At 34.7% G+C, this 113,705-nt stretch overlaps 9 protein-coding genes and 2 non-coding genes across 11 annotated transcripts; 8 read left to right on the top strand and 3 right to left on the bottom strand.

Moving 5' to 3' along the window:
* The first annotated feature begins 19,571 nt into the window (after positions 1–19,571).
* Positions 19,572–23,156, top strand: LOC120087001 (WD repeat protein). The gene is made up of 8 exons (XM_039043843.2): positions 19,572–19,868; positions 20,078–20,324; positions 20,457–20,519; positions 20,719–20,852; positions 21,124–21,161; positions 21,251–21,296; positions 21,735–21,899; positions 22,645–23,156. Exons 1-8 carry the CDS (start codon positions 19,733–19,735, stop codon positions 22,821–22,823), a joined length of 1,008 nt encoding a protein of 335 aa, XP_038899771.1. The 5' UTR covers positions 19,572–19,732; the 3' UTR covers positions 22,824–23,156.
* Positions 23,157–25,240: 2,084 nt separating this feature from the next.
* On the top strand, positions 25,241–27,629 carry LOC120087000 (exocyst complex component EXO70A1-like). Its single transcript, XM_039043842.2, has one exon. It carries the CDS (start codon positions 25,413–25,415, stop codon positions 27,417–27,419), a length of 2,007 nt encoding a protein of 668 aa, XP_038899770.1. The 5' UTR covers positions 25,241–25,412; the 3' UTR covers positions 27,420–27,629.
* A 3,958-nt stretch (positions 27,630–31,587) lies between these two features.
* On the top strand, positions 31,588–31,659 carry TRNAQ-UUG (transfer RNA glutamine (anticodon UUG)). The gene has a single exon. It is a non-coding gene; the product is annotated as a tRNA-Gln (tRNA).
* A 15,588-nt stretch (positions 31,660–47,247) lies between these two features.
* On the top strand, positions 47,248–47,319 carry TRNAQ-UUG (transfer RNA glutamine (anticodon UUG)). Its single transcript has one exon. It is a non-coding gene; the product is annotated as a tRNA-Gln (tRNA).
* A 220-nt stretch (positions 47,320–47,539) lies between these two features.
* On the top strand, positions 47,540–49,999 carry LOC150033594 (ATP synthase subunit epsilon, mitochondrial). The gene is made up of 2 exons (XM_090317700.1): positions 47,540–47,810; positions 49,782–49,999. Exons 1-2 carry the CDS (start codon positions 47,627–47,629, stop codon positions 49,808–49,810), a joined length of 213 nt encoding a protein of 70 aa, XP_090173826.1. The 5' UTR covers positions 47,540–47,626; the 3' UTR covers positions 49,811–49,999.
* Positions 50,000–52,546: 2,547 nt separating this feature from the next.
* On the bottom strand, positions 52,547–54,868 carry LOC120085055 (ATP synthase epsilon chain). Its single transcript, XM_039040897.2, has 2 exons — positions 54,594–54,868; positions 52,547–52,798 (listed from the first exon to the last, which is right to left on the bottom strand). The coding sequence occupies exons 1-2, from the start codon at positions 54,775–54,777 to the stop codon at positions 52,770–52,772; spliced, it is 213 nt and encodes a 70-aa protein (XP_038896825.1). The 5' UTR covers positions 54,778–54,868; the 3' UTR covers positions 52,547–52,769.
* A 1,287-nt stretch (positions 54,869–56,155) lies between these two features.
* Positions 56,156–59,080, top strand: LOC120085078 (ATP synthase subunit epsilon, mitochondrial-like). The gene is made up of 2 exons (XM_039040928.1): positions 56,156–56,339; positions 59,052–59,080. Exons 1-2 carry the CDS (start codon positions 56,156–56,158, stop codon positions 59,078–59,080), a joined length of 213 nt encoding a protein of 70 aa, XP_038896856.1.
* Positions 59,081–64,377: 5,297 nt separating this feature from the next.
* LOC120086257 (exocyst complex component EXO84B) lies at positions 64,378–71,338 on the top strand. The gene is made up of 7 exons (XM_039042805.2): positions 64,378–64,826; positions 66,204–66,301; positions 66,665–67,718; positions 68,217–68,729; positions 69,038–69,226; positions 69,931–70,067; positions 70,891–71,338. The coding sequence occupies exons 1-7, from the start codon at positions 64,683–64,685 to the stop codon at positions 71,051–71,053; spliced, it is 2,298 nt and encodes a 765-aa protein (XP_038898733.1). The 5' UTR covers positions 64,378–64,682; the 3' UTR covers positions 71,054–71,338.
* Positions 71,339–71,685: 347 nt separating this feature from the next.
* Positions 71,686–76,372, bottom strand: LOC120086258 (RNA-binding (RRM/RBD/RNP motifs) family protein). Its single transcript, XM_039042806.2, has 9 exons — positions 75,941–76,372; positions 75,586–75,765; positions 75,425–75,500; positions 74,839–74,968; positions 74,499–74,613; positions 74,036–74,127; positions 73,859–73,928; positions 73,638–73,720; positions 71,686–73,084 (listed from the first exon to the last, which is right to left on the bottom strand). The coding sequence occupies exons 1-9, from the start codon at positions 76,100–76,102 to the stop codon at positions 72,988–72,990; spliced, it is 1,005 nt and encodes a 334-aa protein (XP_038898734.1). The 5' UTR covers positions 76,103–76,372; the 3' UTR covers positions 71,686–72,987.
* Positions 76,373–89,259: 12,887 nt separating this feature from the next.
* LOC150033593 (uncharacterized) lies at positions 89,260–89,858 on the top strand. Its single transcript, XM_090316982.1, has 2 exons — positions 89,260–89,559; positions 89,700–89,858. The coding sequence occupies exons 1-2, from the start codon at positions 89,260–89,262 to the stop codon at positions 89,856–89,858; spliced, it is 459 nt and encodes a 152-aa protein (XP_090173108.1).
* Positions 89,859–95,478: 5,620 nt separating this feature from the next.
* On the bottom strand, positions 95,479–97,599 carry LOC120086734 (Glucose-methanol-choline (GMC) oxidoreductase family protein). The gene is made up of 2 exons (XM_039043520.2): positions 97,252–97,599; positions 95,479–97,153 (listed from the first exon to the last, which is right to left on the bottom strand). Exons 1-2 carry the CDS (start codon positions 97,394–97,396, stop codon positions 95,580–95,582), a joined length of 1,719 nt encoding a protein of 572 aa, XP_038899448.1. The 5' UTR covers positions 97,397–97,599; the 3' UTR covers positions 95,479–95,579.
* Between the last annotated feature and the right edge of the window lie 16,106 nt (positions 97,600–113,705).

Below are 113,705 nucleotides of genomic sequence, written 5' to 3'. Positions count from 1 at the left end.
TTATTTTTAAGATAAATTAACAGTTGTCCAGAAACATTACTTTCTAATTATTAGAAATATAATTACATTTCTTTTAGCACAAAGATGGCAAAAGAAAAGAATGGTATATAAATTACTGTTGAGTTAAATTTATTCTTTTAAAAATATATTTTATTCGGATTCTCCCTCCTCAAATATATTTTAATCGCTAACACATATTATATATCAGTAAAATTATGTTTGTCATGATCGTTGAATTTGCTTTTGACAATTACTTTTACGTTGTTTTCTTATAAAAAAGAAAAATGAAAAAAGAAACTCACATGTAACATAACTTTTTGGGAAAGTAACCAAATATTTTCATGGACTGAGGTCTATTGGCTGCCAGGTGGAACACAATGATTGGTTGGGTTAGATAAAAAAAGTTATGGTAGGTTAAGATTGGCTAGACTAATTTTGAGTAATTTGAAAAAAAGAAATAAACAAATAAATAAATATTGATGGGGGCTGAGACCAAGGGTTAGAGTTCAAACCCTTTCCTAAAGTTAAGATTTCTGACACTTATTTTGTCTTATCCTTACGTCCATCTCCCCAACTCGATCGCCTACCTACTCTTATTATTTTTATTATTTTAATTCCAATAATATCCTGCTTTTTTATATACCCCATTGCCATTCCTTCAATAAAAAATTCCTTTTTTTTTTTTTTTTTTAGTATTTGATATTGATACTTTTAGTTTTAAACGCTTGCTGATGAAATTCAAGCTTAAAATAATAGAATATATAGTATAAGAATAAAATAATTGTATATATAGAACAAAGAATGGTAAAAGATTAAAAAGTCCACACTTAATATTTTGTTTGCTTCTTTCCGATTTTCTCATATTGAAAGCTATTACTAATAGCAATTATCGATGATAGCCACTGATAGCTGCTATCAATTTCTATCACTGCTAGTTGTTATCAGTGGTAGCTTTCAGTTTAAGAAATATTAATACAATTTTGAAATATTAGCATTTAATATGTTATTAGTTATCCGTGGCTATCATCGATATACTTTCATCAATTGGAATCAACCTTGAAATATTAACAGTTAACGTTGTGGCTATCAATGATAGACTTTTATAAGTAGTTATCAATATTGAAAGAAAACCAAGATTGAGCTATACTAGTAAAAGAAAACTATTAGTGACTATCAACTTTGAAAGATTAACACAGTAGCTATCACTAATAATATTTTATCGTGGTTATCACTGATAGCAGCTATCAATCTCTATCACTGATAGACTTTCATCAATTAAAATCAACCTTGAAATATTAACATTTAAGACTAGCAGTGATAGACTTCTAGATAGGGTTGGCAAAAAAAACCCGCGGGGACCCGCCCCGTTCAGGTTGGGGATTCCCCTGGTCCAATCGGATAATTTATTCGGGGCCCCGTTGGGGGACGGGGTAGGGACGGAGACAGTATCCTCACCTCGACCCCGACCCCGATTAATCCCCGACCTCGAATATATATATATATTTAGAAATTCTATAAACTTATTAATTTGTATATATATAATATGTTTATAAAAAGACCCAAAATGAATGGAAAAAAAAAAAAAAAAAAAAAAAAAAAAAAAAACCCAAAATCTTCTCCTCTCCTCTTTCCTTTCTGCCAAAAATACTAAATCCCTAAAACTATCGTAGCCTACTGCCGAATCCAGCTCCCTCCACTGCTCCAGGTGAAGTCGTGAAGAGTCTTTAGCCATTGAAGATAGTCGGAGTCTTCAGCCTCCACGTCCGCTCAGTCCGCGTCGACAGTCGAAGTCTTCAGCCTCCGCGTCCGCCTCCGTCTACATCCAACCTCCGCGTCCGTCTGCCACTTTCAGGTGAAGACACTTCCGGCTTGAACTTTGTTAAGATCACGAGTCTTTGTTTTTTATATATTTTGACTGTTCTGTGTTGTTTTTCTTTTGAAAAAAAAAAACAGACTTTGTGCTATTCTGAGAGGCGAGATCTATCCGTTCAACTTTCAAGACTTCAAAGTTCAATGGTGCCGGTAAAAATTTCCTTTCGTTCTCCTGTTTGGCTGTTTGATATTTTTGAAAAGTATGCTTGAAATTAGTAAATAATATGTTTGAAAATTATGTTTGTGTATGATTGATATTTGAATGTTTTAAATTTTAGGCTTGAATATGTTTGAAAAATATGTTCACGTATGTTTGATATTTGTGAATTTTAGGCTTGAATATGTTTGAAAAATATGTTCGTGTATGTTTGATATTTGAATGTTTTGAATTTTAGGCTTGAATATGTTTGAAAAATATGTTTGTATATGTTTGATATTTGAATGTTTTGAATTTTAGGCTTGAATATGTTTGAAAAATATGTTCGTGTATATTTGATATTTGAATGTTTTGAATTTCAGGCTTGAATATGTTTGGAAAATATGTTTGTGTATGGTTGAAATTTGAATGCTTTCAATTTTGGGGTTGAATGTTTTGAATATGTTTGAATGCTTTGAAAATGAAGTCCAAGTCTAAAGAGGGGTTTTTAAATTAAATTTTTGGTAGGTTAAAAACAATGTCTTCATCACCTTCTACAAATAAATATTCTCCAAATCCAATTCCAAGTCCAATCCCAGATCCAACCCCAAATTTAACTCCATGCTCATCAAATGATGATAATTTGAATGTTGATAATTGTGTTATTCTTGATGAGGATATTGAGAAGGGATCTTCAAAGAGAAGATTGACATCGGTTGTTTGGAACCATTTTAAGAAACAAAAAATAGATGGAGTAGACAAGGAAGTAAAAATGGAACCAAAGATTTGCATGATCATATTAAGATATGCCCATATAAAGGACATACGACAATCCCTATTGAATCCTAATAGAGAGAAGAACAATACACTGAGTTTATATAACTTCGATCAGGAAGCTGCAAAAAAAAGCATTAGCTAGGATGATAATAAGACATGAATATCCTTCTCAATAGTTGAGCATGAAGGTTTTAGGGAATTTTGTAATGTCATCCAACCATTATTTAAGATGGTGTCAAGAAACACAATAAAGAAGGAGATTTTGAAAATTTATGAGACTGAAAAGTTGAAAACCATGGCATTGTTGAATGAGATCAAAGGAAAGATTGCCCTTACAACGGACATGTGGACTTCCAACCACCAAACAAAAGGTTATATGATAATTGGGTTTTGCAAAACAAAATAATCAGGTTTATATATGTCCCTTCTCCACACACTTCTGAGATGCTTCATGAAGAAATAATGGAATGTTTGTTAGATTGGAATATCGATCGAAAATTGTCATCAGTAACTGTAGATAATTGTAGTACCAATGACTCTATGGTTAATATGCTTGTTGATAATTTGTGTGGAAACTTAATATTGGATGAGAGTTTATTTTATATGCGGTGTTGTGCTCATATTCTGAACTTGATTGTGAAAGATGGGTTGACAGTGATAGGAGATGGGATCGAAAGAGTATGTAGAAGTGTGTCTTTTTGGGTGCATACACACAAAAAAAAAAAAAAAAAAAAAAAGAAGAAGAAGAAGAAGAAATTTGAGGAAATTGTTCGACAATTGAATGTTTATGATGGCCAGATGTTGAGTCTTGATTGTTGTACTAGGTGGAATTCTACCTATTTTATGTTAACCACTGCATTAAAGTACAAAGCTATTTTTTATCGATTAAAACAACGAGAACCAAAGTACAAGTGTTTGCATTTGGATCAAGATTGGGTATTAGCAAAAGAGAGAAATTGAAAATATTTCATCACGTGACTGAAATATTTTATGGATTCAAATATCCTACTGCTAATCTTTTTTTCCCAAAAATTTGTAAATTGAAATTGGCTATTTTCGAGTGGACTAATTCTGGCATTCAAGAGATCAGAGACATGACTTCAAATATGATGTCAAAATTTGATAATTATTAGAAGACAATTCATGGGGTAATGGTCATAGTGCAATTTTAGATCCACGTTACAAATTAAAGTTGATTGAGTTTTACTTCCCTAGAATTTATGGAGATAGTTTTTTTCTTGAAGTCGAAAGGATTAAAAAAATTTGTTCAGATTTGGAAATAGAATATCAGCTGAAGCATGAAGGTGAAGGTAATGATTATCACGCTAGAAATTTAGATGGAACCTCACAAAATATCGAATTTGATGATTTTAATGATTCTGACTTGTTTGTATCAAATTCCAATAATATGAATCAGAAGCAACAGTTTGATGCATATTTGGATGAACCCGCCTTACCTTGAATATGAATCAGAAGCAACAGTTTGATGCATATTTGGATGAACCTGCCTTACCTCGAACATCTGACTTTGACATTTTGAGTTGGTGGAAATTGAATGGTGTCAAGTATTCAATTTTACAAGAAATTGCAAGAGACATATTAGCCATCCCGTTATCTAGTGTTGCATCAGAGTCTGCTTTTAGTACATGTGGTAGGATTGTAAGCCCACATCGTAACAAACTTCATCCAAAGACGATAGAGGTTTTGATATGCGCTCAAAATTGGATTGCAACTGAAGTTTTGACAGGTTAGTTTGTTTATTTTGTTTTACATATTTTTATCATTTAATATATTAATAAATATTTTCTTTTATTACAAATATTTTCCAATGTAAGGTACTAGCACGGAAAAGAAATGGTTACACATTTAGCAACTGTTTTAGAAGATGCAGACGATTCTGATGAAGATGACGTGGTGACTAAGGTATGCTCAATGATTAACATTATTTCGTGGTCTATTTTTTTTTTTTTGTGACATTATTTGTTTATTATATTTTAAATGTAAGAATGAATACAACTAAGGATGGGATGATGCCAAGAAAGGTGAAAGATTTGATTGTGAAATCGTTGAAGAGAGAAGGACAAACTTTATTGAATTTTAAGTTGTAAACTTATTTAAATGTATAAGACATTTGCATTTAATTGACTTCCTTATTCAAACTTTATTGAATTTTAAGTTGTAAATTTATTTAATGGATTTGTTAGTTTTTAAATTGTCGATTGGGTTTATTTCATAGAATAATCTTTTGTTTTTTGTTCACTTGTTGTGCATTAGTCAAATTTCAAATAAAATCATTTGAATTAAAAAAAGAGGAATTCGATAAACTTATTTAATGGATTTTTTGTGGACTAATCAAATTTTAATTAAAAAAGAATAGGGAATCCCTATGGGGAATTCCCGCGGGGAAACGGGGAATAGGGCCTGCGGGGACCCCATTTCCCCGATGGGGAAGGCGGGGATGGGGGATAATTTTCCCCACGGGGGCGGGGACAGGGGACGCCCCCCCTCCCCCCTGCCCCACCCTGGCCCCATTGCCAACCCTACTTCTAGAACTAATTATGAACCTTCAAAGAAACTTGATGTGTAGATTTCATCTAACTTCTATCATCGATATCACTAATATTACTCATATCGTGGTTATCAATAATAACTTCTTTCATTGGTAACATCACTGATAAGATGCTATTTTGATCTTACAGATATCATGTTATCTATCACCGATATCATGCTATCAATGATCTAATTGATATCATGCTATCAGTGATAGCTCTCTATCACCAATAACATGCTACCGATGGTAACTTTTATCACCGGTAATGTGCTATCAGCGGTAGTTGCTATCATTGATAACATGTTATCAGTGTTAGCTTCTTTCACCGATAACATGCTATCAATGGTAGCTACCAAACATTCATACAGTCCCTTTTCTTTTTGATACCTCTCAAGGGCACTTCCGTAAAAATAGCGAACAGCCAAACCAAGCCATTCTTCTTCATTTAATTTTGTAAACAAATGTTACGGTACACAAATACACAAATATTTCAATTTATATCCTTCATTTTGGGCCATCTATGTCTTTTTTCAAGTTTATTTCTGATAGACATCATGCTCTTAAAGTCCTATAAAAGAAAAAAAAAAAAAATTATTGCCATGTCTAATATTGTTGCACTTCTCATTTTTTGAGAAATAAATTTGTTTAATAACTATTCTCGATTCTTATATCAAATTTTCAAGAAATGTTTCTAAAAATGGTGCAAATTTGTGTACTAAACAAATAGTTTCTATCATATATGTTTTCATTTGCTATTTATATTTGATGTTTCATTATAATAATCAAACTTGATGATTGACTTGTTAGTGTTAAATCACTTATGAATTGGATACTTTTAAGTCTTGGGTACGAAACTCAACCTCATAATTCTTATGAAAAAAAAAGAGAAGAAGCAAAATCGGAAAAAGGAAAGAAAGTTTTTTTTTAAAAAAAAAAAGAAAGAAAGAAAGAAAGAAAGAAAGAAAGAGAAGAAGCAAAAACTAGATAAAGGAAAGAACACTAAAAAAAGAAAGAAATGTAGCAAAAATCGGAGAAAGGAAAGAAAAAGATGAAAGGGAATAAAGCAAAAACTTGATAAAGTACAGAAAAAAAGGAAGAAGCAAAAACTGGAGAAAGAAAATAAAATAAAATAAAAAAGAAAGTGAAGAAGCAAATACTAATACTGGAGAAATGAAAAAAAAAGAAAAAAGAAAAAAAAGGAACGAAGCAAAAATTGAAAAAAAATAAAGAAAATAAAAAATAAAAAAGAAAGAGAAGAAGGTGTGCAACAAGATGAGATAATGGAGGACAAAATTAGAAATTAAAAAAAAATAAAAGTTAATTAATCGACACTTCCATATTTACAAATATTTTAAAGAAGTTATATATTTTTTAGATTTTTCCTCTTATTTTACTATCTATTACAAATATCATAGTTTTAAATCCAAGTACATGAGGCCTCTAAATTTTCAAATATTGTGAGTTAGTCATAAATTTTACTTTGAAAATGAGATGATTAATAAAAAAATAGTAAATTAGTAAGAAATTAAGGACATGATTGAAAGTGATAATGAAATAGTTAAAATCATTTTTAAATTACTATGAAACATGTCTTTAATGATTCAAAATCAATGTTAATGCTATAAAATCACATTTTTTTAAAAAAAATACAACATAAAACAAAAGCAACTAAAAATCAATCATGTCAGAACGAAAGGTCGAATTCGTCTATGGAGGAATGTCTTCAAGCCAAATCTTCAAATGATAGAGTCTTCGAGCGTGGGTAGCTAACTCATACGCAATAGAGTTACAGTGGCAGTTAGCCAAAAGAAACTCGTGAATGGATCCTCGTTAGTATAGATCACGAATGGAATCAAAGAACACCTGAATCATTTTGCATAACTATTTTTCCAAGTCAAAAGATTTCATAAGATTTGTGAATTAGTTTTAGTCCAAAGGGGGGAGATGTCAGCTTCAACAACTCTAGAAAGACCTTCAAACATGGCTGTCACCTCGACTAGTTTAATTGACCTCGTCAAAGAAAAGTATCTCTACATAGTAAGCATAATATCACCCTTAGAGTCATGAAAAATGGCTCAAATCTACATCTCATTATTGAGGACAACTACATCAAAATTCATCTTAAAGGAGCCATGGGGAGGTATAGACTAACTGTTGGCTTCCACAATAGTCAGAGGAGGACTAAGGATCAGAGGAAGGGGAACTTGACGATCAAGAGATTCAACTAAATTCATTGTCCATCGAACAAGGTCAAAATTGGAAGGGATGTGTTAGTCGAAGACAAAAAGGTTGCATCGATGCCAATTTTAATAAGCGATGAATGAGAAGATGCTGATATCCAAAGGATTTAAAACTTCACGAACCTTGCAAAAGAGAGAAGGGACATCATAGTAGCGCCATATCAAAAAGATAAAAATTAGAAGACTAAGAGGAAGAGTATGAAGACCATAGAATCACATCTAAAAGTATATAATTAAATAATATATGGATTTTAGATAACAAAAGACATGTTTTAACTATTCGTGAATATGACTAACTAATTCTAACAATTTCAAAACCACTTGCAAACATCGTAAACCCACTTACATCACCAAAAGTATCCATTTGATATATTTTTTAAGTTCAAATAATATTTTTAAACAACCATGAATAAAAATTTAAAAGTTAAATGATTATTTTTTTAATATACGAAAAAATTAAGAAAATTTGTAATGAGTGGCAAATTCAAAATGTATAATTAGGGGCATGCCTTCAACATATGAAAAATTGTAGATATGGCAAAATTCTCAAATTTAAATTTTCGTTTATTCTATATACTAATTTTACTCTTTTAACAAACCCACATTTTTTATATATCAGTCAACTAATATACCACATTTAAAGTATATCAATTGTGTATTTTTTTCATTCATTTGTATACTTTTTGTGTTTTTTGCTTGCAATAATATGAGTCATTACTCAGTTTAATTTTTGTATTTGCTACATTTTTTGTCCCTTCTGTAGTTTTTATCCTTTTTAAATGATGTTGTTTCTTTCATTTTTAAGTACAAATGTACAATAGGCCAGGAAGATTCAACCTAAAGATCACTAACACTCAGTTTAATATATTCATTTTGACAATTTGGTTGTATTTGGAATAACTAGAGAAAAAGTGTTTTTCAAAAAAATGATTTTTATGGTTTTTTTCTTAAAGCAATTAAATAACTAGTCATTTTCAATCAGGTATAATAGAATATCAAGTGCATCAATTGTCTATCAATAGTGTATTAAAAGTATATCAAATGTGTATCAATAGTGTATCAGGCGCATACTAGTAATATATTAAGTGTATCAAAAGTGTCAAGTATATATCAATAAAATATCAAATATTTATCTAGTGTATTAAGTGTATCACGTGAGTTGAACTTGTTTTTTTTTTGTATTTTTGTAAATTTAATAAATCTAGACAATGGACCTAATTTACTAAATTTATTTTGTCGGAAGTCAAAAAGTTAAATGGTTGTTAAGAAAAGCTAGAGAAAATAGGAAAAATGTAATTGGTAGAAAAAAAAAGAAGTCATAATTTATAGTGGGGGAGGGGGTTGGGAATGAGTCAAATCTGTTAAGCGGTTTCTAGGGTTAAGATTGTGTGCACTTCCGAATTAGCGCACTAATTTGCCTTCCATTTTCTTTCTTGGTGTTAAAAATATTTGCTTTTTCTAAAGGAAACAAAGAAAGCGGTGTCTGAGGTGTTAATTCCAGTCGCCTTGAATTTGAAATTGGTCGGGTTGCCCCGTCGTTTTCCTCTGCTCGGCTGATTTAGTTGACCGTTGATTCTATCTCCCGTCCTCGATATATGCCCTAATTATCGCTTTCCGATTCCGATAGTCGTCAGGGGGCAGTTCTGATGCTGTCGGCAGGTGAGAGCTTCAGGTGTTGGTCGGAATTTAGAAGCATGTTTTGATCCATTTCAGAAAATTCATTCTTATTTTGACTATAAAAACTATATACACCTTGAAAATGTTTCAAAAGTTATTTTAAATAGTTGTCAAATATTTTAATTTTTTTTAAAAATAACTTATTTTTAAAATAAACTTAAACCAAACACACCTTTAAATTCTTTTATGTTTTAAGATTGACTAAATTTAAGAAATATGCGTAGACAATCTCGAATTATATGATCTAAACATATGTGTATCTAGATTTTGAATTTTAAATTTTAAAATAGAGAATTCTATTCGAAATACAATATTTCATGTTATGAACTTAATTCATTTCTTGAAAAGAAATTAAAATATATATTATGTAATGTATTATAAAATATATAATATTAAAAAATAATAATTATAAAAAAAAATTAATATAAAACATGTTCATAAATCAATAAAGAATAGTTTATAGTTAAGCTAATATTCAATGAATGATTACAACTAGTTTTATGGTTGTTTGTACTAAAATTCAATTTTTAAATCTCGTACCAAAATTATATTTGGAAATATGAAATAAGAATATGTTTTAAATCATTTTTTTTTCAAATTTTTGTTTTAAGATCTCCTACCATACAGGTCTTCGGTTGTTCGGTGTTCCCCATAACGCATAAACTACACCCAACATGATTTGTTGTTTTTTACTCGACTAATATCAAACAACCTTACTTTTCATTTCCTTACTTTCTGTTTGGCTGGGTGCAATTTGATGAATGCAAAGATATTGTGGAAAATTGCTTGCTGAGTTTTAGGAGTGAGCGGGTGGCCTCTTTTCCGTTCAAGATTAAAAAACGTCTTGGAAAGTTTTTTAAATGGAACAAAAATAGGATTATCGATTCATAAATAGTGTCCTAAATCTCCCTGTAATTTTGTAGTTTGTAAACTCTATTGTTAAAATAAGTGTTATTTAAGATCCGAGATTATTTCATGTAATTTAAACAAGTATGTAGAGACAAACAAGTAGATCTTGTTTAAATAATAATCTAAATGGTAAGTCTGAGTACCTTATCCTGGTGACACTACGGATGCGGCCAACTTTGTAGGTGTTACAAGTGTTGTAAAGTGCTATAAATGATTTGATCCTGATCAATCTGATTCTGATCATTCATGTGGAGACATGTAACTAATGGACAAAATACCATGGTATTTTGACCCAACTATACTTACGAGCAATTTGTGAAGGGTCATTGCGTTGTTGATTGGTTATATCCAGTGGACACAGAAATTTATCTGTAGTGCGAAGAGTGCAACTGTCGTTCTTTAGTAGAGTGACTGACAGTCAACGAGTGTTGGGTAATTTAATTAAAGAGTTTAATTAATTATCCGAGTACCATTGGAGCTTCAATCTACCGGTTCATAAGGTCCCCACCGTAGCTCAACAGGGATTTAATTCTTGAATTAATTTGAAGTACTCAAATTAATCGAGGGAATTAATTATAATGTATTTGATACATTATATATAAGAGTAATTTGAATATGATTCAAATACCAATTATATGAATGAGATTCATGTAATTAAATATAAATATGATTTATATTGAGCGGAATAAAATATTTGGATATGATCCAAATATCATTTATATGGATGAGATTCATATAAATAGATTTAATATATTAAATGTGATTTATATTAAATGCCATGTATGATTGAGAGAGAATAAAATTTATAGTTTATGTTGTTTTTGATGCAATATTAAATTATAGGCTATATGTTATATTTGATATAACATATAGTGTGTATACATATAATAAAATAGTTATTTTATATATATATATATATATATATTATTTTATTTTATTAATTTATTTGAAATTAATAAAAGGAAGGAGTTATAACTCCCTCCTATTTTTCTCTCAATAGCTAACGTGGTTTTCAAGTTGGTTGCATAGGATCATCTTCTTCCAAGTTTTCACACAGAAAGAAGAGTTTTCTGAAAGAAAAAGGTTCTCTGAACAATCTTCCCTCTCTTCCTCTCATTATCTTTCCCTCTTACAAGGATTCAAACAAAGCCCACAACTCCTGCTTGAATCATTTTAATCCCAAAAGAGAATACAGAAGGTTCTCGACTAGTAGTGTCCGTGCGTGAAGAAGGAGAATCGCGAGGAAGGAGTTCTGTTGTGGCTCGTACAAAGGATTACTTGAAGAAAGATTCTTCAAAGGTGAGGTTTCTTGAAACCTATTTTTCATCTAAAAGCATGTTGTAATTTATTCTTGAATACATTTCTATTTGTATGTTTACTATAAATTTTATATTCAATAATCAATGAAATTTGGTCTTTCGCTCAAGGTTTTCCTCATGTCGAATTTCCTTCAGTTATCATAAAGAAAACGAAATTCATGCCCTTGTATGTCCGTCTAATGATGCACTAAATCTCGTAGGGTCCTGTAGTTTGTAAACACTTGTATGAACAAACATTGTGATATATAATATATGATCTTTTATTCACTTCAGTCTATGAAATATTTGATATTTTAGTTGCATTAACCACAAACCAATAAACTAAGATCCATGATTATCGTTGTAACTTAAACATGTATGTGGAGACATACAAGTGGATCATGTTTTAAGTGATAACCTAAATAGTCTGTAGTATATGAATAAGGAGGGATACCTTATCTTATCGACACTATGTGTGTGGCCCGCTTTGTAGGTGTTACAAATGTTGTAAAGTGCTACAAATGATCTAATCCTGATAATTCGTGTATTAGACATGCGAGCGGAGATATTCTATACAAAGGAGTTTGTATAAGACCAGACCACAAAATGTTTAGTCTCGTTATATAACGTCGTTCATAATTGAGACTTTTATTTCACTAGGATGACCCTAGGTAACATGACCTTAATCCTGAGTGAGTTGTGAACTCCTGCCTATGAGGGCGGTTCTTTAATTTTCATGAGGTGAGAGTGGCTAGATCACCAACTCAACAAGCCTACCATTTTGGGGATTCATCTGATTGGGGAGTTGGGAACTCAACTACACAAGATGGAATTCACTCATTCCCTGATGCAGGGGTAAGTAGATAAATTGCTCACTTAAAGGCTGATTCCAGGGCTTGAACAATGTGGCGCCACACCCTCTCTTTAACGGTACGTGAATAGTTGAATAAACTCTTTAGCCACGAGATCCACCATCCGTTAACTACCAGACATTCCACTAAATACCAACAACTGAACTCTTCTTACTACAGATATATTTCTGTGTCCATCAAATATAACCAATCATGAGTACGATGACCCTTCACAGATGCTCGTAAGTACAGTTGGGTCAATTTACCATTTTTTCCCTGTAGTTATATCTCACTTCTTAAGTACCACTGATTCCTCTAATGAACAATACAACATAGTCCAACTATGTGTGAACACCTCTCGAGCCAAGAGAAGGTGTATGGCACCACATCGTTCAAGCCCTTGAATCAGCCCTTAAGGGAGCTATCTATCTACTTGCCTCTGCTTCAAGGAAGGAGTGAATTCCATCTTGTGTAGTTGAGTTCCCAGCTCCAAAATCAGAGAAATCTCCAAAGTGGTAGGTTTGAGTCGGCGACCTGACCACTCGCACCTATGCAAATCAAAGGACCGCCCTCAATGGTAGGAGTTCCCAACTCACTCAGAATTGAGGTCATGTTACCTATGGTTATCATAGTGAAGTGAAGTCTCTGTCATGAATGGTGTTATATAACGAAACGTTAATACTTTGTGGTCAGGTCTTATACAAACTCTTTCTATAGAACGCCCCCGCTCACATGTCCATTACACGAATGATTAGGATCAGATCATCTATGACAAGTCACAACACTTGTGACTATTCCACAAAGCGGGCCACATCCGTAGTGTTACCAGGATAAGATTTCCCACCTATATCCATATATTACAGACCATTTTGGTTATCACTTAAGATATGATCGACTTGTATGTCACCACATTCATGCTTAAGTTACATCCAAATAACCAGGGATTTTAGGTTTATTGGTTTGTGGAAAAGCAAATAAAACATTCAACTGCGCAAAATCAAGAAGTGAAGTAAAATATCATATATTATACATCATAAGCATTCGTACAAACTGTTTACAAACTACAGGACATGAGACTTTAGGGCATCAACCCCAATAAGTGGGACTATGATCTATTGTTCATCAGAGGAATTAATGGTACTTAAGGAGTTAGATGTAACTACAGGGACAAAACGGTAAATTGGTCCAACTGTACTTACGAGTGATTTGTGAAGGTTTATCGTATTGTTGATATTCGTTATATCCAATGGACACAGAAATATATCTGTCATGCGAAGAATGCAGTTGTCGGTCTTTAGTGAAGTGCTCGATAGTTAATAATGGTGGATAATGTGATTAAAGAGTTTAGTCAGTTATTCACGTACTGTTTGAGCTTCAAGCTACAGGTCCATAAGGTCCCATTGGCAACTCAATGGATTCAAGTTGAGAATCGGGTTTTTGGGTAGTTTGAAATCTCCAAATTAACAAGAGGGAATTTGATTATATATGATATAATTAAATTAATTCAATGATATATGATATAAAGTTTGAATCCTTTGAAAAATTCAAAGAGTTCAAGGCTGAAGTTGAAAATGCATTAAGTAAAATGATTAAAACGCTTCAATCTGATCGAAGTGGAGAGTTTTTAGATTCTGAGTTCCAAGACTATATGATAGAACATGGAATCGTTTTCCAACTCTCAACACTTGGTATGCCTCAGTAGAATGGTGTATCAGAGAGGAGAAATCGAACCCTGTTGAATGTGGCTCGGTAGATGATAAGCCACGCTTCCTTACCAGACTCGTCTTGGGGCTTTGCAATATAGAATACAACTTATATCTTGAACCGTGTTCCCTCCAAGAGTGTTGCCAGAACACCTTTGGAGTTGTGGAACGGTCGTAAAGCTAGTTTACATCACTTCCGCACCTGGGGTTGCTCAACACATGTGATTGAGGCTAATTCTAAGAATCTGGAACCCTGTTTGAGGCTATGCCTATTTGTAGGCTACCCCAAAGGGACACAAGGGGGTTATTTTTATGATCCTAAGGAAGACAAAGTGTTTGTATCGACAAACACTACTTTTCTTGAGGAGGATCATATAAGGGAGCATAGTCCTAGAAGCAAATTTGTGTTGAATGAGTTTTCCAAAGAAACTCTTGAATCTTCAACAAGAGTTGTTGAAGAGCCTACTACCTCAACAAGAGTTGATGATGGGTTCATCTAGTAGGTCAAATCCACCTTAAGTATTGAGAGAACCTCGATGTAGTGGAAGAGTTGCAAACCTACCTTTCGCTATATGGATTTAACTGAAATTCTAGCTATGGTAGTTGATGGCAAGGTTGAGGATCCGTTGTCTTACAAGAAGGAAATGGAGGATGTTGACAGAGATGAATGGGTCAAAGCCATGAATCTCGAGATGGAGTCTATGTACTTCAACTCAGTTTGGGATCTCGTAGATCAACTTGATGGGGTTAAACCTATAGGTTGTAAATGGATCTTCAAGAGAAAAAATGGTGCTGTTGAAAAGGTGCAAACCTTCAAGGCTAGACTTGTGGCAAAGGGTTATACCTAAGTAGAGGGAGTTGACTATGAGAAAACTTTCTCGCTTGTTTCCATATTGAAGTCTATCTGCATCCTCCTATCCATTGCCTCATATTATGATTATGAGATATGGATAATGAATGTCAAGACTGCTTTTCTGAATGATGATCTTGAGGAGACCATTTATGGTGTAGCCCGGGGGATTCATAGTGCCAAGGTCAAGAGCAAAAAGTTTGCAAGCTGAATAGGTCCATTTATGAATTGAAACAAGCATCTCAATCTTGGAACATAAGGATTGATACTGCAATAAAATCTTATGACTTTGATCAAAATGTTGATGAGCCTTGTATCTACAAGAAAATCATCAACAATTCAGTACTTTTCCTAGTGTTATATGTAGACGATATCCTACTCATTGGGAATGAAGTAGGCTTACTGACTTCAGTTAAGAACTGGCTAGCGACCCAATTCCAAATAAAAGATTTGAAAGAGACCCAGTTTGTTCTTGGGATTTAGATCTTTCGGAATCGAAAGAACAAAATTCTAGCACAATCTCAAGCATCGTACATTGACAAGATGTTGATCAAGTACTCGATGCTAAACTACAAGAGGGACCTATTTCCTTTTCGGGACGGAGTTACATTGTCTAAGGAACAATGTCCTAAGACACCTCAAGCGGTTAAGAAAATGAGATGGGTCCCCTATGCATCTGTAGTTGGCAGTTTGATGTATGTGATGTTATGTACTAGACCTGACATCTGCTACGCAGTGGGGATAATCAGTAGATGTCAGTCTAATCCAGGACAGGGTCATTGGACAGCCATCAAGAACATCTTCAAGTATCTTCGGAGAACGAGAGACTACATGTTTGTGTATGGTTCTCAGGATTTGATCCTTATAGGATATACAAACTCTGATTTTCAGACTGATAAGGATTCTCGAAAATCCACTTTAGGATTAGTGTTTACTTTTAAGAATGAGTTGTAGTATGGCGAAGCACCAAGTAGGGGTGCATCGCGGACTCCACCATGGAGACTGAGTATGTAGCGACTTGTGAAGCTGCTAAGAAGGCCGTTTGGCTTAGGAAGTTCCTGACTGATCTGGAAGTTGTTCCAGATATGTCTAGGTCCATCACCCTTTATTGTGATAATAGTGGTGTTGTGGCGAATTCCAGCGAGCCTCGGATTCATAAACGCGACAAGCATATTGAGTATAAATACCATATCATCTGAGAGATTGTGCATCGAGGGGACATGATTGTCACGAAGACAGCTTCGAAGCACAATGTTGCTAATCCTTTTACGAAGGCCCTCACGACTACAGTGTTTAAAGGTCACCTGTAGAGTATGGGTCTATAGGACAGACCACAGCTGGACTAGGGCAAGTGAGAGATCTTGTACTAGGCGTTTGTGCCTTAGTTTATTGTTTCGTGTACTTGTAATTTGCTTACTTGCACACCCCATTAGCTTTAGGACAAGTGGGAGATTATTGGGATTGATGCCCTAAATCTCGTAAGGTCTTATAGTTTGTAAACACTTGTATGAACAAACATTTTGTGATATATAATATATGATATTCTATTCACTTCAGTCTATGAAATATTTGATATTTTAGTTACATTAACCATAAACTAATAAACTAAGATCCATAGTTATCATTGTAACTTAAACATGTATGTGGAGACATACAAGTGGATCGTGTTTTAAGTGATAACCTAAATGGTCTGTAGTATATGGATAAGGAGGGATACCTTATCCTGGTGACACTACGAGTGTGGCCCACTTTGTAGGTGTTACAAATGTTATAAAGTACTTCAAATGATCTGATCCTGATCATTCATGTATTAGACGTGCGAACAGAGATATTCTATACAAAGGAGTTTGTATAAGACCAGACTACAGAATGTTTAGTATCGTTATATAATGTCGTTCATAATTGATACTTTCATTTCACTAGAATGACCACAGGTAACAAGACCTTAATCCTGAGTGAGTCGTGAACTTCTGTTTATGAGGGTGGTCATTTGATTTGCATGGGTGAGAATGGCCAGATCACTGACTCAACAAACCTACCATTTTGGGGATTCGTCTGATTGGAGAGCTAGGAACTCATCTACACAAGATGGAATTCACTCCTTCCCCGATACAGGGGTAAGTAGATAAATTGCTCCCTTAAGGGTTGATTCTGGGGCTTGAACAATGTGGCACCACACCCCCTGTTGACCCAAGAAGTGTTTAATCATAGTGAGACTATGATCTATTGTTCATTAGAGGAATCATTGGTACTTAAGAAGTTAGATGTAACTACAGGGGCAAAACGGTAAATTGGCCGAACTGTACTTACAAGCGATTTGTAGAGGAGGAAATTAACCTCTAAACAAGAAGAAGGTAAAATGGCTAAGTATAAGGGTTACGATGAACTCAATTATGATGCAATGATGATATGCGATAATGTTAAGTTAAATATTATGTTAAGCTCTGAAGGGAGCTATTGATACTAACCAAGGGACCTCTTCTTATTACAAGGAAGATGCTAGTAGGAGAGGCTTACAGACTCCTTGGATAAGTAGCTTAAGACAGTGAGTGACAAGTTTTAATAAATGTTTTCCAAAGACAGTTTTATGGATGTTTCGCATAGGCAGTTTACATGAAGTTTTCATATTGTATTTTAATGGACGTATGCTTTTAATTAATGTTGATCGTATGATCCATGTTTCAAAAGATGAAGATATTTATGAATTTAGCATGCGATTTTTAGTACGCCTATGCCATGTTTTATAGCATGTTATAGTTTAATCAAGGAATTTTATAAGTATGCCTATTGTTTTAGAAGACACCATGTGATGATATTGAAACTATAAGGAATGTTTTAAATGAATATATATTCTGCCATGTGCATAAATGTTTTGTGGCTTGTATGGACCCTACTCCAATGTTGGTAACGAAGGTACGGTAAGGTACCCAGATTTCAGTTATGCTAGGAATCCTTGACACTGAAGGTATGGTAAGGTGGTCAGGACCCAGTTCATTTTTACGTGCACGTATGACTATATTATTGACGTTGATGAGATCAAGCAAAATGGCTCTCTATTAAGGACTGAGCAAAAGGGCTCTCCCACATGTTCAGGCAGTGGAGTAGTGGTGTTTTCCAGAAAGATGTTAATGAGTTTTATTTCAGGATTTTTACGTGATGTATTTTTACGATTCCAGTTTCATTTTCAAAACCCTAACTATGATTTTATAAATGTTCAATGATAAGCATGTTCATGTTACTTATGATTTAAAACATGCTTTATTTAAGATAGTCACACACTGAGCATTTTAAGCTCACTCTTTCATATGTTTTCTTTCTCTAGGTAATGGTCAATGTCTTGAAGCCGAGTAGATCTGCCAGTAATCACTATCCAGAATTTCTCCAGAGAATAGCGTTTAGGTGGTTCACCATGTCTGTTTAACTATGGTTTTGTTTGTACATATCATGGAAATCTGGGTAGAAACTTTGAGACGAGGAATGTAATTATAACATCTATTACTAGTTTAACTGCTATGTGAATGTAAGTGAATAGTAGTTCGGTAGCACATGTGTTATCAAGTTTTAATGAGGTGGTGCTTGAAACAGTTATAGTATTGAAATGTTTATCAGGTTGCAAGGTGCTAAAAGTACATGTTACAGAGTGTAGTTGGATAGTAGTTGTCACAAAAGGGTTGACAATTGTTGTCCTTATATTTCTTCTTGGGTTAAGGGGGTAATCTAAGGAGTGGTGTGACATCATACAATCCCCAAAACACAAACATTGACACATTTGGATAACCCCAATCAAATCAATCAAAAGCATTCAAAACAAAACATGTAGTTTTGGGGTAAAAATATGAAATTTAAAAGGCTTATGGTATGAAAGAAACACTCAAATCTACTGGGAAAAATACAAGACATCAAAGGAATTGTTAGAATCCACCATCTTTTATAGTGTTTTTTTTTTTTGGGTGTAAATACATACCAGCTTTGAAAAGCCATAGTTTTTCTTTCCTTATTGCTAATTAGAAACATCTTTTTATATACCATTTGATTGGTTTCCTATGTATTGGATTTTCAGATTTTAATTATATCAAGGAAATCATCTCTTATCATAAAAAGGAGAGAGAAGAAATGTATGTATTGCACTCACATGGTCTCACATTTAAGTAATTCGACAGTTGTTTTGGTTGGTTGTTAATCGACATTTTTGTTATTCCGATTGGTTGTTAATCAATATTTTTGTTGTTTTGGTAAGTTATTAATCGAAATTTCTGTTGTTCAAAACTACTGGTGTTGCCAACAGGTAACCATTTATCAACTCGTATCTTTCCTATTCTATATTTTAAAGTTTTGAATGATCAAAAGCTATATAAAATATTGATCGGAAAAAAGTTTTACTTGATTGAAAGTATTGGAAGATTAATATTTTAAAAAGTACGAAAGTTTTGTTTATTATAGGGTTTAAAAGTTTATTGGAATCGTCTGGTCTTGTTGAAAGACACTTTGAAAGTATTAGCTTGAAACGTTTGGTTTTAAGTTTTATTTGCTTGAAAGATCTTCAAAAGTATAGTTTGGCAATGATTTAATTTTTTATTTTCAAAAGTTTTGAAAAAAAAATGAATTTCAAAGTGTGATACGAAAACTGTTTTATTTTCATGAATGTTTGTTTCACCTTTGTTTTTTCAAAATGCTTTTAGATGAAGAATCAGTAATAATTTAAGAAGTGAAGTTTGATGTTTCGACGCAGGACGTCAAAGATGCTTATATTAAGATTTTGCATTAGTAGAAGTGTGTAAGTTGTAAAAGTTTCTAATAGTCATCACTCGACTTCACTTGTTTAGCACTAGCAGTAAACCAAATAACCGTAGAATTAGAATCAATAAGGCATGAACAAGATGAAGGCAATGGCAGCTTCGAGTAGTTCTGTTCAGATTTCCCCAGGGACTTGCTGTATCCCATTTCCCCACCAAATCAACACCTTCAACACACCGCGCCGGCGTCTCTGCTTTACGAACTCCAAAGGTCAGTTCATCTTCTTCTCTCTCGTCGAATTGACACCATTGCTTGATTTCACCACTTCCTTGGCCCTCGTATTTCCCGTCAATCAAACCGGAAAATCCATTGGAATGAACTCACAACCTTTTTTTCCAATTAATATTTCTTTCTCCTGTCTACGTTTCAGAATTTCATGTGTTAGATTTCTAAAATTTCTGCCTCTTTTCGTCTCGTAGGGCTGGGAATCGGATGGTACGGATGTGGAATATGTGTACGGTCACCTGGTTGTGTGGTCGTCGCCGCGATAGCGGGAGGGAGGGAGAGGGAGCAAGCATCTTCTGCGTGGGATGAGGAGCCTTACGAATTGCTTCCGAACGGGAAGATACAGTACCTAGATGAACAAGATGTAGTAACCTTTCTAGATCCGCCTAAGGAGCTTATACCATTAGACCTTGCTTCTTATAATCCTGCTGCGTATCTTTGGTAGTAATTTCTTTCAAAACTTTCCCAATTGGCTTCTGTTTGTTTTCATATCATCCATAAATTGATTACAATCACTATAAATTTGTAATGGTCAGTGGTTCTTCTGAAGTATAATTTTTGTATGATTGACAGGAAAAAGATTGAAGATATTCCTGAGGAACGACGTCATAGACTTTTGCAACTCCTAACCCCTAGGTTACACATATGAAGCATTGTAATGCCTGTAGAGTTGTTTGTGCTCTTTCTTCTTCCTCATTAATGCAATTTTTTCTTGATTGGAATATATATTTTTTCTAATTTGGTTGGGAACTATATCAGCAAGAACAGAATTCTAACTTTCAAGTTCTGTTAGGATTTTGGGGATTCTGAAACTAGCAATATAATTATAATGCAGGTGTATATCAAGGGCTTGGGGAATAGCTGGGACACGATATGAGGATCCAAAGTTATTAAAAAAAATGGCATCTAGTTTGTTGCAAAATGAAGATGGCATGGTTCTTGAATACTACTACTGCCTGAAGAGTGGAGGCAAGTAGTTCACTACATGCATAAAATTCCTAGGTTATTGTGTGGAAAGCTTAGAAATTGTGTGTCCTAATTTGTAAGATTCTTTCTCTGTATAAGGAAAATGATCTGATGAAGTACAACTGGACAAGAAAGAGTGAAATTTGTAAAGGGGTGGTGTTTTTTAGGAACTGATTTGATGTTCAAATATTCAAGGTTTTAGTTAATCTTTTTCCTCAAAATTATGATTATATCATGCAAGCCTGACAACTTTGATTTTTAATTTCTTGAATAGGACAAATACCTATTGGTTGGATTAATCGTTTCAAGAAGGTGAAACTTATCAAATCTTTGTCCTCCTTTTCTTCTTTCGAATGTACAGTACAATGGGATCTATCTATTTACATCTCCTTTTTTATTAGGCATTATTTTCTTGCAAGGATGGAAAGACATATGGGCGGATTATTGGTAAAGTCTATTGACCTTTGGAAACTATACGTTCTTCTCCTTTTATGACATTAGTAACTCAGTAAAACGACAGATTTCATGGCATTAAAACACGAATGAAGCCAGCTGATCCATTATCCATTATCCTGTTGACATTTTATAAGTTTATTTCATCCTCGTTTTCTTTGTTCGTAAACATTGGTTAGATAGGACTATTTTGACGTATCACTATATCGATAGGATGTGCATCTGTGTCCTTGAACATGCATGATGAGAAAGATCCAATTGTCACAACCTCATTCCTCTGTCTGTTTGATGTTGTTTTTAGAAAATGAAAACGAATTATTTGATGATCAAACCTTAACATGGATGGTGCCTATTACCTATGTTAGTTCTACTAAGCCACTAAAAATTTCCTTCTGTTTCAATGTTGCTAACATTTTACATTTCACAAATCAGGCATGTCCTTATTGGCTGGATTTGCAAATTCTGTTAGTCCATTGTACTTTGAGGTGAAACAACTTAAGGAAGTGATGTCAACCGAACATCCTTGTGATTTGGCATATGAATTTGGTGATGGGTTGTTCGATATTCATGAATACCCTGCAGGCTTTCCGGCTCCCGGTATGACACCAAAATCATTTTTCATGTCTTTATTCATATTGATGAAACCTCATAAAATGCATTGGTTATTCCATGATACGATTTCAACCCAATCTTATGTTATCTATGCAAGTTAATTGTAACCAGAATATTTTTCTTGAAAGAAATGATAACTGAAAAAACTGTTAGGTTTCCATGCCTCTATTTTTCTCAGGCTCACTATGAAGTTTCAAGGTCTTTGCAACATAAGCTCCATATGTATATGAAGTCTTTAGTGTGTTTCTAGTCATTAGTGTGTTTCTTCATCTTTTTCATCCTATCTTATTTTTTGTGTTGACATTTATGAGTTATTTTCCATCCAATTCCAATCTTTTCTCCGACAAGTGCACGCCTGAGATCAGGTGTTGTGTAACCTTTGAGAGCAACCGACTTTTTGCATTTTAGCACCAAGATTGCACCATTTTGCTTCTAAGGTAGTGGGTTACTCCACGGCACAACGATTTGCAATAAGTCCTATCACTATTTACCATTAGGGACCAAATTAGTGACTTGGGAGATGGTTTGCATCTTTGGAGTTACACTCATGAATTTGCGATTGTGAAGGATGTTCTTCATTTGAGGTTATAAATACCCTTGTTACGTACATTTCACAATTTGCGACATTTCATTTATCACGCGCCATGCTTCTCTTTGGTTTTCCAAATTTTTGATACTCTGTGTATTTATCGTTATTTATTACTATTATTATTATTTTTTCATCTTGCAGCCAAGCATCTATATCCTTTCAACGATCAGGTTGTAGTATATGTTCGATATCTCGGACCCGGAGTGTTAGTTGGCCAGGCATGGCAAGAAGGAAAAGCTCTGGAACAGGTGCCACGGAAATTATGTGCTGAAATATTGATGATCAAAGACTACAGTGAAAGTCCAGTCCAGAAGCAATAGCTGATGGATTTTATTCAACTCTTCCTTTTAAGAAAAGTAAAGATGCATTTTTGTAATTCATAGGTAAAAGATAATCCATTGACAACTCTGAAGTATTAGGTTTGTATGAAAAGTGTATTCAAGAACAAGCGGTGAAGGTGAAGGAGACCCTGACTGTAAATATAATTAACTAGGATAAAGACGCTGATCTGCCTGAAATATGGAGACCCTGACTGTAAATATAATTAACTTGGATAAAGACGCTGATCTGCCTGAAATATGGAGCTATAGTCAGGCTTCGAGTCAAAATTGCTTTAAGCAGAAATGAAAAAAATCACATGTAACATTAATTCACCTTCCATTTTCCTTTTGTTATGCTAAAAATAATAACTTTTTCAATAGAGAACAAAATAGTAATTGAGAAGGTCACTTGAATTTGAAATTGCCAGGGTTGCCCGGTTGGCTGATTTAGTTGGCTCAAGATTCATCCTCGAACTCTGGCAGTTCTGTAATTGTCGGATGCTTAGGACTTGTTTGGTAGGAAATCTGAAAATTGAAAATTGAAAACAAGGGATTCAATAAAGGTAAAGCTGTATTTCATGTTTTTTTTATAGCATATTCAGAAATTGAATTCTGATTTAAATACTTGTTTAAAAATGTATTTGATATTATATTTATAAATCATAAAATAGCTATAATTATCCACTAAATATTATTCGACAATAAATTGTTTTTAATTTATTATGTTTTATGTTAAAAAAGATTTATATAATTTATAATACATTACCTAATGCATAATTTAATTTAAATTATGCTTAGTGTTTTCCACAAGGCATAAACTAAAGGCAGGATATGTTTGTTTTTTAGGCTGCCGAGGATTTGTTGTTTTCTGCTCAACTAACATCGACTACCTTAGGTCTCTTTAAGTTCTCTATGTTCTGTTTCGGTAATTACATTTTCAATTCAAATATCACTCTAAAAACATACACAACATCGAGATTCTTTTTTCTGCCACTGACCACAATAAATATGATCATCTAATCATCTAATCATTATTAACCACGCTTTCTTCCCTTCGTGGATTCCCATGTTGATTCAACAGACAAAATATTTATAGGTAAAGTACTGAATTTGGGCTATATGCCTTGTATGTTGCGCACCAACTTGAATATACCCAAATGACTAAAGGCATATAGTTTGAATCTACTCAAAAACGATATATATATATATATATATATATTATTTTTTTAAAAAAATCCTATAGTTCTAAAATTTCAATTTTGACTTCCGGCTTAATGTCAAGTTAGTCCTCACAGTTTCAAAACTTATCTTTTTCCATTCCTAGGATTTGAGTATAGCTTCAATTGGATCTATATATGGTTTGGTCAAATCTATTGTTTATTCTATTAAACAACCGACGTACCTAACTTGAGCATAGTTGAACTAAAGGGTCAAATATATCCACTTCACTCTTGTTGAACTGAAAAAAACGAGGCTACCATGTTTTATTTACATCCAATGAGTTGATGTGGCCTCGCTATATTAGATACAAAAAATGAGTAGGTGTTTGGATAGGTAAAAGATAATTTAAGGATGATTTATGAGGCTTAACTACTTATAAAGATTAAACTGAAACTTCTAAAATCAACAACCAAAACTAAATAGAAAAATTGAAACTTTTAAAACTATACAAACAACCATATGAGCCAATATTGTAATTTAAATATATACCTTTTTAATTTGTTCATATAATTTTTAGAAAGTTTTCTAAATTTTCATGGGTTCTAATAGTTTCATAATATTGTACTGAGGCTCCAAAATCCCTGTTGTAATTGGTATCCAATCATACCATAGGAGAGATCTCTAGCAAAGTAGAAACATAAATGAGTTTAAAGAAGCCACGAACTTTGTACTTCAGCATTGATTTCTGATGAGTCATTATCAAAACAGTAAAATAGAATAACTTTAACATGAAGTGTTTTACCCTTCTCTTTTCAAGTGGAGTTAACTCTAGAAGTTTCTGACTCGCATGCTGAGGTCATAATGTCATTGAATTTTAAATCATTCTCCAGGAAAATAGTAGCAGAACAGTTTATACTATTTTATCAATTACCAGCTGAATTCTTAGGTTGACCAAGTCAAATGTTGAAAATCAGGTGGGCAGGACGAAATTAATTCATATACTCAGAGTGTTTTATGAATGAAGGGATTATTATAAACATTCTTTGACATTAATCTCTTTTAGGAGTTTTCTCATGGGTGGTTGGTTGCTGCTTCAGTTTCTTTTATGTCTCTAACCAGATGAATAGAAATTTCTTAAGTTTGAAGACTGATTTCTTTACTTTTACATGCACAGACAAAAGGTAGTTGATCAGAACTTGTATCCTACGGTGGGTGAGAGATTTTGCACTGTTTATTTTTCGCAAGTGAGGTTTGGTTTGAAATGGCAGCCTTTTTATTTCCCAGATTGTTAAGTTTGGTGAAGAAAAAGTGAAAGAAGTGACATTGAAGAAACCAGACAACAATTTTTTAACTCAAATCAGCAGGGAAAAAAAAAAGTTAGACAATATATAAGCTCAAGTGGTAGTTGAACCTGTTATTCCATTGTCAATGGACGAGATGGAAGCCACTGGGAAGCTTGTTGCAGCTAGACAGCTCTTGAAAACTGGCCTTGAAAGGTCAAGAGATGTTGCATTTAAATTGGCCAATGCTGGACCAAGATTGAGAGACAAGGCTCAAAGGCTCGCAAATTTGGAAGCCAAGCTCGTTCAGATTCAGAAATGTAATTCTTTTGCTGTTGGCGATCAGATAGATCATGCCATTGGGCTTGCAACTGCGCTTCTTAATGTTTTCAACACTGTTTCTGAACTTCAGAACTCACTCATGGCCGATTCTTGTTCTCAACTCTCCAATTACCTCTCCATCATGAAACGATTTGAAGAAGCACTTGAATTTCTTGCTGATAATTGCTACCTTACAATTCAATGGTTGGATGGAATTGTTCGGTTTATTGAAGACAACGCAATTGTCAATGATCAACGTCTTCTCAATGTCAAAAACTCATTGGCAATTCTTCGTGAGTTGCAGACAGTTGAGAACAATGCTCGTATTAATGGAGGGCCTCTTGATTTTGCATTGAACAAGCTTGAATTTGAGTTCAAGAGGTTATTGAGAGACCATAGCGTCTCTCTTCATCTTGCTTCACCTGAAAACCAAGGCTTCATTGGTTTCTCACTATTGCAAGAATCTGTAGTTCAAGAATTACAGTCAATTCTTACTAGACTGAAAGCCAACGATCGAACTGAAAACTGCATATTGATATACGTCGAAGTTCGAAGTTCGAATGCTGAACTGAGTTTAAGAAATCTTGGTTTGGATTATCTTGAAACGTCAGTCGATGACTTGAGCAACATGCAGAGCATTGAAGATCATATCAACAGATGGAGCAAGCATCTTGAGCTTGCTGTGAAGCATTTATATGAGCCTGAATGTAAACTCTGCAATGATATATTTGAGAAGATCGAATCCGAAGTTGGGACCAGATGTTTCGCTAAGATTGCATCACAATCTGGATTTATCTCTCTCCTTCAATTTGGGAGGAAAGTCACCCAAACAAAGAAGGATCCCATCAAGCTCTTAAACCTATTAGACATTTTCTTGGTTCTAGACAACCTAAGGATAGACGTTAACAAGTTGTTTGGTGGGAAAGCTTGCACAGAGATTCAAGCCATAACAAGGGATCTCGTAAAACGAGTTGTAAACGGCATATGCGAGGTTTTCTCGGAACTTCCAGTCCAAATTGAGTTGCAAAGACAGAGTACTCCTCCAGTAGATGGTGGCATTCCAAGCTTGGTAAGCTTTGTCACTGATTACTGCAACAAGCTACTTGGGAACCATTACAAACCAATCCTAAACCAGATTTTAATCATCCATCAAAGCTGGGAGCAAGAGACATGTCAAGAGAATCTTCTAGAGAACCAGATTTATCTAATCATAAAAGAACTTGCCTTAAATCTAGATACATGGGCAAAAGCATACCAAGATATGTCAAAGTCCTACTATTTCATGATGAACAATCACTGCCATTTTAGCAATCTAAAAGGTTCAAAACTAGGCGAAATGATGGGAGATGAATGGTTAAACGCACACAACCAATACAAGGAATATTACGCAGCACTTTACCTTAAAGAAAGCTGGGGAGAGCTTCTCAGCCTTCTAAATCAAAAGGGTGAGCTTCCATTTGAAGGCGAGAAATGGGAAGATAATGATCTGTTGAAGAAAAGGGTAAAAAAGTTCTCTCAGGCATTTGAACAAACATGTAAAAGGCAATCGAAATGGGTAATTTCAGATGAGGGGTTGAGAGAGAGAATTTGCATGCTTTTAGTGCAGGCGATTGTGCCAGTTTATTTAAGAAATTTTGAGGCTTTGATCGAACAAGATCAAGGCGCAGCAAAGTATTTGAAATATACTGCAGAGAGTATGGGGAGTATGATCAGCTCTTTGTTTCGCCCAAAGTCGAGTATGCAAATAAGCAGTGGTCAGACCCATACTCGCTTCATTACCAAAATTAAGAGCCTTGTTACTAATCAGTTTCGTGCGTCTGTCACTGCTATATGACTTTATATCTTTTAGTCTCATTAAATATTTAAATGCATGTAAATGACATAAATTACTGTTAAATTAAAGTAATTTACTTGCAAATCTAACTTGCATGCATACCTCATCGGTAATTGTACTTGGTGGATATTTAAATTCTCATATCCCACTTGTTGTACTTAAAATATAGTAAAAACCTGAAATTTCAATTTACTCGATTGATTAGAGCACATATCATCAACAAGAGGTCGAAAGTTCGAATCCTCCATTCTCACTTGTTGTTTAACTTAAAAAATGATCATTCTACCGGTTGCTAATTGAAAAATAATTGTTTGTATTTCCATGGGTGTACTAGAATTTGGTATTTTGAACTATTCTAAATAAGGACTTGAATTTTTTATAGTTGGAGCAATAGTTATTTGGTTGAAATGTGCTTGGACAACCTCTTATGTAATATTCCGTTAGAATTATCTACTTACAAAAGCTTGAAGTTTGATGCATTAACTCATTTCATTGTGATGACTTGACTATTGGAATTGAATTGAGTCTTTCAAGCATTATATTTAATATTATACATTATAAAACAATACGAACAATGTACTAACCTTTCATGACCTTTTCGAAGAATGTAAGCGAGCTTATCTTTTTGTTATAAGTTCGTGGTGACGGTGGTTAGCTAAAGTAGTTGCTACAAAAAATACTTTAAGACCCATTTGATATGCAAATTGTTTTATATTTTCTTAATCTATTGCGTTCAACGAATATCCGTTTATTTTATTTTAGTAGTAAAAAATTTGAAAACAAACATTTGAGATATTAATTACTACGCGAATTCATTAAAAAAAGTTATTGTAAATTATAATTGGTATTGAGTTACCACTTAAGAAATACGCATACAATTTGACTTGATAGCCCTATTTATTTACCCTTTCATGCATAGCCAAAGCCAAGCTTCACTTTGCGGACGACATGTCGTCCCCCAATGGGTTGTGATAATTATAACATAGGTCGGAGCCCAATTTAACGGCAGCCGACGCGTCGTTAGTACAATACAACCTTCCCTCCCACTTCACCGCAGCCAATCTTGAAGAAATTCCGACAAACTCCCGACGACTACGGCTATCATCGCTCTGTTATTTTACCACTCTGCTCTCTATTAAGGTGGTGTTGTTTCTTTCGTTTCTGAATTATCTTTAACATCCGATGCAGATTACAGAAACATGGCTTTGCTTGCTTCGAATTTGTTCCAACCGATTGAATTCTTTTCGCTTTTGGACGACTTGGGCGTTTTGTTTCTTATCTGTACCAATAATGTGCTATATGAGCTTGATCGGAAGTTGTAGCCATGACTCCTGAATACTAATGTTGTTTTCACTTTTCTTCGAGCTAATTAGGTTATATGGTTATTTTCTGTGTTTGTTCTTGTTCTGTGCTTCCGCACTTCTTGTAATTAGGGAAAAACTTCATTCTGAAGTCTAATATTTTTGCATAGCATTGCACGCACCTTGACCATTATCACAGTACAATTGTTTCACAGTAGTGAAATTTGGTGCTGCTTCCAGTCAAATTTCAGGATACGCTTGAATGGAAGCTAAAGTCTCAGATGATCTTCAGATTATTGGTACAGTTTTAGAGGACCAAGATTACTTGGAGAAGATAACCACGTTACAGGGTTACCTCGATGAGGTGAAAGTTCTGCCTATGAAATTTTTATCTTGAAATGAAACCATACTTGTTCCTGCATTTGCCTCATGGTTATGGAATAGCTGTTCTCAATCAATTTATCATACCTTGCTTACTTATTACTTAACGGCTTATTAGTTAGACAATATCCTATCAATATGATTTTTAGTATTTTGTAATTTCTTAGTGCAACCAAAAGATTTTTTTTTTTCTTTTGATATCCGCAAGTGTTAGAGCCAGTTTACGCACACCTCGACTAATCTCACGGGACAACCTGCCTGACCCTACAATATTTGGGTGTCGAGAAAACTCGCAGGAAATTAATTCCTAGGTAGATGGCCACCATGAATTGAACCCAGGACCTCTTAGCCATTTATTGAGACTATATCTCCTTTCTTACAAATGCAACCAAAAGATTGCATGTTGTTTCTCTAGTGCAATGGTGATTTAGAACTCCCAGAACCATGAACAAGAACTAAGGAAAATGTACCATCAAGTTTTAGCAGTTGTGGCATCCGGTTAGGATTGTTCTTTGATCAGGGAAAGATAGTTTGTCAGATAGTATTCTCTCCATCATTTGTAAGGAGAAGGTTAGGGTGTAGTTTGTTGGGTTGTTTGCCTCAAAAAAATAATAATAATAATAACAACAGTAATAAATAATATATTGGTATCTCTGATGGTATAAGAAAGTTAAGATGGTATCAGTCTTTTACAGTATGTCAAAATGAGTAGAGTCAGTGGCTTGATGGTCTATCAGTTTCCTTTTTGTGTTGTATTGTTTGCGGGTCATTTTATTTTAATGCAAATTGGTGAAATACTGGTTGATGTTGTCGTATAGCCTGGTTTATGATTCTAGCAACTGACTCGACAAGTATGAAGAAATGAAAAAGAATGAGTAAAGAATCACATCCTTACCATTGTATTTGAAACTTGTGAGTTGTGTAGCCTTTTACATGTCTTCTCCTTCACTTTTTATCATAAAGATATTGTCTGGATTTTGAATATGTATATCTTTAAAATAAGATAGCTCGTACACTTTTATAATAGGTAGAATAGCTTGAATCTATTATTTGGTGCTCCAAATGACCAAGCACCGATTCTCGCTAGTGTTTAAAGGAGTGCACTATATATAAACTCTCTAATCCTAGAGACACCTCTGTAATATGAAATGTGATCTTTCTGCCCGTGGATATAGACACAACACTGTTAATGAACTACAGTCGACTCTCTATTGTTTATGTTTTATGTTTATCTTTGATTATTGATTTCATAACAATTATCATTATGAAAAATGATGGAGGCAAAACAAAGTTCAGTTTAAATTCAACTGTATGATGAAATGAACTCTAGTTTCCAAGATTCTTGATCTGTATAGTAATAATGCTTCGTAAATCATTGCTTTGATGTCTGAGTTTAACCTTAGGCTTGGTGGTTTATATTCCATTCAGGTGAAGAAGATTGTGAGCGAAAGCTGTTCCCAAGAGGTTTTAGAAGTGGCGTTGAGCTCCATCTCCTCCCTAATTACCGTCCTCTCCTCCATGTCATCGTCTACCAAACTCCATTCTTCACTTTGATTTTGGAATATCTTCAACCCACCTTCTTCTTCCCTTCTATTTCCTATCAAATGCTTGTAGATGGGGTGACCTTCAAAACATGTATAATGTGAATATTTACTGGTGTAAATAATAAGACATGTTGTATTCTTGTTTGTTTCTCTTTGCTCATCTGTGTTCTGTTAATAGCAGAGAAAAGCTTACGAGCATAAAGATGTAGAATTTTCGGAAATTCAGATGGATTTTGTAATATTTTTCTGTCTATGTAAATTCGTTGAGATAAATTGTAAATTTGATCTCTATGATTCGAAGAAAGTTTGAATTTAGTCCTTATGATTTTATGATTAGAATTTAATCCAAATAGTTTGATAAAATCTTTATAGGGATTATTTAGAAAAATTTTATCAAATCATATTTATGAAGTCTTATCAAACCATAAAAACTATATTTTAAGAAACTAAATTCTAAATATCTTCAAATTCTATAGACGTTTAATTTTGTAATTTAACCAATCCATTAATTTATGAAATATAAGAATAAGTTGATTTGGGTTAAACTGTACCAAATATGAAATATATTTCAATTACTCTCCTGGCTTTTTTAATTAATCTTTTTGGGGGTTGAAGTGGTGTATGGGACGACACGAAGAACTACGCGATATCATTTACATCATAAAGAATGAAAAACATGTATGACACTGTTTACAATATCCTTGATATAAATTGACGGTCACAATTAAGGTGTAAATTTTGGTTTTGCAAATAAAATATTCTAAAAAATAAATAAATAAAAATGGAGAGATTAACTGTGATGGTGCCTGGGGTGTGGTTTTAAAGGGGAAAAAACTCTTGTGAAAAAGGAAACGAAAATGAAACTACAAAATAACTTGTCTACTAAAGAAAAAGATATTTTATTCATTGAATTCTTTTAGAAAAAGCAAACAATTAACAATTGGTTCTATGGTGTAGTGGTTAGCACTCTGGACTTTGAATCCAGCGACCTGGGTTCGACTCCCGGTAGGACCTTTTGGTTTTTTTAAGTGATTTAATTCTTTCAAAACAAATACTTCGACGGAGCATTTGGGCTTTGATGCACAAAAAGAGGAAGCCCACTGGGACAATGTGGGCTAAGCTTTGGGGAGTCCCATTAGCCGAAACACTGTTCCATCGCTGTTAAACCACGCACATATAACCAGAGAAATAGCCTTTTTCAAACCTTCATTTTGGAAAATAGCAAAACGAATTTGAATTTAATTAATTAATAATTATTAGATTATACCCTATCTACAATTAATTTATTCTAAAAATACATATTTTTTTAAATCATAACAATTTAGATTTTATTGGTATTTTAAAATATATTTTATTTAAAGAAAATAAGATTTTTTATTCAACCTTCTAACAAATTAAAATATGATTATGAAGGAAATCGTACATGAGGATTCCCATGAGCAATAGAAGGATCTTTCCAAATTTCAATCATATATAAACATACACAATTACAGTCAGAAATGGAAATAATAGGCTATGTGCAAAATAGAAATTACAACATGTTTTACTATACGATCAATGGAAGAAATCAACAAACCTTTAAAGATTCATCTTCAAGATCCCTCAATCACGAACGCTCGATCACAGCAACACGGTAACACACGAACACTCGTACACTACGACTGCTACACAGCACGATCACAGCAAACTCAAACACCACGAACGACCTCCACAGAACCTCGACTGTGTCGAGTTGAGTATGACACTACCAAAAAGGTTACCTTGGTATTCTCGGTGTGAAAATCCAGAGTGTGGGCTCTGTGTGGACTTGGTTAGAGGATGAGGTCGGAGAAGAACGATTGTGTAAATGATTAAGCAAGTGGGAGATGAAATAGTCTATGGTATAGATCGATGCTTAATCGTTTAACGAAAGTTATGCGATCGTCTAGCAAAAGCTATGCGATCGTTTAGCTCAACGGCTAGCTGAGTGTCTATCGTGTAGAAACTCTCCACGATCATCTAGTCTCTCCAAGCTGTCATTTAGTAAATCTGATTTACTTGACAATTTGTTCATGAGAACTTTTTAAGATTGGAAATCTCAAAATTAACATTATTACTAAAAATTAGGAAAACATTGTTCCTTTTATCTCACAGTTACAATGAAACTACCGATAACCTCCCACTTAATTGGTTATTAAAGAAAAAGAGATAATTATCCAATTATTATTATTATTATAAATATAAATGATAACCAATTTATCATACTATATTTATAACATATAGTTTTATATTTCATCTCATGAAACATACAAACCATACCTCTTTTTATATTTCATGGTTCTTAACGTAAATCTCATTTACATCAATCCTCCACTAGATGTATCTCATACACCATACCGATCATATCATATATAATCGAAATACCTCTTGTTAATTTGAATATTTCAAATGAACACCAAGAATTGATCTGCAACTTGAATCCATTGAGCTACCAAGGAGACCTTATTGACCTATAGCTTGAAACTCCAACAGTATGTGAATAACTGACTAAACTCTTTAGTCACGAGATCCATCATCCGTTAACTGTCAGGCATTCCACTAAAGACCGACAGCTGAACTCTTCTTACTACAGATATATTATGTGTCCATCTTAACCAATCAACGGTGCAACAACCTTTCACAGATCGTTCGCAAGTACAGCTCGGTCAATAATCGTTATGCCCTTGTAGTTACATCTAACTCCTTAAGTAGCACTGATCCTTCTAATGAACATAAGTCATAGTGTCACACCCCGCCCCATACCACCCTCTGAGCCTGGGAAAGGGCGTGGCTGCAGCAGTTATCAACCCTTCTGTTGACACTTACTGCCTAAAAACTCTTGCGGAAATAACTCTGATACCAATGAACAAATTCAACTTACAACTCATTAAGTAGGCCTATTTTATTACAACAATGTAACGTTTATACAACTCAAAGACTTAACAACAAAGTTTACAACAACCATAAAACCCTCCGGAAATGTAACTGTGGCACGTGGCAGACCTTGACCTTAGCAGCACCCTGGAACTCCTCGCCTTTCGCTACCTGGGGGGGGGTGTAAAACATAAAACATGAAAAACATGATCTATAAAGCCCAGTGAGTGGTGCCTTTAGATAAACAAATAACTTTGTCAATAGAAATATACTTTTGGAAAAGCAATACATAGTCAACAAGAACATTGCCACAAGTTCATTATTATTTTCTAGCCAAACTGCTGGACAATCCTCCGCTCGACCGCTGGTTAAAACAATCAATCCCCAGCTTGATCGTTGGTTATCACATAATGAAAACATACCCAGTACTTTCACACGTATATTAAGACAACAACAATTCATGTGGAGACTTTCCCTGTATCCTATTATCTCGCCAATGTGCACATCGACTATTTTTCCGCTAGCTATGCTTAGGTAACTTAACTATATTTCCCGCCGATCGTCACCTACTATCATTTCCCGCCGACCGAAGCCGACTATATTTTCTTGCTAAGTACCATTTTCAAGCATGCTAACTATGTATCCCAGGTACAATTTCAGTTTCCAAAACAAACATACAAGCAATATCTCAATAAGCATAGTAATCAGATAAACATATATCCCTGATCATGCCAATTTAACATTATCCCCTATATATATTTACCTATATATATATAAATTATATCAACAATACAATACACAATAACCACTCACCTTGATCGTTTAAGAACCTCTCTCTTTAGAAGTTCCTTGGTCACCTCGGGCTCCCTTTTGAACCCTATGATCCAAATTCAACTTAAAGCTCAGATTACTTATAGTTCTAGGCTTTATCTCGAAATACTTCCTTCTACAAATATTCTCTAAAATGTCTTAGAAAGCTTACCTCAAAATATTAGCTCCTAACTTCTCGTGGTTTGGCCGGAAACATAAAAAAATCAAGACTGGCTCAGCTTACCTGACAGCTCGGCCCTTCTGTCTTTTCCTCATTCTTCAGCCCGATTCTTTAGAGCTTATTCTCCGGCAGCCCCACCATGAAATCTAGACTCTCATAGCTTTCATATGGATTTAGAATCACTCTGAACGCACGAGTAAATTGGGAGAACTTCTCGTCCCGAGTTGATGCTGTTTTCCAAACTTCACTATCCAATGCATCCTTTTTGAAGCTTTATGATCAACGCATGGATTTTGCTCTCGACGCAATATTTACTCAACTTTCCCATTCTTTTAAATGTATTTTGAGTTGTGATCTAAAAAATGAAGTCTTTGGCCCTATTTATAGGTGTTCAAACCTTCTCCAAATTCGACACCTCCTACTTGGCTGCATGTCTAAGTGTCTTTTCTTCACATCATCAACGCATTCTTACATCAGCACAAGCCAAAGTGTCTTCTTCTCCTTTCACCAACGCATAGCCCTCATCCTTTACATATCTTCTTATGCCTCCACCTAATTTGCTTAAGGTTTAAGAATTCCTCCTAACAAGCCACATGTCCGGATGATGTCCTCCATATGAGCTCATCCTTCATATGGGTCCACTTTTGGATGTTCAACGCATAGTCTACTACTCAACGCCTAGCAACCCAACTTAGCCATCGCAAAGGCCAACCATCACCAACACATAGGATGGTCGCTCATCCTCGACGCATGGCACCCTCCAACCCTTGTGCCATCCCAATGCCTCATCCTCGGCTACCATTCTTCAACCGCCTGCCACCCTTCAACGCATCCTTCCATTTTCTTTCCTTCACCAACACATCCAACGAATCCAATGCATCCAACGTATCCATCATCCAACGCATCCATCTAGTCTAATGCGTTGGTCTAACCTCCAAGGCATGCATCACTCCCACTTCAAATTCTCCCTTGGCCCAAATAATCTCTCCAAGATCTTATGGCCAATGCATGGCAATGTCTAGTCCAACACTTAGTCAATTGTTCATCAATTTAAGCTTAACTCAAAACTACTCAAGGAAAATCTATTCAACATTCCACACCTAGAAATTTTCTTCACTTCAACATAGGATTTAACTTTTACTTAGTTAATTTCCTTAACCACCTGCTTAAGTAGGAATAATGGAAATCCGGGTTTCACACATAGTTCTACTATGACTAAGTCCTCTCTTCTAAAGAGAAGTTGTGACCACTATGTTCAAGCCCCGGAAACAGCCCTTAAGGGAGCAATCTATCTACATACCCCTGCTTCGAAGAAGAAGTGAATTCCATCTTGTGTAACTGAGTTCCCAGCTCCCAAATCAGACAAGTTCCCAAAAAGGTAGGCATGTTGAGTTGGCAATCTGGCCATCTCACCAATACTAATCAAAAGACCGCTCTCAAAGGCAGGAGTTCCCAAAACACTCAGAATTGAGGTCATGTCACCTATGGTCGTTTAGGTGAGATGTAAGTCTCTAGTATCAGCGGTGTTATATATATAGTATAATCATCTCGTGGTCCGGTCTTATACAAACTCTTTGTATAGGATACCCCTACTCACATGTCGCCACATGAATGGTCAGGATTTACCATCTGTAGTAGTTTACAACAATTGCAAACCACTACAAAGTGGGTCGTATCCGTAGTGTCATCAGGATCAGGAATCCCTCCTCAATCCTTATACTACAGACCTATTTAGGTTATCACTCAAGGCATGATCCACTTGTATATCTTATATACATGCTTAAGTTTACATAAGATAACCATGGAACTTTTGGATATGAGTAAATGCCATAATGAAATAACGCTTATATAATTCATAAACAATGTGTGTATAATTACAAACAACGAGACTCCAAGAGAATTAGGACACCAATCCCAACAGATTCAACCTCCTAAAAACTAAAATGTGATCTAAACATTTAAAATAAATGGTTAACCTACCCTTACAATGACTCGATAGGAATCACTTTGGAAAGAAAAGACTTTACGACTTGAAGTCTTAATTGATTGTCGATTAAGTCGAGCCTTTCATCTAGCGCTAGTGGATTTGATCGATTAAGTCAGGCCTTCAAAGTAGACTTTTCATTGATTGAGAACAAAAAATAAAACCAGTAAAAAAAAGATAAAAACTGAAAAAGATGTTTTTTAAGCACCAGAAACTCCAATAAATCGAAAGTGATGATAATGGTTATTTTTATCCCACCTACCATTGAACAAAACTCTTAATTTTTGAACCATAACAAGAAAGCGGATGAAGAAAGCTAGGGCTACATGTTGTATTCTAATATTTTATGTTTGAAACAAAAGGATAATAAATATAATGTTCAAAATAATTTAAAATCTATAAATCTTGATTAAGATTAATAGGAAGTAAAATAAAAATAACAAATATCAGTTAGGATAATTAATATAATATGATTATTTTAAATTTCAAAACAATATTTGAAAATTAGTTTATGTACAAGATTCGAAAATTAAACACAACTATTAAATCTGATTCAAAAATTCAAAACAATTATTAAAATCGCAAGATTTATGGCAAATTATCTGCTTGAAATGATGATCTTAGTTGATGTTGAAAGTCTGCGGGATATATAGTTGAGCGAGTAATTACAGTCTCATTAATCTATGACGAATTAATTTACTGCAATTAAAAGGGACCATGAAAGCATTTTAGGATTTCAGAAATTGGACTCACATAAGGTTCATGCGTTTTGCTATAATTCAAAAGGATTCCGCCTTTTGCTATTTCTTCAAATGATAGTGTAATCAATGTTATATTCCTTATTATTCCATTGTATTTTGTTTGTGGGTTTGTAGGGTTGAGGGATACCACTTCAAAGGCTATTTGGCTAGCCCATTAGGCCCAAAGATGACCTCGAAATTAATAAAACTAACAAGAGAAATAACATTTTTCAAACCTTCATTTTGGAAAATAGTAAGATATATTTAGGTTAGGAAAAATAGCAAAAACGAATTTGGATTTAATTAATTAATAACGTTTGTTCTTTTTCAGTAGAGTTTTAAAATGGCTACCGCGACACTTAGTTTACTAGGCCGATAAATTAACGGGCGAGAACTATGCTAGGTGGAAAACACGATTAACGCTATTTTAATCATCGATGACCTACGTTTTTTCCTGATGGAGGAGTATCATCCCATTCCACCTTCTAATGCTCCTTGAAATGTTCAGGAAGCTTATGAGCGCTGGACAAGGGCAAACGGGAAGGTCTGAGCGTATATCTTGGAAACCTTAACGAAGTCTTGGCCAAAAAGCATGAGCCCATGCTCACTGCCTGTGAGATCATGGAGTTTCTAAGGGAATGTTCGGACAATCGTCTGTACAACTCAAACCTGATGCTCTTAAGTACATCTTCAATGCTCGTATGCAATAAGGGGTATCTGTTCGAGAACATATTCTCAATATGATGATCCACTTCAATGTGGCGGAGATGAACGGGTTAAGCATCGACGAGGCTAGCCAGGTTAGCATTATTCTGAAATATTTACCCGAAAGTTTCCTGCACTTCCGTAGCAATGTTGTTTTGAACAAGATTGATTACAACCTGACTGCCCTGCTCAACGAGCTGCAGACTTTCCAATCCTTGTTGAAAAGCAAGAAGAATAAGGGTAAAACAAATGTTACTTCATCTTCCAAAAAGTTTCACAAAGGTTCGACCTCTGGAACTAAGTTTGTACCTTCATCCTTCGACACCAAAAAGTGGAAGAAGAAGATGGGTGGAAAGGGGAAGGCTGCTGCTAACCCAGGAGTCGCTGCACCAAGGGGTAGACAACCTGTCAGGGTTGACAAAGGAAAGTATTTGCATTGCAACCAAGATGGACACTAGAAGAGGAATTGTCCCAGATATTTGGCAAAAGAGAATAAGGCGAAGCAAGATAAATATGATTTGCTTGTCTTGGAAACTTGTTTAGTGGAGAATGATGATTCTGCCTGGATTATTAACTATGGGGTTACTAACCATATTTGTTCTTCATTTCAGGGAATTAGTTCCTGACGACAACTTGATGCTGGTGAGCGACAATGCGAATTGGAACCGGACACGTCGTCTGGGAGGTCTCTGGTTGACTTTACAGAACAAATTTCTCATTTTAAATAATGTATATGTTGTTCTTGATTTAAAAAGGAACTTAGTTTCTGTAAAGTGTTTATTAGAACATTATTATCAAATTAACTTTTTTTTCAATAAATTGTTTATTACAAAGAATGGTGTTGATATATGTTCTGCAAAACTGGAAAATAATTTGTATGTGCTAGGGCCGTTAGCAACAAATACCCTCCATAACATAGAGATGTTTAAAACTATTGTAACTCAACATAAGAGACTTAGAATTTCTCCTAAAGAAAATACCCAACTTTAGCACCTAAGACCATGACACATCAATCTTAATAGGATTGAGAGGTTGGTGAAGAATGGACTTCTAAGCGAGTTATAAGAAAATTCTTTACCAGTGTGTGAGTCATGCCTTGAAGGCAAGATGACTAAAAGGCCTTTTACTAGAAAAGGTCATAGGGCCAAAAAACCTCTAAAGCTAGTGCATTCAGACCTTTGTGGTCCGATGAATGTAAAAGTTAGGGGAGGTTATGAATATTTCATCACTTTTACTGATGATTATTCAAGATATGGGTACGTTTATTTAATGCAACATAAGTCTGAATCTTTTGAAAACTTCAAAGAATTCAAGGCTGAAGTTGAAAATGCATTAAATATAACGATTAAAACATTTCAATCTGATCGAGGTGGAGAGTTTATGGATTTAACATTCTATAACTATTTGATAGAACATAAATTGTATCCCAACTCTCAGCACCTGGTACTCCTCAGCAAAATGGTGTATCAGAAAGGAGAAATTGAACCTGTTGGACATGGTTCGGTTTTATGATGAGTTACGTTTCCTTACCTGACTCGTTTTGGGGTTATGCAGTGGAGACTACAGTGTACATCTTGAACTGTATTCCTTCCAAGAGTGTTTTTAGAACACCTTTGGATTTATGGAATGGTCATAAAGCTAGTTTATGTTATTTCAGAATCTGGGGTTTTCCAACACATATGTTTGAGGCTAATCCTAAGAAATTGAAACCATGTTCAAGGTTGTGCCTATTTGTAGGCTACCCAAAAGGAACGAGAGGTGGTTATTTATTTGATCCTAAAGAAAAAAAAAGTATTTGTATCAACAAATGCCATTTTCTTGATGAAGACCACAAGAGGGTGTTGGGGTTGATGCCCTAAATCTCGTAGGGTTCTGTAGTTTGTAAACACATGAATGAACAAACTTTTGTGATGTAATAATATGATATATTTTATTTGTATTACCCACAAACCAATAAACTAAGATTCCTGGTTATCGTTGTAACTTAAGCATGTATTGGAGACACACAAGTGGATCATGCCTTAAGTGATAAACTAAATGGTATGTAGTATATGGATAAAGGAGGGAAACCTTATCCTGGTGACACTATGGATACAACTCGCTTTGTAGATGTTACAAGTGTTGTAAAGTGCTACAGATGATCTGATCCTGATCATTCATGTGGAGACATACGAGCGGGAGTATCATATACAAAGGAGTTTGTATAAGACCGGACCACAAAATATTTAGTCTCGTTATATAATGTCGTTCATGACAGAGACGTTCATTTCACTAAGATGACCATAGGTAACATGACTTTAATTATGAGTGAGTTGGGAACTCCTACCTATGAGGGTGGTCCTTTGATTTGCAAGGGTGCAATTAGCCAGGTCGCCGACTCAAACCTACCACTTTGGGGATTCGTCTTATTGGGGAGCTGGGAACTCAGCTACACAAGACGGAAGTCACTCCTTCCTCAAAGTAGGGGTAAGTAGATAGATTGCTCCCTTAAGTGTTGATTCTAGGGCTTGAACAATATGGCGCCACACCTTCACATGGCCTGAGAAGTGTTCACTCATAGTAAGAATGTGATGTATTATTCATTAGAGGAATCAATGGTACCTAAGGAGTTAGATGTAACTACAGGGGCAAAATGGTAAATTGGCCTAGCTGTACGTACGAGCGATTCGTGAAGGGTCATCATACCGTTGATTGATTTATATCCAATGGACACAAAAATATATCTGTAGTGCGAATAGTGTAGCTGTCGGTCTTTAATAGAGTGCCCGACAGTTAACGGATGGTGGATATCGTGATTAAAGAGTTTAGTCAGTTATTCACGTACCGTTGGAGCTTCAAGCTACAGGTCCATAAGGTCCCATTGGTAGCGCAATGGATTCAAGTTGAGAATCATTTTTTGGGATAGTTTGAAATGTTTAAATTAACAACAGGGAATTTGATTATATATGATATAATTAAATCAATTCAATCACATGTGATATAATTGATTTGATGTATTAGATACATTAATTAGAGGATTTAATATAAATATGATTTATATTAAATAAAGGATAAAAGAACTATGGTTTAAATATTACATATGATGTGATATTAAAACTATAGATTGTAAATATAATATGATAAATTAGTTATTATATATATTTATAATAAAAATAATTAATAGATAATTGTTTTAGTTGGTTATAATTCTCTCCATTAACCGTGCAAGTGGGAAGTTTCTTTCAGTTTTAATAACTAAAGAATAAAAGTGAAAAAGGTTTTCATTTTTCATAATCGCAAGATTGATCAAAAATCATTTCGATCGAGTAAAAGAAGAGCTATACGATAACCCTTTGAGAGAGTGAACGATGAGCGAGTTTACTAGACGATCGAGTACCCAGTGTCTATATGATAGACATAAGCCTTGTGTCTATATGGTAGACATAAGCCTTTGAAGATCGAGTACCCAATGTCTATATGGTAGACATAAGCCTTTCTCCCACTTACTGGATCGTGTTACTCGATTGTATATTTCCTCATTCCCTTTACCAAATCCACACAAAGCCCACATCTCCTGGATTCTCATACCAAGAATACCAAGGCAATTGAGTGGTAGTGTCGAGTGTTGTTGTTCGAGGGTCGAGGATCGAGTATTACTCGATTGGGTTTGAGTATCAGATAGTTCTTGGAATTCATTGGTTGTTCATTGTGTTCGTGCTCGTGATCGAGTTTGTTGGGACGCTTGACTAGTGTAGATCGAAGGAATACTTGAAGAAGAGTTATTCAAAGGTATGATACTCGATTCCTTTTTGTTTTAATTGAAAAACATGTTGTAATTTACTCGATGATGCATAACTGTGGTTATATGTTAGTAAATGCTTTATTCTTTCACAATGGGTTTGGAACGATTTTGCTTCCACTCAATGGTTCTCTTGAATAAGAGTTTTTTCAATTGGTATCAGAGCCAGGTTGTTCTGATATTCCAAATCCATTGATGTATTTAATTTCATTTACATTCTTGGTGGGTTTTAAGCATGTCTACATTATGTTTAAGTGTTAAATGTATTTGTGGATGTGAATTAATGGAGTTTATGGGATGATTGCCTCTGTTTCCTACTTTCTTTTACATTTCAAAGTAAATTTGTAAGGGCCCCTATGTTTTTGGGCATATTAACTTGCTATCGAGTCTGATTCAAAGTGTTTGAGTATGTAAGAGTCGCTCGAGATGAAGCTTCAAGGCATAGAGATGCAGTTTACTTCAATGATGAAGAAGACCAAGAGTTGGTCAGATCGTGTAGCCCAGGCTAAACGATCATTTAGATTTGACTAAAAGATCGAGTAGAAAAGTTCTAACTCGTTCGTATAGCATTTACTAAACGATCGTATGGTTGGTGCTAAACGAACGAGTAAAATGTTTACTCGATCGATTTCGTTGGTTACTCGATCATGTAAACGATGGGGGTAAACGATCGATGGCTATGGGATACTCATTGCATGGTAGGCCTGTGCACTAAATGATCAAATAGGCTAGCATGCTTCATCGCATAGTCACTAGCTACTTGATCACTCGGTAAGTGTTACTCGACGCCTGCTACTCAATAGTCTAGACGATCATGCTTCATCACATAGTTGTCGTGTACTCAATCGTTTAGGTAGGTGTTATACTCGGTGCACTGAACGATCGAATGGCCTTCATGCTTCATCGCACAGTAAAAGGCACTCGATCCATGCTACACGATCGTGGCTACTCAACCAACGTTACTCGATGATCATAAGGAAAAGCTACACGATCAGGGAGCGAGGCTTCGCCCGAGTGGTTCAATACTCAGTTCGTCTATTTGAACCGGTTTACTCGATGATTTATGTAATAGATAGATTTAATTTCCGATTTTTTAGGCTAATCATCCTGGTCTATTGATTTTGATGACTGTACATGAGATGTATGTCTAAATTACATATAGTATGTCATATAGTTTTAAATCCCACCATAGGTTATGCATTTATTCATGCATCATCTTTATATTATAAGAGTTATATTATAGTGGCTTGCATGATCACATTACTTTAAAGCATGTTCATGCATCATATAATATAAAAGTTATAATATATGCATGCATTAAGCATATTCATGCATCATCTTTATATTATAAGTGTTATAGTATAAAAGTGTATGGAAGCATGTATGTTTGGTTCATTAAAATTTATATAAAAGTTATATATAGTAATGAATGAATATTGCATGAAGCATGACACATAGGTTGATTTATAAGAGTTATAAATACCCAGTCTAGCTTAGTAATGTGGATGGTTTTAGTTGTGTCCTTTTATATGAGTTATAATGGAAAGTATAACTAAAATCAATAAGAAAGACATGCATGCAAACTTAGGCTTGAATCATGTTTTAAAAGAGTTTTAAATTTTGATTGAGATACATCTAAGATCACGGTTCTAATGAGATTAGAAACCTGAGTTTAATATTTTAAACAGTTTAATAGAATTAAATTGACTAATAAAAAGATTAAATATGTACCAAATCTATTTATAAGGGACCTTTTGTCTAAGGCGAGTTCTGTCTAGGTTGGGGTATTTGAGCTGACGAAAACAGAACACCCCTACCTGGGAACCTACCTGGAAAGGTGAATTAGATAGATTTGATGCATGCATGCAAATTTGATGATAGTTTGTTAAAGAATTTAATGGGACTTGATTTAAACTTGTTTAATTATCAAAAGCAAGAGTTGTTTTCGAGCATCCTGGTCGGGTCCCTTAAGGGCTGATTCTGGGTCTTGAACAATGTGGCACCACATACTCTCTTGGCCTGAGAGGGGTTTAGTCATAGTAGGACTATGATCTATTGTTTATTAGAGGAATCGGTGGTACTTAAGGAGTTAAATGAAACTACATGGGCAAAATGGTAATTTGGCCTAGTGTACTTACGAGCTATTTGTGAAGGGTTATCGTACTGTTGATTGATTATATCCAATGGACACTGAAATATATCTGTAGTGCGAAGAATGCAACTATGAGTCTTTAGTGAAGTGTCTGACAGTTAATGGATGGTGAATAATGTAATTAAAGAGTTTAATTAATTATTCATGTACCGTTGGAGCTTCAAGCCACAGGTTCACGAGGTTCCCTTGATAGCTCAAAATGATTTAGTTGATAATCAAATTTTGGATTAATTTGAATTGTTCAAATTAATAGAGATATTTAATTATATATGATATAATTAAATTATTTCAATTATATGTAATATAATTGTCATAATGTATTTGATACATTATAGCTTAATGGGAGGAAATAAATATTTGAATGAGATTCAAATATATTTTCTATAAATGTGATTTATAGTTGTTAAATTTAATATAAATGATATTTATATTAAATACCATAAAATAGAGAAAAAAAAACTACCGTTTATATTGTATGTGATACAATATTAAAACTATGAGTTATATGTTATATTTGATATAACATATAATTTAATATAAATATAATATGATAATATTTATCATATCTATTTATATTATATTATTATTAGTTGAATAATAAGGAAGGGAGTTACAACTCCCTTCCCCCATCTTTTCTATCCACCCACTTTAGTGGGGTGGTTATTTATTGTTGGGCAATAGGAGAATAAAAGAAAAATAGTTTTTCTTTCTCCTCGATTGGATGATTTTCGATTGAACGATTGAGAGAAAAATAACAGAAGTGTTCTATAACTTTTGAGTTCTTGTGTGATACTTCTCAATCTTCTTCCTCCACCTTAAGGCTTTTCCCTTCTAAACCAAAATAGTCAGAGCCCACTACTCTTAGGTTTTCACCCTGACAATATAGAGGACTCTATTGTGGTTGTGTTTGAGTTTTGGTTCGAGACAATCTTGAAGAAGGCCTTCAATAAGTTGCTGATTTTGTTTGAGGGAGGATTCGTGAAGAAAAAAGTCTTCAAATATGAATTTTTTAAACTCTTTTTCTTATATAGTATGTTGTAATTTAATTTAAATGTATATCTATTTGTATGTTTACTGTAAATTTAGTATTCAATAATTAATAGAATTTGGTCAATCCGCTTCTGCTCAAGTTTTTCTTCACTCGAGTTTCTTCACAGGCGTTGTGCTGTCACTCATGTAATGTCTTGCACCACTGCATAGACAAAGGGTGTAATACACCTAAAGTCGAGGGCCTATGAAAATCGAAAACAAAATTTTCAACACAAATTAGTTACCATCGTCCCTGGCAATGACGCCAAAAACTTGTTGCACTTCTGAATGATGCGATGATATAACAGCCTTATGTTGTGCTTTAAATCCTAAATGCGATGAATAATTTATTTTGAACGCAATGTTTTCCTATTTGGACTCAAGTACAAATCTAAACAGGGTGGTCTCGGTGAGCTTCAAGGTCGAACTCAGGCACATACGACTAACGTGCGATGAAATGGTTGTTTCATTTTAACGTAATAGTTTGCTTTCAAATATGCAATAAAATATTGTTTCTTAGCTAATGAATTACTTACAAATATGGTGGAGTGTATGATGGAGAGTGTGTGAATGGTGATGTGATGAAGGATAATGAATGTGTGATGACAAGTACAAACATTAGATGAAGCAGTGTGTGTTGAAAATGGAGAAAATATCAATAACAAGACAAGGTTTGAGAAAGATTTACTAACATTCTCTTAAGTAGTACATAAATCATGTGTTCATGCTATAAACTCATAAAATAATGAACTTCATCTCCCGGTGTCTTGAGTCACAATGTTCTATCTTTAGGATGCATGCGATGAGTTTTGATTGCAATAGGTTATCTTTATTTATAAAGCCACTTATATCATTGTTTAATGAGTTCCACGGTCACATTCTCTCTCATACAATTGATTGTTTTCTACCTAGATCAATCTCTCGATTTGATCTTAGCTACTCACTATGTATATATTAAACAAGATGAACGGCTACTTATGCACAACTTCGTAAAAATGTTAGCTTATCTTCCTCAACCCATTAAGAATTTAGTCGTACATGCTTATGAAAAGAAATATGGATGGATAAAATATGGAAGACATTGTATTCATATTAAGATTAAGGAGTTTTTCAATCTCTACAACTTAATACAAAATAAAAATGTCAAGAAAATCAAGGCACAGATCACAATATCTTGTTTCCTTTGGCTCTAATGGCGTTGCTTCAGTATGGTTGCATGGTGGTGATGATTTCTCTTCTCCTTTTTCAGAGAAAAAGACTGAGCTCTCACTCAGAATTCTGAAAAAAAAAGCTCGAAGGAGTGGTAACAATGACAGGTTTCAGGTGAGGAATGGATAGGGTTTCAGCTAATTTTTTAGTAGGGTTATTTTGATACTTAGGTAAATTTTCAATGAACAATTTATAAGCGTAAAAAAGAAGGTTCTTTGCCTCTCTCTAATGATGCACACCTTGCATTTAATTCCATGCCCTATTGTGCCGACTACTCGCGTCACGGATTCATTGACTCTGCTGCGAATGTCTCAAATCAGCTATCAAATGCGTTTTGATGTGATGTTCACTGCCTACGTATTTGTCGTTTTCTCTTTTCATGTTTCATCTCATCGCATAGTTTTCTGTGTTGCAACGTTGGATGTTGAGCTGATCTCATCTATGCATTCGTGGTTGCAACTTTTGCTTCCTTAGCCATTTTTCTTCATTTTTTCTTCAAATCATGCATACAATAATGACCAAATTTATAGTTTTCAATATTAAGAGTTTTGTAAACATACAAACACAGAGTAGGATTATTTGTTATGAATTTCATATCCACTTAACATCTAAATTTTCTTAATTATTCTAAAAAAATGGATACAATAACTTGTATTTCTACAAGTTATTAAATGGGCTTTTTAGTCTTTTATCATTTTTTTGTTCTATATATACAATTATTTTATACTTCTACTATATATTCTAATTCTACTATTTTGGGCTTGAATGCCATTTATTCAACTACTCCTATAAAGTCTTGTTTAGTGATCATTTAGTTTTTTGTCTTTTCGTAAATTAAGTTAATTAATAACTCTTTCATCATTAAATTTCTTGTTTTGTTATCCACTTTCTACCAATATTTTAAAAAAAAATCAAACTAACTTATGAAAAATGTAGTTTTTCTCTTTGAAATTTAGCTGAGAATTCAACTTTTTAATTAAGAAAATTGTAAACAATTATAAAAAAAAAAAAAGAGAGAGAATAATCACAGAAAATCAGATGGTTACGAAATATATGTTTTTTTAAAATAAAGGAATTATTACAAGTAATTACAATTAACTGAAGTTTTACGTCCTAACTACTGGTTCTATGGTGTAGTGGTTAGCACTCTGGACTTTGAATCCAGCGACCTGGGTTCGACTCCCGGTAGGACCTTTCCATTTTATGTTTTTAAAATATTTCAAAAATAATCCGAAACAAATATACCGATGGAGCAGCATATTGGGCTTCGATACACAAGAAGAAGAGGAGGCCCGCTAGAGGCTTAGTTTCCGGGAGGCCCATTACATTCGGCTGAGAATCTCTTCGGCCCACTAGCCCAAACAGAACGTCGCGGTGTTAAACCACGCACAAATGGGTTGAACATAAGGCATATCAACGAGACTGCAGAGAGTGAGAGAGAATCAAGGAGTTTATTTTGAGGAACAGAGGTAGAGAGAAAGAGAGAAAAAGTTGCAGAGAAATGGCTTCGAATGCAGCGGTTCCCTTTTGGAGAGCGGCGGGGATGACTTACATCACATACTCAAACATTTGCGCCAATCTGGTCAGGAACTGTCTCAAGGAGCCTTACAAGACCGAGGTTCTCAGCCGCGAGAAGGTTCACTTTTCCGTTTCCAAGTGGGTTGACGGCAAGCCCCAAAAGCCCAGTATGCTCTCTCTCTTTTCCCCCTATTTTGATTTTAGATCGAGATCTAGGGTTTTCCAGCTCTCTCATTTGTTTTGTTGTTCTCCTATTTTGATGCTGTTTTTGTTTCTGATTTGTTTTCAATACATTGACCTCTTATTCATTCAATCTTTGATTTTCTGGGGTTAATTCTTATAATCGATTGTTGAGGATTTCGGGTAAGTTTATTTCTCGTTAAGGTGATATGAAGATAGCACAATTCTTAGGGATACAATTCGCGTCGTGGTTCTCTAGGGCGTGTAGTTTGCGTTCACCTTTATGCGTATTTGTTGTGATGTAGATGTTATTTGTGTTGCGTGTCGTGGAAGTCATTAGTGTGTTGGTTATTTGTTCCCTTGAGTTGTAGCGGAGCATCTCCTTTCTCGATAATTTTAGTTTTCATTCTCTGTAGTAAGCATTTACTTAGTAGTATCCAAACCTGTTGAGAAATACCAATTAATTGAATAATTTGATGTCTATATGACTTACTTTGCCAATAGCGATTTGATATCCAACATATGAGCCATTTTGACATCCAACATTCCGTTTTTTATGATTTGATTTATATCAGTGATTGGTTCAAGCTGTTGCACTGTTAACCGCGATGTTAACATTGGTCTGAATTAGGACGAACCCACCAACCTTGCTTGACTGACTGCTCACCAATGTCTCCACTGGAATATGTTGAATTGAAACGAGTTTAAAGGAGAGAATTACATTGGATTGTCGTCATTAAAAGTGAAAACTCGCCTACTAAACTCATTAGCTCGAATTTCATGCTAATCACCGTTAAGTTTTTGACAAGAGAGAAAGGTAGAAAAGTAAAATGACAAACAAGATATTTTTATAAGATGAATTTTGGTGCTGATATTTAAAATCAGAAAAACCAATTGATTAGACTAAAACAAACCCAAGCGGATTCGTTGGCACAAAGAAGCTGTCAGTGGTCGGTCTTGATGACCGTTAAGTTTTTGACAAGAGAGAAAGGTAGAAAAGTAAAATGACAAACAATATATTTTTATAAGATGAATTTTGGTGCTGATATTTAAAATCAGAAAAACCAATTGATTAGACTAAAACAAACCCAAGCGGATTCGTTGGCACAAAGAAGCTGTCAGTGGTCGGTCTTGATGTATCAAGGATCGACCATAACATGTCAGTGCTTTGACCAAATTAGACACACAAAAAACCTTAATTCCCACCCCTGAAGTTCTTTGACCACGTTGTTATTTCGGCCTACTTTGATCAATGATTGGTGTCCGTGCCATTTGTACTTTAACTCCACTTGGGAGAGATTTATTCACATATTAGCTCATTTTGATTTTAAGGTATGATGGTGCATTTTGTCTCAATTCTGAACAACCAAAGTGTAGGTATTATGTTTCATCTAGAGTGTCGAATCCACCTTAGTCTTCTGGTAAGGGGCATGGGCTATTTCTTCTCCAGTTTTTATGTGATTTAATTTAAACCCCCAAATGTCTGGGATATACATTAGTAATGTAGCACTGGATAGTCTTTCGTACTCCTTGTCAGTTGATTACAAACATGTTCTTGTCTTGCCATAGATATTTTAAGATAACCAGTGTGTACTGTGCGAGTGAAGTCAATTGCATGGCACCACAAAAATTATTGTTCAAGTGTTCCGCAAATAGTTTCTATGCATATTGGACTCAAAGGAAGCACCACTAATGAGAGTGTATCATTTTCAAAAACTTCTTCTTCTTCTTCTTCTTCTTCTTTTTTTTTTTTGAATGTTTGATTGTTTTGCTTTTACCTTTAGTCCTTTACTACATTATTTGTGATTTTATTGCGTGACTATTTGTTATAATAACTGCATAAGGCTATTCTTGACGGGAGTTGTGAATTTCAGTCATTGTAACTATATACCTAATGAATCTTCATAAGTTGCATCTTCTTTCTTGATCTCTAATTTCAATTATCTTTGTTACCCCAGCTCTGAGATCGGACACTCCTGAAGCGTGAAGGTGGTGGGAGTTGGCGTTTTTGAAGGTGTTTCTGTTTTTATTATAAACATAATCACTTTTTGGAATCAAACCTTTTATGGAAATAAATTGATGAATCTCTGGAATTTCCATGGGGTTGAACCAAACACCCTCTCATTCCCACATTGTAAACCATATTTACAATTAATTCCAATAATTAATTTTCTAACTGTTGGGCCGTTGGCTGTATTCCTTCCGTTGGTTTTCTTCTACGTTGGTTTGCTTGTGATTTGCCAATTATAAGGGAGGAAGATGAGAATTATGATCCTCTTACAAATAAATCACCTACTACTGGTGTTTTATTTGTATCTTCAGCAAAGCTTGCATTCTGCAGTCTCAAACATACTCCACATTCTAGTAAATCAAAATCCCTATATTTCAAGGTCCTTCTACTCATTTTAAACTCTATCGGTTTTGATTTTTAAAAAAAGTGATTAAAAACATGTTCAAGAGTTTTGAAGACTTTTGTACTTGCGGTGATCTTTAACTGTGAGAGATGAACCTATAGGGTGATTGCAAATTAAAATCGATTATCAACCCGTCCACACATAATTAATTAATTAATTCATAATTAAACTTTTTCTATATATATATATAGAGAGAGAGATATATATAAAGAGGAATACAGTTATATGTACCAATCTCCCTCTGGGTCATCCTTAATGTGTTCTACAATCCTTCCTACCCAAGCATAAAAAAAGTTTGTACCTGGTTTCCCTGGTTGAAGAAAATAAAATTTCGTACATATTATATTGTGACAAACAAATGCAAAGAAACGTAAAATAAAAAATTCAACTAACAAACCCCAGTACCATATTATTCTCGTGGTAAAACAATAAGGGGAGCTTGATTGTTGGATAATTGTGGAGACCACAACTGCGATCGTTATTATCACTAATCCCCCCATAAACATTTTCTTGATGATCTTGCCTTTATTCATGACCTTATCTACGAACAATCGAGCTATGTTAGCATGCTCATTGGTAATCTCCAAATCTTGTAGTTTCTTCATTTGCTACTCGTTCAGTTGCAAAATTGTGCGATACCCTCTCAAGTCCACCGTCTAATTTATAAAGTTTCTTGGTGTAAAACGGGAACTTCGGACACTTTAAAATCGATTGCTTGGCAACTTCACACTCCATAATGAGCTGGTTCCCTTTACGTATGAGTTGCTTCAAGTTTTCAGAATATTGGAGCTGGAATATGTTGTCACCAAGATCATCCAGCTGCTCCATCAATGGGATTAAAAACTCAACCTGTGACTTGATTTCTTCAAGCACAGGTTTGAAATGAATTGCTTTCTCCATCAAATTGATCACTCCTTTCAGCAACTCACCTGCTAAAGCACCCAAAACAGCTCCAGCAACCAATTCCCCTGCCATATTCTTGTTTCTTAATCCTCCGATAGAACTCTGTTGACAGTTCTGATCAAAATGTAACTAATATTCAACAACAATGGAAGCGCTGAGAGTTGTTGATGACTCGACTTTTGGGGCTTCGCTTGGTCCTCAAGCCACGCTTATGATGCTTGGACAACATGTCGGATTACAAATTATCAACCAACGTTCTACTGTTACTACACATTGTATATAAAATATTAATATGTATTCCTTTTTCTCTTCCTTATTCGGAAAATATTTTTTTTTAGCGTATATTCCCTATTTGCTTTTGATTCTATTTCTTTTAATTTGTTGTTTTCTTCTTCGTTGTTTCTGCATTGTTTGCGCCCTCCTCTCTCATATATCAAATTGATCATCGTCTATCATATTTAGGTGGTGTTGTAGTGTTTGGGAAGGATTTCTTAAGGGATAATTAACATTTTTGACCCCCTCCAACTTTAATTTTAGAAAATTCGTCACTTTTTTAAAAAATGAAAGTGATGCAAGCAAATAAAACTTTGGAATTATACCTTTTTGGTCCTTAGGTTTTGACTCTAGTTTTTATTTAGTCCATAAGTTTTAAAATGTTACACATTTAATCTTTAAATTTTGAGTTTTGTTTAAATTTAGTCCTTAAGTTTTAATGTAACACTTTTATCTTTGAGATTTAAGTTTTGTTTCAATTTGGTCCATGGATTTCAATATTTTACATTTTTAACCTTAATTTTTTTTAAATACTTAATTTCAGTCATAAACATCGATTTTGATTAATTTATTAAAAATAATTAGAAGTGAAATTTTAAATTTAATAATTTAAAAAGTGATCAAAATAATGAAACTTAATTAATTGTAATTATTTTAATGATTTTTAATTTATTTAAAATAACTCCAAATGATAGAAAGTGAGTATTTAGTAAAATTTTGAGGTTAAAAGTGTAAACTGCGAAACATGAGAACCAAATTAAAGCAAAATTCAAATATCAAGAGTAAACTTGTAACATTTTGAAACCTAAAGATTAAATTAAAACCAAACTCAAAACTTAAATATTAGATGTATAACATTTTGAAACCTAAGAACTAAATAGAAACCAGACCTAAAACTTAGGGACCAAAAAGGTATTTTTCTCTAAAACTTAATATATTTAATTAATTTTCTACCCTTCCATCTTATTAAAATAAACCCTCCTCATATTTACCATCAACCACCAATTAAATGTTTTTAACTTCAATATCACAATCACCAATAACATAAGTCGACAATGATAAATCGGCTATAAATGAAAAATTAAATCCATTATTTAACGGAAGGAATACAGCCAACGGCCCAACGCCAGCGGTTAGAAAATTAATTATTGGAATTAACTGTAAATAGGTTTTAAAAGAAATGAGAGCTTATGAACCGCTTTTGGTTTACAATATGGGAATGAGAGGGTGTTCGGTTCAACCCCATGGAAATTTCAGAGATTCATCAATTTATTTCCATAAAAGGTTTGATTCCAAAAAGTGATCATGTTTATAATAAAAACAGAAACACCTTCAAAACGCCAACTCCCACCACCTTCACGCTTCAGGAGTGTCCGATCTCAGAGCTGGGGTAACAAAGATTAATTGAAATTAGAGATCAAGAAAGAAGATACAACTTATGAAGATTCATTAGGTATATAGTTACAATGGCTGAAATTCACAACTCCCGTCAAGAATAGGCAGTTATATTATAACAAATAGTCACGCAATAAAATCACAAATAATGTAGTAAAGGAATAAAGGTAAAAGCAAAACAATCAAACATTCAAAAAAAAAAGGAAGAAGAAGAAGAAGAAGAAGAAGTTTTTGAAAATGATACACTCTCATAAGTGGTGCTTCCTTTGAGTCCAATATGCATAGAAACTATTTGCGGAACACTTGAACAATAATTTTTGTGGTGCCATGCAATTGACTTCACTCGCACAGTACACACTGGTTATCTTAAAATATCTATGGCAAGACAAGAACATGTTTGTCATCAACTGACAAGGAGTACGAAAGACTATCCAGTGCTACATTACTAATGTATATCCCAGACATTTGGGGGTTTAAATTAAATCACATAAAAACTGGAGAAGAAATATCCCATGCCCCTTACCAGAAGACTAATGTGGATTCGACACTCTAGATGAAACGTAGTACCTACACTTTGGTTGTTCAGAATTGAGACAAAATGCACCATCATACCTTAAAATCAAAATGAGCTAATATGTGAATAAATCTCTCCCAAGTGGAGTAAAAGTACAAATGACACGGACACCAATCATTGATCAAAGAAGGCCGAAATAACAACGTGGTCAAAGAACTTCAGGGGTGGGAATTAAGGTTTTTTATGTGTCCAATTTGGTCAAAGCACTGACATGTTATGGTCGATTCTTGATACATCAAGACTGACCACTGACAGCTTCTTTGTGCCAACGAATATCCGTTTGGGTTTGTTTTAGTCTAATCAATTGGTTTTTCTGATTTTAAATATCAGCACCAAAATTCATCTTATAAAAATATCTTGTTTGTCATTTTACTTTTCTACCTTTCTCTCTTGTCAAAAACTTAACGGTGATTAGCATGAAATTCGAGCCAATGAGTTTAGCAGGCGAGTTTTCACTTTTAATGACGACAATCCAATGTAATTCTCTCCTTTAAACTCGTTTCAATTCAACATATTCCAGTGGAGACATTGGTGAGCAGTCAGTCAAGCAAGGTTGGTGGGGTCATCCTAATTCAGACCAGTGTTAACATCGCGGTTAACAGTGCAACAGCTTGAACCAATCACTGAAATAAATCAAATCATAAAAAACGGAATGTTGGATGTCAAAATGGCTCATATGTTGGATATCAAATCGCTAGTGGCAAAGTAAGTCATATAGACATCAAATTATTCAATTAATTGGTATTTCTCAACAGGTTTGGATACTACTAAGTAAATGCTTACTACAGAGAATGAAAACTAAAATTATCGAGAAAGGAGATGCTCCGCTACAACTCAAGGGAACAAATAACCAACACACTAATGACTTCCACGACACGCAACACAAATAACATCTACATCACAACAAATACGCATAAAGGTGAACGCAAACTACACGCCCTAGAGAACCACGACGCGAATTGTATCCCTAAGAATTGTGCTATCTTCATATCACCTTAACGAGAAATAAACTTACCCGAAATCCTCAACAATCGATTATAAGAATTAACCCCAGAAAATCAAAGATTGAATGAATAAGAGGTCAATGTATTGAAAACAAATCAGAAACAAAAACAGCATCAAAATAGGAGAACAACAAAACAAATGAGAGAGCTGGAAAACCCTAGATCTCGATCTAAAATCAAAATAGGGGGAAAAGAGAGAGAGCATACTGGGCTTTTGGGGCTTGCCGTCAACCCACTTGGAAACGGAAAAGTGAACCTTCTCGCGGCTGAGAACCTCGGTCTTGTAAGGCTCCTTGAGACAGTTCCTGACCAGATTGGCGCAAATGTTTGAGTATGTGATGTAAGTCATCCCCGCCGCTCTCCAAAAGGGAACCGCTGCATTCGAAGCCATTTCTCTGCAACTTTTTCTCTCTTTCTCTCTACCTCTGTTCCTCAAAAGAAACTCCTTGATTCTCTCTCACTCTCTGCAGTCTCGTTGATATGCCTTATGTTCAACCCATTTGTGCGTGGTTTAACACCGCGACGTTCTGTTTGGGCTAGTGGGCCGAAGAGATTCTCAGCCGAATGTAATGGGCCTCCCGGAAACTAAGCCTCTAGCGGGCCTCCTCTTCTTCTTGTGTATCGAAGCCCAATATGCTGCTCCATCGGTGTATTTGTTTTGGATTATTTTTAAAATATTTTAAAAACATAAAAAGAAAAGGTCCTACGGGAGCCAAACCCAGGTCGCTGGATTCAAAGTCCAGAGTGCTAACCACTACACCATAGAACCATCGGTTAATCACACAAAACTTCAATGTTGATCAAGTATTGTCAAATATCGTGTAACATGCACCAAGTATATAGTACATGTAAATCAACCATCCAAAAAATTCCCCAATCGAGCTTAGAGTATGACGTTGATATGATCAAGTATACAAGTGTCGATTGCAGCCGTATCGAGTGACCATGAAGCTGCATATCGAGTGACCTTCAAACGGGTTATGAATTCAAAATAATCGAGTATAAAGTAATCGACCATCGAGTATGATGTTGAGGTGATCGAGTATACACGTGTCGATTGCAGAATATCAAGTGACCATGAAGCTAGAAATGGAGTAACTGTGCATCGAGGAACGTGTGACGATCCATCGATAATCGAGTGAATTCAACCTAATAAAAATTTACATGGAAAGCCCTAATAAAAATGATGTCAGATTTACAAACAATGTCAAAATTCACAAATTCACCAAGACCCATGACCCAACCCTAATAAAGATTTTGACCTTATTTTTATTAGGGCTTACTATGTAAATCTTGACACTATTTGTAAATCTATACCATCTATGTAGTCACCAATTTTTTTCCCGGTATTGTCGAGTATTGTATAACGAGTATATCTTAACATGTATTGAGTATTTATCAGAACGTCTCTATATTACACCGAGTATATAGTACATGTAAATCAACCATTTATATAGTCAATGTTTATCGAATATTGTCCAGTATTGTGTAACATGCACCAAGTATATAGTACATGTAAATCAACCATCTAGAAAATTCCTCAATCGAGTATAAAGTAATTGAGCATCGAGTATGATGTTAATATGATTGAATATACACGGTATTGAGTGACTGTGAAATGTGTGACGAGCCATCAAAGAACGAGAGTGAATCGATAAAATCATATGTTTATGACGTAAGCATAATGCCACTCTCTATTATTTTTACAGCCATCCGTAAAATTTTTTTAGGAACAAAGGTAGAGTAAGAGAGAAAAAAATTGGAGAGAAATGTATTTGAATGCAGCTGTTCCCTTTTGGAGAGCGGCAGGGATGACTTACATCGCATACTCAAATATTTGCGTCAATCTAGTCAGGAACTCTCTCAAAGAGCCTTACAAGACTGAGGTTCTCAGCCGCAAGAAAGTTCACTTTTTCGTTGCCAAGTGGGTCGACGACAAGCCTCAAAAGCCCAGTATGCTTTCTCTCTTTTCCTTCTATTTTGATGTTAGATCGAAATTTAGGGTTTTCAAGCTCTTTCATTTATTTTGATATTCCCCAATATAAAACAATAATGTCCACCAAATATAAGATCAATCATGTTCACACATTGCGACAACCTAAGACTTGGGACAGCCACAGAGCGTGTGTGCACCGACACCAACCTTGTGCATGTTAGGACACACCAACATTCATGAATTGTGAAATCTATCTTCCCATGCTTGGATTGACTTAATTTTTTTTTTTAGAAACTAAACAACATAAAAAAATGATTGTAACAAGAAATCAAAATTTTTTGCCACCTCCAACCATATTATTATTATTATTTAATATTTAATAATAAAATATCATTGGTTGTTTAAAAAATTATGAAACTTGTGTCGCACACTACTTTGAGTGTCCTAATCATAGTCCAATCACGTCCATGCCATGAGACACTATAAAAACTTGTTTTTTTGAGCAACTGACAGCTCGTAATTGACATATTTTGATGCTGTCTTTATTTCTTATTCATTCAATCTTTGAGAATTTCGGGTAATTTCATTTCTCCTTATGGTGATATGAAGATCGCACAATTCTTAGGGATACAATTTGCGTCGTAGTTCTCTAGGGCTTGTAGTTTGCATTCACCTTTATGCGTATTTGTTGTGATGTAGATGCTATTTGTGTTGCGACAGTCTTACTTATTGGTCGCTTCCATGTCGTGCAAGTCATTTGTGTGTTGGTTATTTGTTCCCTTAAGTTTTAGTGGAGCATCTCTTTTCTTGATAAATTTAATTTTCATCGTCTGATATAGGCATTTACTTATACTCATGTGTTTCCAAACCTTGAGAAATACCATTCAATTGAATAACTGACTTACTTCCTCTGCCGATGGCGGTTTAGACTTTTTGCTTGGAGTTCTTTCCGGTTAAATTTTAGGGATGATAGTTTTTTTTTTATTAGAATTTTGGAGCTGATATTGAAAATCTGCAAAAGCCAATTGATTAGACTAAAACAAACCCAAACGGATATTCGTTAGCACAAAGAAGCTGTCAGTTATCAGTCTTGAAGGATCAAGGATCGACCATCGTATGTCAGTGCTTCGTCCCCGGCCAAATTAGACACATAAGAAAACCTTAATTTCCACCCCATAAGTTCTTTGACCACATTGTTATTTCAGCCTACTTTGATCAATGGTTGGCGTCCCCATCATTTGGACTTCTCTTCTACTCCATTTGGGAGAGATTTATCGACGTATTAGCTCATTTTGTTTTTAAGGTATGAAAGTTCAATAGCAAGTTTTGTCTCAATTCTGACATCCAAACTGTACGTATTATGTTTCCATCTTGGGTGCAGAATCCACGATAGTGTTCTGGCATGGGGCACATGCCATTTCTTCTCCAGTTTTTATGGGATTTAATGTAATAAACTCCCAAATGCCGGGGATGTACATTTGTATTGTACCACTTGAAAGTCTTACATTCTCCTTATCAGTGGATTTCAGTACAGTGGATATTTTTTTAAAAATTAAATTTGATATAGACATAGGAAAAACGAAATATAACCACTGTGTACCGTCGAGTGAAGTCAATTGTATGGCACCACAAAAAAAATTATTGTTCAATTATTTCGCATGTAGTTTCTATACACATTGGACTCCATCCTGACATTTGCAATTTCATAGGGAACGCTGCATTGCACAATTTTTGACCTATTTAGTAATGATTTCGGTTTTTGTTTTCTGTCTATAAATTTATGCTTATTACCTCTCAATTTTTCAATCATGGTTTTCACATTTCTTAAAGAAACACGTGTATTTTTTTAGCTAAATTTTAAAAACAAATTCTTAGTTTTCAAAACATAAATTGGTTTTTAAAAACATTAGTTGAAAGTAAACAACAAAATTTAGAAACTTATGAAAGTGTTTTAGGTTTCATTTTCAAAAACATTTTTGGGGTGTGATTGATTTGGTTTTACCTTTTACTACATTATTTGAGATCTTATTGCATGACTATTTGTTATAATAACTGCACAAGCGCCTATTCTTGATGAAAGTTGTGAATTTCAGCCATTGTTACTGTATTCCTAATGAATCTTCATGAGTTGCAACTTTTTTCTTAATCTCTATTAATTATATTTATCTATTTTAATTCGTCTGGGGGATGTGCTTTGGTTTGATGTTCCTTGGATTGATGGTTTATTTGGTCTCTCCATAAATGCGGGATTCTTCAACAACAATCCTTTTCACATCATTCTGTTTTATCGTCATTTTGTTCTTCCCCCTCCCTCTAACTTCATTGTGTTTTTTCATCTATGGTTGGGGTTGTCTTGTTGGTTCATCTTGTACTTGGTTTTTGTTCGTACATTGGATATTTCATTTATCAATGAAATGATTTCTTTTATATATATATATATATATATAACTCTTTCTAGTTACAAGTTTATTGTCTGAGATTGTATCAAATAGATATTTAAACTTTAAAAGGTGGTAGGATGAAATAGCTCCTAAACTTATAATTTTTGTTTAAACACAAGTCCGTAAAGTTTTAGCATCGTTTAAAAATAATAGTTAATGTTGTGTTTAATAAAGTCTGAATTTTAGAAAATTGTAAATAAATTTTTAAATAGAGTTCCCAGTATTTAGTATATATGTAATTATTATACATGTGCGCATTTACCGGCAACTTTATCTTGATTACCTCAGCTATTAGGTCGGATACTCCTGAAGCGTGAAGGTGGGATTTGGCGTTTTGAAGGTGCTTCTTTTTTTATTGGGTTGAATCACTTTTGGGAATACTCAATTATAGGCATGTTCAAAAAATCCGATGACCTGAAAAACCGATCAATTCAATCCAACTTGGATGGTTTGGTTTGGATTGGGTTAACTTATTTGGATTGAATTGTGTTCAAATAAATCAAGATTTTACCGATTGGGTTGGTGTATAGGTTCACTTAAAATAACTCGAACTAACTTGAATCAACTCAAATATATTATTAATTTTGAAAAGTATATACATAATTTTTAGTGATACGATTATAGAGAAATTCTTATAAATAGAAAAATCTAAAAAATATTTACACTTTTGATACAACTTTTTGCTATAAAGTGTAAATATTTTTTTATATTTAAAAAACCCTTTATATATACATATATTTATTTTAATTTTATTTAATTTCATTGTTCTTTTAGATAAATTATTTTCCAACGAATTTTTAATATTTTGAAATGAAAATTTTTATAATATAAATTGAAATTGAGTTGTTAGTCTTAATTCAAATATATGAAGATTATTAAATATTAATATTTTATGTATTTATAAAATAAAAACTTAAATAATCGACTCGATAGTAACTCAAATGTTTTATGGTTACGTTAGGTTGAGTTTATAGGTAGGAACACCTCATGCATGGGTTTTGTCTTGTATTCAACCACTTTCTGGCGTAGGTTAAACCAAACACAACACCTTCATTTCCATATTCTAAACCAAAAGGCAAAAGCAGTTCCTTACCAGGAAAGCTCCCATGTTTTTTAAAACATATTTTCAATTATATGAGAGAGAGAAATAGAATAATATTCCAATAATTCATTTCCCACCTGTTGGCCGTTGGGCCGTTGGCTGTATTTCTTCCGATAAATAATGAATTTAATTTTTCTCATTTATAGCCGATTTATCATCGTCTACCTATGTCGTCTATCAATGGCTTCAAGTCAACTCTTTCCCAAATTTCCTTTCAAGGCCTAAAATATTGGTTTCCCAATCTTCTTTAATTCGATATAGCTTAAGTGGGCATCAAGGTGATAGCTTTTATTTTAGTTATAATTATGCGTATAGCTTTGATTTTAATCATAATCTTTGTTTCATTGTGGTATGAAGTAGAGAGTTCTTATTCTTTATTTTAAGATGGGGAATAAGTGTTTTAGCTATATTCCAAATCTTTTTAACTGTCTTCAAAGCTTTCTGTCCACCCACTTATATTTGGTGAGTTTGGTATACTTTTTAAGGTAAAAGTAAGAGTGTGCTTTAAATATATTTTTTTGATTTAAAAAATAAGTCATTTCGGAAAGAAATTTAAGTGTTATACAATCACTTATAATAGATTTTTAAATGTATTTTAATTTTTTTTTTTTATAAAAAATATTTAAATAAAAATGGATTTTTTGAAGAACATTTTTTTTTTCTCGAGTTGATCTAAACCGATCTAAATATATATAATTAATGACTTTAAATAAGAGATGGATTAGGTTACATTTTCAAAAGGTGTTTTTAATAACAGATTTGTTTGGTTTCAATAAATTCAAAATTGATTTTGTTGACCATAACCACAAAAAGCTCTCAAGTCTCTTTATTTTTCCCTTCTAAAAAATACAAATACAAATAATATGATTATTAATTTTACTTTTTATTCTTTACTAGACTTTGTAGTTTCTTTTCTAAAAATTATTGTTAGTTATCTAGTTAGAAAGTTATAGCTTCAATGTAGGCAAAACAAGCTTAAGGAGAATAGAACTCAACTGATAAATGTATGTGTTTGTGACCATAAAGTCTATGATAAATACAACTATAATTTTTAAGGTCTAATGTATCTATATTTATACTCTCAATTGAGATCAAAATTTGAAAGAAAGTAGAAAAAAAATTGGGAGCCCCACAAAATTGGCAAATTTGGGCCAATGACCTAATATATGGGTCTATAATGCTAAATGACTTAGTTTTTTAAAAAACTGTCAATTGACCTTTTACCGATGTCATCACGGTATGAGATTACAAGAATTGCCCCCGATAATTGTCTCGCTCTCGCTGTCTGTCTATCTTCCATTGTGATGTGATTGTTTGTCACTGTACAATTGATTTGACAATTTTCACGAAATTATCTGTCTACAACTTAAAATCGTTAACACACAGCAAACATGCATTGGTGAATTCTTCAAAATATAAACTTAATTTGAACTATCATTTTGTTCAACGGAGATTATTGAACGAGGTTTTTCATAACGGAATTTTTCGGAACCAAACAGAGTTTTTAGAACGGGTTTTCAGAATGGAACGAACTTTTTCTTGAACATGGTTTCATTGGTGTTTGTAGGAAAGTGGTCTAAAAAAAGGTATGTAAATAGCAAACGAAAGGGGAGTGAGAAAGAGCGACAACGAGAAAGGTGGAGAGAGAGAGCAACAATGAGAAAGGTGGAGAGAGATAGCGATAGCAAGATCGAGAGGGAGAGAGATGGAGCGACAGCGAGAGTGAGAGAGCGACAACGAGAGTCACGAGAGTGAGAGCAGTTGAGAGCGACAGGGAGAGAGATCCATGTGTATTAGACGGTATTCATTTGTTTATAAAAAATGTTTTCTTGCTTTGTAGGATGACATAAAAGTGTCTACTAATTCGATACGGAGGTGATTGGGATGAGAACCAAAATTTGTATGTTGGAGGCGAGCTAACATGAATTATTGTGCCCATTACATTGAAGTATGAAGACTTAAAACTCACATTTATAGGGTTGCAAATGTAAGTTGCTTAGAATTTGATGTTGTTATGAGAGTTAAATATAAGCTTGTCTATGAAGCCCCTCCACAGTACATACGGAATTACGGTGATGTTCGATTCCTTATTTTACGGGAATATCTTTGTAGAGTTCAGCTATATGTAACGCTAAAATCGAACTTTGACGAAAATGTGAATATGAGTTATAATGGTACTGGAATAGTTAGACAATACGAGGTATCATATGAGCTTAATCGAAAAAGGGTGATATTCCATTGTCTATGAACACTCAACCATCAACATTATCAATAGACAATGACAACATTCATGCATGAGACTTGGAAAGAGAAACTCAATGTAACGGACTGCTTGGTAATGAGAGATCAGAGGGACTTACTTCAATGGATTGTGGTCTTTCAGAAGAGCAATCCTTTCGTGGTTAGTAATGAGAGATCAGCAGGATTGAATTTTATGGATTGTGGTTCTTCAGAAGAACGTGATCCTTTCGTGGTTGATAATGAGAGATCAACATGATTGAATTCTAAGGACTGTGGCCCTTCAAAGGTGCGTAGACTTGTAGTGGCTGTTAATGAGAGATCAACAAGATTGAGTTCCATGTCTTCATGTCGTAGAGGGGAATTGATTATGCCAGATGCCTCTTAATTTGAGATAGATGTTGAAGTTGGTCAACTTTTTTTGAGTAAGAGTGACTTAAAAATGAGATTATTATGTCCATAAACAATAATTTTGAATATAAGATAAGGAATGCGTCTAAGGTCGACCGATTACCAAATTACCTCGTTGCAAGTTATTATGAGGACTCCTCACTCCGTACAACTCGCATAGGGGACCGCCACAAACCAATTATCAATAAAAAAATCGTCCTTAAAAAATGTGATGACCTTTTCTCTGACAAAGAAACTAATCGAGTCCGCTCCCTACTTCTTCACTTTCCTCAATAACATATGGTGGATAAGTGGGATGTTGAATATAAGTTCAATATCTACAAATCGCTTAAAAATTGTTCTCTTGAACATTTCTAACTGCCTTCTGGTAAGCTTTTCCTTTACAATATTGTTGGCATTCATAACGTGAGCCAGGCTCGTTACTTGTCTAAGAAATCTATCAGCTTCACGTATTTTCAAAGCTTTTGACATCTTAAATTACTCTTGCATTGTATGAACATTTAATTTATAAAGTTAACAGGTTTGTACTAAAAAATCACTAACAATACATACTGTTAAAGTCTCGCTCTCGCCAATCTCGCTTATCTCGATCTTGCTTTTCTCGTTCTCGCCCATCTAGCTCTCGTCGTGTCGCTCTCGCCCTATCGCTCTCACAAAACACACTATCTACCTTGTCTGACTTTAACTATATCTTCTTCGTCCTCAACCAATGTAGAACACATCAAAAACATATAGAAACTTAAAATAAAAAATAGATGCGGTCGATTAAACTTCGAAACCCACAAAACGGGATGACCGATCAAACGAAACCAACCTAAACAGACTCAACACAACATGCAAAACAAAAATTAAATTCACTTACCTAAGAACCTCGATTATGACAGTAGATGGATGATGGTTTTGCAGAGTGAGATTGAATGACACTTACACGAGAATTTTGAGCGACTAGGATGACCGTTGCATTTGAGGCACAAGTATCGTATAGATTGGGGGACATTTTTGTAATCTTATATCATGATGATGTAAGCAGAGAGTCAATTAGCAGTTTTTTAGAAAATTGGATCATTTGGCATTATGGGCCGAACTATTAGGTCATCGGCCCAAAATTTCCCACAAAATTTACTTCCTATGTGACAGTTAACGCTTCAACAACATCCAGGCAACGATTGGACCCCGCCGAGTCAAACAGAGAAAAATATGTAGAATTTAGTGTGGGCGATAAAAACCAGTTAACCAAAAATCGAACCCAAGCTGGTTCAAATCTATATTTTCTTAAGTACTTTTTTTTTATAAGAGAAATTCAAAGGGCCATTCATTTTATACTTCAATGTTTTTTTAGAATTAGATAAATAAAAAAGTAAAACAAAATCTACTTATAAAGGATGAACTTCAAGCCAAATTTCTGAATATTTGAGACGTTGAGCATGAGAAGCTAAGAATACACTAATGGTTAACAAAAAGGAAGTCTTGAATCGAATGACCTTTATGCAAATAGCAGAGAGAATCAACAAAAACTTGGACCACATTAACATATTTAGATTTTTCCGTCAAGAGGTTCCATGGAATCGGGTTTCAGCCAAAATTGAAGTTATTGCAACTTCAAAAATCTTGATTGTGCTCTAATATATGACAATAGCTTATGCAAACTCAACAGAATCACATAAAAGAAAAAGGCTGTCCAAGACAAACATAACATCACCGTTTGAATTATGAATCATACTCCAATACCTACATCCCATTAAAGATTGTTGCATCAGATTTCGGAATCACGAATAATTAATCAACTCCCACATCCACATCCCCATCATTGAGTAGAGTTCAAATTCTATATCTATTATGATACTATTACTATCAAGTAAACTAGTAATCTAACGGTAGACATTGGCTCGGTTCGATTTTCGGTTCACTCGGAAAACCGGAAGAACAGAACCGAAGAGAAAGAAAGAAAGAGTCGTGCTGTTCTCTTCTGGCTGCCAGTGCCCCCTTTCTCCTTCCCTTCAATCATTCTTCTCTTTTCTTCCATTTCTCTCTGCACTTTCCTTTTCCAATTTCCCTCCACGGCTTCCTTCGATCTCCTCTTTCAATTATCAAAATCCTTTTCCCTTCCTTTTCTTGATCTGATTTTGTAGTTTCATTTCAATTCATCCCTTTCCTGGATCACCTCTCCAATGGCTTCCGCCAAGACCGCTCGCTCCAGAGCCACCCCCGTCAAGGAGACTGGCGCCAAGTTTGAGGAAGGCATCAATTTCTTCAGGTCTGATAAATTTGATGCCGATTCCTACTTTCAGACTAGATGTTCTCTTAACGAGAAGGTTCGTTCCATACGCTTCCTTTTACCATTTTTTTTCCCCTTTCGTTTCAAGTTTTTTTGTGTTTATTATATTTTAGTTGGATTGGGAGCATTGCATGTCATTTTGATAATCACTTGTTTCTTTTAACCATTTTTAAGGATATCGGTTAAATTTAGCTTTCCTCTCCTGACTCAATTGGTTGTGATTTGTTCTCACTCAAGGGGGTTTTCATACTAAATTTGATTCAGTTAATTGACCTAAGATAGAAGTATCTGAAATCCTGAAAGTTTGGTATTTTCATATTCGGAAGACTTTTCTTTTGGCAAATGTTACAGATGTTAAACATTTAAAGAGCTTCGAACTATAAATAGCTTCATCGTGCATGAAAATGAAATTTCACGGTGTATTTTCCTTAGGACGACGTTCTATATAATTTTTCTCCATTCTTATACATCATCCTGACAGCGGCCATATGTTTGCATAAAATGTCAGGCCATTCTGTTAACATCATAGTCATAAAGGGTTGATAAAGGAGTACAATACGTGATTCATATCATATGCTTTGGCATTGCCATCAATTCTAAATAGTCCTATTGAATTTTAATGAACGAAATCATCTGTTTCTGAAGCAGAATCACTCAAATTAATTAGAAAGGAGATGAAAAACTATGCGTTAATCAAAGCTCTTCTGGTCTTGCTTCAAAGACGCTTGGTTCACAACCAACATTTGGTAGAAAATATTTTTCATTTCCCTCGTGACTGTCATTTATGAGGTTTAATATTGTAACAGAGAAAAACTCATATACTAGACACTACAAATCTAACTTACTAAACATTTCTGATCATCGAGGAAAAGAGACTAGGAACAAGAGTAGGATTCCAAGAAGACTGAAACCATACCAAATGGAGGAAGGTTGTCAGCGTTGCAGGAAACTATGTATAGACTTGGGAAATTTTGAAACATTTGAAAGGGCCTTGTTAGAAACTTTGAAAATTTTATACCCTTTGCAAACTGGAAGTTAATGCCATGTACCGGCAGGAGATGAAAGACTGTTTTGTTTTTCTGTACCTTTTAAAAATATAACTTGCAGTACATAATACAGTATTTTCAAAACCCTCGACATTTCAATTCATGATTTGAAAATCTTGATCATATGTTCCTTGGTCAATTCGTACGATTTTTTTGTTTCTTTCCTTTTTCTTTATTATTATTTTTAATTAAAATTTAATGTAATTTGGGTTTTCCTTTTGGATAAGTAATGATATGAACTTGTTATCACCCCCTACTGCACATTGCTTCATTAGCTTCATGTTTGTTATTTACTACTTATATCATGCCAAATAGACCTTTCTCTTTTTAATGAAATCTCTGATGTTAAGTATCTACTGTTCTTGTAGGAAATTAAGCAATTATGCACTTATCTTTGGGATTTGAAGAAAGCTTCCGCTGAGGAAATGCGTAAAAGTGTCTATGCAAATTATGCTGCCTTTATACGGTAAGTTGTATCTGGGAGCCAATACATTCAATCTACATAGAGCTGTTTTAAAGGACTGAAAAAGCTGGTCCATGTTGATAGAGGAGGAATTTTCTTTGATTATTGTAAGGGATAAATTTAAGACGTGAAGTAATTAATTAGTTTACTTGATAGTCTGAAGAAATGCAGTGCACTGAAGTGTTGCAAAACCAATGAGTTGCAAAATTTATAGATATGGTAAACGTTGAACAGTATATTTTGTTAAGGAATAAACTGTGATAAGCCCACAAAAAGTTTCAGTGTGTACTTTAATGATCACTTCACTGTTAATTTTATTCAGAGTAGTAATAATTTATATTGATATCATGTGCTATTTGCTGACAGCACATCAAAGGAGATATCAGACTTAGAGGTGGAGCTCTCGTCCATTAGAAACCTTCTGTCTACTCAGGCTGCTTTAATTCATGGTTTAGCTGAAGGGGTTCACATTGATTCAGTATCTTCCTCTATTTCTGAAAGCACAACTCCAAATGGCTTTTTAGGTTCAGCGGATGACCATTCTTCAGATATTGAGAAGTGGTTAGTGGAGTACCCTGATACTTTGGATGTTCTCTTAGCTGAACGAAGAGTTGATGAAGCTTTGGCAGCCCTTGATGAGGGAGAGAGGATAGCTTCTGAAGCGAAAGAAAAGAAAATCTTAAGTCCAGCTGCAATTATATCTCTGCAAGCATCAACTGCTGAACGGAGGCAAAGGTTAGCGGATCAGCTTGCTGAGGCTGCATGTCAGCCTTCTACCCGTGGTGTTGAACTCCGTGCAGCCGTATCGGCACTCAAAAAATTAGGAGATGGACAGCGTGCTCACACTTTGTTACTTAAAGCACATTTCCAAAGATATCAGTACAATATGCAAAGCCTTCGGCCATCCAGCACTTCATATGGAGGAGCCTATACTGCTGCCCTCTCCCAGCTGGTTTTCTCAGCCATTGCTCAAGCTTCTAGTGATTCCTTGGCTATTTTTGGTAAAGAACTTGCTTATTCTTCTGAGCTTGTCATGTGGGCTACAAAACAAACAGAGGCTTTTGCACTTCTTGTAAAAAGGCACGCTTTAGCTTCATCTGCAGCTGCTGGAGGTCTCAGAGCTGCTGCGGAGTGTGTTCAAATTGCTTTAGGTCATTGTTCATTATTGGAAGGTCGTGGTTTGGCACTTTGTCCTGTGCTTTTAAAACTTTTCAGGCCCAGTGTTGAACAAGCTCTAGAAGCTAATTTAAAAAGAATCGAAGAAAGTACGGCTGCCTTGGCTGCTGCTGATGATTGGGTACTAACTTATGCTCCAGCAACCACACGCCAATCTGGCCGAATTTCTAGCACTGTTCTTAGTAATGCTGCATTCCAACATAAATTGACTAGCAGTGCTCACCGGTTCAATTTTATGGTCCAGGTAAACATTGCTCAATTGTTTTTTAATGATACTAATTTGGTGTGTTGGTGGGTGGGATATTTGTGTGTATATTGTTTCTTTGGTGATTGTTCTGACATTATTTATTAATTTATTGTTCTTTTTGGAAAGTAATATATACTTGATAGGGGAGATGTGATGTAAATGGAGGTCCCTTTGTAACTAAGTGGACTGGAAGTGAGTAAATCTAAGAATGGATGAGCAGCGTACGGATTTTATCTAGCTAGCCAGAGGTAGGGAGAGGGAGGGAACTCTGTAATTTTCCTTTTCCATTAGGTCTGTTTTTAAACTAAGTAAATTATATCAATACTCTTGTATGTTATGTGTGTGTGTGTGTGCATGTGTGTTTTTGGGGGGTTTGTTGAAGGAAGTTGGGCTACATATGTTTGATGTTGCAATTTGGGATGGCATATCATCTTCATTGTTCCATTTTTCTTTTGTGTCATGACCTTTTTTTTTGTTCAAATATTCCCCTTGCAGGACTTTTTTGAGGACGTGGGACCTTTACTTAGTATGCAGTTAGGGAGTCAAACTCTGGAGGGATTATTCCAAGTATTTGACTCTTATATCAATATGTTAATCAAAGCATTGCCCGGTGTGGAAGAGGAAGCAAATTTTGATGGTGCTGGAAGTAAGATAGTGCGCTTGGCTGAAACGGAAGCTCAGCAAATTGCACTCTTGGCAAATGCATCATTGTTAGCCGATGAACTACTCCCTCGTGCTGCCATGAAACTGTCCCCACCAACTCAAACTGCGTATAAGGATGATCCTCGTCGAAGACTTTCAGACAAGCAGAACCGTCATCCAGAACAAAGGGAGTGGAAGAGGCGGCTAGTTAGCTCTGTTGATAGATTGAAAGATACTTTTTGTAGACAGCATGCCCTTGATCTAATTTTTACAGAGGAAGGAGACAGCCATCTCACTGCTGAGATGTACCTAAACATGAGTGGAAATATGGATGAAGTTGAATGGTTCCCATCTCTTATATTCCAGGTACTTCTTGTGGTCCTTTTGTGTTGGGATTCTTATATAATATGTTGATTTGTTTCAATTTGATTTGCGTGCTATGTATCATTATTTTTTATCTTCTTGTGTCACTAACGCATATATGTGCATGAGAAAGCTAGCTTGACTTTTGTCTATGAGAAATGAAATACCATGCACCAAGAATCAACTTTACCTACTGGCTACTAAGAAAGAAGTTTGTTTATTCTGCCAAATTAATTATTTAAAAACTTATGACATTGCAACCATTGCCTAATTTTCCATAGGAAGTCTAACCTTGTTTGATCACAATCCAGGAACTGTTTGTGAAACTGAGCAGAATAGCTAGTATGGCAGCAGATATGTTTGTTGGCAGGGAAAGATTTGCCACATTACTATTGATGAGGCTCACAGAAACTGTCATCTTGTGGCTTTCGGGGGACCAAAGTTTTTGGGATGATATTGAGGAAGGCCCAAGGCCTCTAGGACCTCTTGGTCTTCAACAGGTGGGCATCGTCGTTTCTGCCTATACATAACTCTTTACGTTACATAATCATATTGCATGCTTCTTTACCTGCAGCTGACAGCATCAGTATACTAATTTGTAATCTACAGACTTGAACTACCTTGTTTTGTTTTCTTATCAAGGAGAAAAATTGTGATCTGGAGAGCTGATATTACTACTATTCTGCTGCGTGAAACTTGAGACCAATTTTTTTTTTCTTTTCTAAATATGCTATTGTTATTTTTTTGAAGATCAGTTAGCTACCCTTTTCTATTTATCAATATATTTACTCTTTAACTCGAAGGACAATGTCTTCCTTCATTGTTTTTTATTCATTGTACTGCAACTGAAGTCTCTAGAAAGAAGGTATAGCCTAGTTGGTTTTGGAGATAGCATGGGCTTTGGGGTGGAATTTCAGCCTAGGTTAAACCATCTTGGGTATATTGCTTGATGAGAGAATTCTTATTTTCTTGGAACCAGTGTTGCAAGTTGCATCATCTTGTCTCCTTGTAAAGTATACTCTGAAGATATATCTATTAATCTGTGTTAGTTAATACTGGTTTGGCATAAATTATTGTATGAAGGAAGTCTCTGTGTTTGGTAGGCTAATCACTGCTGACACTGTGGTTTAGCATCTTATCAATCACGAATAAATACTTTCCTCCATGTGAATAATTGCAATTTAATTGTTTCTAATTTGTGCAGTTCTACTTGGATATGAAATTCGTCATGTGTTTTGCTGCCCAAGGTCGATACTTATCCCGGAATCTGCATAGAGTTGTTAATGAGATCATATCAAAAGCGATGGCTGCATTTGCTGCAACAGGAATGGATCCAGATAGGTACACCTTACACTATTCTGAATGTTAATATTTCTATAAACTTTCTTGCATGCTAAAGTTAGTTAGCTTGAGTGCGTTGACCACAGATATTAAAGCATGCTACAGTAATATATTATCTATGATATTTCATTTTGAATGCTTAAGATTATAGGGTTGTTGAAAATGAAGGTTTTCTTGATTGTAAGTAGTGGATGAATGAGAGTGGAAACTGGTGACATGTTTAGCCTGTCTGCTGAATAGAAAACTGCGACTGAAACATGAAACTAAATATACAAAATCTATTAAATATTAAGTTGATGAACTTAGGAAGATAAAAGACATTACATTGCACTTCAATAACGAACTGTCTATTGTTTCTCTGTTTAGTTCTTTTCGTTTCTCCTAATATCCATGAGCATTAATCTTTTTTCATTTCTTCAATGAAAAGTGTTATCCCATTTGGCCTTTTCTTAAAAAAAACAATGAATATTTTGAAGTCTGCATGTGTTTATATATAATGCACGGAAATTTGAGTCCCACTGGACGTGTTTTAAAAAAAAAATAATGGATAGAAATTTGAATTTGGTCTTGGTCAATGGATATGTCAAATAACGAGTCTTTTCACTTATAGAGTAATAAAAGAATGCTCCTGAGAGAAACAAGAACCATGCAGTATGAAATTGGCTTTTGCTTTGGGATAATTAGATTCCTGGCCTACAATTTTACTGACCATTTTCCTTTGGTTTTTTTGTTGGGAATTCGAGTCGATCTTTTTCTGTGATGTATTTGCAATTGTATAGACTTTTATTTAGTCTTCTCTGAGATTCAATCTGTTTCTTGTCAGTGTTCTACCGGAGGATGAGTGGTTTAATGATGTTTGTCAAGATGCAATAGAAAGATTGAGTGGAAGGCCAAAGGCCATAAATGGGGACAGAGATCCTAACAGTCCAACAGCCTCAGTTTCAGCACATTCAATTTCTTCTGTTAGATCTCATGGGAGTTCTTAAGAGAGAATTTCTTCCTTGTAAATTAGACAATCCAAGTTCTTCAACTGGATTTGGATTTGTGAGCGTTGCATCCCTGGTCGACCCTTAGATCTGTCAATTACAACATCCATATTCTTTGAATTTTATTTTCTATCCTGTTTCAGTTTTAGAGGCCTCCCTACATTTGTATTATTAGATATATTTGCACAGCGATGGCTTGGCGTTAAGATTTTGACAAGCGTCTAGTTTGTAAATGATGTTCAAACGAATTATTCTCATATTACATTTGTCCATTCTTTAACAGAAGCAGTATTCTTGCCTGTGATTTTGTTTCACTTGCGTCCAAATATTGCAATTTCATTGCAAAAGAAAACTATGCTTATATTTGAACAACTTACCAAGCTCAATTTTAAACTTGTGTCCAAACACTGCAATTTCATCCCCAAACATGAGGCTACTGATATTTGAACATATTTAGAACACATTTAATGTGAACAATCAAGCCCTTTTGCTATTGTGCAAGTTGCTTTCCCCTCATTTTAATCACGTTTTACATGTGTAAGTTTTCCATTTATCAATTAGCAGCCATTTCTCCCCTAAAATTCATCAATTGCTTCCCTATTTAGCTAACCATAGCCATTAAGTGAGTTGCATTTATTTTAATTTTATCCTTCCATAGATAAGTCAGGTAGCTTCATAAAGGAACCAAGGCTCTAAACTCCTGTCAGAGCAATTATGTCTAGGAGATTGTAACGACCAAACAGTTTTAAAACACTCGACAAGATAGAAGTCTGCAGAAGGACAACTCCATGAAAGCACTAGAATGGCGATCCTAAACAAGAATAAGTTGATCTAGATCTTGATTAAACTATGCACTTCTTTGCATCCCACCAATATGTCTAGCACAACGCCAGCCCGAGCAGCGGAATCAACTTCCTCCAGTTTTGTAGCCAAGTTGGATACATCCAGCAAACTCGACAATGATGAGCAGATGTCTCGAACTGGCTCTTTGAATCATAGTCCTGTGGCCTCTATATAATTTTCTGTCAATCTTTGCAAGTAATTATGTGGTGGTGGGGGGGGAGGGAATTATACTCTTCACCCTGAATTGATGATAACACTTCACCTCCATGCATTTGAAGCCTTCCTGAATGCTGTGAAGAGAAACTTCAGATAGCACCTGAAACTGGACCTCAAATGGATAGCAGCCTGGTCAATTCATACTTGAATCCTGTATGTAAATGCCACTATATTTTTTTATGCTTAAGAAATGAACGTCTTAGAAGTAGTTTTGTGACCTGTTTGGATTGACTTTTTAAGTGGATGAAAAATATTTCCAACCACTTGAAAAGTTAATCCAAACAAGCCCTAAATGTGAATACTTCACCATGAATTAGTTGCTGACCGAGTATGATGTGGTCGTGATGATTATGGGAATGTTAATAGAAAAATCAAGGAAGTAATGGCGTGATGAGTTGTTTGGTGGCCTACTTGCCCTACATTCCTCCTAAAGTAGCACGATGATATGGAAACTCCTACGACTTAAAATTGCGCAAGGTGAGATGAACCTTTACATGTGGATGCTCTTAATAAACCAAGAAATCCATTTAGATAAACAGCTACATACTCATACACAAACAATAAAAGATAGGACTAATGCACAGCACACATCCTACAAATGATAATAATATCTGAGCCCCTATTATGTAATCCAGCTACTTAAATCTTCTCAGTTACTAATAAATAAATGCATGTCGCAAATAAGGGCTACAGTAACATGCTTCCAAATGGAATGTTTGTGACACCAATATGAGCATTCATTCCCATGGAGATGAAAATGTTGATGACTTGATATGAAATGGATTCATGGATGCATGCAACTGCTGCAAGATGCATCCTATCATCTAGTGCTTGTATTTGTTGGAGCAAAAAGAACAGAGTACATCCCCTTCACGCTATTGGTATGCCATAGCTTGTGGAGTTCCATTCGCACCAGGAGCAGAAACAGGGTAAGTAGCATCCTTCCGTTTCCCAAATGGGTTCTTTGAAAATGTATTCATGAGTCAAGAGAAGAAACGTGTATTCTCAATCATGAAAACACTAAATGAAATAAACATCAAGTTCAAATTACTATGCGATTAATCCTAGTTGAAGAAATCACCTTATGCACACTTTCAAAACTTATAAACATCACAAGAATTGCATTTAAATGCATGAAATAAAAACCAATTGTTATAATATGAGTAGTTGATTGGTAATAATGTACAGCATCACATTCAGTAAACAATACATAATGGGCTATTAAAAGGTAAAACAGAGATCAAATATATAACAAGCCTATCCAATGAAATACCTCAAGTCCAACAGACATGAAGCACCAATTTTTCTCAAGGTAACTTGCAGCACTTACAGATTTAGATTTTTCTGAAATAAGGTTCAAAGCATAACACGTATAAGTAGCACAGTCAGCAATTAAATTAGATAAATAATTCACTCCAACACATGCATTGTCAGGCAACAACTTCCAATTTACAAGTACAATAGGATAGGAAAGATCGGTCCATAGCTAACATCAAACAAAACAATTTGATAAAGAAAAGGATATTGTATTCTCATGCCCACAGAGCCGGAACTAGGGATAACAGCACCCTGCAAACTATGATGCACATTGGTGGCAGTGTTCACATCCTAAATAGGTTAAGTGAAGAAGATAACCAAATTAGAAGGCATGAAAGAAAACACAAAAGAAAACCAATGTTGATAATCAATAACATGAACATGACTTGTGAAGATTAAAGGATCAACAGTCAACTAAGACCTACTTACTTCAAACTCAATGAAGCAGACCGTGTGCCTTTCCTGCCTCAGAATCTTCATTTGCTTAAATCCAGGCTGTCTGCATTATATGTCATGAACGAGTGATCCAAAAGATTCAGTTGGTTTAGGTTGATTTCTAGACATGATAAAACAATTGAAGTTTGTACAAAGATGAGAGTTGCATACACGCTAAAAAGCCCTCTGAGTTCCTCTTCATTTACATTTTCCCCCAGATTGCCAATAAATAGGGTATTGCAAGGAGGATTATCCTTAGTGTTCTGTAGGAAACATGAGAAAAATGAGATGCAGAAATATTCCAATGCTTGCACAGAAACCCATACAACATAAACTTTTTCTTTTCACAGCAGAAAGGATAAGACAGTGCGCTTCATGTCATGATGTCTTCGTTGCAACTTTAATAGTTAGCTGTAGATAAAGCCTCCTATTCCAGGGATAGTAGTTGCACGAGGGGTGATGTCAAAGTTCAATGTCAGATAGAGAAATAGAGCATCAACATGCTGATGAAACAATATGGACTGCAGTCAAATGCTGATGAAAAAGAAGAAAGCATGGCAGGAGTATACACACTACAAACAAAGTGAAACTCCCAAAAGAATCGTAGTTACGTGCCATAGACTTGTAGGATTACCTGAACGGGCACATAGCTGCTAGGTGCTGGTACAGGCGCAGGAGCAGGCATAGGAACAGGTGGAACAGGGTAACCTCCATACGGATCGTATGGAGGAGGAGGTGGAGCCATATACCTAGATCGCCACAGAATCATAAGGAACTTGATCAACAAAATCCAATGCAACTTGGTGTGAGATGGGGGACACAAAAAAACCATAAAATGACTAAGAATGTGAGCAGATTGAGCTATTAACAAATCCTACTCCTTCTCTATTACCATCCAACATCTCACAGAAGATAAGACATACACCGACTTTGGAGGGAAAGCACTTTCCGGTTTCCAGATAGAGAAGACTCACCCATGAGGCCCCCAAATAGGGGGTGGAGGTGCATGAAAAGGTGATGGGCTTGAATATCCGGTGTGGGCATAGTCACCACCAGTTCTCAAACGTTTACTTTGGTCATAAGCACTTGCATCAGCAACAATGCCTACAAGTAGAACAGAGATTAGCAAATCGAGTAATCATTTGCTTCTTCCTTTTTCAACATGAAAAAAGAACAACAAAGTGTTTAAAGCTTGAAATCGTTACACAGCAAAAGAAAAAACTGAAGGTCATCTGTAACTGCTGTAGAACTATGGATGTGTGCGTTATTAGAGGACATTACAAGAAAGCCTCTTAGTGAATAAGCAGATATGACGTCAGGAGATCTTTATTAATCTCTCATCAATGATAGGAAAGGAATCGAAACTATTGCATAGTTATGTATGTAGTGCCTAGGCAACTTGAATTGCAGAAGCATGTAGCATTACAAGTCAAGATCAACAGAAAAGTAAATGCAATCAAACCAAAATCTAAAACAAATGTTGTGCGCAATGATTCTCCAATCAGAGATCGAAACAACATTAATGAGAGCCAACGAGAATCATAAAAGTTACTAAATCACCTCGTTTAACAAAGAGATTTTTCTTGGCCATCTCCGTGTGCAACACTGACTTAGACTCCGCATCAAAAACCATATCCTGAACAACAGATCAAAGCAAACGACACTTAAAGATTGAGAATTCAATAACTTATTAAACAGAACAGCTAGGCAAAGACATGAACCTGAAGGGCATCTTTCGCAGCAATAGCAAACTGTGCATTGGAGAAGAGAGCAAAGCCCATAGGCTTTTCACCTTTAAAATTTACTTGTGAAGCCTCGTAACCAGGTAACCATCTGAGGAGATTCTGTAGCTCTCTCTCTTTTACATCTTCAGGAAGACCTGTTATAAATATAGTTCGAACCTAATACAACACAACATCAAAAAAGGCCTCAGAGATCATCAAAATAGCAGAAACCATAAAAATTAAACCAAATTAAGCTCGGAAACTAGGTAAAACCTCTAGTTGAACCTTGAACTGCCTGAGATCCTAACTTCAGTACTACGACAAATAGAGAATAAGGGAAAAGAGAGAGTACCTCATCGGAGGCATGGCGGCCGGGGTTGTCGACGAGGATCTGAGGATGTGGGTGGGGAATAGGAGGGGGAGCGGCGGCGGCGGCTTGTGGCGGAGGAGGAGGAGGAGCGGCGGCGGCAGCAGGCCATTGCTGGTGGTACGGGTGGATTCCAGTACCGGCCATGAGTAAAAACGAGCAGAAAGGAGTAAGGAGGCAACCAAAATTGTGGGTTTGAACTTCTTCTTCTTCGTATTGACAAAAAATGGTGAATTTGTTGGCGTTGTGGGCAGTGGTGTGATACGGATTTGGAAGTTTCCGGGAGAAAAACCTAAGAAGAAGATAAAACGCCGCCCTGCGCGCCAAGCATCATGAGTTGTCCTTTGCCGTTGGGCCTTATTAAACACTCGGGTCCAACTACTCCCCATCCAGCCCAACCAATTTTCTTTCCAATCTACTATTTTATCTTTTAACCTTAAAAGAATATCTCACTCTTTTTTTCCCTTTTTCTTTGTTGGATGGAAATTGAATCTCCAACATAATTTTACGACATAATTGTCGACAAAAAAATATGTAGTTAAATTTTTTTAATGCATTGTCTAGAGTATGAATTTATCAAATTCAACATAATTGAACAGATAAAATATCTATTATTAGGGGTGTTCAAAAAATTTGATGACCCGAAAAAATCGATTAACCCAATCTGTGTGGTTTGGGTTGGGTTATCGACTCATTTGAGTTAGATTGTGTTCAAATAAATGAAAATGTTATAGGTTGGATTGGTTCTTGAGTTCACTTAATATAACCCAAATCAACCCGAACTTATTATTAACTTTAAAATATATATTTTTTTTAATAAGGGTTATTTGGGTTGAAAAAATTTACAATTGGAACAATTAGGTTTGGTCTAAAAAGTCTTCAACCCAGCCCAACCCAATTCAATTCAATCCAATCCATGAATACCTCTATTTATTATAGATATATATAGTGTGTGAAAAATAGAGTGGTTTCTGAAAATATTTGAAAAAACCAGTGGTCCAAAAATATTTGCAAAAATAGAGTTGATTTTGTGTGTCATTGGTTCAGTATATTTAGAAGACTGAATGGAAGGAAATTCAATCGTTTTGTAGGAGACTGAATTCGTTTGTGGTCAACGGTCAGCGCATACATCGCAATTGGTGATGAAGTGGCGGTGAAGTGGCAAAGGGATCCAATTTTTCCGTCTTTATAGAAGACGGAATTTACCTTTTTATTCTTTTTCCATGTTCCGTCTTTCGGAAAGACAGAATTTGTGTCGTTTTTTCCACCCGTCCCTTTACATTAACGACGGGTATATAAATTCTCTCTCTTAAAATCAATAACCATTGATACATAAATTTGGGTGGGATTTTTTTTAAATAAATAATTTTGAAATTAAATTTATTTAGTGGGTGAGGTTTTGAAGATAAATAATTGAAAGACCAATGTCAATCCACTATTATAAAATCTACATTACTTGACACCTGTAATTTTTAATTATTTGATGTTTCTTCGAAAAAAACGTTAAGTAATGACCTGTTAGAAAAGAAAATGTCAAGTAAAAGGATTTAAAAGGCGAAGATTGACTGAATGTTTCGGATATTTTCACGTGAATCGTAACTTGACACGTTTTTCGTGTCCAATATAATAAGCTCTTGCTTGACACGAATAGAACGTCAAGAATAATTAATTTATTATTTTAAAGAAGTGAAAGGGTTAAATGTCCTAGAGCCACCCTAAAAATTATCTCAAATGCCCGCCTCCAAAATCCCCTTCCTGATCTCTCTCTCACGCCTGATTTCTCCCTCCCTCGTCCAATCTCTTTTTTCCCTCACGCGAAGCAGCTCTGTTGGTCGTCTCTCTCTCATCGAAGTCATCCAATCGACTTCCTTTCTCAGCTCGATCTGGGAGATCTCATCGTCATCAGCCACTCACGTGCAACGATACTGTAGTCCCTCTCCCTCTCGGGTTTCACCACTAGATCTACAATCGTTTGATACTAGTTTCGGTGTCAGTCAAGTCGGTCTAGCCATATCCACTCGTCGTCGTCGAGGTCGTCCACGTCGTCGTAGAGATCCGGTAACAGATTTGTTCAAGCGTGAGCTTCACTCTATCTCACCATATCTGTACTCTATCTCACTGAAATCCTGTATTTTTTGGTAAGGTTTTGGTAAGTTTGATAAGTTTTTGTTACTTTAGTGAGTTTCTTGGAAATTTTTGAATACCCATAAGTTCAAATTGATTGATGCTCTTTGTGATTCGGCTTTATATTCAAGATTTGGAGAACATTAATGTGCTATCCAACAGGTTGATATTGATTTCGATAAGTATATGAGGTATATCTCCTTTGTCATTGGATATTGGGTTTGTTCCATTGTTGTCCACAATATTTTGGTCATTGTTGGTGGTTTTGCTTGAAGATTTTTTCACACTCAATAAGTTTTGACATTGACTCGGTAATATCTGTCACTTCTTTGGTGTGAGATTGAAGTGTTGGAAGGAGTTGAGTTGCTGTCCAATAAGTTTGAGACCAATCTTGGCAAGATTTTGGTAAGTTTGGAGGTTAGTATTAATAGTTCTTTGTTACTCATTGAAGTATTGGTCTAATAATTGAGTTATTTTCAAATTTTTATGTTCAATTCAAAGATTTCAAGGGATTAGAGCCACTCTCCAGTAAAGTTAACGATGTTTAAACGTTTTGATAGGTATTGAGTGTTGGATGGTACCAGCACGCGGCGGAAGTGACGAGGATCGATAAGCACTCTAATTGATTAATTTTGGCAGAAACGAAAGCATGCTCAAGTAGAATTAATGGGTTTTAAGTCATACCTTTAAAGAACCTTTGAAATCTCGATTTCCAACTGCAAATCTCTCCAAATTTTTGTGCAGACCACCACAAGATCTTCCCTAATATTCTCTTGGTGCTCTAGATTGAGTTGTGGGACTCAAAATAAGTTGGAATCAATGGAAACTCGGAGAATGCTCACAATAGCAACCCAAAGAAGAACACCTTCTTCAACCCGAATTTTCAGCTAAAATTCTATCGATGGCAATTTTTTTCAAAACTACTCCAATCTCTTCAATATATCGCAGACCACTATACAAAGAGAATAGCTGCATGAGATGAAGCTCATGCTTTGAGTAATTAAAGCTTGAAGATGGTGGGTTGTTTGTGAGCTACTTAAAGATGAAGGTGGAAAAATCCAATTTTTCCATTTGTGTATTTTTCTCTATTTCCAAAATCTAATTTTGATTGTAAAATCACTTTTGATTCAAAAATCAAAATTTATTAATTTTACAAATTAATTTCATAAATTAATTTTCTAAGAAAATTAATAAATAATTATTTAAACAATTTAAACAATTCTAATTAATTTAATATCCAATATTAAATTAATTTTACATAAACTCATCTTCATATATTTAAATCATATTTAAATACATATTCTTAATTCTGTTTGATTCTAATTTGAGCGTTTCAAATTAACTTATCATGCTACTCTATAGCTAATCCATTTCCAAGCTAGGGGGACCTCGTAGACCTACAGATCATGGGCACTAACGATTCGAGATTAATCGGCTAAACTCATTAGACCAAACTAACCTCCATTCGTTAACTAATGGGTCACTCCACTAAAGCTCATAGTTGAACTCCCCTCACTGTAGATATATTATGTCCATTCGATATAACCATGATTAGTAAGATAACCCTTCACAGGTTACTCGTAATAACGGCTGGGTCGAATCTCTGTTTTACCCTGGCAATTACCTCTCATTCCTTAAGTTCCACCGATCCCCTAATGAATAATTGTTTTGTGATCCAATCAACAAAATCGAGTTCCTCTCGGGCCAGTGAGAGGGCGAGACCCATTGTTCAAGACCCAAAACCAACATTTAAGGGAACAACCTCTCTACTATCCCTAAAAGCAGGTAGGAGTGAATTCCGTCTTACACCTTATGTCCCCAACTATTTATCCAGTCTTACTTCTGAAATGGGAGGTTATTGAACTGGCTCTATTGAGCCAACCCTCACCTATGCAAATCTAAGGATAATTCCAAATAAACAGGAGTTCATAGTTAACTCAGGATTGAAGTCAAGTTACCTAAGTCATCGCTTTGAAATGGTCAGTCTTAAACAGTAAACGGCGTTATAAAGTAAGAGTGACTAATTTCGTGGTCTGATCTTGTACAAACCCTTTTGCACAATGACACCCCCACTCCTCATGTCCCAACATGAATGAATTAGGATCACTTTGTTTGTAGCACTTTAGAACTCTTTGTAACAATTACAGAGCAGGCCGCATCCAATAGTGTTACCAGAATAAGGTACCCAACCTTATTCATATACTATAGAATTATTTTGACTATTTACTCGAACTTAATCCACCTTTATGTCTCCACATAAGGTTCAAGTACTCATCCAATAATCAAGGGACTTTTAGGTTTATTGGATTTCTCATAAGCAATACATCTATTCAATAACACCTTGTTGAATTTTCAGAATAAGTTCCATTATTTACATACCACAAGTTTTAGGACATAAAACCCAACATTGAGGCCTTGAAACTCTTTTGGAATTGTTACATAGTTGTTGGAATTTGGGTTTGTAACCATTATTATTGAACTTTTCGTAGATTGGATTACTTAGTTGTAGTTTTGAGTGACATTCGAATCAAGCCATACTTTGGGTAATCTATTTGGAGTTAATTGGTTATTTTGGTGATTGAAATTAGGTCCTAGGGGTTGAACTTAAATTTGGATTTATGATTATAGGTTATAATTCCTGGACTTTTGCATGAGAAGCTTTTTTTTTATTTGTAAATTTGCTATCATATTTTTTAAAAATTTGTAACTAGAGTGGCTAGCCTTAGATTCAAGTTATTTGTAAATGAAAACTTGCACGTTTCTCTTATTTGATTCTAATGATGCGTTTCTAATCTAGTGATCTGGATTTTGTTGAAGAGTGTATGGTGAGACACACTTGGTTGTTGATTTTAAACAAATATTTTAGGAGTGTATTTTCCTTTTTAGGTGTGGTTTATCAAATTTTTAGGGGAAACTTTGTCGAAATTTTTATAAATTTTGATTTAAAAAATTCTATTTCTAACGGTTTTCACTATGGAAAATATAATATTGCTAGCCACTTAGTTTTGAAAAATGCTTTTAGAGGACGACATTGGATTTCATAGCTTAGTTGATTTGATTTTAAGTGTTTGAATTATATTCTCAACTCTTGGAAACTCATTTGTTATATGATTTGGTAAATTTTTTATGTATTTGATTAAATTTTAGCAAGATTAACACATTTCATATTCTGTTGAACTTAGACTTGTTGTGCTACTACTTTGTTGTGGGAATAGTGTTGCATGCATGGAAAATTTTTATTGCTTGTAGATAAGATTGAGCTTCCAATATTCTTTTTTACTCATTGATTCCTATATTAGTTTTCTATTAAAGTGCACTTCGATTGCCTTTATAGAGGGATTACAACTGTGTCAAGTCGCTTTCGCTTGAAAGTTGTGAAAGTTTGGGGACAGTCATCTACATTCTTCTATTTTAAATTTTAGCATATGCTTGATTTGTTGATAATCTTATTCCTCTTTATTGTATTTTCTCAAATATTTCCTATCTTCCTTCGTTTTGTAGCAAAAGGTACTTATTCCTCTTGAGGCTGGATATGGTCTAAAGAAAATGAATGAAATCCCAGTAAATCCCTAACTTTAAATTGCAGATATTTTTTAAGTTTCAAATATGATATTTTTCTATTGCATAAAGTTAGCCAATCATGTAATTTTTCCTTGTGCATGTCTTTTTATCATTATTGTATTTTAACACTTATTTCTATATTTTGAAATTTGATGTTACTCTATCCCTTGTATCCTCTTCTAGCATGCTGTAATTTCTGTTTATGCATGATCTGTTAGTTTCCGTTTAAGAATGTAATTGTTGTGTTCATTCTGAATGGAACTTGGAACAATCCACTTCTGCTGCTCATGAAGATCTTTGTTTTAGATTTCCTTTATACCCTATATCATGCGTTATTCTGCGTCAAAATGTCTATTTTTGTAGTTGTTGCAGGAATCGATCGCATGCGTTGATCCCAGACTATCGTAAAGTTGATCGCATGAGTTGATCTTTATGAAGACAAGTTCGTCACATGGAATGCTGCAACTACAAAGTGATAACCGTGATAGAAGATCGATCGCAAAGTGGAGGGAATGCGTTGATACTTTAGAAGAAACAATCATGAACGCATACCTTGAGAGTATTAAAAAGATAAGATCATGATGACATTTCACCTACCGCGTCAGTAATGACAGTGATTCAGAGTGGGATTACCAATGTTGTCGGCGTTTGAGCTCTATAAATAGAGCCTTGGAGCCCAAATTCAAAGCATTCGAGTCTTTGCCTTAGGTAGATTCTTGTGATCATAGTTGAGAGCATAAGCAGACAGTATTTGAGAGTTCTTCATTCCCACAACCCTTTCCGATTGACGACGGAGCTTCGTCGGAGATACAGCTCGAGAGAGTCTACTCCATCACCCATCCATGGTACCACTGACAGCCCATCAATGGTACCACCGATAACCCATACATGGTACCACCGACAGCCTTGACATACATCTGATGGAAGCAAGAGATTGCCTACATCTAGCCCTCTATCCCTCTTCTTACCTCTGTATTGTATTACATTTTGGCTTAAGACATTAATACATTTTGTAATCAATGCATCTCTTTAGTTCCTTCAACACCATTTTCATCATCTTCTTCTGCTTTATCATCATCTGAGCCTCTGTGTTACATCCCGAATTTTTATTATTTATGTAATTTTAGTAATTTTTATTAATTGAAGGCATTTTTGGAATTTTTGAACTTAAATGTAATTGCGGGAATTTAACTATTGACATTGAAATTATTCAATTTGGAAATTAATGGATTGACGTTGAAATTATTTAATTTGGAAATTAATGGCAGGAATTAATTTCGTTTTGGAAGGGGGTTATATCACACAAATATAGTTTTAAATTAATGTTAAGAATTAATTTCATTTTGGAAGGGGGTTATGTCACACGAATTAAATTTGAAATTAATGTCAAGAATTAATCTTATTTTGGAAAGGGGTTAGTTAAATTCTTTGTGAATTGAAAATTTTAAGGGAGAAAGGGATTAAAAGTTGGAAGCAAGGTTTGATTGAAGGAAGAATTTGGAGATTGGAATCTTGAGGATGGTTGTTGCTCAGGCTTCGTTGGCGAATTGAATTCAAAGATTGATTATTGAAGACTGCCGCTTGGATTGATATCTGAATCTAGTATCGAGGTAAGTAATCTTACTACTGGAACTGCCCTAGTGCCCGACAATGATAATTATGATTTATTGAGGATTATTAGTTAGCGTGATATTTATGTTTGCCTTCATTAACTGTGGTTTGAAATGACTGAAGCCAGATATTGTGTTTCCTTCGGGATTCACCAGATTGTGTTTCCTTCGGGATCCACCAGATTGTGTTTCCTTCGGGATCCACCAGATATTGTGTTTCCTTCGGGATTCACCAGATTGTGTTTCCTTCAGAATTCACCATATTGTGTTTCCCTCAGTCTCCCTCGTTAGGTTGAATAACATTATGCGCATCGCCTCGAGGCACCTTGGGAGCGTCCCCCTAAAGGATGGCAATTTTGCACGTTTCTTTATTTGATCTCCTGTAAGAGGATAAAGTAACTTAGTCTCTTGTCCTAATCTGCTTCTTCCTTACGGTGGGCTCATTAGGGCGGGACGCTGACACCAAAAGCGAGGGGTTACACTTACGTGGAATAGTTAAAGGTTAATGATTCTGGACCGAAAAATGGTGGTTGTTAGGTTCAGTTCCAAGAGTTGGTTCTGCCTAATGGTTGAAAATGTCTCATCCCAGCGAAGGGGCAACTGATCACCCCACCGGTGGCGTTTGTCCTGCCTTACTGGGGCATCATTGCAAAATAGAAGTCTATAACTTATTGTACTTGAAACTGTTTTGGAAAACTGATTGGTTTAAAAGTGGTTTAGTAAAATCTAATGAAGTTTTGTTTGTATTTTTAGCAACATATTCAAAATGGCAACAACTACGTCAGCATTGTTAAGCGCCGAAAAACTTGTTGGTGATAATTTTGCAACATAGAAACACATGATCACGACGATCCTGATCATCGAGGATCTCATGTTTGCTCTCACGGAGGCTTTTCCTCCTATTCCAGCTCCGAATTCCACTCGAAATGTTCGAGAGGCATACGAGCGATGGACAAGGGCGAACGAGAAGGCCCGAGCCTACATCTTGACAAGTCTTTCTGAAGTCTTGGCCAAGAAATATGAGCCTATGGTCTCGACGCGTGAGATCATGGAGTCCCTGCGGGGATGTTTGGACAACCGTCTGAACAGCTTATGCATGAGGCTCTTAAATACATATTCAACTCCAAAATGGAAGAAGGCACCTCTGTTCGTGAACATGTGCTAAACATGATGGTCCACTTCAATGTGGCAGAGTTGAATGGGTCTACCATCGATGAGGGCAGCCTGGTTAGCATAATCTTGCATTCTTTGTCGAAGAGCTTCCTGCACTTTGTTAGTAATATGATTCTTAACAAAGTGAATATAACCTTACAACTCTCCTCAACGAGTTGCAGACATACCAATCTTTACTGAAAAGTAAGGAGAGGCAGAAAGATGAGGCAAATGTTACTTCATCCTTTAGGACGTTCCATAGAGGTTCGACTTCAGGAACGAAGATTGCACCTTCTGCTTCTAACTCTACAAAGGGGAAGAAGAAGAAGGGTGGTAAAGGAAAAGGGAAGGCACCTGCTAACCCACCGCATGTCGCCCCAAGGAGGCGTCCACAAGTTGCTAAGGGAAAGTGTTTCCACTGTAACCAAGATGGATACTGGAAGAGGAACTGTCCTCAATATTTAAAAAAGAATAAAGCAGCCAAGGCTAAGGCCAAGGTGGATAAAGGTAAATATGATTTACTTGTGCTTGAAACTTGTTTAGTGAAGAATGATGATTCTGCCTGGATAATTGATTCAGGTGCCACTAACCATGTTTGTTCTTCTTTTTCAAGGGATTAGATCTTGGCGACAGCTGGAGGCTGATGAGATGACGATGCAAGTAGGCACCGGGTACGTTGTCTCAGTTGTGGCAGTGGGAGGACTTCAGTTAACTTTACAGAATAGGTTTCTAATTCTAAATGATGTATATATTTTTCTTGAACTAAAATAGAACCATATTTCTGTAAAGTGTTTGTTGCAATGTAAATACATTGTTTCTTTCAATTGAGCAAAGTGTTTATTCATAAAGATGGTGTCTTTTGGAATATCAGCTAAGTTGATGTCATTAAAGGAAGCCAAAATAATTGGACACGAGTTTAGACTTAAAGGGGATAAAGCAAAGTGTTATTTGTTTGGGTTGAAGGATTATTTTAGAGTGCCTAGATTAATTAAATCCATAGCCTTATTGTGATGAGGAGATCAAAGTTGGACAAATTTGAACAACGAAAGTCTTTTGGAGTTTAAAAGCATGAAAATTGGCAAAGGAGATTTCTACAAGATGAAAATTCTTAGTGAGAGAGATAAGACTTATAGAGGAGTTAAGTAAATATACTTTAGTAAGGAGATTATGTTCCACTTGGAAAGTGAAAAAAAAATATCCAAGAAAGTTTACTCTTTTGGAAATAGAAAAGAATTTAATGTGTTCAAAACTTCTAGTTAAATATGGTTTGGAGGCATGATATGAAGGGTTACAAGGAATTTGTTTTGGTGTAAAAGAAAAATATTTTATTATCATGTAGAACTTTAGGAGAATATGAGTTGGATGGAAAGATTGTTGGGGTTGATGCCCTAAAGTCTCGTGTTCTGTAGTTTGTAAACAGTATGTACGAACGCTTGTATTGTTAATATATGATATTTACTTCACATCTTGTATTTTTGCTCAGTTATTTGTTTTATTTGCTTTACCACAAACCAATAAACATAAAATCTCTAGTTATCTGTATGTGACTCAAGCATGTATGTGGTGACATACAAGTGGATCATGTTTTGAGTGATAACTAAAATGGTCTGTAGTATATGGATATAGGAGGGAAACCTTATCCTGGTAACGCTACGAATGCGGCCCGCTTTGTGGAATGGTCACAAGTGTTGTGATTTGTCACAAATGGTCCGATTCTGATCATTCGTGTTGGGGACATGCGAGCGGAGGCATCCTATACAAAGAGTTTGTATAAGACCTGACCACGAAGTGTTAACGTCTCGTTATATAACACTGTTCATGACAAAGACTTCACTTCACTATGATGACCATAGGTAACATGACCTCAATCCTGAGTGAGTTGGGAACTCCTGCCATTGAGGGCGATTCTTTGATTTGTATGGGTGCAAGTGGCCAGTTCGCCGATTCAAACCTACCATTTTGGGGATTCATCTGATTTGGGAGTTGGGAACTCAGCTACACAAGATGGAATTCACTCCTTCCCCAAGGCAGGGGTAAGTAGATAGATAGCTCCCTTAAGGGCTGATTCTGGGACTTGAACGATGTGGCGCCACACACCTTCTCTTGACCCGAGAGGTGTTCACACATAGTTGGACTATGTTATATTGTTCATTAGAAGAATCAGTGGTATTTAAGGAGTGAGATGTAACTACAGGGGCATAACGATAATTTGGCCTAGCTGTACTTACGAGCATCTATGAAAGGTCATCGTACTCATGATTGGTTATATTCGATGGTCACAGAAATATATCTATGGTAAGAAGAGTTCAGCTGTTGGTCTTTAGTGGAATGTTTGATAGTTAACGGACGGTGGATTCCATGGCTAAAGAGTTTAGTCAGCTATTCACGAACCGTTGGAGCTTTGAGTCACAGGTCCATTAGGTCCCTTGGGTAGCTTGGATAAAGTCGAGAACCAGTATTTAGGTTAATTTGAAATGTTTAAATTGACAAGAGGAAGTTCGATTATATATGATATAATTGGACTGGTTAATTATATATGATATAATTGACAAATGTATGAGATACATTATTTTGGAGGAAGTTAAATATAAATATGATTTATATCAAGTAGAAGAGAAAATACTATAGTAGATATGTGATATCAAACTATAAGATAAAAATATAATATGATTATATTTATTAATTAATTAGTTGGTTAATTATATGATAAATAATCCAAAATTCACATTCGGACGTGGGTTAGTGGGCAACTTCGGTTATTGTAACCGAAGAGTTAAAATGAAAAAGGTTTTCATTTTGAATCGTCAAAAAAAAAAAAAGTCCCAAAGAAAAGAAAGAGAGAGCGGGTTAGTAGAAAGGAAAACAATCGCTTAAAGAATCGAGAGACTATACGATAGCTCCTTTCCGCCTAAATGATCGTCTACCTCGCGCCTAAACGATCGCACGCTATTTTCTACACGATCGGATAGCTTCTCTAAACGATCGTATAGTGTGCCGGTTTTACTAAATGATCGTGTACCTTTTCCTAAACGATCGTTCAGTAAATCCTATACGATCGTGTAGCTCCTCCTAAACGATAAGCATTTCTGCTATGCAATAACGGCTTTTTCCCTCCCACTTGCTTATCGCCTATATGATTTATGTTTCCTCCTTCCTCTACCAAATTCACCAAAGCCCACCCTTTGGGTTTTCACTCCGAGAATACTTGGGGCTCTTTAGTGGTGGTGTCGTCCCCGTTGCGGTCGTGAGTTCGCGTTGTTCATGCTGCTGTAGTTGACGTTTTCGCTGAGCGTTGGTAGATCACGTGGAGGTTTTCCGTTGCGTTGGAGTTCCAAAGTGTGAAGATTATCTTCAACTAGTATGGAACTCTCTCCCTTGTTGTTTATCTTGTTCTAAGCATGTCGTTAATTAAGATTTGTTTGTATAACTGTATGTGTTGAATGTATATATTTGCATTTCGATCATTGTAAGATCGGAGCGATCTAAACGCGCTCATGGAACTCTTAGATATGAGATCCTACAAAGATAGCTTACATAGGTGATCGGTATGAAACTTTGTGTTAACACAAGAATCTTTTACCAAAATAAAAGGTTGAGAAGAGATAAGCTAAAATGGAGTTACTAGTAACAGAAGATGTTCAAGAACTATTGACATGGTATGTTGAGACTTCATTAGTTAAGAGGTAAACCATTGAGGGCATTAGTAAGATTTAATGGATTTTGACGTAGTATGCAAGTTTGAAACATGAACTAGCAAGACCATCAATTTGATTAAAAAAGGAAATTAATCCAGCTTAAGGTAAACAAAAGTGGTATATGCAAAAAAGTAAGTAAGTTGGATCTTTCAATATCACCATTGGTATAAGGGATAGACTGGTAATAAAGTTGAGTTGATAACAAGAAGTTGCTATAGGTGGGTTTGGAGCAGTACAGTATAGTATGTTTTCCCTTGCATGGGCAATGAGTTAACTAGCTCTAGGGAGTACGAGTAATTCAAGCTATGACTTATGAATCAGGAAGGTTTTATCGTAAAAAACTAACTTTAGAGATCAATTACGATTATTACGAGGTTATGGAAATGTGTTATCAACTGACTAATACTTTAGCATCTAGGGACTTCAAAACCTCATTTTCAGAGGGAATTTTAGACTCGTCCACAACAGTGTCTAAGTAATGATATGTAATTATTTTAAGGCTAGGATTGACTCAAGTAAGTTTTATAGCCCATGACAATGTAGAGCCTCATGATGAGTTTCTCATGAATGTAAGACTTAATTAGACAAAGTTATTATCAAACATGTAGACCCTAAGAAAGATATCACAGTCGATGTTTCTAAAGTAGAAGCAGTTTTCAGTTGACCAGAGTTGTTCTGGTATGTATCTTTAGATGACGCATTATATAGCATGACCAATTTCTCCACTACATATACGAAGTTTTCCCTATGACAGAATGGTAAGCTCAAATATATGTTTTTAGTGGATGAGACTTTCTTGAGCTCACAACAGTTTTCATAGTTCTCAGCTTGAACATGTTAAAATATTGTTGGTTTTCAGCATTTTAAGTTTCATAGTTATATATGGAAGGGGTTGTCACACCTCTTTTGATACTAGTTTCAGCTATGTCAAACAGCAACCCTTATTTTACATCTAGTTTTTGGAAGAGTCTTTAGTTAGCATTGGGTACTCGATTGGATTTTAATACAGCTTTTCACCCATAGACTGGTGGTTAGAAAGAACATTTGAACCAGACATTGGAGAATATGTTGTGCACTTGTGTGTTAGAGTTTTCAGGGAGTTGAGACTCTCACTTGCATTTGATAGAATTAGCATAATAACAGTTATCCGACTACCATTGGCATGTCGCCTTTTGAAGCCCTCTATGGGAAGAGCTGCAGGTCTCCTGTGTGTTGGGATGAGGTAGGAGAGAGGAAATTACTAGGACTTGAGCTAGTACAAACCATGAATGGGGCAATACAGAAAATCAGGGCTCATATGCAAACAACTCAGAGTAGACAGAAAAGCTACGACGACGTGAGACGTAAGGACCTAGAATTTGAGATTGGTGATAAAGTGTTCTTAAAGGTGGCACCTATGAAGGGTGTTTTGAGGTTTGGAAGGAAAGGGAAGCTGAGTCTGAGGTTCATTGGACCTTTCGAGGTCTTGGAGCGAATTGGTCTGTAGCTTACTGATTGGCATTGCCTCCATCACTTTCTTCAGTTCATAATGTCTTCCATGTTTTGATGCTGAGAAAGTATGTGACAGATCCATCCCATATAGTTGACTTTTAGCCATTGTAGTTGAATGACAACTTGAGCTACGAGGAGAAGCCTGTAGAAATTCTCGCCAGAGAGGTAAAGACATTGCGCCGCAGGGAGATTGCATTTGTGAAAGTCCTGTGGCAGAATCACCAGTTCCAGAAGGCTACCTGGGAGCGAGAGGATGAAATGAAGGCCTAGTACCCGGAGCTTTTTCAGGAATGAACTTTCGAGGACAAAAGTTCTTTAAGGAGGGAAGAATGTTACATCCATAATTTTTATTATTTATGTAATTTAATTTTTATTAATTGAGGGCATTTTTGAAAATTTTGAACTTAAGTGTAATTGCGGGAATTTAACTATTGATGTTGAAATTATTCAATTTGAAAATTAATGGATTGACATCGAAATTATTCAATTTGGAAATTAATGGATTGACGCTGAAATTATTCAATTTAAAATTAATGGATTGACGTTGAAATTATTCAATTTTGAAATTAATGGCATGAATTAATTTCGTTTTGGAAGGAGGTTATATCACACAAATATAGTTTTAAATTAATATTAAGAATTAATTTCATTTTGAAAGGGGGTTATGTCACACAGATTAAATTTGAAATTAATGTCAAGAATTGATTTCATTTTGGAAGGGGGTTAGTTAAATTCTTTGTGAATCGAAAATTTTAAGGGAGAAATGGATTAAAAGTTGGAAGCAGAGTCTGATTGAAAGAAGAATTTGGAGATTGGAATCTTGAGGGCGGTTGTTGATCAGGCTTCGTTGGCGAATTGAATTCAAAGATTGATTATTGAAGACTACCGCTTGGATCGATATCTGAATCTAGTATCGAGGTAAGTAATCTTATTACTGGAACTGCCCTAGTGCCCGACAATGATAATTATGACTTATTGAGGATTATTAGTTAGCGTGATATTTATGTCTGCCTTCATTGACTGAAGTTTGAAATGACTAAAGCCAGATATTGTGTTTCCTTTGGGATTCATCATATTGTGTTTCCTTCAGGATCCACCAGATATTGTGTTACCTTTGGGATTCACCATATTGTGTTTCCTTCAGAATCCACCAGATATTATGTTTCCTTCAGGATTCACCAGGGGTTGTGTTTCCTTCGGGATTCACCAGAGGTAGTGGGCATACTTAACTACAGTAGGATAGAAAACAGTTTTTCATGTATGTATATGTCCCACGAGGACTATAGCAGTTTATATATTCCACAAGAGGTAGGCATCTAGAGGACATAAATGCCTAGCTTGACCCCTGTAATGGGGTTACTTACTGAGTATTTTATACTCACCCTTTCTCATGTTTATGTTTCAGGTAAAGGTAGAGACGCGTCGGTGAATGACAAGAGGAATTCATAAACGAGCCACTGAGGACCAGTTTTATGCTTCTGCTCATGAGATTTAGATTTCTTTTCATGTTTTGCTTAACTTTCCATTCTGATGTTTGAAACTTACTATTAAGAATTGTTTTCATACTTATTTATTAACATTTATGATTTATGGGTACCCTATTGTTGTTTTTAATATTTGAATTTAATGAAGGGCTTCTGAACTTACCTTATTTATTTAGCATTTATTTCACCATAAAAAGTTGTCGTTTTAAGTTCCATGCATGCATAAAAGTTGTTGTTTTAAGTTCCATGCATGTATGTATTTAGTAATGGCCTAGCTTGAGTCCTAGGGGGTCGGGTTGTTACACTCTGCCTTAGGTAGATTTTTGTGATCACAGATGAGAGCATGAGCAGACAGTCTTTGAGAATTCTTCATTCCCACAACCCTTTCCGATTGACAACTGGAGCTTCGTCGGAGATAGAGCCCGAGAAAGACTACTCCACTGCCCATCTATGGTACCACCGACAGCCCATCCATAGTACCATCGACAACCTTGACATACATCTGATGGAAGCAAGAGATTGCCTGCATCTAGCCCTCTATCCCTCTTCTTACCTTTGTATTGTATTACATTTTGGCTTAAAACATTAATATATTTTGTAATCAATGCATCTCTTTAGTTCCTTCAACACTATTTTCATCATCTTCTTCTATTTTATCATTTTTACTTTCATCGCAATGAGTTAAGTGTAGATTGCAAGAGTTATCGCATACTCAATCATGCAACATAGAGATATGACGCATGTAGCAAACCATCGAGAGGTATGCGTTGCACGAGTATAGTGAGTCAATCCTCTTTGCTTAGTGCAAGGCTATCATAATGCTTGTCCATGAGCTGAGTAGCTATAACCAACTGTCCGAGAGGGTAAGTAGTAGAACTCACTAAGTAAAGTAAGTAGTGTTTCTAGAGATAGGAATAATCTTATGCTCAACACAACCAGGCGTTATAGAGATATAAGCATGTGACTGACTACCGAGAGGTGTGCGATGCATTAGTGTGGCGAGTTGGGATTACCCTTGCGACCAAAATTAATGACTAGGAGAAATTTCCCCTCAATTCTCCATGCATCTCATTATGCGTTAACAATTGCTGCATCCCTACCAACTCTCATAGTCAAACTTCAATTGCTCAGTTTGTTTAGCTAGGAGTAGGAGTAGCGCATAGCAATCAACTTTTTTCTTTTTATTTTTATTCACCGCCTCAAACACATTAATTTATGAACACCACTTAGTTGCAAGTCCCTGTGTTCGACCTCGGAGCATCCCGATAAACTTGCGTTCTCGTTATACTTGGCGAGAGAGCAAGAAAACTTGTGACAGGAACACGTGGTCATCGCATATATGATTACGCATATTGCATATTCTCCAGCTTATTGAACATCACATGCACCATTAATGCATGACCATCGGTGCATGATCAATGCATGACCATCGACACGTAGCAAAATATCAACGAAACCAAAATATTTTCTCCACCATCACGTAATCCAATTTCTATAATAGTGATCCATAATATATTTGTATTTTTAAGGGAAGTGGTTTTAGTTTTAAAAGTATTTGTAAAAACAAAGCATGCTAAAAATTATTTGAAAAGATATAGAATATATGGAAGGAATACCACCGAAATGTTTCTTTTTTTGAATTGTGCATTGTATCCCCGATTAATGTAACCTCAGATGCTTTAATTGTCGATTCTAGTCATCAAGTATTAGATTTAACAGTTTCGTTGATCAATTCTAGAGGATTACTTCATAATTAATGTTTAATCAAATTAGTCTCAAATTAAATAATTGGAAGACTACTAAGTTTTCTATGCTTGAACTATGATATAACATGAGTTAAATGAATATAACATTCAAAGCAAAATAATTTTTATTTATTAGTGGAAGATGATCCACTTCGATTACGCCTAGAATCTAACTAAATTGGCGCATCACATGATCAAAAAAGAAGAAGAAGAAGAAGAAGAAATCAAAGGAGCTTTGCACTCTTCCAAATTTTGTTCCCATCAAAACAATTCACTAGTAATGTCAGGAACCGGTTGCTATAAGGTTCCCATGTAATTTGCCAGTTAATTGAATTTCACATAGATATAAAAATATTTATTTTCATTAATTCAAAACCGTATTGAATTCCATCATACTTATTCAAGCTTTACAGTGTCCAACATATATCTGTACTAAACTAACACGTGTGTAGGATTGAGATATCTAATATTATGCATGATATGCATTATTTTTTTGTAAGTACCATTATATTCTTAAAAAAATCTAAATAAACGTTAAGAAAATGTAGGAGATAAAAGATATAATATCCTATAATAATTATTTTTCTATGACGAAATGTGCATGTATAGCATAAATAAAGTAAATAAATACCTTTTTTTTTCCAATCTGATAGTGAAGGGAAAATAGAAGAAGAGTGAGATATAGTTACTATAAAAGATGAGAAATGATATTAGTATTATATATAATATTTAAGAAAAACTAATTAATTAAGGACCAAACATTGAGATAGTTTTAAGAGAATTTTACCATTATGTAGAAGAGAGTCCTCAGAGATTTTTTAGATAATTTTGAGAGAGTTGGGGAGAAATTTGAACGAGTTTAGGAGAGTTTAAGAGAAATGTGAGAGAATTTTGGAGGGGGTGAATTTTGAGAGAGTTCTTATGAGTTGGGGAGAAATTTTAGATTTGAGAGAGTTGATAATTGTATTAAATTTAAAATGAAAATTTAAATTTTAAGGAATAAAAAAAAAAAAAAGGAGAAAATTGGTCAAACGGCGTCAATGTGTCGTCCCTTCACTGACGCCGAACAACAAGCATCAACTAGCCGGACAGCAAACGGCAAGCATGGAATACAACGATTTTCCAAAACATTAAGACTCAACTGATGGTGTACTGCCGTTTCATCACCAAATGCCACGTCTTCGTTGACCGGTTGACCACGAACTAATTCAGTCTTCTACCAAGACTGAATTTCCTTATATTCAATATTCTAAGAAGACAAAATCGAATAGAGCAAAATATCAACTCCATTTTTACAAATATTTTCATAAACCACTCTATTTTCACACTAAATCCTATATGGTTTGATCTACACTCAAATAATTGTTAAACTAAAAAAATTGGACTATTTAATCAAGTGCTTCTACACCTTACGATAGTTGAAGGAGATGTATAATATTTTTTAAAAGAATCACCACTATATTTAAATGAGTTTTTTTACAAAAATATTACACATTTAAAATTTTGAAATGAAAGTTTAAGATTTTAATTAATATAGTTATTGATTTTGTTTTTAAGTGATATTAACACTTATTGTTTTTTTTAAACAAAGATATATTATCATATACATCTTGTCAAATAGAAATAAATAAACAATACTTATTTGATAACGATAAATAGTAGACTACTAAATACAATGTTGAATCTTTTACTTACAGGTGGATGAACAACTATTCTTCACATAAGAGTTTTTTCATGTTCAACATAAGACGAGTTTTTATCCATATTACAAAATATCGAAATTAAGTCTTGAATAAATGTAAAGTGACAACGGACCTTAGGTTATATCTATAATTCATATAAATAAATCCATATTGAACTATATTTAACTACAATTTTTTGCCTTTATATTTTTTTATTGCCATTTTGTTCCCAAAAGCCCAGCATAACAATCTTTTGAAACCTACAAGAATTCATCACTTTCAATACAATATGCTATGTTGTCATTAACAATTACAAACACGATCGGAAATTTGTTTTTTGTTTTTTTGTAATCAATTTTAATTAATTTGCGAACGTCATTCTATAACTAATTTCAAATAGTAAATATTACATGCTAACGTTAGCTAGTAAAGAGAAAAAGAAAAAAAATCACCATAAATACGCATGCATGCAACTACATAAAATTAATGCCAAAACAGTGCTTGTCACCCCTCTATTGTCGAAAAATAAAATAACTAAAAAAAAAAGTAGCTACAAAATATTTTAAATCGACAGTTAAATAAATAATTACCTTTTGAAATTTTTTCCTCCTTTTTTTTTAAGTATAAATAAATACTTTCGAGATTAAAGGCTTTAATACTCACCAAAGGATCTCTTTGGATTGACTTAGAAAAGAGTGTTTTTTTTTAAAAAAAAATATTATTTTTATTTAAATCCTTTTGATAGAAATATATTAAAATATACTTGAAAAATTATTTAGAGTGATTGTCAAACATTTTAATTTATTTTAAATCGACCTATTTTTTAAATTAAACATTTTAAAATGTATTTCAAACACCCTCTAAAAATATGGCTAAATTCAACCGAAGATGATAATTTGATATATGAGAGAAGAAAGGGCAAAAGAATGATTGAGCTAGAATGCAGAAATAACGAATGACAGAACAAATTTAAAGAAAGTGAACCAAAAACAAAGAAAAACAGAATTTATAAAAGAATATAGGTAGGTAAGAAAATATATCATCCCAATAAGGAAGAAAAAAAGAGTACATACTGATATACTATATACGATGTGTAGTAATAGCGGAGCGTTGGTTGATAATCTGCAAACCGACATGTCGTCCAAGCATCATAAGCGTAGCTTGAGGATTAGTACCAGGCGAAACCCCAAAAATGGAGCCATCAACAACTCTCAGCGCTTCCATTCCGATCACCCGAGAGTTAGAATCCACCACTTTCCCGGCCACGCATCCTCCATGGTAATGCCATATCGTACTCACACTCCTCCTACAAAATTCCCTCAACATTGACCCATCTTCATCTTCATTCTCTGGATAAACCGGCCCCACGAACCGGAATTCGCTCCTCCCCAACCAATCCCTGAATTTAAACCCTTCCATGGACCGGCTCCGTAGAATCTCCCCAATCTTCCTCGTCCCGTTCACACACCTCTCCAGATCCACCGCGTTCCCGAAGTAATTGAATCGAACCACCGGGTTCACCCTCACGTCCGTCGACGCCAGCCGCATCGAACCGGACGATACCGGTCCGGTTATCTTCTCCATTAACGTCGCCACTGTAAGATACACCGGCGCCGATGGAGTTCTAATGAAAAACGACCTCGGCGGCGATGTGAACGGGATTACATTCGACGCCGCTTCAAGATACGCTCCGGATTCTGTTATTCCGGCGACCTGTATTAGAGATTGCTCCAACGGCATCGGCGCTAAGATCGAGATTCCGTTTCTAGGGTTATCGTAGAGGTAATGGCCGACGTAGGGTAAATGATGAGTTACGGGAATTCCCCAAGATGACAGATACGGACGTGAACCGATTCCGCTTAGTAACAGTAATTGCGGACTTCCTATTGCGCCTGCAGATACTAATACTTCCCCACGCGCGCGTAGCATTGCGTGGTGGTACGCGCCTTTTTGGTCACGATAAAGAACACCGATTGCCGTTGTTCGTCTCAACGGCCCTCCGGAAGCTAACAGAATTCTCTCCACGGTGGCGTACACGGCGACTTTGATGTTAATCGGCGTTGCGTAAGAAAGAAGATCGGCGGCGCTGTGACGTCGGCCTAACTCGTCGAATGTGGAGCCGCCGATTTTGGTTCCGATTAAATGGTCTAAACTGAAGCCGTTGTACGGGTTGATTCCAACTTCGACCATGCCGTCACGAACGGCGGATTGCCAGTTCTTGAGATTTGGTCTGAACACGATTTCTTTCTCCACCCATTCGTAGGATTGGTTGACCATGGCGAGGTCCCAATTGAGACGCGAGTTTTTGAAGAAGGCTTGGTCGGCTCGGCTGTAGAAGCCGGCGTTGATGGCGCTGCTACCGCCGAGGATGCGTCCTCTGGCATTGGGAACTCCTTCTTCTGAGGTGAAGGCTTGCACGGGGGAGTCACGTGAGTGGACGTCGTCCATTAGAGTCGTCAAGAATCCTTCCTGAGACATCAGATTGGAGTTGCCGTGAGGAACGCCGCCGCGCTCCAGAACAAGAACTCGGAATTTGCTTGATAATGTGGCGGCCAAGGGGCAACCAGCTGTTCCACCGCCGACGATTATGTAATCGTAGTAATCTTCTTCTGGAAATTCCGTGGCGTTGGCCACGAACTTCAGGTAATCGGGCTCTGATTACATAATTTCGTCATTATTAATCGATTATATTCAAGAAAATTAGTTTCTGTTGCATATATAAAGTGAATGCAAAAAACAGTGTAATAATTACCTCGTTGAGAGGAGTTTGGATGGGCGAATGAAGCGTAAAAGATGAGCAAGAACGCGAGGAATTGAGAGTGGAAGAAGAAGCGAGGCGCCATTAATGGGGAGAAGAAAGCTTGAGTGTGTTTCTTGGAAGAAGGAAAGAGAGGCATTTCTTGTACTGAGAGAGTGAATTTGGAGAAGGAGAGCAGTAATCTGATCAAATATGGTTGTTGGTTGAGGATTCAGTTGAAAATTGTTTCATATTCTTGAGAGTTTATGCCAATTTATGAACCATCTCCTACGAAGAAGCACTTCTTGTGTTTACAGAGATTTTATGATCTCATTTCCATTCGCTATATGAACTTGAAGCAGCGTTTAAAAGCTTTTTCAATTTAATCTTAATCATAAAAATGGGGTAACTATTTGATTTTTATTTATTTATTTTTTAAATTAGGTTTATGTTCCATCAATTTTTTTTAAAATGATTGGTAGATGGTGAAGAGTTAATTCTTGGTCAAATCTAAAAAACAAACAAAATTATTAAATCTTATCGATTTTAGTTCTCAAAACTTTGATTTGCTTTTTTTAAAATATTGATAAAATGTAGTCTATGTAGATAATAAATCAAGAATTTAAAAGTAGAATAGATATTTTTATAGACTTAGTTTTCAAAAACTAAAAACCAAAGTCTTGTTTAGTGATTAATTTAGTTTTTTTTTAATTTTTTAAAATTAAATTTATAGACATTACTTTTTCTCTAATTTTTTTTTGTTATATACTTTTTATCAATAGTTTAAAAAACATAACAAAATTTTGAAAACTAAAAAAAGTAGTTTTAAAAATTTTGGCTGATGGAAATCATGGTAAGAAATAGGGAGGAAACAAGTTTAATTTTAAAAAACCAAAAACAAGAAAAACTAAATGGTTACCAAACGAAGCTCGAATGATTACTAAGCCCCTATTTGGTTTTGTGTTTTTGTTTTTTAAAATTAAATCTATTTCATCCACATTTCTTACAATAATTTGCATCTTTATTGAGTATAATGGTTGAATTTTTAGCCAAATTCTAAATCCCAAAAACAAAAACAAAAACAAAAACAACTTTTTGAAAGCTACTTTTTTTTAGTTCTTAGATTTTGACTTGATTTTTATAACATCAGTAAAAAGTAGATAACAAATGAAGAAATTTAGAGGTGGAAGTAATGTCCATAAACTTAATTTTAAAAAATAAAAAATAAAATAGTTACGAGGCCTATAACGAGTAAAAATTATGGTCAACAATTTTGATCTACTCATGCTATAACACTTTTAGTATGTTTGGGGCAATGATTATCCTAAAACTATAATAACCACTGTAAATACTATTTTGTATTGAACTACTATTTACCATGGTATTTAAAATTTGTTACAATTTTTACTATTTTACATTCACCATTATTTTATTTTTTTTGCTAAATTGTTTACTATTTTCTTTTCAAACTAAAATAGTTTATACCACAAACACATACTATTATAATTCAAACTAAAATAATCTATACATCAAACACAAACTATTATAATCCAACTATAATAATTTAGAATTCTAATAATTGACTTCTTACCTCAAACGTCTCCATAATCAGTGAGTTTATATAAATGACTAAATTGACTATGTGTCATGAAGGTGTTGTCGAAAATGGAAATACACAAAGCAATACATTGTAAAGGTAAAAATTTTATGTTTGTATTTTAACCCAAAAAAATTGAAATTATATTGTAGTTTTTTAAAAATATTTATGAAAATGTTGTACTTTTAAAACGGGAAAATTAAAAAAATATGGTAGTTTTAAAAACTATTTATAAAAATATTTTACTTTTGAAACTATTTAGAAAAATATTGTTTTTTTAATAATTTAGACATTTACCTTTTTTTAGTAATTTAGAAAAATATTTAAAAGGTAAAAATATCTAATAACTGACCTAGGTCGAATTTTGAACCCTCGACCTTTATTTTTTTTTCATTTTTATTTTCTTTTTAATAATTCAGACATTCGACCTTCTTCTTTCTTTCTCTTTTTTTTTTTAAAAAAAACATCCATTTTATAACAAATAATTTCTAAAAATATTTTATTATTTTATTTAAACTCTAAAAATAATAAATTAAAAAAAATAATATCTCATAAAAATAAAAAAGTGTAAATTAAAATATCTCATTTATATAAAAATAATTACAAAAATCAATGTGTCCCACAAGGCGGACGTCGTCGATTTCGAGCTGGTTGTCGTCGTCGACTTCAAATTTGAGGTTGCTTTGGTTCTTCTTGATGTTGCTCTGGTACCTCTGCATACGCTTCATGATATAAATATTCATTATGCTCTCCACAACCTCGACCATATCCATGAACGTATGAAAACGAAGAACCAACCTCTGAGTCATAATGTCCTTAACCAAATGCTGGCATCATCATTATCGGACTAACATAATCAGTTTGACTCTGCGTCTGCATCACAGGGGGCAACTCTTCCACATTATGGTCAACCTCATCAAACCACCCTCTTCCCGTACAAGTCCTTTACGTTTAGGAGCTGGTGAAGGAACAATAGGTATATCGTACATATAATGTATCTCCTCCATATAGCTTTGGTTGTCACTACATATAGCAAGAACCTGGTTGGGATCATTCGCAACATCACGGAGTCTACTGTTGTTCGATCTCTGTGAATTATAAAACAATTAGATAATATTTAAAATAAATTTAAATTAAAAATAATTAAATAATATTCATTCATTTACCAGATGACCCACAGCTGCTCCCGGACGAGTGACGTAGCGCCTTGTGATATTATTATACCAATGAATGTAGTCTTGAGTGACATCCCTGTCAAACTGTTCAATAGAAACCCCCACTGCAATAAACATTGCACGATAGTGCCACCGTACTACCAAATGTGCAACTTTTTTCGGACCAATTTACAATCCTTAAGTCGATATCATGCAATACGGGTTCAGTATTACAAGGTGATGGGACATCTTGTTGAAAACTGAATTGTCTCATCACCCTGTCAGGAAGATACCACTCACCAATGTGAAAACATATGAGAGGACTCATCGTCCGCCATATGTTTTGACCATTCGTATAGAAATTGGGCAAAGTATGCATAATAACCCCAACAATACTTCTATGTCTTGTAGAGTGATAGTGCACTCTCCAACAGGTAACCCCAACAGCGTGCCCTCATTGTGTACTTCCACTATGCGATCGTGTAGTAAAGCTTAGCGATCGTGTAGCATTTGGTATACGATCGTATAGTAAAAGGTATGCGATCGTATAGGTTTTGAGAAGGTCATCGTCTATTTGTAATAGGTAAGCGATCGTGTAGGAGTTTGTGGGCGATTGTGTAGCAAGGAAAGAGAGCTCTCGAGAGGCCATCACAGTGTGCTCTCATCATGTACTTCCACTATGCGATCGTATAGCATTTGGTATACACTCGTATAGTAAAAGATGTGCGATCGTATAGATTTTGAGAAGGCCATCGTCTATTTGTAATAGGCAACCGATCGTGTAGGAGTTTGTGGGCGATCGTGTAGTGAGGAAAGAGAGCTCTCGAGAGGCCATCGCAACGTGCCTTCATTGTGTACTTCCACTAGGCGGCCGTATAGTAAAGCTTAGCGATCGTGTAGCATTTGGTATACGATCGTATAGTAAAAGGTAGGCGATCGTCTAATTGTAATAGGTAAGCGATCGTGTAGGAGTTTGTGGGCGATCGTGTAGTAGGGAAAAAGAGCTCTCGAGAGGCATCGCAGCGTGCCCTCATCGTGTACTTCCACTATGCGATCGTATAGTAAAGCTTAGTGATCGTGTAGCATTTGGTATACGATCGTATAGTAAAAGATATGCAATCGTATAGGTTTTGAGAAGGCCATCGTCTATTTGTAATAGGTAAGCGATCATGTAGGAGTTTGTGGCCGATCGTATAATGAGGAAAGAGAGCTATCGAGAGTGGGAGTTTGGAAGACGCTGTCGCGGAGAGGTCATTGTAGCGTGCCGTTTATCGTCTACTTCCACTGGGCGATCGTGTAGTAAAGCTCAGCGATCGTGTAGCATTTGGTATACGATCGTATAGTAAAAGGTATGCAGTCGTATAGGTTATGAGAAGGTGATCGTGTAATAGTAATAGTTAAGCAATTGTGTAGGAGTTTGTGGCCGATCGCAGAGGATTTAGTAAGTGATCGTTTAGTCATATTGAGCGATCATGGAGAGATTGTAAACGATCGTTTAGCTTCTAATAAAGAAGTTGTTCATCATTCACTTGTTATTTCCGGAAGTTTGCACCTATTGTTATGTTAATAAAGAATTACTAAACGATCGTATAGTAATTTTACTAAACGATCGTGTGCGATCGTGTATATAATTACTAAACGATTCTTTAATTTCCTTTAGGTCGAGGGTTTGTTCTATAATTTTCGAGGGTTCAACCCTCGACCTCTTTTAAATTTTCTCATCTTCCCTTATAGATCTTCTTTGGTTTTCGACAAGTCGAGGGTTGAACCCTCGTCTTCTTCTCAATTTCCTTTAGGTCGAGGGTCAAACCCTCGCTTTCTTCTTTAATTTTCGACAGGTCGAAAGTTGAACCCTCGTCCTCTTCTCAGGTTGAGGGTCAAACTCTTGATCTCTTCTTTAATTTTCGACAGGTCGAGGGTTGAACCTTCGACAAAATATTTTAAACTAAATCCCCACCTTGAAATCTCCAAAACAACCATAGATTTCTAAATAGTTTCAAAACCACTATATTTCTCTAAATAGTTTTCCTAATCACAATATTTTTTTTTTTAAAAAAAAAAAACTCCAAATAAAACACTTTTAATATGTTTGAGGCAATGATTATTCTAAGACTATTATAACCATTGTAAATACTATTTTGTATTGGACACTATTTGCTATAGTATTTAAAATTTGTTACAATTTTACATTCACCATTATTTTATTTTTTTGCTAAACTGTTTACTATTTCATTTTCAAACTAAAATAGTTTATATCACAAACACATACTATTATAACCCAAACTAAAATAATCTATATATCAAACACAAACTATTATAACCCAATTATAATAATTTAGAATTTTAATAATCGACTTCTCGCCTCAAATGTCTTGTAATTAGTGAATTTAAATAAAATGACTAAATTGACTATGTGTCACGAGGGTGTTGTCGAAAATGGAAATACACAAAGCAATACATTGTAAAGGTAAAAATTTTATGTTTGTATTTTAACCCAAAAAAATTGAAATTATATTGTAGTTTTTTAAAAATATTTATTAAAATGTTGTACTTTTAAAACTATTTAGAGAATATTGTAGTTTTATAATAATTACATCTCTCCAAATTTTCAATAATCTCCGCTCACCTTTTCCTCTCTTTCTTTTTTCCGTCTCTCTTTCCATCATCCCTCCATCTCTCTTCTTTTTTATTCCATCATTTATCTTCTTCTTCGTTTCTCCTCCATTTTTTTTTCATTTAAAAGATTTAACAAAACCCTCCTTTTTTCACAATAATTCTAACCCGACAGTTGTGGCTTCTCCTTTTCGGAAGGGGACAAATCTTGCAGTTGGGTATAGGAAGTGATGTAAAATCTGATGGTTGAAAAGCCAATAAATTCGCTTTTTAAAGTTACGAGCAACTATTTTCTTTTTCCTTTTTCTTTTTTAATTTATTTATTTTAAATAAAGTTTAAATGACAATAAGGTGTACCCGTGAAAAGGTGTTAGTTAGAATGAGGGGCTATTTTGAAAGTTAATTGGAGAAAATGAATGCTTTCCAACTTATTTAGAAAAAAATGGAAGTTTTTTTTGGTCCCCATCTAAATGCTTCTCTTGATGAAACGCATTCGGAAATATTTTATTATTTTTTTCCATACGTCACATTAAAAAAAATTAAACTGGTCAAAATGCATTTGTGGAACATGATCGTTTAGTAAATTATTATGCGATCATTTAAAAAATTATATATGATCGCTTAGTAATATATACACGATCGCTTAGTAATTTATATACGATTGCTTCGATTTTTTTGTACAACACCAATTATATTATGTACAACACCAATTATTCTGTACAATTTTATACTATACAATATGTAATTTTAACACCAATTGTACTGTACAATATGTAATTTTAGCACAAATTTATCTAAACGATCGCTTAGTTATTTATTTGCTTAGTTAAATGAATGTACAACACCAATTGTATTCTACAAATTTACTACAAATTTATCTAAACAAAAACTAAATGATCGCGTAACAGTTAGCTAAACGATCGCTTAGTATATCTAAACAATCACTTAACAAAACCTAAACGATCACTTAGTATTATTTAAACGATCGCATAACAAAACCTAAGCGATCACTTAGTATTAGCCAAACGATTGCTTTATAAATTATACACGATCGCGTAACAGTTAGCTAAACGGTCGCTTAGTATTAGCTAAATGATTGCTTAGTATTCTCACATGATCGCTTAATAAAAACTATAGTGGATGTAAACGATTGCTTAGTATTCTCTTCGATCGCTTAGTAATATCTAATGCTTGCTTAGTGAAATTTTCCAAAAAGAATAATAAAATAATAAAATAATAAAATATTTTTGCTATTATTTTTTTTCATTCTTTTAACAACCTGAAACCAACTCTTTCATTACTTATGTTTTTTTTACAGTTAATAATATTTCATTTGTTTAACTCTAAATCATTCTTACCTAAAAATCAACTATCTCACTAACCTCGTTTTTTATTTTGATAGTAATATTACTAGTTTTTAACAATATAAACAATAATGTTATTTTGAGATTAATAAATTACTATGATTGATTTGATATACTCAATATTAATTTTAAATTTCATTTTTTTTTGTTTTGTTTAAAGTTGTTAGAAACTTTCAAAAATATGGATATTAACTTTCGACTATTGTAAATAATAGTCAAGGTTCTTTAGTAAGTGTTGTAGACTGCAAGTGCATTTTCGTAATTGAATTTCATTAATAAATTTAATCATATGTACAATGTTCTTTATTCACGACTCGAAGAAGATCCTCTATTACGCCTAGATCGATCACGTTGAGTGACTTAGTGTCCACGATCGCACGCCTTCTTATACTTGGTGGTTGACTTTCCTTTGCAAAGTGTATACCCTCACTACGTTGTCGATATATAACATACTGGTCATGAATATTTGGATGGACATGTGAAGTTTGTCCTTCTTCCATGCTTAGTGTACTGAGGGTTGTTGGAAAAAAAAATCAAATGTTGAGGGAGAGGACATCATGGAAGTGTATTGATCGAGTGACGTTGTTGGATATTCATTCCGAACATTAGGTCGAATAGGAACATGCTCATGTCTTGCTGGATCACCTTATTCTTCCATTGGAACGTCACCATCGAAATATCATACTCGATATATCGAGGTGAGTCTACGCAAGGTTTTTTTAGCAGATATTGGCAAATTTAGAAGCTCGGCCTGAAAAAGAATTGAATAACAAGTTAATGACTTTAAAATTTATTTTGGTGTGCAATGAAGAAATAAAATCAAACAATCATAGTAAACAATAAATTCATACCAACAAGTGATAGGATGCTCGTGCTTTAGTTATGTACCGCTGGCTCGTAATGGAATACCATTCAATATATCTAGGCTCAGTACCTACACCATTGTTAATAGAAGGTCCATTAACAACCAAACTCTGTCGATTTTCCTAGATTGTAATTTGAGGAGTCAAATATGCAATCCAGTCTTGCTCATGCCTGCCCCTTAGATCGTGTGAATGAAGTCGGGCATCTGTATTGCAAGGTTGAGGAATTTGTTGCGACATCCTAAATTGATGCATCACACGATCTAGGTGATGCCACTCCACAACGAAGAAACATATGAGTGGACATCTGGATGTTCATATCTCATTGCCATCGAGACAGTATGGCGGAAATAGTTGGATCAAATGATTATATGGCTCCCAAATAATCTGCATGCATATGTGTCAAAAAGTGAATTAACCAAAAGATTGAAACATTATGAATATGTGATATATGAATGAATAAAATATTACCTAGTTAGGCATATGTGGACAAGTATGTGCCTATACTGTACTAGAACATGCATAGGTGCTCTAATTACAGAATAGTTGTCATTCCATCTACAATAATCAGAAATTAGTATTTCATAATGAAAACAACAATAATGAGGTAAATATGCTTACCTTACTGCAAGTGGTCTATCGCCTAAGTTATTCTCGTATCTATGGAGTCGTCGAGGTGCTAGAAGAGGAAATCAATCTCATGCCCAAATTTGTAGCAATAAAAGTGGGTCTGCAATGAATTTTCCATTTATAACTGCACCCTTGCATAATTGCCTATACAACCATGCAAGACATCTAGCGCCCCAACTGTAAGTCCCGACAACATCAAAATCCACCAAGAGAGGAAGATACATCAGGTGCACTCTACTGTTGGATTTGTCGGGAAATACCAATCCTCTAATCAACGTGAGAATATATGCTCGAGCATAACGTTGTAGGTCCTCTTCATCTTTATGGTCTGGTAGATGGGCGAAGTTGTTAAATTGATCAGCTAACCATAGCAGGCTTAGACGACCTCCCTTAAAAACAACGTCATTCGTGGTTACGCCTAAAAGAAGGGCACAAAGTTGTTCCCAGTCATAATTTAGAGACCCGATCAATGCTTCCATTAATTGGGAGTCCAAATTGGATGGCTACATCTTGAAGTGTAATTGTATACTCTCTATGCAATATGTAGAAAGTGTGTGTCTCTTGGGCCATCGTTCCACTAATGCTGTTATCAGATGCCAGTCTAGTTGTATAAATTTTATACAAGTGACTCCGTGGAATCTCGTAGCTCGTAGATAGTTCAATATACGAGGGTCTGAGTTCTCATGCTTGTTAATAACAACCTCTCTTCGCCGATAATACGTTTCATCGATATGCTCATCTTCCCAAACAACCTCAGATCTATGGTTGTGTTGTAAATACAAAACCGAGTCGTTGTATGGCCCTGTGGTAACATCCTCGTCCATCTGATCCCATAAAAATAATATTAAATTGAGTAAAAATCAATGTGATTACAATCAACAAATACAATGCCAGTTAATAAAGAATACACCCTTCATTGTATAAATAGAATCAATAAATACAATCAATTAAATACAATGACAATTAATAAAGAATAAATAAGTAAAAGAAATTACAATCAAATACAATGAGAATTAAAAATAAATAACTAAGTTGCATCACGAGCTCGATTGGGACAATTCCATTTATTATGCCCTTCTTGTTTGCAAATTGTGCACCGTGTCTTGTAACGTTCCCTCCAATTCATCTCGTTTTGCATGCAAGAAGTACACAGTCTGCCAACCTTCCTAACTTGTGATTCGTCTGGATAAATAGTTGGGAAGCTAGGATCATGCCAACATTTTTTTTTATCGGGGATGGGCTCGAACTAGGGTGAATAACATGCCAGATAAGTGGGAATTTTGTAATAGTATTCAAGGTAGTAAAAGTAGCCTACCCCAATGGTCTTACATACAACCATAGCGTGAGAACAGGGGATTCCAAAACTTTGCCACTTATTGCATGTGCATGTTCTTTCACTTAATTTTACTCGGTGTGTGTTTCCACCCTTTAGTGTTATTGGGTTGATTAAGGTGGTGACTTCACACAACCCTATTCGATGGTCAAATATGTTGACGAAATATTTGATTGCACGTTGTTCCCAACGACTTATTTTCTTTACTGCATACCTATGACAAATACGACAATTAGTTAGAATACCTCAATAGTTAGTATAAAAATATTTTGATAAATATCAGTATAAAATATGATATTTATCATAATATTTGTAAGTATATATTAGGCCAACTATATTAAAAATAATATTAAGACATGCATCATCATTTGACCATAAATCAATGATAAATATCTTTTATATTGACATGAATCTTTGTTCTTTAATCATCATAAAATTTACAATATTAAGGTGAATAATCCAAAATAAATTGACTAGATAAACAGTAAACATAACAACAACAACAACAACACAATATTAGTAACAATAACATTAACATTAACATTCAAACATTCAATATTCAATAATGAATTTTTAGATTTTTTTTCCATTAAGAACGTAACTTTTTTTTATTAATGACTTTTTTATGTTTAAACATAAATAATTTGAGACTATGATGTAGTATTTTAAAAATCATAGTTGAACATTCTGAACTATATTATTATATTTAATCAAATAAGACATACTCATTTTGATAGCTAAATAATAACCAAATAGCAACCAGAAAAGCAACAACAAAGTACCAACCAAATACCAAATAACAATATTAATCACATGTAATTCTCCCTTATGATAATCAACTATAAAAAATATATCAACTTATTAAAAGAAAAATATTGCACATTACCAAAAAAAAACTTTGCACCTTACCGAATATTCCAACTTACCAAATTTTTTTTGAATAATATCCACTGTAAACAAAATAAACATTAAAAAAATCAGTAAAAATTATCAAAAACTTAATTCAAAGTTAAATAATAAAAATATATCAGCTCCCAAATAAAATACTACACTGAAACAAATGAAGGTAGAAAACGATCGGTATTTGAAAATAAATGAAGAATGTGGAAGAAATGAAGGAAATTTTGTTTTGGGAGAAGATGAAATCGGAGAAGGAGGATGAAATCTATGAAAGAGAAGATGAAATTGGTGAAGGAGGATGAAATTCGTGAAGGAGAAGATGAAAACGGTAAAATGAAGGAAAAAAGTTTGATTTTTTATACTAAAACGAGGGGAAAAACGCCAAAATCGGTCCGAATGCGTATGTCGAATAGAACATTCTGACACGCCACGTGCGTCAGAGTGAGTTGTCAACTCACTCTAAAGACATATTCACAGTAAGTTGACAACTCACTCCGACGCGGAGGGTCAGAAAAGACGCATTTTGACCGGTTTAATTTTTTTTAATGCGACGTACGAAGAAAAAAAGTAATAATAAAATATTCTCAGAGACGCATTCAGATGGGGATAAAAAAACTTCATTTTTTCCTAAATAAGTTGGAAAGCATCATTTTCCCAATTAGCTTTCAAAATAACCCCTCCAATCTAAATAACCCCGTGAAAAGAGATCTGTTTGATACATTCTTAAATTTATGGGTGCAAATAGAAATCATTCAAATAATCTTGAATGGCTCAAATGAAAGAAAGTTTGAACATCAAATATTCATCAAATCAATTTAATTAACGGTAGGACCCAAGTATTATGGGTCAATCGGTTTTGGATTTATTTTGTTAATTTTTTTTTTTAAAAAAATTTCAATTTGACTTTATGATGGAGAATGGTAATTCGTTTTAAATTTAATTGATTTTGTGGAAAAAAGAGAGAGAGAAAAGATTTTGGTGTCAAAATTTATTTGTTCTTAAATCAATAGGTCAATTTAGAAAATTCAAGTTAAACTATTTAACTTATAAATCTTTTTTTGAAAGATCACTTCTATACCTTCAAACATAATGTAAACACAACTAAAAATTATGGCAAAATCTAAAATAATAAAATACGGTAAATAAAACAAACTTTATGGTTTGATACAATTAGAAATAAACGCCAATATACAATTCAATAATTACTAATTATTAAATTAAATTGGTAACACTTATAAACATAAAAGCTCAAATTAGTAATATTACACTTTTACACTTCATATTTGAGTTTTATTTCAATTTGGTCTATAAATTAAACGATTTACATTTTTAATCACAATTAATCTAAAATAATTATGAAGTGAAATTTTAAATTCAATTTTAAGAGTGATGAAAAATAGTGAAATTTAATTAATTATAATTTATTTAATTAATTTAAATTTATTGACATACATTAATACTCAAGACAAAAAATGAATATTTAATGAAAAATCAAGTTTAAAAATATAAATTTCGAAATCTAGTGACCAAATTGAAAGAAACTGAAGTGTCAAGGGTAAAATTGTAGCATTTTGAAACCTATAGATATATTTATTTATTTCGATTTTAATGATTTTATTAATTTGGTTAGTTTCAAACTTTAATTTTAACCAAAGTATCATTATTATTATTATTAATTTCATGATAATCTCCTCTATGAATTAAAAAAAAGATAAATTAGCTACTGCACCTCCACCTATTCCTAGGTGCAAGGGACGTGCTTGAGTATAATAAGTTAAACTCGATGGACCAGCCTTTGAATCATAATATCATGAACAAAAAATGGACACCATCATCATCTAACTAGCATAACCAATTTAGCTATATGTCTGCATCATAGAAGGCAATTTTTCCTCATTATGGCCAACCTCATCAAACTCATATTCTGCTCAAGCATGTCCCCTACGCCTAGGTGGAGGTACAATAGATATATCGTACATATAATATATTTCCTTGATGTAACTCTCATTATTATGGTATACAGTATGGACCTGTTGTGGTCATCTACGATATTACGAAGATAAATTCAAAATAAATTTAAATTAAAAATAATTAGACAATGTTTAAAATAAATTTAAATTAAAAATAATTAGACAATTATTAGAAATCATTGACATGTGGAATAATTAGCTGTGGGTCATCGTTAGAAATCATTCCTAAACTCATTAAAAACTTGTTGGAAATCATTGAAATATCACAGGCACAACGATTTCACGAACATTGAGATATATTTTTTTAATTTACCATTTATTTATTATTATTATTTTTAACTATTTTTGTTTCATATTAAAAACTTGTTTCATACTTTTTTTATTCTTTTATTTATTATTTTTTATTATTCTTTAAGACTTGTTCTATTTTACTCCACATATTTTCAAATGTTCTTATTTATTAAGTCACGTAACCGGGATAAAAAGTTTAAACATAAACATAAAAATCTATTTTTATTGTAAAAAGTCTAAATCATTTATAATTTTTTTAATATATAAGAAGAGTGAGAGATTTGATACGATGATCCTAATATATAATTTATGATAATATTGAGCTCTAAATTATTATTATTATTTAATTTCTAAATCTATTTTTATGATTTAAAATAAAAATTTTCATATCACAAAATTTAAGTTTTTATTATCAAAATAAACCTCCATATAAAAAAAAAAGAAAGAAAGGGAAAAAAAAGCGAAATTGAATGTGATAGAGCCCAAACCAAAGATAAAATGGGGAGTTACAAACCTGGATGAAGGACAATACCAACAGGCCAAAGGCCTTTCTCGGTAAATTAGGGGCTGCCTCTTGTATATGTATAATCATTCAAGTTGAGGTGTGTCTCCAGGGGTTTGTGACATGGAGTCGGAGCGATTGATTAAATCTTCGATCTCTTATATTTATCCAACTTTGATCCATAACAAGTACAAATTAAAGTATCTCAGTTATAAATCAAAGTGTTAGAATCTCAATCTTAGGTAAATTGCAAATAGACAATCAAATTACTTATCAAAGTTAGGTAGGTGTATTTTGGTTGTTGTAACTTATAATTGATTTGACAATATAAGAACTAAACCCACTCACACCATTCCATATTTCTCTTCGAACATCAAAATAATAGTGTGCAAATTAAAAGCAACACATGCTCCATAAATTCTGTTGGAAACCCTTTGAAAACCCCCCATGAAAACACTTGATTAAGAAACAAACAATATGTAACGACCTGACTCTTCGAGTACTCTGACATGGTAAATACTCATTTTTATTCAAATATTTTGATTGAAATATCACAAGTTCAATCTCATGGAATCCCAAAAAAATAAAATAAAATAAATAAATTGGAAAATAAATCAAGTAAACAAAACATGTAATCGGGATCCAAAAAAACATTTGCAAAGATAATGTTCAAAACAAAACCATAAACCGTTCCGTCTGAAAACAAACTCAAATATCAAAACAATTAATTATCTAAAAAGACATGAACTGCGTGGAAGCGTTTTCTAGTGTTCTCGTATGGCTCTACCACGAGTCTCGTCTGTCCTTTGTCGGTCCATTTTTGTCATTGCCTGAAAAATATAAAAGAAGAAAGAATGAGTATAACAATACACAGTAAGTGACATTCTACTAGGCCTTCTAGGTAACCTATTAACTAGTCTATCTAGGCATCGATGTACACCCATATCATATCAGTTGTGGTGATCTCGAAGGGGTTACATATTAATAATAAACGTGATCCCAAAAAAACACGCATCAGTCATAATGTGTATCCAAAGGTACACGAATCAGTCATAAACATGAACTCGGAGGAGCATGCATCAATCATAGTGTATAACCCAAAGGTACACAAATCAATCGTAAATGTGTTATGAGGGAGCACACATCAGTCGTAGGTGTGTATCCCGAAGGTATATGATCAGTCATAAATGTGCACATATACCACCGTGGTGTGGTCCCGGAGGAGCACACAATCAGTCGTATGTGTATACCTGCCCAAATAAAGAAGTTAACAAGAACCATATAAACTTAACATGCATCAGTTCACAAATAATTCCTTTTTATATTTAAAGTCATTTATCTTAGGGGTAAAATTACCAGTACACCCTCAGTCAACTTTACATATCATCACAACAAAAAAAAAAGTTCAACCAGTCAATCTCATTAAATCAAACAGTCCAGTCAGTCCAAGATAAGCAGTAGGAATGATTATTCGAAGGCGAACTAGTAGAAAGACATTTACCTCAAGTTTTAGTCCAAACAAGTTCAATGAACCTTAACTTCCGTTTGTCCAAAAAGAACACGAACCAAGTCCTATGTCATAAACCAAAATTAAGATATCCATATAAGGCCAAAATTCCCAATCACCCAAATTACATCAAAATTTACAGTTCCAAGGCCCAATCACTTACCCAAGCTGTGTTAGAATCGGTCTCAAATTGGTGGACAACACTTCAATAACCTTCAATTTTTTAATTTAAAAAAATCTAAACATAGAGGGTATCAATAATTTTTAACCAAAATTGAATGGGTAGACATTATTCCTCAAGAACCAATCCAATATTTTAACCAACCTAGCAAAAACTTACCCAAAACTCCAAATTCAAATATCTGGCAAAAATCCAAAGGAACGGTGACGGTGAGTGGCGGACAACGCGGCGTTGGCAACTAACCATACGAGAAGATGGCGACAACTGGAGATATGAGCTGATGCCGAAGAAGAGATAGATAGAGAACAAATATGGAATGGGAGAAGACGACAAGGGCTGTTAGCTTCGCGTGAATGGACCTGTCGACGCGCGCGGCTGAGACATGCGAACAATAGCGCGCAGCTGTGGCTCTCCGATGGAACGAGCAACAAACCTGGGCATCTGGCGAGACGCGAACGGTTGGGTGCGACGGCACGGGTTGCTCTCAGCGGCGGCGAGGATTTCCTTTTAGCGTGAAAAACGTAAGAAGTGTTGGGTTTCATATCCTAAAACTCGTGGTTTGTAAACAATAAACTAATTATGATAAATTCAATAAAGTTGTTATTGAAGTTTGATTCAATAAAGTTGTATTGAATATATGAATTGTTTATTTCGTTTTAGAAATAAATCCAATAAACTAAAAGATCCCTGACTATTACATGAGTACTTAAACTTTATGTGGAGACATACAAGTGGATTAGGTTTGAGTAAATAGTCTAAATGATCTATATTATATGAATAAAGTTGGGTGCCTTATTCTGGTAACACTATTGGATGCGGTCCACTCTGTAGTTTTTACAAAGAGTTATAAAGTGCTACAGACGAAGTGATCCTGATTCGTACATGTAATGATATGAGGAGTGGGGCGTCCTGTGCAATGAGTTTGCGCAAGATCGAACCAAGAAATAAGTCACTCTTACTTTATAATGCTGTTTACTGTTTAAGACTGACTATTTCAAAACGATGAAAAAGGTAACTTGACCTTAATCCTGAGCTAACTATGAACTCCTGTTTATTCGGGATTATCCTTAGATTTGTATAGGTGAGAGTTAGCTCAATAGTGCCGGCTCAATAAGCCTCCCATTTCAAGGGTAAGGCTGGGTATATAGCTGGGGACATAAGGTGCAAGATGGAATTCACTCCTATCCGCTTTGGATAGTAGAGAGGTTGTTCCCTTAAGTGTTGACTTTGGATCTTTAACAAGGGGCCCCACCCTCTCATTGGTCCGAGAGGACCCGATTTAATGATCGAATCACAAACCAATTATTCATTAGAGGATCAGTGGGACTTAAGGAACAAGAGGTAATCTCGGGGGTAAAACAACCTTCTGACCCAGCCGTTATTACGAATAACCTGTGAAGGGTTAACTTACTAATCATGGTTATATCGAGTGGACACAATATATCTTAACTTAGTAATCATGGTTATATCGAGTGGACACAATATATCTACAGTGAGGGGAGTGCAACTACGGGCTTTAGTGGAGTGACCCGGTAGTTAACGAATGGGGGTTAATTCAATGTAA

The sequence above is a fragment of the Benincasa hispida genome, chromosome 9 (genome assembly GCF_027475165.1).
Source record: "Benincasa hispida cultivar pf3 chromosome 9, pf3_genome.v1.1, whole genome shotgun sequence".
NCBI lineage: Eukaryota > Viridiplantae > Streptophyta > Magnoliopsida > Cucurbitales > Cucurbitaceae > Benincasa > Benincasa hispida.
Note: the sequence above shows the minus strand (reverse complement) of the source record. Positions and strands in the feature narration are given on the sequence as shown.

Coding starts and splice junctions, on each gene's coding strand:
- LOC120085078 (XM_039040928.1), top strand. CDS start 56,156: ATGTATTTGAATGCAGCTGTTCCCTTTTGGAGAGCGGCAGGGATGACT. Junction 56,340..59,051: donor CGACAAGCCTCAAAAGCCCA/GTATGCTTTCTC, acceptor TGATTACCTCAG/CTATTAGGTCGGATACTCCT.
- LOC150033594 (XM_090317700.1), top strand. CDS start 47,627: ATGGCTTCGAATGCAGCGGTTCCCTTTTGGAGAGCGGCGGGGATGACT. Junction 47,811..49,781: donor CGGCAAGCCCCAAAAGCCCA/GTATGCTCTCTC, acceptor TTGTTACCCCAG/CTCTGAGATCGGACACTCCT.
- LOC120085055 (XM_039040897.2), bottom strand. CDS start 54,777: ATGGCTTCGAATGCAGCGGTTCCCTTTTGGAGAGCGGCGGGGATGACT. Junction 52,799..54,593: donor CGGCAAGCCCCAAAAGCCCA/GTATGCTCTCTC, acceptor TTGTTACCCCAG/CTCTGAGATCGGACACTCCT.
- LOC120086257 (XM_039042805.2), top strand. CDS start 64,683: ATGGCTTCCGCCAAGACCGCTCGCTCCAGAGCCACCCCCGTCAAGGAG. Junction 64,827..66,203: donor GATGTTCTCTTAACGAGAAG/GTTCGTTCCATA, acceptor CTGTTCTTGTAG/GAAATTAAGCAATTATGCAC. Junction 66,302..66,664: donor AATTATGCTGCCTTTATACG/GTAAGTTGTATC, acceptor ATTTGCTGACAG/CACATCAAAGGAGATATCAG.
- LOC120087000 (XM_039043842.2), top strand. CDS start 25,413: ATGGACGAGATGGAAGCCACTGGGAAGCTTGTTGCAGCTAGACAGCTC.
- LOC120086258 (XM_039042806.2), bottom strand. CDS start 76,102: ATGGCCGGTACTGGAATCCACCCGTACCACCAGCAATGGCCTGCTGCC. Junction 74,128..74,498: donor GCAGCTATGTGCCCGTTCAG/GTAATCCTACAA, acceptor TGTTTCCTACAG/AACACTAAGGATAATCCTCC. Junction 73,085..73,637: donor TCTGTGGGCATGAGAATACA/ATATCCTTTTCT, acceptor ACTCATGAATAC/ATTTTCAAAGAACCCATTTG.
- LOC120087001 (XM_039043843.2), top strand. CDS start 19,733: ATGAACAAGATGAAGGCAATGGCAGCTTCGAGTAGTTCTGTTCAGATT. Junction 19,869..20,077: donor CTGCTTTACGAACTCCAAAG/GTCAGTTCATCT, acceptor TTCGTCTCGTAG/GGCTGGGAATCGGATGGTAC. Junction 21,900..22,644: donor TGCAGGCTTTCCGGCTCCCG/GTATGACACCAA, acceptor TTCATCTTGCAG/CCAAGCATCTATATCCTTTC.
- LOC120086734 (XM_039043520.2), bottom strand. CDS start 97,396: ATGCCTCTCTTTCCTTCTTCCAAGAAACACACTCAAGCTTTCTTCTCC. Junction 97,154..97,251: donor TCCAAACTCCTCTCAACGAG/GTAATTATTACA, acceptor TTATGTAATCAG/AGCCCGATTACCTGAAGTTC.
- LOC150033593 (XM_090316982.1), top strand. CDS start 89,260: ATGTCGCCTTTTGAAGCCCTCTATGGGAAGAGCTGCAGGTCTCCTGTG. Junction 89,560..89,699: donor GGTTCATTGGACCTTTCGAG/GTCTTGGAGCGA, acceptor TAGCCATTGTAG/TTGAATGACAACTTGAGCTA.